Below are 113,856 nucleotides of genomic sequence, written 5' to 3' on the forward strand. Positions count from 1 at the left end.
AGTCAGAACCGTCCAGAGTAGTGATGTTGGACGGGTGGGCAGGTGCAGGCAGTGATCGGTTGAAGAGCATGCATTTAGTTTCACTTGTATTTAAGAGCAATTGGAGGCCATGGAAGGAGAGTTGTATGGCATTGAAGCTAGTCTAGAGGGTTGTTAACACAGTGTCCAAAGAAGGGCCAGAAGTATACAGAATGGTGTCGTCTGCGTAGAGGTGGATCAGAGACTCACCAGCAGTAAGAGCGACATCATTGATGTATGCAGACAGGAGAGTCGGTCCAAGAATTGAACCCTGTGGCACCCCCATAGAGACTGCCAGAGGCCCAGACAACAGGCCCTCCGATTTGACATACTGAACTCTATCAGAGAAGTAGTTGGTGAACCAGGCGAGGCAATCATTTGAGAAGCCAAGGCTATCGAGTCTGCCGATGAGGTTGTGGTGATTGACAGAGTCGAAAGCCTTGGCCAGATCAATGAATACGGCTGCACAGTATTGTTTCTTATCAATGGTGGTTAAGATATCGTTTAGGACCTTGAGCGTGGCTGAGGTGCACCCATAACCAGCTCTGAAACCAGATTGCATAGTATGGTATGGTATGGTATGGTGGGATTCAAAATGGTCGGTAATCTGTTTGTTGACTTGGCTTTCGAAGACCTTAGAAAGGCAGGGTAGGATAGATATAGGTCTGTAGCAGTTTGAGTCAAGAGTGTCCCCCCCTTTGAAGAGGGGGATGACTGCAGCTGCTTTCCAAACTTTGGGAATCTCAGATGACACGAAAGAGAGGTTGAACAGGCTAGTAATAGGGGTTGCAACAATTTCGGGCAGATCATTTTAGAAAGAAAGGGTCCAGATTGTCTAGCCCGGCTGATTTGTAGGGGTCCAGATTTTGCAGCTCTTTCAGTGGTATAGATATACCACAAACCCCAGAGGTGCCTTATTGCTATTATAAACTGGTTACCAACATAATTAGAGCAGTAAAAATACATGTTATACGGTCTGATATACCACAGCTGTCAGCCAATCAGCATTCAGGGCTCGAACCATCCAGTTTTATAATGCTATATAATGGGTCCCATGTGGCTTAGTTGGTTGAGCATGGCGCTTGCAATTCCAGGGTTATGGGTTTAATTCCCACTGGGGACCAGTACTCAATTGTAAATCGCTCTGGATTAGAGCGTCTGCTAAATGACATAAATGTACTAATCTGTGTCATTATATAGATAGTAAGAACACATTTTGACATTGTGTTAGCCTAGCACAAGATTGTGGATGGAGGTCTTGAATGTCCCCTAATCAAAGCATGCATGTTTGTTCAGGTTACAGTGAATTATATCAGTGGTTCCCAAACCGGGGTCCTACTGCAGGGTGTCCGTGGCTAGCAACAACAGATTAAACACATTTGGCCAAGGGATCTGTGGAACAAGTTAAGAGGATGCAATCCAATACAATGTAATGTAATATTACTCATCTCCAATATTGTCACGTCCTGACCTTAGTTCCTTTTTTATGTCTCTATTTTGGTTTGGTCAGGGCGTGAGTAGGGGTAGGCATTCTATGTTTTGTTCTATGTTTTGTACTTCTATGTGTTTGGCCTGGTATGGTTCCCAATCAGAGGCAGCTGTCAATCGTTGTCTCTGATTGAGAACCATACTTAGGTAGCCTGTTCCCACCTGTGTTTGTGGGTAGTTGTTTTCTGTCTCTGCACCAGACAGAACTGTTTCGTGGTGGTCTAGTGTTGTTATTTTGGCTTAGTGTTCTGAGTTAAAATAAATATAAACATGGACACTTACCACGCTGCGTTTTGGTCCGATCTTGACTACTCTTCATCAGACGAAGAGGATCGTTACAAATATAGGCTACCATAGATGCACAACAGGGCCTGGGAGGGTCACAAGGATCCACAGAACTCCATCAAGGATCCAGTTTTCAACTCAACTTGTATTTCTGTCATTTAAGATTTAAACCTGAAAATGTGTCTCTCTGCTCCATGGGAATATGTGTAGAATTGCAGTAAATTACCTTGACAACTGCAAAAATTGAGGGGGGGCCTTTAAAATGTTATTTCCCAGGGCCCAAGATTTGGTTAGTCCAGCCATGCGGTGCAGCAGTCATAGGAAAACTCCTTGTGTGCTATTTTTGTTGGACTCTAAAGTTGGAGTTGTGTTCTGATTTTAAGGAGGTCCCTGATGCATTTGCTATAACAAAAGGAATCCCCACCCAAAAATGTTCCAATCATGTCAGCATGACTTGATCAACTCCATGTGACTTGTGTCAGTCACATGTTTTAACCAATTGAGGTTTACATTTAAAAGCAGTCCAGCACTGCTGGTATCGATAGAGCTAAGTGACTCACTGGTATCTGTCACCTCCCCATGCCTCTGAAACTTTCAAAGTCGCAGTCTCCAGGAAACCGTCACCAGTATAGCGGGTTACTTTCTGGTCGATACGACCTACTAAAAGATATTTATATTCCTCCCACTGCTTTTTGGAGTCATCTCCCTGGGACAACCCGCCTATTTCTGGTGTCTTTCTTGCTCATTCTCCCTCTCGCCCTCCCCTCTCCACATCTCCCTGCCTCCCCAAACTAGTTCCTGAAGGTCACCCTGCTGTTCTAGTTTGAACTTTGAGAATAATTAGACAGAATGAAACCAGGACAGTGAGGAGGAGAGCTGGTGCCACGGCAACGTAACTCAGTGAGATCAGGGGACGGGTGCCTCAGGTCTGTTACGTATCGACGTCCCTAAGGAAGGAAGTCGTACTGTAGCTCAGTGGGCGACGGCACTTATACACACCACACATCTGCTTCATGATTGGCAAAAGCTCAGTCAGTTGCTGTCACTTCCTCACCATCCTACCCTAGTTGCTAGTGAGGTAGAAGAGGGAGGTTTTGTGTGGGGACAGAGAAGTGGGTAAATGGAGGCGTTTGCCAAATACACAAGACTAACAGCATAGAGACATACATGGACAGTATATGGGAAGAGTTTCCCTTATGACCCCTCCGCTGTATAGACTGCAGCTAGGTCACCTCCAATGAGGCATGAGCAGTGTGGGCAGGATTCAGCTGCTTGTTTTACCATCTTTAATGATGTCCTGTGGATATGTCGCAGATACTTACTATATACAGTACACAAAAATTGTAACAAACTGTATTCTGTCCTCATTCACTTCACTTCCTTTTATTCCGTAGTTGCCAACATGGCTCGATAGGCATAATCATGTGATCAGTCAGGTGTGTGCGTATAGCTGACAAGTGAACAGGACAGAACAGACCTTTACTGTCAGTTTACCTTTTGAGGCCAGCGTCACTCTCATCCCGATTTATGACAGAACTAGCTACATTAGTCTGACTCATGTACGATGAAACAATTACACCTGAGCAAGAACTAAAATCACTAAGCAAGCTTTCCAACAAACAATGCATGCTCTCATTCAAGTCCATTGCTGGTAGCCATCTCATGGTTTACCTGACTGCTCTCCTTTTTGGCTCAGCAGTGAAAAGCAGAGCCGGAGAGAGATCCAGTTTCAGTGTGAGGATGTAGCAGAGATCTCGCCTGGATATGACCTGATTTGAGACCATTGTTACACTTGTGGGTGGAGGGAGGGAATGATAAAATGAGGTCACAGGAGAATCAGCCCATCGTAGAATAGAACCTGATAAACTAAAACCATCCATTCGTCTCCACGCTCCCTCCGCAAGCTCTTGTTTCCAGGACAACTCCCACAATGAACATCTGATGCATTGTTATGGCAAGATGTGTTTTTGAGTTATAATAGAGCACAACAGGTTGTCGTTGCAGCACAGCCTTCCTATTTCCTCTTCCTCTCTGAAGTTCACCGTCCCAACAGTTCATCACTATTCACTGCACCTCTGTGTAGTTTCCTTAGAACCTTAGTATGTTCCTCTGTAATACAATGCTTAAATGTATAACATCGTCTACACCACGAAAGCCAGGAACCGGGACTTCTGTCACATAGCATTATTGGGTTTATGAATGGTCGGCTTGTTTTGTTTATGTAAGTGACTTGCTGAGGGTTTTTGGGCACTGGCCTTAGGACGTGCACTGAGCATGTCATGTTAGATAGTGGGTTAGGATACTCCACAGTGTACTGTATATAGAAGATGTGTGTGAACAGCAGTAGGTGTGCTAGTAAGTGTAGGTGTTCTCTTGTATAACAGACAGTGTATTTGTGTAGGAGTGGTGGGTGTAGGTGAGTATTAATGTACTGTAAGTGTGCCCCCGTGTAAAGAGTTTATGTGTTAATTCTGTGAGAATCACAGTACTGCCCCACATATATAACCCCCTCCATTCCTCTCTACCTCGACCCTGGGCCCTGTGGACTGGGATCTCCTACCTCCTCCTCGTTATCAGACCTCACTAATTATACCCTAATGAGGTGTCGGGCCTGTGGGGCCTTAATCACTTCAATATTTAAAGAAAGAAGTCTATATGGCTTATTTCTTTATCTGGTCTGTGAGATTAACATTGGGAAGTGAGACAGGAAGTGAGACATTATGGCGGAAAAACCCATCACCTCTGGCCTTAGTTACCACTCGGATAGGAACAGTCTTCCTCGCTCATTATGAGCCAATATAATTTTCATCCCTACAGTTTGACTGAGAGAACCAGTCAAACATGAATCCTGTTGCTATGCAACTACAGTATCACTCTCTATTTTTGATCAGATTACCAGTACAACATGGAGCTCATAGCAAATCAAATAAGAAGCTAATCCGTTCAAGTCAACATGCATGTGATGTAAGAGCTAGGAAACATAAAGCACTGCTGCGCATCGTTTTTGGGTGGCACATAGAAAAAGGTTATGCTTTTGAGTAACCAATTACTACCACAATATTATTGTAAGTATTGAGCAAGTAAAGTGGTGATGTTAGCGGATTCTAAACCCGATCCCCCAAAATAGTCTTGCCTTTCATTGACTCCCATTGACTCCGCCCAGCCAAGCACTGACCTATGATCCCCTCCATCCTCACCCTCTTCACCTTCACCTACACTGGAGTGATCTATTACAGGAGGCCACTGTAATAGCTGCTTGACACTTCTACCTTATCTGACCTCCAGGGCCAGGCGATTAGAGATAATCTCAAATTCGCAGACCTTTAGACTGAGCTGGAAGGAGATTTGAGAGTGGCTAGGCGATCCTGGAACTAGAATAGTACTGAATCAATGGTGGCTGTGGCTGTCTAGTAACAGGTACAAATAACTCTGTAACGATAACAGTCTTTTTTTTTGTTTTTTTTGCCCTGGAATGACCCACCTTTTTTATGCCTCCCACCCCCACCCCCTCACCACTACCACCTTCACATCTCTCATAAAAAGAGGTTACAGTTGCTAACAGCATACCATACCTATAAATAACATCTCTCAGTTAATTATACATGTACAGATATGTATACCTGATTAAGTATTACCTGTTAAAATACTGCATGAAGCGCTCTGCATTTTCAAGCAAGGGTTCCCCCTAGTGGATAAACAATAGAACATCTCAAAGCCGCAGCAGCTACAAACGCGACATGAAAACATACCTACAATTGGGAGATCTTATGTGATTCAGTTGAAAACACGAGTCGTAAACAAACTGAATCTATGTTGCCCTGATCAAGTGTTTCCAGAACATCTAGAACCGAGGGAAAAATACACCAGCTGTGGTGAAATAAAACAATCGACAGCAAACATTTCTCATCCCATCCCGCAACATAACTCACCACAGACAAACAAAACCTGAAATGTTGCTGTCAAAGATGTGTGGGTAGTAAATGCGTACAAAAAAAATGTGGGTGTTTCTCTGACAGGGTAGAAAGTGTGATGGAGAGTATATGACTGGCTGGGATGCAAAGCAGGTAAGGCATAGGAGGGTAAGAATTAGTTATTGTACCATGTGTGCCACTCACTGTGAGACCATCCTATGGTCCAGGACTATCCGTGTCCTTCCACTCATCCTATCTCAGGTAAATATGGCACCCCTATCGCAGAGAAATAGTCTGTTGACAGTGTTGTTTTTTTGCTGTTGTATTGCTTAGGTTCAATTACAACATAACGTCTGATGTAAGATGTTGCAAAGTGCATTTGTCACTGATGCTATTAACCAATTTGGTCAATAAAAAATTTAAAACGTTTAAAACATACGTAGAAATTGATTGGCGTGCGTAAAGTATGGTGCATAGAGTCCAGGGTACGTAAAGTAAAGCCAAACAACAGAATATGTCATGGACAGAAGTGATATCGGAGACATTTGGTTAGTGGAGAAAGAGGAATAAAACACGCAGACTAATAATTGAATGAGCGTTTTGAGTCAACATTACTGATGGAAGTCAGTAATTGATGCCGGTTTTGCATGATTTCCTCATTTGCAAGATGCACCACTCCTTGCGGACAGCTACATGACCACTGTATCTCTCAGGCAAATTAAGTCACCCAAGGGCTAAAGATGTGTCAGTTGTCCTCTGTATAGTTAATAACGAATCTCTTTCAGACTCTGTTGAACTTACTGCTTGACATCTTGTGTTTTGAATTTTCACTACTTAGCTGAGAATTGTTCACACCATGTTGTTCTGCCTGGTTTGCCAAAGTTAACAGTCAGCTGCTGCTGAAAGTATAAACATAATTCTCTTTTTTGGCATGTGAGGATGTTCTCCTGGATGCATTTGTGCTCTGATTTGATATGTTTATGAAAGCTTTGGTACTCTGTACAACTAAGACAGCATGGCAGGTTCGATTTCAAGTAGGGAAAGGGAAAGTGGGATACCTTGTCAATTGTACAACTGAATGCATTCAACTGAAATCTGCTGCAATTTGCTTCCATGCCAGTATGTATTAAGAGTGAACGTACTTTCCCATTTACTGTATGAACACACACTTGTGTACCCTCCAGGATCATACATGAGGGAATGTCCTGGTCACACTATGGCAGAGAAAACCCTCTCTCTTCTCATTATCATTACAGGCAAGTATAGCTCTTTCCATAAAAACGAACACAGTATGGATTTACTTTTCAGATACAATAGATGTTTTAGATGTTTGTCAGTATGCAAGACAATTTGTTTTTCCAATAATATAATGCCCACTAAATTCATTTGCTTTACAAATAGACATGATCAACATGAATTGCTTAGGTAACACTTTCTTTGGATAGCCCATCTGTAGATGCTCGACAGACTATCAGTAACATTTCAACTAATTTTCTACTAACCTCAGCCCTAACCTTAACATTAACCTGTATCCTAACCCTAAACTTAACCCTTACCCTAACCTTAACCCTTATTGCAAACCGAACCCCAACCTTAACCTTAGCAAGCAGTTGCTTATCAACAGATAGCATGTTGATAGTATGTCCATCTGTAGAGCATTTACAGATGGACTCTCCGGACTGTCCAAATAAAGTGTGACCTCACTGATGAGTAATACAATCAGCACACCTCTGTCTTCTTGCAGGAATTGTTCACAACACTATGTCACCATTGCCAGGCAATGCTTTCAGGTATACAAATCCTATGCTTTACAGTATCTTTGGTTTCAATGTTTTATTGCCTTGTTTACTCCATGTCAATAACTACTACGTTTACACTTATAAAAGAGGATAATTACACCATTACATTTACACTCAATGGTTTGTCTTCAGGGTGAATGGAAGAGCACATGTTGACATCAGTGGCACTACCCAACCCACTACTGGTCCAGGATATCCTGAATCTACAGTTTCCTCTGAAATATTAGCTACCACCACATCCATGGACCTGTCTGTATACACCACTGAAACAGCCTTTACAAAGTCACAACAGGGAGAGTCAAACCCCCCTTCAACAACGTTAGGAGCTCCCTCACCTGGGGATGAAATCATGACGGAAACTTCACATGTCCTGGCAAGCACTTTTACACAAGCACCTTCCACAAAAGAACCCCCTGGAAGCACGTCTCAGATCGACCCTGCGACGAAAATGCCCGCACAATTTGAAATAGCAAATGTAAAAAGCATAGAAACTACAAACAAATTGGAAGAAACTTCATATGAGACAAAAACAACAGAGAGAACAACCGGGAATGTGTTCAAAACCTCAGCAACAGGCACCTTGAAAACACTGACCACAGTTAATAAAGAAAGAGTAACTGCAACTGCAGAGTCATCGGAAAATTCAGAGGTTAAAACGCCTGAAATGTCGACAAGTGCATTTGAACCGGTCCGTGTTGACGCTCCTGTGAGATCCTCAACTTCAAAAGACACGATAACTACACCCACAACCTCTTCTTTGATAACAACACCGACAATCAAATCTGCAATCAAATCAGAAATTGCACCAGCATCTGTATATGCTTCAAACTCACCTGTCATGTTAAGAACAACTACATTACAAACCATGGCAACAACTAGGACATTAGGGGGGAATACGTTTGAGCTGTTAGCCACCTCCCCTGGAAAACCATCTGAAAGAACATTGGAGACGTCAACTATAATGCCAATGTCCACAACTACTTCTTCGGCGCCAGGCAGCGTTTCTGAGACATTGTCTGCAATTACATCACCAAGGACAACTTTTGCCACAGTTGCATTCTTACCTATTGTATCAGTTCCTACACCTGATAGCCCATTGGAAACTAAAGCTACAGCTACGACAGAACGTACAGATGACAGCAATCCTAAAACCACAGCTGCGACTCCGTATGAAACAACTGATACAAACACACCTGAAACATCATCCACAACCCCATCAACTAAACTTAAAACATCATCCACTTATACAACATTCCCATCAACTGCACCGGAGACATCTGTGAAAGTCACTAAAGAACCCTTTACAACAGATGCAACCATGGCCACGAGCTCATCAGAAAAACTGTCAACAGTCTACTTTCAAGCATATCAAACCACAACAACAACTGATACATCAACTATAACTTCTACAACAAGTGACTCTTCAACTATTCCTGTATCTGCAACATTGTTGACAGTTACAGCAGAAAGGATAACTACATTCCCCCCATCAACCGAACCTAAAACAGCATCCACAGCCACATACACAACAATCCCACACACCGAAACTGAAGCATTAACCACAACTACAACATCCATATCAACCCAACCTGAAACATCATCAACAGCCACATACACACCAACCCCATCAACTGAACCCGAAACATCATCCACAACTACAACATTCCCATCGACCGAAATGGAATCATCATCCACAACTACATCATCCCTATCAACCGTACCTCAAACATCATCCACAACTGCAACATTCCCATCAATTGAAAAATCATCCATAACTACAACATCCCTATCAACCGAACCAGAAACATCATCCACAACTACAACATTCCCATCAACTGAAACTGAAACATCATCCACAACTACAACATCCATGTCAGCCAAACCTGGAACATCCTCCACAGCCACATACACAACATCCCCATCCACCAAACCTGAAACATCATCCACAACTACAACATTCCCATCAACCGAAACAGAAACATCCTTCAAAACTACAACATTCCCGTCAACTAAAACGGAAACATCCTCCATAGCCAGAAACACATCATCTCCACCAACTGAACCAGAAACCTCATCCACAACTACAACATTCCCATCAACCAAACCAGAAACATCATACACAGCCACATACATTACTGACCCATCAACTGAAACTGAAACATCTTCCACATCCACAACATCCCTATCAACTGAAACTGAAACATCATACATATCCACAACAACCTTATCAACTGAAGCTGATAAATCATCCACAACTACAACATCCATATCAGCCAAACCTGAAACATCATCCACAGCCACATACACAACATCCCCATCAACCAAACCTGAAACATCATCCACAACTACAACATTCCCATCGCCCGAAACTACAACATTCCCATCAACTGAAACTGAAACATCATCCACAACTACAACATACATATCAACCAAACCTGAAACATCATCCACAGCCACATACACAACATCCTCATCAACCGAACCTGAAACATCATCCACAACTACAACATCCATATCAAACAAACCTGAAACATCATCCACAACTACAACATCCATATCAAACAAACCTGAAACATCATCCACAGCCACATACACAACATCCTCATCAACCGAACCTGAAACATCATCCACAACTACAACATCCATATCAACCAAACTTGAAACATCATCCACAGCCACATACACATCCCCATCAACTGAAAATGAATCCTTGTCCACAACTACAACATCCAAATCAACCCAAACTGAAACATCATCCACAGATACAATATCCACATCAACCAAACCTGAAACAACATCCACAACTACAACATTCCCAACGACCATAACTGCAACATCATCCACGACTACATCCCCATTAACCGAACCTGAAACATCATCCACAGTCAGGAACACATCATCTCCACCAACCGAACCAGAAACATCATACACAACCATACACATTACTTACCCATCAACTGAAACCTCATCCACATCCACAACCACCCCATCAACTGAAATTGAAATATCATCCACATCCACAACAACCCCATCAACTGAAACTGAAACATCTTCCACAACATCCCCATCAACCGAAACTGAAACATCATCCACAACAACCTCATCAACCAAACCTGAAACATCATCCACATCCACAACCTTCCCATCAGCTGAAACATCATCCACAATTACAACATCCAGATCAACCAAACCTGAAACATCATCCACAGCCACATACACAACATTTCCATTGACCAGAACCGAAACATCATTCACAACTACAACATCCCTATTAACTGAAACTGAAACATCATCCACAGATACAACATCCATATCAATCAAACCTGAAACATCCTCCACAGCCACATACACAACATTCCCATCAACCGAAACTGAAACATCATCCAAAACTACAACATCCCCATTAACCAAACCTGAAACATCATCCACATCCACAACAACCCCATCAACCGAGTCACCATACACAACCACATACATGATATCCCCATCAATCGAAACGGAAACATCATCCACAACAACCCTATCAACTGAAACTGAAACATCATCCATAACTACAACATCTGCAATATCAAAACGTGAAACATCAGTGAATGTCATATCTGAAACATTTACAATAGATGGAACCACAACCACTATCTCAGTAGAAAAACGGTCAACAGCCTCCCTTCAAACATTTAAAACCACAACTGAGACATCAATAACTACACTTGAAACTCCAGTTTCTACACCAAGTGACGCTTCAGCTACCACTGTACCTGCAACACTGTCTACAGTTACATCAGGAAGTATAACTACGGCCCCACCAACTGAATCACCATTAGACACATCCAAAGCTACATTTGAGACATCAATATCAACCATTCCAGTAACTACAGAGATAACCTCCACCGGAATATCAGCTACAACAGAAAGTCGAACAGCAACAACCTCACCTGGAAATGTATTGACAACTACAATCACATCCTCAATATCTGCTTCAACTACTGAGGGAAAAACAGAAAACCCATCTTCCATCACTCCGGAACCTCCAGCTACAAACACACGTGTTACATCAGCATTTACAGCCTCTTCAGAGAGGATGAGTATATCAACACCGAGTACCCTCCCAGAAATCACATCTCAGAATTTGACATCTACTTTAACATCTACCTTTTCTGCAGCAACTACTTCAAATCACAGCATAACTCGGATGACAACAACAACAAAAACTACAACAGCCACTGCAGGTTCAGTCGTAACTAAAACTGGCAGTGTGACGGACAAAGTTGACTCAATCAAACCTAAATCTTCAACGACCACACCTGTGCCAATCCCACCTCCACCCTCATCAACTAATGATATCTTTATGACCATTACTTTGGTTATCCTACTATTGATTTTGGTTGCTATAACTTTAGTTATTTTTATCTTTGATCAAAATCCTTGCAGAGAGACCTATAATTTATAATATCTTTGACACAAAATGTATTTTTGACTGAAAGGACCTCACGTAGTAGACAATTGCAACCTCAAGAGAGGGAGAAGAAATCTGTCCCGTGTTGATGTCACCTGAAAGGATTCAGTGCCTTTGAACGGGGTATGGTAGTAGGCGCCAGGCACATCGGTTTGAGTGTGTCGAGAACTGCAACGCTGCTTGGTTTTTTCACCCTCAACAGTTTCCCGTGTGAATCGAGAATGGTCCACCACCCAAAGGACATCCGGCCAACTTGAAAACTGTGAGAAAGAATTGGAGTCCACATGGGCCAGCATTCCTGTGGAATTCTTTTCGACACCTTGCCCCTGATGAATTGAAGCTACTCCGAGGGCAAAAGGGAGTGCAACTTAATATTAGGAAGGCGTTCCTAATGTTTTGTACACTGTGTATACACTCTTAGAAAGAAGGGTTCCAAAAGGATTCTTCGGTTGTCCCCATAGGAAAACCCTTTTTGGTTCCAGATATAACCCTTTTGGGTTCAATGTAGAACTTTCTGCACCAAAAAGGGTTCTTCAAAGAGTTCTCCTATGGGGACAGGCGAAGAACCCTTATAGGTTCTAGATAGCTTCCAACTTATCGTAACTTTGTTGTTAAAGTATTATAAAAACATGAGATGCCAAACCCGCTCACAGGATTGGTTAACTCTTGAGGTTCCTCGGGTCTCCACTGAAATAGGTAAATCTGCTTTTAGTTTTAATGCACCTCATTGTTGTAACCAATTGCAAAATTCACTGCAATTGGATGCTCTGATGTTTTTTAATTTTTAATTTCACCTTTATTTAACCAGGTAGGCCAGTTGAGAACAAGTTCTCATTTACAACTGCGACCTGGCCAAGATAAAGCAAAGCAGTGTGACAAAAACAACAACACAGAGTTACACATGGGATAAACAAACGTACAGTCAATAACACAATATAAAATCTGTATACAGTGTGTGCAAATGAAGTAAGGAGGTAAGGCAATAAATAGGCCATAGTGGCGAAGTAATTACAATTTAGCAATTGACACTGGAGTGATAGATGTGCAGATGATGTCGCTTGGGGAATTAAACATATTGATTGGGGAACTATTTGCTGAGGAATGTGGCTGTTTTTCTTGATTGTTTGTTGTGCTGTTTTTGTTTGTTTTTGTACTTTGAATTGTATATGCAGCGCTCCCTTGCGAAAGAAACACTGGTCTCATTGGGGAATCCCTGTTTAAATAAAGGTAAAATAAAATAGCAATTTATTTTCTAAGAGTAGATTGTGGGCATGGTGCCACTACGAATAACCAAGAGAACCTTGCTTTTATTATTGTATCATGTAATGATTGTAAATAGACTGACATATTGTTTAATTTGGTCAAACTTTATTTGGATAGTCCGGATAGTACATCTGTAAATTCTTTACAGATGGTCATACCATCAACCAACCAATCTGTTGATAAGCAACTGCTTGCTAAGGTTATGGTTAGGTTTAGAGTGTAAGGGTTAAGGTTAGGGTTAGTGTTAAGTGGGTTATGATAAAGGCTAAGGTTAGGGCTTGGGTTAGGGTTAGTAGATAGTTAGTTGAAATGTTTCTAATAGTCTCAAATCAAATCTTATTGGTGCGATTCAATCGTACGATCCAATCTTAGTCCTGTATTGACACTTTGCCTGTTTGATGGTTCGTCGGAGGGCCAAGCGGGATTTCTTATAAGCGTCCGGGTTAGAGTCCCACTCCTTGAAAGAGGCAGCTCTACCCTTCAGCTCAGTGCGGATATTGCCTATGGGGCCCCTTGTTGAGGATCAGCGTGGCGTAGGTATTGTTGCCGACCTTCACCACTTGGGGTCGGCCAGTCAGTAAGTATGTAAAGTGTCTGCAGGTGGACTATCCAAGTCTAGTGTTACCTTTAAGTTTATCTGGAGTAAAATACATTTGGATCTGAAGACAAAGTGTGCTGAATTCTACTCTATATCATTCTCTATATCAGATGGAGGGAATGGCGCCGGAGGGGAGGGCTGCCGTTATATGTGCTCCTAACCAACTGTGCTATTTGTTCGTTTTTTCTGCAACTTGGTTTAACTTATTTTGTACTTATTTTGCTGGCACTAAGACGGCACTCAACGTTGCTCCTAGTGGCCGGGGACTTTAATGAGGGAAACTTCATCTCATTTCTACCAGCATGTTAAATGTGCAACCAGAGGGAGAAAAAAAACTCTAGACCACATTTGCTCCACACACAGAGGCGTGTGCAAAGCTCTCCCTCACCCTACATTTGGCAAATCTGAACATAACTCCATCCTCCTGATTCCTGCTTACAAACAAAAAGTAAAGCAGGAAGTACCAGTGACTTGCTCAATAAGGAAGTTGTCAGAGGACGCAGATGCTAAGCTATAGGACTGTTTTGCAAGTACAGACTGGAATATGTTCTGGGATTTTTCCGATGACATTGTAGAGTACACAACATCAGTCACTGGCTTCATCAATAAGTGCATCGATGACGTCTTCAGTGACCGCACATACATACTCCAACCAGAAGCCATGGATTACAGGCAACATCCGCACTGAGCTAAAGGGTAGAGCTGACGCTTTCGAGGAGTGGGACACTAACCCGGACGCTTATAAAAAATCCTGCTATGCCCTCCGACAAACCATCAAACAGGCAAAGCATCAATACAGGACTAAGATTGAATCGTACAACACCGGCTCTGACGCTCGTCGGGTGTGGCAGGGCTGGCAAACTATTACGGATTACAAAGTGCCCAGTGATACAAGCCTACCAGACGAGCTAAATAACCCCTATGCTCGCTTAGAGGCATCAACATTGAAGCATGCATGAGAGAATAGCCGTAGCCGATGTGAGTAAGACCTTTAAACAGGTCAACATTCACAAGGCCGCAGGGCCAGACGGAATACCAGGACATGTACTCCGAGCATGTGCTGAGCAACTGGCAAGTGTCTTCACTGACATTTTCAACCTGTCCCTGACCGAGTCTGTAATACCAACATGTTTCAAGCAGATCACCATAGTCCCTGTGCCCAAGAACACCAAGGTAACCTGCCTAAATGACTACCGACCCGTAGCACTCAAATCTGTAGCCATGAAGTGCTTTGCAAGGCTGGTCATGGCTCACATCAACACCATTTTTCCAAGAAACCCTAGACCCACTCCCAATTTGCATACCACCCCAACAGATCCACAGATTGCCCTCCACACTGCCCATTACCACCTTGACAAAAGGAAAACTTACGTGAGAATGCTATTCATTGACTACAGCTCAGCAATCAGCACCATAGTGCCCTCAAAGCTCATCACTAAACTAGGGACCCTGGGACTAAACACCTTCCTCTGCAACTGGATCCTGGACTTCCTGATGGGCCGCCCCCAGGTGGTAAGGGTAGGTAACAACACATCTGCCACGCTGGTCTTCAACACAGGGGCCCCTCAGGGGTGCGTGCACAGTCCCCTCATGTACCCCCGGTTCACCCATGACTGCATGGCCAAGCACCATCATTAAGTTTGCTGACAACGATGTGACAGCCTATAAGGAGGAGGTCAGAGACCTGGCAGTGTGGTGCCAGAATAACAACCTCTACCTCAACGTAATCAAGACAGAGGAGATGATTGTGGACTACAGAAAAATTAGGACCGAGCACAACCCCATTCTCATCGACAGGGCTGTGGTGGAGCAGGTTGAGAGCTTCAAGTTCCTTTGTGTCCCATCACCAACAAACTATCCTGGTCCAAACACACCAAGACAGTCGTGAAGAGACTGAAAAGATTTGGCATGTGTCCTCAGAGCCTCAAAAAGTTATACAGCTGCACCATCGAGAGCATGGTTGCATCACCACCTGGTATGGCAACTGCTCCACCTCTGACCGCAAGGCACTACAGAGGGTAGTGCGTATGGCCCAGTACATCACCGGGGCCAAGCTTCCTGCCACCCAGGACCTCTATATCAGGCGGTCAGAGGAAGGTCCTAAAAATTGTCAAAGACCCTAGCCACCCCAGTCATAGACTGTTCTCTCTGCTACCGCACAGCAAGTGGTACCGGAGCGCCAAGTCTAGGTCAAAAAGGCTTCTTAACAGCTTCTACCCCCAAGCCATAAGTCTTTTGAACAGTTAATCAAATGGCTATCCGGACTATTTGCATTGTCCCCACCCCACCCCCCATTTTTACGCAGCTGCTACTTTCTGTTATTATCCATGCATAGTCATTTTACCTCTACCTACATGTACATATTACCTCAATTACCTCTACTAACCTGTAGCCCTACACATTGACTCTGTACCGGTTCCCCCTGTATATAGCCTAGCTACTGTTATTTTATTGTTGCTCCTTAATTATTTGTTGTATATATTTTTTTTTCTTCTTCTTAAAACTACATTGTTGGTTAACTAAGCACTTCACTGTGAGATCTACAGTACACTTGTTGTATTCAGCGCATGTGACAGATACAATTTGATTTGCTTTGATATTCTAAATGATGAAAGTTTGGTAGAAATTGCTCTAGTATGATGAGATACTACATCATAAGTTAATTGGTAAAATATATTTTTTACCCCTTTTTTTTACCCCTTCGAGAGGTCGAGAGCCATGTGTCCTCCAAAACACGGCCCTGCCAAGCCGCACTGCTTCTTGACACACTGCTCGCTTAACCCTGATGCCAGCCGCACCACTGTGTTGGAGGAAACACAGTACAACTGGTGACCAAAGTCAGCATGCAGGCGCCCGGCCCATCACAAGGAGCTGCAAGAGCGCGATGAGACAATGACATCCAGACCGGCAAAACCCTCCAGTAACCCAGACGACGCTGGGTCAATTGTACGCCGCCTCATGGATCTCCCGGTCGCGGCTGGCGGTGACACAGCCAGGGATCGAACCCATTTCTGTAGTGACGCCTCAAGCACTGCGATGCAATGCCTTACCGCTGCACCACTCGGGAGGCCCATCGTAAGTACATTAACATCCTGATGTATATGGATGATGTTGATAATGGGCATACAGAATAAATATGTGCAAACTATAGACAGGGAGAGCAGGGACCCTGAACATTAGGAACACCTGCTCTTTCCATGACATAGACTGACCAGGTGAATCCAGGGGAAAGCTATGATCCCTTATTGATGTCACTTATTAAATCCACTTCAGTCAGTGTAGATGAAGGGGAGGAGACAGTTAAATAAGTTTTTTTACTCTTTTAGACATGGATTGTGTATTTGTGCCATTCAGAGGGTGAACGGACAAGACAACAAATTTAAGTGCCTTTGAACGGGGTACGGTAGTAGGTGCCAGGCGCACCGGTTTGTGTCAAGAACTGCACCGCTGCTGGGATTTTTCACACTCAGTTTCCCGTGTGTATCAAGAATGGTCCACCACCCAAACCCCGTGTATTTGTTTGGCAGAGGCTCGTCATCTCACTGAGTACATGTAACGTGATCCATTTATGAAGCAACCTGTTCTATAGTGCATGAGCCTGTGTTGATTTTCTTCTCATGGACAGAACAGGATATTGACGGAAAAAAATGTCTAATCCCAAAGAAAGAACGAATCCGCGCCAGAAAGCATACACTCACAAACACACATTTAGTGGTTGACCTCTGCTGTTTAATTTCTTTCTCTCAAAGCCACTTTGGTTCCTTACAATGCATTGGCAAACAAACTCTGTCATTTTGTTAAGAGAAGTCAGTAAGCATGCCATTCCATTTGCTTTGGGGTTGATTTTCCATCGTACTCCGGAGGACTTCCTCTGGATACACGAGTTAGGTCTGAATATGACCTTTTACCTATAGTCTAGCTTCATTTCAACTCAATATCCACATGTCAACAATCTACAAGGCACCTAAATGGTTTCCAATGAAGTACAATTTATTTCCAAAACATCCCGTAAAACAAGTGATGACAGGAGCTTGACAGGCACCGATCCAACAGGCAACAAAGTCATCTCCACTTCACATACTTCACAAAACTGGACAGTGAAGAGTCTAATATCCCAAACTGTACAATAAGGGTCTTCTACTCATACAGGAGTTCGGACACACAGGAAGGGAGTGGGTTTGACAGGAACTTCCTCATCAAACTGCCTGCCGGAGGGCTTAAGATTCATGGATGTATGGGATCAATGCAACAAGGAAACAACTCAACAAATAAACAAGAACACAAGTTTAACAGTCAAAGGACACAAACAGTTAAAAAAATAATAATTACAAAAAATACATAAAAAATAAACGAATATGTTACCTTTTTCAATTTCTTGCCCCCAAAGCATTATCTTAATTAGGTATAAGGAAAATAATTGCTAAGAACCAAACTGGAAGCCTATGCTGCATCTAAGTTCAGTGAAGGAGGAGCCAACAACAACACATTTTCTATATTTCAAACATTTCAAAGCCCTTTGAAGGCAAAAGGCACCACAACATACTGAATATTGTACTTATAAGACAGAGGGGTTGCTTGCGTGTATCTGTGTATGTTTGACAGAGACAAAGTTGTTATAGAGCCCTGGTACGGGTATGTTGGGCCTTCGTGCCTGGTACACATATGTTGGGCCTTCGTGCAGGGACAAAGCCATTTTTGCAGTAGCACTTGAACGAGCCTATGGTGTTGACGCACCGGGCATTCTTGCATGGATTAACTCGGACCCCTGGTTCAGCGCACTCATCGATATCTGAAAAGACAGAGAGGGAGAGAGAAAGAGGAAGGTGGTTTGAAACAAAACAGGGAGCTTGCCATCTGCCTGCACATCTATTTACATATAATCAATGTTCCCTCCAAAACAATTCGGAACAGGGCAAATGTTAGGTCTGCTGCGCGCAAACTTGAACTTGTGTGCAACGTTTGGCGCGTGTTTCCTGTGAACACTGAGGCTGTACCTGCTTTAAGTTACAGTCACAACAGTGGCCAAGTAGGCTACTGGGACTACTTGATCATAATGTAGGCCATTCAGAGAGGCCTACCATCAAAAAACAACAGAGAAAATGCATCCCATAACATTTTAACTAGCCATTTTAAATAGCTGTTCTATCTTTCAGCCTATAGTAGCAGCCAATGTGTGGTGTTCAATGTAGGCCTACATTCCTATGAGACTTTTGAAAAAAAATATGCAGGGCTTGACATGAACCTGTTTTCCACTAGGCCTTCAGACAAGGAGGTGACTGAAAATGTGTTGTTTAATGCAAGAAACCACTTTACAAAATCAAGATTATTATTATTCCCATACCATTAGAGAATCAGACAAATTAGCCTACCCTCTGCCCATTGGCTACTTAGCTTATTCAAGCCAGTCTCAAAATACAACACTGCCCCTTTAAGAGAGAAAAAAGGCTCTTTACCTGACTCGTTTTTCAAAGACGGCTAGAAATGCACACGTTTTGTGCTCTTGTACGAAGCAACCACTCCCCCATTGCTGATTATCTATAACAGGGCTAAAAACGTACTAACTAGCAAAGAATATGAACAAATGTGTACACGTAGCTTCATTTGAACTCAATATCCACATGTCCATCCACAAAACTCATCTCACACATGAAGCTCTCGACTTTGATCTCAAAACAAGTGTATCTACTCGTGACCACTCATGCTGTAAACACAGTCCAGTTCAAAGTGAATGGCACAGATCCATCTATTGCAATTGTCCATTTGCATATAGGGATACTGCAGTTCTGATTGGTCTGTAGAGTACGGGCTGAGTTGTGCCTGTCAATGCAATAGAATCCTCCGGTGCGTTCTGCCTACAAGAACATCTCTTGCATAGTTCGTTTTGCATACTAAGTCTTGAATAGTTTGTTTTGTTTCGGTATGTTGCATTGAATGTGGCTAATATTGTCAATTCCCAAAGTAGAGGGAATTGTTTATAGTGCTAACTAAAGGGGAAAACTAGAAAGTTGAGTGAAGTTCAGTGTCATGCTTCTCTGCTCAGACTGATATTTCTTCTGCACTGCAGTCCTGGGAGCTGGAGCCCGCGCACAAACGCATCCAGCTTAGAGGGAACATTGCATATAAAATCAACAAACAGATGTTCTTTTCAATGCTAAATAGAATTGCAGGCATGTCTGTCAAAATAATTGTACAAAGGACAACAGCTACAAATTATACAGAGACACTTCTGTTCGGCGGAATTTATGAGCATCCAAATTGGCATCCACCTAAAGATTGAGACGACTGAATTGAAGCTAAAATCCAAGCATTCGCCTTCACTCTAATCCAACACAAAGTTAAAGGGAAGCCGACAGACAGAACAGGTGGATTGTCAACATACCTGTGCAGCGGGTGCGGGAGTGGTCCAGTCTAAAACCTGTGTTACACTCACACATAGTGCCCAGGTAGGAACGTACACAGCGACCATTGGCACAACTACACTCATCTGAGTCCTCTTCTGAGCTGTCCCCTTCTGAGCCAAAACAGAGAAAGAGAGAGCGAATGAAAGATACAGAGAAAATATTATTCAAGTGGTGTAACAGCTCTGAGGTACATTTAGAAAGAAATTCAGAGTGTAGTCAAATATATTACAGGCCTTACCAATACCTGGGCTGTAGTTGGCGAAAGCTGCCAGGAAATCTCCCTCACCATCAGACTCTGTCTCCAAGTGCATCTCACACAGCCGGTTAAAGATCCCTGAATGAAAGGAAGAATTAAGTTTTCTTAAAGGCCCAGTGCAGTCAAAATTCTGTTTTTCTGTGTTTTATATCATATTGTACAACAGCTGATGAAACTAACACTGTAAACGTATGAAAATGATGTATGTTATTTCCTGATAGATACTGGTTGAAAGTACAATCTACACAGGACCTTCTAATCAACAGGTTTGCATGGGCGGGAATTTTGGCTTTCCATGGTAACATCCTCATGCGGTAAATTGGTTAATAGACCAATAACAAAGAGAGTTCCAAACATCTCTGTCAATAACAACTAGTTTTCAATTTGCCTATCCCCACTCAGACCATTTCCAGACAACCCTTTGCTAAAAAGCTTTTTTTGTGGAAATTTGTTACAGTAATGTACTTAATTGTTACCCAGAAGTGATTTAATATTGATATTAAAACAGATGCATTGGCCCTTTAATTTATTAGTATTAGACTATTTATGCTGATATGGGCAAAGCCGAAATTGGAGTGACCAGCAGACCAAAAACCAGTGAAAGAAATGGTGCTGGTGCCCACCGGAGTTTCTCTGGGGACAGGTCCTACACTCAGGGCCCCAGCCACGGCCATAGTGACAGCAGCACTCAGAGTAGGTGACAACCAAACCGTTCCTGGGTTGGCTGCAGATCAGGTCCTCATCCACCTGCAGGAAACACACGTCCTTATGGGCCGCTGTGCGGTCTGAGGGAGGGAGAGAGAGTGAGAGAGCGAGAGCGAGAGAGAGAGAGAAAGAGAGAGAAAAAACAAAGAAAGAGCGGAATTTTAAGTACTATTTAAATAAAGAATAAAATAAAGAATAAAGAAGCCAATCTTTTCTCCTGCATTATACAAGCAGGCCAGATCCTGAAGCTTCGCATGACTTCTACGATTAAGCAGGTAATTGCTCAGTATGTTAACAGCCAGCAGGTAGATATGAATAAGTGATAAGGCCTAGCTTGAGGTGGTAGGGCTCAGAGCTATACCAGACCTCTGCTCGACACATTCATTTACGGTCACACGTCACACACGAGGACGGAGGCATAAAGATCAGCTAGATACAATGAAGTGAACGCTGTATTGTCAACTCAAACTTGTGGGAGGTTACAACAAAATTATTGAAAGAAAGTAACACAATCACATCAGTAATGTCACAACAACGTCTCCAACATGTTACAACATCACATGTATCACAATAGTAAACGGTTTGGTTAAAAAAGGAGAAACATTGCTCTGGAGAAAGGAAGGTGCAGAAAATGCCACAAGCCATCTCATTTGCCTCCCTTTTATGTCTACTCCCTCACTGCTTCTCAGACACACAAGCAAGTGCACAACAATGAAGGATGAAGTAATGAAGTGTTTTCCTGTGACTATGCAAGCTTAGTGGGACAACCACGGAAACGGAGAAATGTACCACAGAGATCACACTGCATCTACAGAACTGAGATCACATTGGCTAGCTCAAGTCTCGTGATCTCCCTCACTAAACTGAGAGTGTGTTCCTATAGAAACAAGCAAGAGGGGGAGTGGTGAGCCTGTGCATAGGGTCATTATTGGGGAGAGGGGGCTCAAAGGGGGAGGAGTTAAAAAAAAGAGTAGCAGGAGTGGCAGGTGTACAGGTAAGCCAAAACTCAGGTGAGCTAAGCACTGATTGGTCAGGCTCAGGTGAGCTGAGCGCCGATTGGTTATACCCACCGTCATAGACACACTGTTTGAGCGCTGCGCTGAAGGTGAGGGGCTGGGTACATATACAGTGAAAGGAGCCGGGCGTGTTCACACACCTCCCATTCTTACAGTACGAGGGGTCCTGGCACTCATTGATATCTGCAAGGGCACCACAGACACCACAGACACGGTTACACAACCTACGGACGGACGGACACCAGCCTGGGGCCAGCTCACAGCTTAAAGTGACGTTGAACAGGCCTGCAGGCAGATCGCTACGTTACACTGCTTCCTGAGAGCATGCAGAGTGTTTGGGTGTCTATAGGTACAACAGTGAACACTGATCTTTCCAGTGAACAAGGGCCAGGAAGTGGCTATAGGACCAGGGTTGTGTTTGAGTTTCTATGATGTATGTGACAGACATGAGGTTATGTAAATGTCAGAGCGGGTGAGGCTGAAGGGGCAGGTCTGGCTGATTAGTAGTGTTAGACTGGAACTATCATTAAAAAACATTCTCATTCAACCTTCAGACACACCACTGAGAACCAACCCACTGTGAACTAGGCTGCCCAGCCTCTCTCACACCACCCCCATCTCCCAATCATCCATCCTGAGCTTCCTGAGCCCACCTCCTGCCCTGCTAAGGACAGCGGTACCCTCTCCTCCACTCACCAGCCTGCTCCTCTGGGGTCACACAGCTGTTGCGGTCCGTGGCCAGGATCCAGGGAGGAGAGCAGATGCAGTAGTAGGACCCAGGGGTGTCCACACAGTGGCCATTCTTACAGTTCAATGAGTCCTGGCACTCATCCACACCTGCAACAACACAAACACACTGCTGACTTAACACCAGTCCTCTTCTATGGCCTGTCCTGCACCTCCTTGTGTGTGTGGATGCGGGTACAGTATGTACAGTGGAGGGCTCTAGCCAGATCTCACCTGCCACAGTGGGGATGACACACTTCTTATTGGAGGCTTCATAGATCCTGGGGGACTTACAGGTGCAGTAGTAGGAGCCTCTGGTGTTCTTACACTGACCGTTGGTACACAGAGACTCGTCGTGGCACTCATTCACATCTGAGGAGGAGACACATTACCATAGAGGATCTGTGACTAAATGGGATATCTGATGTGTATTAATATGTAATAATACAGAGGTGTGTTTTGGTGCAGGCCTGCGAGGGGTGGGTCGCTGTGGTTACCGATGCACTCCAGTAGGTTGCTGTCGTAGTAGAAGCCCTGTTGGCAGTAACATTCATAGCCAGGCTGTGTGTTCATACAGCGGCCCTCCTTACAGATCTCATTGGAGAACAGCACACACTCATCGATATCTGTACACAGAGGGACAGGAACACAGATCTCAACACAAACAAACTCCCCCGGAGAACAAATACTGTCATATAAAGGAATGCTGTAAATCAGAAAACAGCAAACCTACAGTGTTGGGTTGAGGTTGTGTAGCTACTCACCTCTATGGACAGACAGGCCGTACTCAGTCACTCCCTCCTCATGGTAGAAACCTCGGCCCACTGGACACAGGGAGTGGAACTCAGCTGGTTGAGGGAAAAGCAGGAAGTCAATTAAGCAATGTACCTATCACACTTGACCTATTCACTTAATTTGCCTGCTTTAGGTGATCAATGAAGGACATTGAACAGCTGAAATAAGTGAACTGACCCCCTAGCCCACTCGATGGTTTGTTAAACTAGTGTGAATGTTGTTGGGCCAGGGGTTAAAGCCTAAGGAAAATCAGAGGACTGAAACTTCACTCGATCTCAGATCGATTGTCTGGGGCCAAGTTAACCTCCCCTTTCATGAATTACTTTTCCAGCAGCTACAGTAGGCCTCACACCGCTGTCTGAATTGAGCGCTGCTGTGGTGCTCATTATAGACTGTCATTCTCTTCATCGGAACATCGGAGTGTCATCAACAATCATGTATGTCAGTTCAGTGCACACAGCTAACAGAGAAAATAAAACATTTCAGAATATATTTATTTGGGAATATATTTTGTAGAACAGACATGATTCTGTCTGTATTAGACTATGTCATCTCAGCTCCTTTAACCCCTGTGTTGGGCCTGAGGTACGTACATGAGTGGTAGACGGGGCAGGGGTAGATCTCACAGTGGTCCCCCCAGCCCACGCCGATGGAGCAGCAACACTCCTGCTTGGTGACGTTGGTGGCCAGGACACTGTCACAGAACACCGTGTCATCCAGGTTCAGGTAACACTCCTTCTTATCTTCCACGGCCACCTCAATCTCTGGAGGGGAAGGGGGCAGAGAGGAAATAGATTGGAGTGTTTGACTGTGTGTGTGTGTGTGTGTGTGTGTGTGTGTGTGTGTGTGTGTGTGTGTGTGTGTGTGTGTGTGTGTGTGTGTGTGTGTGTGTGTGTGTGTGTGTGTGTGTGTGTGTGTGTGTGTGTGTGTGTAGAATATAGCTATACAGAGAGAGGGGTGCGAAGATATCAGTAATCTTACCCTCACAGCTGTGCTTGTCCTCAGACAGGATGAAGCCGTCTTTGCACACACACACATAGGAGCCCTGTCTGTTCTCACACACACCATGCGGCTGACACAGACCCCTGTCTGTCGCACACTCATCTATGTCTGGGTAGGAGAGAGAGAGAGGGAGAATGTGTTACAAACATCTGCTACAATCCTCATGAGTTCCATTAAGCTTGACTTATGACAGTTTCCACTGGTTACAAAGCTCAACTGCCGGAATGGTTAACACTAATGATTTACAGTACCAGTCAAAGGTTTGGACACACCTACTCATTTAAGGGTTTTATTTTTGTTACTCTCTACATTGTAGAATAATAGTGAAGGCATCAAAACTATGAAATAACACATATGGAATCAATTAGTATATTTTAGATTTGATATATTTCAAAGTAGCCACCCTTTTCCTTGATGACAGCTTTGCACACTCTTGGTATTCTCTCAACCAGCTTCATGAGGTATTCACCTGGAACGCATTTCAATTAACAGGTGTGCCTTGTTAAAAGTGAATTTGTGGAATTTCTTTCCTTCTTAATGTGTTTGAGCCAATCAGTTGTGTTGTGACAAGGTAGGGGTGGTATAGAGAATATAGCCCTATTTGGTAAAATACAAAGTCTCTACTAAGGCAAGAACAGCTCAAATAAGCAATGAGAAATGACAGTCTATCATTAATTTAAGACATGAAGGTCAGTCAATGTGGAAAATTTCAGGAACTTTTAAAGTTTCTTCAAGTGCAAAAACCATCAAGCGCTATGATGAAACTGGCTCAAAAGACCCAGATTTACCTCTGCTGCAGAGGGTAAGTTCATTAACTGCACCTCATATTGCAGCCCAAATAAATGCTTCACAAAGTTCAATAACAGACATCTCAACATCAACTGTTCAGAGGAGACTGCGTAAATCAGATCTTCATGGTTGAATTGCTACAAATAAAACACTACTAAAGGACACCAATAATAAGAAGAGACTTGCTTGGGTCAAGAAACACGAGCTATATTGGACCGGTGGAAATCTGTCCTTTGGTCTGATGAGTCCAAATGTGAGACTTTTGGTTCCTACTGCTTTGTGAGACACAGTGTACGGGAAATGGATGTGTGGTTCCCACCGTGAAGCATGGAGGAGGAGGTGTGATGGTGTGGGGGTGCTTTGCTGGTGACACTGTCAGTGACTTATTTAGAATTCAAGGCACACTTAACCAGCATGGCTACCATAGAATTCTGCAGTGATACACCATCCCACCTGGTTTGCGCTTAGTGGGACTATCATTTGTTTTCCAACAGGACAATCACCCAACACACCTCCAGACTGTGTAAGGGCTATTTTACCAAGAAGGAGAGTGATGGAGTGTTGCATCAGATGACCTGGCCTCCACAATCACCCGACCTCAATCCAATTGATATGTTTTGGGATGAGCTAGACCGCAGAGTGAAGGAAAAGCAGCCAACAAGTGCTCAGCATATGTAGGAACTCCTTCAAGACTGTTTGGAAAAGCACCAGGTGAAACTGGTTGAGAGAATACCAAGAGTGTGCAAAGCTGTCATCAAGGCAAAAGGTGGCTACTTTGAAGAATCTAAAATCTAAAATCTATTTTGATTTGATTAACACTTTTTTGGTTACTACATGATTCCATATGTGTTATTTCACAGTTTTGACATCTTCACTATTATTCTACAATGTAGAAAATACTTTTAAAAAAGAAGAAAACCCTTGAATGAGTAGGTGTGTCCAAACTTTTGACTGCTACTTTATCTCCCTGAAACTAATGGAGAGGGTGGAGACGGACTGACCTTGGCACCTCCGACCTCCGACCAGCATGTAACCCTTCTGACATTCACAGCGGTAGGATCCCATGCTGTTGATACAGCGCCCCCTCTGGCAGTTAGAGGGACGCTCACATTCATTTATATCTGAAGGAGGAAAAGACGACAATCAAACAGCGGCCATGTGTTTGATCACCAGCTCTATACAGTGGACCATAGGCGGCATACCCAATCGGCAAAGCTCCCCTTAAAGTAAATGTAATTAAATTAGCCCAAAATATATCATTACTCCTGTCCATACAGAAATAAATAAAACCATTCAAAATACTACACCAGAGAGTATGATTTAGCCAAAGAGGATTTGTTTCTTTAAAATGTTTGAAATCACAAGGGCATAGCCTATAGTCAGGAAGCCCGCAATTTGGGAGGGTTATACGATTGAGTTATATTAATAACCTAACCTTACTTATGACTACCCAATCTATGTACTTATCACACTAGGAATATCTTGCTTTCGTCTGCAAATGTGATGATAGACGCATGCAAAGCATTATCATAAAGGTTAAAGGTTCATGGTAAACAAATAGCTTCTGCAAACTCACGCGCTGCCTGTGCAGTGAGCATATTACTTATACTTCACTGGTAGTGTAATAATGTTGATAACATTTCCATGAAGCTGTAGTGAGTAATAACAAGTAATAACAAGTAGCTCCTGCCTTCACAATGGCTGCCCTCCTGAGTACGCTGGTATCCTGGGTAGCACTGGCACTGGAAGGAGCCTTCTGTGTTGACACAGCGCCCGTTGGCACACAGTCTGTCATCCTCACACTCGTCAATGTCTGGAGGGGAGAGAGGAGGAGACACATGCAGCCTGTCAATAGAACCCGTATCCCCATTCAGATAATAAGATCACGTTACTGGTCAATTGCACACAAGGTCCAACTGAAATTTGACTTCCGCTTTTCACCCAACCCATCCGAAAGACACACATGCATTCACATACAGTACATATACAGGTTTGGGAGAGGTGCAGGGGAGCCCGAGGAGCTGTTGGAGTTAAGTGCCTTGTTCAATGGCACAACGGCAGGAAATTGCATCTAGGATTTGATACCAGCAACCCTCCGGTTGCGAGCTCACTTCCCGACAGATCTTTCCCGTCATTCCCGGATATCGAACTGGCAACCGTCTGGTTGCTGGCTCGCCTCTCCAACCGCTATGCTACCTAGTTCTCTTTTTTCAATATTGTGCAGAAATACTGGTAACCACAACAGCACTGCAGGTATAAAATAGTGCCTGTGCAGCATTAAGAGATATTATATTTAACATGAATCAGTGCACTGACCTCTGCAGCCTTTGCTGCCTGCGGCTGGGAGGAAGCCCTCGTCACAGAGGCAGCGGTAGGTTCCTGGGAGGTTCTCACAGCGCCCGTTGGGACACACCCCGCGCTTCTGGCACTCATTGACATCTAGTGGAGAGGTGGAGGGGTTGCAGGGGGGTAGGGGTGGAAACAATCAGTCATACAGAGGAATACCAGCTCTGGACTGGCCCAGTGCCTGTTGGCATCCTGCCTGCTGGCCCTGTGTGTCTGGGACAGGCTCCCTATGGCTGATTTATTGACTATGACTGATCAAATCCATTCTCTACATCACACACAGCTCTGAATAGTGAATTCCTTCAATGTCATGGTTCAGACAAAACTAACTGGGGAAGATCAACATATTGAATGTACAGATTCAATATTCGAATTGCTGATTTGACTTGCTTTCCCTGTTGCCATTAGACTATCCTCTTTAGTAAAGCCAAATATGGTGGATTGGCCACTAGAGGGCAACACATCAGCAAACATAATGGCTCAAGTTAGAAAAGGTATAACAACAGCAAGATAGACAGTTATAGGTAATGAAAAGAGTTGATTGGTGTGCGTTCTCTTTAGTATGCATACATGAAGTTATTGGGTCTCACCGTAGCAGACCCCACCCTGGGCCTGGTGACCAGGTAAGCAGGGAACACACTCATAGGAGCCTGGTGTGTTCTCACACTGGTCATTGGGACAACTGTTGGGGTCCAGACACTCATTTATATCTGAGACATTAGAAGAGATGAGACAAACACAGACACCCATAAACGTTAACAAACCAATGCGGACACACATACATATACATTGCACACACAAAGAAATATGAGGGCAGCAGATGCCGCTCTTACCTTCACAGGCTGGCTGGCGTTGTGACTTGCTCCTGAAGCCTTTGTGACACTCACACTTGTAGGACCCTGGCAGGTTAACACACTGACCCCCCTGCCCACAGATGTCCAACTTGGAGCACTCATTCACATCTAAAGATAAGATCAAAACACACTCATGAAAAATCCCAAGTGACAACGTGATGACTAAAAGATAGCATTTGAACAATTGAACCCACACCACACCACTCACCTATACACCGTAGCTTCCCATGGTACACCAGGAGCTTGTAGCCATGGAGACAGCGGCAGCGGTAGGAGCCTTCTGTGTTGATGCAGATGCCTCTGCTGTGGCCACATGGCTCAGCGTCACATTCGTCATCATCTGGCAGAGAGGGATAATTTAGAAGTTTAGGGAATTCAGAGATTACAACTCCATTAGAGAATTAACACCCAAGTTCAATTGTGACTCGTTTCTTAAAACTAGGCATATGTCACACATCACTAATTCACAAGAGAGGCATTTGAACGTAAACATTTATTTTGAATCAAAATGTGTTTATTGGCAGAAATGCCTTCTGGAACATGTGAACTTTCATGTGCCTTAATAACAAACTTGTATGCCATCTGTAAATATGAATAAAATTGTTAAATTATAAGCCTAGTTGTGTCATGTACTGTCATGTTGTGTCTTGTCTCTGTCCTTTCCCTTCACCCTGTCTCCCTCTGCTGGTCGTTGTTAGGTTACCTTTTCTCCCCCTCTTTCCCCCAGCTGTGCCTTGTCTCCTCCTAACCACCTCGTCACCCCTTTTCCCACCTGTTCCCTTTTTCCCTCTGATTAGGTCCCTATATCTCTCTCTGTTTCTGCTCCTGTCCTTGTCGGATTCTTGTTTGTTGTGTTTCATGCCTGAACCAGACTGTCGTCATGTTTGCTGTAACCTTGTCTTGTCCTGTCGGAATCTGCCGGTCCGTCTGAGCCTACCTATGTTTGGTAATTAAAGAAGCTCTGTTTAAGTTAATTCGCTTTTGGGTCCTCATTCACGCACCGTAACAGAAGAATCCGACCAAGAATGGACCCAGCGACTTCGGATCCTCTCCACTCAGCCGTCGGGATCCAGGGAGCGATGCTAGGCAGACACGAGCAGGAATTGTCTGCTGCTCGACATGCCGTTGAGACCCTGGCCACCCAAGTCTCCAACCTCACAGAACAGGTTCACCATCTCCGCCTCGATCCACCGGCCACTTCCAGGGCTTTCGAATCTCCGGAGCCCAGAATCAATAACCCGCCGTGTTACTCTGGGGAGCCCACTGAATGCCGCTCGTTCCTCACCCAGTGTGATATTGTGTTTTCTCTCCAGCCCTACACTTTCTCCAGGAGCACTGCTCGTGTCGCCTACGTCATATCTCTCCTTATTGGACGGGCTCGTGAGTGGGGCACGGCAATCTGGGAGGCAAGGGCTGAGTGTACTAACCAGTATCAGGACTTTAAGGAGGAGATGATACGGGTTTTTGATCAATCTGTTTTTGGGGAGGAGGCTTCCAGGGCCCTGTCTTCCCTATGTCAAGGTAATCGATCCATAACAGACTACTCTATTGAGTTTCGCACTCTTGCTGCCTCCAGTGGCTGGAACGAGCCGGCTTTGCTCGCTCGTTTTCTGGAGGGTCTCCGCGCAGAGGTAAAGGATGAGATTCTCTCCCGGGAGGTTCCTTCCAGCGTGGATTCCTTGATTGAACTCGCTATCCGCATTGAGCGACGGGTTGATCTTCGTCACCGAGCTCGTGGAAAGGAGCTCGCGTTCTCCGTTGCCCCCCTCTCCGCATCACTACCATCTTCCTCTGCCGGCTCGGGTGCTGAGCCCATGCAGCTGGGAGGTATCCGCATCTCGACTAAGGAGAGGGAACGGAGAATCACCAACCGCCTCTGTCTCTATTGCGGTTCCGCTGGTCATTTTGTCACTTCATGTCCAGTAAAAGGCCAGAGCTCATCAGTAAGCGGAGGGCTACTGGTGAGCGCTACTACTCCTGTCTCTCCTTCAAGATCCTGCACTACCTTGTCGGTCCATCTACGCTGGACCGGTTCGTCAGCTTCCTGCAGTGCCTTAATAGACTCTGGGGCGGAGGGCTGTTTTATGGACGAGACCTGGGCTCGGGAACATGACATTCCTCTCAGACAGTTAAAGGAGCCCACGGCCTTGTTCGCCCTGGATGGTAGTCCTCTCCCCAGGATTCAGCGTGAGACGCTACCTTTAACCCTCACTGTTTCTGGTAATCATAGTGAAACCATTTCTTTTTTAATTTTTCGTTCACCTTTTACACCTGTTGTTTTGGGCCATCCCTGGCTAGTTTGTCATAATCCTTCCATTAATTGGTCTAGTAATTCTATCCTCTCCTGGAACGTCTCTTGTCATGTGAAATGTTTAATGTCTGCTATCCCTCCTGTTTCCTCTGTCTCTTCTTCACAGGAGGAGCCTGGTGATTTGACAGGGGTGCCGGAGGAATATCACGATCTGCGCACGGTGTTCAGTCGGTCCAGGGCCACCTCTCTTCCTCCACACCGGTCGTATGATTGTAGTATTGATCTCCTTCCGGGAACCACCCCCCCCCCCGGGGTAGACTATACTCTCTGTCGGCTCCCGAACGTAAGGCTCTCGAAGATTATTTGTCTGTAGCTCTTGACGCCGGTACCATAGTCCCCTCCTCCTCTCCCGCCGGAGCGGGGTTTTTTTTTGTCAAGAAGAAGGACGGGTCTCTGCGCCCCTGCATAGATTATCGAGGGCTGAATGACATAACAGTGAAGAATCGTTATCCGCTTCCTCTTATGTCTTCAGCCTTCGAGATCCTGCAGGGAGCCAGGTTTTTCACTAAGTTGGACCTTCGTAACGCTTACCATCTCGTGCGCATCAGGGAGGGGGACGAGTGGAAGACGGCGTTTAACACTCCGTTAGGGCACTTTGAATACCGGGTTCTTCCTTTCGGCCTCGCTAACGCTCCAGCTGTCTTTCAGGCATTAGTCAATGATGTCCTGAGAGACATGCTGAACATCTTTGTTTTCGTTTACCTTGACGATATCCTGATTTTTTCACCGTCACTCCAGATTCATGTTCAGCACGTTCGACGTGTCCTCCAGCGCCTTTTAGAGAATTGTCTTTTTGTGAAGGCTGAGAAGTGCACTTTTCATGCCCCCTCCGTCACATTTCTCGGTTCTGTTATTTCCGCTGAAGGCATTAAGATGGATCCCGCTAAGGTCCAAGCTGTCATTGATTGGCCCGTCCCTAAGTCACGCGTCGAGCTGCAGCGCTTTCTCGGCTTTGCGAACTTCTATCGTCGTTTCATCCGTAATTTCGGTCAGGTGGCAGCTCCTCTCACAGCCCTTACTTCTGTCAAGACGTGCTTTAAGTGGTCCGTTTCCGCCCAGGGAGCTTTTGATCTCCTCAAGAATCGTTTTACATCCGCTCCTATCCTTGTTACACCTGACGTCTCTAGACAGTTCGTTGTCGAGGTTGACGCGTCAGAGGTGGGCGTGGGAGCCATTCTTTCTCAGCGCTCCCTCTCTGACGACAAGGTCCACCCATGCGCGTATTTTTCTCATCGCCTGTCGCCGTCGGAACGTAACTATGATGTGGGTAACCGCGAACTGCTCGCCATCCGGTTAGCCCTAGGCGAATGGCGACAGTGGTTGGAGGGGGCGACCGTTCCTTTTGTCGTTTGGACTGACCATAGGAACCTTGAGTACATCCGTTCTGCCAAACGACTTAATGCGCGTCAGGAGCGTTGGGCGCTGTTTTTCGCTCGTTTCGAGTTCGTGATTTCTTATCGTCCGGGCTCTAAGAACACCAAGCCTGATGCTTTGTCTCGTCTCTTCAGTTCTTCAGTAGCCTCCACTGACCCCGAGGGGATTCTCCCTGAGGGGCGTGTTGTCGGGTTGACTGTCTGGGGAATTGAGAGGCAGGTAAAGCAAGCGCTCACTCACACTCCGTCGCCGCGCGCTTGTCCTAGGAACCTTCTTTTCGTTCCCGTTCCTACTCGTCTGGCCGTTCTTCAGTGGGCTCACTCTGCCAAGTTAGCCGGCCACCCTGGCGTTCGGGGTACGCTTGCTTCCATTCGCCAGCGTTTTTGGTGGCCCACCCGGGAGCATGACACGCGTCGTTTCGTGGCTGCTTGTTCGGTCTGCGCGCAGACTAAGTCCGGTAACTCTCCTCCTGCCGGCCGTCTCAGGCCGCTTCCTATTCCCTCTCGACCGTGGTCTCACATCGCCTTAGATTTTGTCACCGGACTGCCTTCGTCAGCGGGGAAGACTGTTATTCTTACGGTTGTCGATAGGTTCTCTAAGGCGGCTCATTTCATTCCCCTTGCTAAGCTTCCTTCTGCTAAAGAGACGGCACAAATCATCATCGAGAATGTTTTCAGAATTCATGGCCTTCCGTCAGACGTCGTTTCGGACAGAGGTCCGCAATTCACGTCTCAATTTTGGAGGGAGTTTTGCCGTTTGATTGGGGCTTCCGTCAGTCTCTCTTCCGGCTTTCACCCCCAGTCTAACGGTCAAGCAGAACGGGCCAATCAGACTATTGGTCGCATCTTACGCAGTCTTTCTTTTCGCAACCCTGCGTCTTGGTCAGAACAGCTCCCCTGGGCAGAATACGCCCACAACTCGCTTCCTTCGTCTGCGACCGGGCTATCTCCTTTTCAGAGTAGCCTCGGGTACCAGCCTCCGCTGTTCTCATCTCAGTTCGCCGAGTCCAGCGTCCCCTCCGCTCAGGCTTTTGTCCAACGTTGCGAGCGCACCTGGAAGAGGGTCAGGTCTGCACTTTGCCGTTATAGGACGCAGACTGTGAGGGCTGCTAATAAGCGTAGAACTAAGAGTCCTAGATATTGTCGCGGTCAGAGAGTTTGGCTCTCCACTCAGAACCTTCCCCTTAAGACGGCTTCTCGCAAGTTGACCCCGCGGTTCATTGGTCCGTTCCGTATTTCTCGGGTCATTAATCCTGTCGCAGTTCGACTTCTTCTTCCGCGATACCTTCGTCGCGTCCACCCGGTCTTCCATGTCTCCTGCATCAAGCCCGTCCTTCGCGCCCCCGCTCGTCTTCCCCCCCCCCCCCCCATCCTTGTCGAGGGCGCACCCATCTACAGGGTCCGTAGAATTTTGGACATGCGTCCTCGGGGCCGTGGTCACCAGTACCTCGTAGATTGGGAGGTCCTGAGGAGAGGAGTTGGGTTCCCTCTCGGGACGTGCTGGACCGTGCGCTGATCGAGGATTTCCTCCGTTGCCGCCAGGTTTCCTCCTCGAGTGCGCCAGGAGGCGCTCGGTGAGTGGGGGGGTACTGTCATGTACTGTCATGTTGTGTCTTGTCTCTGTCCTTTCCCTTCACCCTGTCTCCCTCTGCTGGTCGTTGTTAGGTTACCTTTTCTCCCCCTCTTTCCCCCAGCTGTGCCTTGTCTCCTCCTAACCACCTCGTCACCCCTTTTCCCACCTGTTCCCTTTTTCCCTCTGATTAGGTCCCTATATCTCTCTCTGTTTCTGCTCCTGTCCTTGTCGGATTCTTGTTTGTTGTGTTTCATGCCTGAACCAGACTGTCGTCATGTTTGCTGTAACCTTGTCTTGTCCTGTCGGAATCTGCCGGTCCGTCTGAGCCTACCTATGTTTGGTAATTAAAGAAGCTCTGTTTAAGTTAATTCGCTTTTGGGTCCTCATTCACGCACCGTAACAAGTTGGTTTAGCCACAGAAAAAGGCTGGAACCTTCCCGCTAGCCATGATTTACTGAGATTATGGATGGGCTGGACATGCCGAGAGATGAGTTTGGATTGGTCTACCATGTAGTAAGCTTTTGTCTATAACAAAGGGCTGCTCAGTATGTGGAGGCAATCCTTTCTAACCCATTTTTTTTTCAAAGATATAACGAATTACGGCAAAACTTTTGCTGTCCTCTTTCTGGAGGACATAGTTTTGAAATCAGTGGAATGCCCGGTGGAAGCAGAGTATGATAGCTAAGGAGATGGAGAAAATTCTGGCGTTTGATTGCAAATATGTGGAGGGAGTCGAAAAGAGAACACACGGAAGGCTGTTGTATAAAACACTTGTCTCCAGATTACATCTTCAAACTAAGGGCAACCATGGCATCCGTAACAGAGAGGGAGAAGCATCCATCCATGTATACGAGTATCTAGCTACATTTTCAGGTATTATAAGTTTCAAATTTAGTCAGAAAGTCATTTTCATTGCAAGTTAATGAGTACTGTTAGCTAGCTAGCTAACGTTAGCTGTCTGACTCGCTAGCTAATGTTACGTATATGTAATATTATTCGTATCTCAGAGCCATTTGCATTGCTAGTTACAGCCTGATGTTAGCTAGCTAGCTAACATTGAATCTAGTTGGTTAGCTACCTGTAGATTCATGCAGGGTAGAATCGTTATGAGTTGGGATTATGGTTAATTGTTTAGCTAGCTAGCTACATGTCTAAACAAAAGACTCCACTATGCAAGGTACCATTCCACTGTACTGTTTACACATTCTGTATCTTGTGCATGTGACAAATAAACTTGAATTGTATTTGATATGGTGTGTGTTTATCAGAGATGGTAATGCGAAGAACAACATGACCTGCACCAAAGTCAAATTAGGCTATAACGTTAGGCCAACAAGACAGTGTCCAAGTTCAAAAATTCTCTGGTAGAATGCCATGCTTTTATTTTGTCACACTCACAACTGTAAACTATTTTCTGTAATTAGCTTGCCATTACCCTGTAAAATATGATCTTGTTGTGAGTGTAATTTCCCTGTAATAATGAATAAAAATTAGCTAAAGTTAAGACATAGTCAGCTATATGATGCGGTCATTATTTGAACTGGCTTGCCAGCTAACTTAACATTAGCCAGCTAGATAACAAGCTAGAAACAAACCGCATTGGTAAGAACGTTGCTTTTAGTTGCCTGGTTTGCTAGATTGACATATACTTAAACGGATGGGTTTATTGGATTTAAAATTCACCAGTTATGCTATTTTGAACCACCAGACTGCTGATGTCATGCATGTGAATCCTTAAAGAGATGGGTGGTGCTAAGGCTTAAGAGGGTGTGAACGATGCGGAATGGGTGTAGACAAAGAAAAGCTCTCCAGTACATGTACCAAAACATTAAAACGTGGGGTTACAATTTTATAAACTTTCAAGGCAGAATTACAGTACCAGTCAAAAGTTTGGACACACCTACTCATTCAAGGTGTTCTCTTTATTTTGTACTATTTTCTACATTGTAGAATAATAGTGAAGACATCAAAACTATGAAATAACACACGTGGAATCATGTAGTATCAAGGCAAAGGGTGGCTACTTTGAAGAATCTCAAATATAAAATATATTTTGATTTGTTTAACACTTTTTTGGTTACTACATTATTCCATGTGTTATTTCATTGTTCTGATGTCTTCACTATTATTCTACAATGTAGAAAATTGTAAAAAATTAAGAAAAACCCTGGTGTGTAGGTGTGTCCAAGCTTTTGACTTGTACTGTACTTTCCCATTGTTCCTCAACTGTAGTGTATGATATACCATTATCTAGCTCTGAGTCTCTACTTTATCCAATGTAAAAAAAACACAATTTTACTACATAAGACCGAATCGAGCCCGTCGGTCACAATTTAACTATTTGAATACAGAGTGCAGACATGGCTCTGGTCAAAATCTTTACCCAGTAAATCCCTCCCATCCCTTTGGACATGCGCATGTCCTGTCCCTTGACTTACCCACACAGGCGTTCCTCTGAGGGTGGAGCCGGTAGCCAGCATAGCACTCACATTTGTAGCCAGTGTGCACGTTGACACACTCCCCATGGCCACAGAGGTTCCTGTTCAGCCTGCACTCGTCTGTTTCTGCTGTGGGGAGGAGGCACACAGTAATCTACCTAAGACAGTTGATCTCTGTACTGTACATCCCATCATGGAGACAACAACATTGCAGCTATAGGCTGAGAGTTAATAGGCTGATATTAGATTTGATTGTGTAGTGGAACTCACGTGAGACCTGCGTCTGTGCCACCTCCAGGGGGTCACTGCCTGGGTTCAACCTGATGATGGGCGGAGGGGTGGGCTTGGTGATGATCACTTTGGGACCAACCAGAGAAACAGACAGACCCAATCAAGGCCCCATGTCTACCTGAATATCAACAGGTTTCCCTAACAAAAGGGGCTCTCTTGACCTTAATAGGACTTTCGGAATGAATAAAGAATAAAGGAATGAGAGGAGTACCAGGTACGCGGGGGCCGTGGGTGCTGATGGGAGACAGCTGCATAGGTGTGGTCGTCTCTGGAGGCTCCTCCTACAGGACAGGGCACAGAGACACAGTGGTGTAAAGTACTTGAGTGAAAATACTTTAAAGTACTACTTAAGTCGTTTTTGGGGGGTATCTGTACTTTACTTCACTATTTATATTTTTGACTACTTTACTTTTACTTGACTACATTCCTTAAGAAAATGTTGTACTTTTTACTCCATACATTTTCCTTGACAGCCAAAAGTACTCGTTGCATGTTGAATGCTTAGCAGGACAGGAAAACAGTCAAATTCACACAGTTGTCAGGCGAACATCCCTGGTCATCCCTACTGCCCCTGATCTGGCGGACTCACTAAACACACATTATTCATTTTTAAATGATGTCTGAGTGTTGAGTGGCCAGTGGCTTTCCGTAAATTAAAAAAACAAGAAAATGGTTCCATCTGGTTTGCTTAATATAAGGAATTTTAAATGATTTAAACTTTTACTTTTGATACTTAGGTATATTTTAAACCAAATACTTTTAGACTTTAACTCAAGTAGAATTTTACTCATTTTCTACTAAGGTATCTTTACTTTTAGTCAAGAATGACAGCTACTTTCCCCCCCCCCCACTGTAGAGACACAGGCCTGGCTAAGAGGAGCTGCAAACACACAGTCTCTCACACAATGAATGATGTCTAAAGAAAAACAGTTTCTTACCGGGTGCTTGACTTCTGAAAAAAGAGAACCCAGAGAAAAACAGGTCAAAATTATGAATAATTGTCCATTTTCATTTACAGATGATGAATTGAGTCACTTTACCCCTACATGTACATATTACCTCAATTCCCTCGACTAACCTGTACCGCAGCACATTGACTTGGCACTGGTACCCGCTGTGTACTGTATACTGCATAGCCTTGTTTTTGTTATTGTGTCACTTTTTTTTAACTTTAGTTTATTTAGTAAATCTTTTCTTAAAATTGCACTGCTGGTTAAGGGCTTGTAAGTAAGCATTTCACAGTAAGGTTGTGACAAATAACATTTGATGATATTTCTAAGCCCTCTAAAGTCCCAGTAATTTGGAGGCATCCCCAATAGCCCGACTGCACTCTCAAAAAATCTTAGCAATAGCATTGTTCTAAGTGACTAAGTGAATCCAGAATGAAGCACGTCTGCCGGCAGGCGGACAAAGGTAAATCATGTCCACCCTTCGTCTACTTTCTGGGAGAAGCCACAGTGACTCACTGTCTTTCTTCTGGTTCTTGTCAGGCTTGAGGGGAACCTGCTCCAGACTGGAGTGGATCTGAGGTGGGAACGCCACCGTCTCCCGGACACTATGGAGGAAGTAGCCCTTCCCTGCTGGACAGATCTTACTGAAGGAGGCTAACGGACCAGGGAGAGAGGAATGGAGGTGGAAAAACAAGAGGGGGTGAGATGATTCAGCATCTGACCTGTAATCATACAGCATCTGACCTGTCAGAAATACTAGAAACCGAGCTCCAGTCTCCTACTCCAGCATCCCACTGACCCGTGCCGTCTTGGGGACACCTCTCACAGTTGGAACCCCAGGCCTTGCCCACGGTGCAGCAGCACATCTCCTGGGACAGGGTCGTGGGTAGGGCGTGCTCACAGCGACCCGCCTCTGTTACTATGAGGAAACACTGGCCCTGCTCCACCGGAGACGGAGACTCTGACAGCCAGGACCAATCAGAAGAGAGCAAAACACAACAGAGGTTGGAGTTAGGACATTAGGCTTACAGAAGAGGTCACTAAGGGTAGTGCCGTTTCGTGGAGGGAAAATCATATGACATTTTGGTTATTTCAGATGTGGCATTTTAAATAACGGACATAAGGGATCTGTGAAAATACTGGACTAACTATTGGGACAGAAAAGGCTAGCTTTGGTGTCAGCTTTGTGGATGTGAAACATATTCAGCTCATCTACCTATCAGGTAGACCACCTCTTGACCTCTCCACTGCCAACAAATGAAAACCCCACAACAATTCATCTTCATATACATGTGAGGAGAGGATGTATAGTGTATAGTGCTGCTGCTACTGAAAGCGATATGGCTGTGCTGAGTGAATGCAGAGTTGTGTGGAGAGCAGGTCTGCCTGGAGGAGGTTCTGAGTCTCACCCACACATCTGGTCCTGTCCAGGGTGAAGCCAGGCTTACAGGCACACAGGAAACTACCCTGGGTGTTCAGGCATTCTCCGTTCTGACACACCCCATGCATGGTGCACTCGTTGATGTCTTAAGGGTGAGAGACAAAGAAAGAGTGGGGGACAGAGAGAACGTGAGGAGTGGCTTTTTTTCTCCTCACATCAGTGAAGCAAATGGGCAAATATTTACACTCATACCGGGCATACCAAATGCGTACCAAACAAAATGTGGTGAAACTTGTGAGAGGCAGTATGTTCATGCTACCTTGACAGTGGGTGCTGTTGAGTCTCTTATAGCCCTGAGGGCAGGTGGAACCATAGTCTTCTATGATGGTCTGCAGCTTCACCCCAGGATCTGAGGGTAAGGCAGAGAAGGGGGGTGAAAAGGGGAGAGAATGGAAGAATGAGAGAGGAAGGGGAGACTACACACAGCTCATCAACGAAAATAGAATAATGTCTCATAAAATGTCTGAGAATCTGAGAAGAAAGACAGGCCTAAACTAAACCATTAAGTAATGGATCAGGCCTACGCCAGAATGATCCTATTCTGTTTCTAATAGCAGTAGCGTCTGTGATCATTGCTTCCAGTTAGTCATACACTAGTGAAAGGGAATACCTAGTCAGTTGCACAACTGACTCTATTCAACCAAAAATGTGTGTTCCGCATTAACTCAACCCCTCTGAATCAGAGAGGTGCGGGGGGTTGCCTTTATCGACATCCAAGTCGTCGGCAACCGGTGAGCAGTTGTTGTTGGGGGTTATCTGCCTTGCTCAAGGGCAGAATATCAGATTTTTTTTCCCCACTTTACCATCTCAAGGATTCAAACCAGCGACCCTTCGGCTACTGGCCCAACACTCTTAACTGCTAGGCTACCTGCTGCCCTGGACTAAGTAGCTCATTTAGCTGTTCCTTGTTCAGTCTGAACACACTGTCAGCATAGGCAGCGAGACAGTAAATGTGTGTGATTCCATGGGACAGAGATGTGTGTATAGATGAGACACGTTTGATCAGAGCCTGGGTTTGAGAGATTACAGGTATCCAAGCATGAGTATGAACCAGGAAGTACTAAGAGAGGGGAAATAAAATAAAAGAGGGGTGAGCGACCAAGTGAAACTCCTCTTCATCTGGGGGAAAGAGAGATTCAACAGAAGGAATCAAATGATGATAGAAAAAATAGTGGTCTATGAGTGATTTTTCCTCCAGGCAGAAAAATTGTAAGAATGCTTTTGTGGGAAACTGTGGGAGCATCGCGTTCCAAAATACCTTTCAAAAATAGATGGAAGAAAAGTACAACTTTTAAAAAAGTTCATGCTTCCCAAGAAAAGCCCAGAATCATATTTTCCACTTGTTGCTTTCGTCTGTTCATTCGCAGAAGACATGTCTCATGAAAACAATAGAACGTTCCTTCAACGTTACTAGAAAAGAGGCGAGAAGCATGCCAGACAGGGATCCTGCTGTCCCAAGTTTAAAGATGAACCATAACTATCCTTTTCTTACAAAGGTTTCTTTGTCTGACTCACAACTGAGGAATGGAGTAATAGAAAAATGGAAAAAGGTAAGTTGGCCAAGATTTTCATGGAGCGCAGCTTGAAATTCCATTTTCGGCAATTCGATGACAGTATTCCACTGGCCTGGCACATGGGAAGACACTGCAGAGTTCTTTTCTCTCTCGCTCTCTCTCACTCACTTGCACACATACACACATGCACACAGACACACACACACACACACACAAACACACATGCGTACACACTTATACAAACATAGACATACACAAATGACTTGCGTTAATGCAGGCTCATTATTTCATAAGCTGGGAATGAATTATTGGCGTGGACGCTTGGTGTTTTTGGCTCCATAAACAAATGACTTAATGCGTATAACAGCAGAGATCGAGATCAGATGGACATCTGCCAAGGAGTTAGATTATAAACAATGGAAGCTCAGTTTTCACACCTGACAGATAATAATCACTATACATGACAGATAATCGCTATACATGACAGATAATCACTATACATGACAGATAATAATCACAATACACGACAGATAATAATCACTATACATGACAGATAATAATCACTATACACGACAGATAATAATCACTATACATGACAGATAATCACTATTACATGACAGATAATCACTATACACGACAGATAATAATCACTATACACGACAGATAATCACTATACATGACAGATAATCACTATACATGACGATAATCACTATACACGACAGATAATAATCACAATACACGACAGATAATAATCACTATACACGACAGATAATAATCACTATACATGACAGATAATAATCACTATACATGACAGATAATAATCACAATACACGTCAGATAATAATCACAATACACGACAGATAATATTCACTATACATGACAGATAATAATCCCTACACATGACAGATAATAATCACTATACATGACAGATAATCACTATACATGACAGATAATAATCACAATACACGTCAGATAATAATCACAATACACGACAGATAATCACTATACATGACAGATAATAATCACTATACACGACAGATAATAATCACTATACACGACAGATAATAATCACTATACACGACAGATAATAATCACTATACATGACAGATAATAATCACTATACATGACAGATAATAATCACAATACACGTCAGATAATAATCACAATACACGACAGATAATAATCACTATACATGACAGATAATAATCCCTACACATGACAGATAATAATCACTATACATGACAGATAATCACTATACATGACAGATAATAATCACAATACACGTCAGATAATAATCACAATACACGACAGATAATCACTATACATGACAGATAATAATCACTATACACGACAGATAATAATCACTATACACGACAGATAATAATCACAATACACGACAGATAATAATCACTATACATGACAGATAATAATCACTATACATGACAGATAATAATCACTATACATGACAGATAATAATCCCTATAAATGACAGATAATAATCACTATACATGACAGATAATAATCACAATACATGACAGATAATAATCACTATACATGACAGATAATAATCACAATACACGACAGATAATAATCACTTTACATGACAGACAATAATCACTATACATGACAGATAATCACTATACACGACAGATAATAATCACAATACACGACAGATAATAATCACTATACATGACAGATAATAATCACTATACATGACAGATAATAATCACTATACATGACAGATAATAATCACTATACATGACAGATAATAATCACAATACACGTCAGATAATAATTACTATACATGACAGATAATAATCACAATACACGACAGATAATAATCACTATACATGACAGATAATAATCACAATACACGTCAGATAATAATTACTATACATGACAGATATGCACTTAGAGATGTAGGATAGAAGGTCACAAATGAAAGAATGGCAGATCACCAGTAGTCTAGAAAGGACACACACTTACACTTAAGCAAGTCAATAATTCCATTCTGAGGCATTTGTTACTCACATGGTAGCTTGGGACATTTATAACATTTGTTTTGTCCCCAGGAGTTCCCGACACTTCCACAGCAGTCCTCCTGATTGGTCAGTACAGGGAGAGGGGTACTGCTACACTGAAGCACATGGCGTGAGAGAGAGAAGGAAAGAGGGAAATGCACACAATGGCGTTTGAAAAACCATAATACACTTATTGTATGTAAAGTGACAATCACTATGTTGATGGGTGGTGTAACTCACAGCTTGTTTGGGCGTGGTCTCCTGGAAGCACCGCCCCCTGGGTTTGTGAGTCTGAGGGGTCAAGCGTGTCACGGTTTTATGAGGGGGCTTTGAATCCGATTGGTCGAGAGGATGGATGACAACAGATGTGTCGTGTGCATGGTGGACACGGACATTGAACTGCACTGAAAAGAGAGAACGATCGAGTGAGAGGGAGGGCGAGAGAGAGAGAGAGAGAGAGAGAGAGAGAGAGAGAGAGAGAGAGAGAGAGAGAGAGAAAGAGTGCCGTGAGTGAGAGACAGAGAGGGAGTAGCAGAGAGGAGGGAGACGCCAAGAAAGACAGGGAGAGACAAACACATGGGAGATTACATGAATATGATTACAGTTCTTTACCATGCCACCCAAAATAAACTGCTATATGGGCACAGGTATTGATAAATACAGCAATATGACTGTGGTTTCAGTGCCCACAGTTTGCCATGATGGGTACCTTCTGATGAGTGGTGGCCTGCCCCCTGTGCCAGGGGAAGGGTGAACACAGAGTGGGTCTGTGTCAGCTGTGGTCGCCCCATGGCCGCCTGCTCGCCCTGGCTCTGGCCGTCTGGCACCACTGACAGCGTGTAGACTGGTTGCTTGTTGCCCCGCGCCGCCTGGGCCTCAGGCATCTGCCGGAGCGGGAACTGGCACAGGCGACCAGTAAAACCTGGCGGACACAGGCAGTGGGTCCGCGAGCTGCACACCCCTCCATTCATGCAGGTCAGTGGACACACAACTAAAGAGACGGGGAGAGAGAAAGAGGTGTAAAACACATCACCAAGACATGAGGAGAGGAAAAACATGTACACATGGTGAACATCATCAACATAATGTAATGTTGTGCTTTTTTTCATTTGGAACATTATTTTAAACAGAGAACAGTTGGGATTTTATAATAGCAGGACCATAGTTCCTGTAGAAAATAAACATGTCATCCCCCACAAATGATGGAGCGCCCCCTTGGGACAATTTTGTAAATCCCAGATCTCTATGGCAAGACGCATCATTCACCCGAGTTTCGTAAAAATCGGACCAGTGAGGGTGGCGCACAATTGTCCCAGCGTCGTCCGGGTTCTGGGAGGGTTTGGCCGGGGCGGGCTTTACTTGGCTCATCGCGCTCTAGCGACTCCTTGTGGTGGGCCGGGCGCCTGCAGGCTGACTTCGGTCGTCAGTTGGACAGTGTTTCCTCCCACACGTCGGTGCGGCTGGCTTCCGGGTTAAGTGGCCGGGTGTTAAGAAGTGCGGTTTGGCGTGTCATGTTTCAAAGGACGCATGACACAACCTTTGCCTATCCCGAGCCCATTGGGGAATCTCGGCGATTGCACGAGATCGTAATTGTATATCACGGAATTGGGGAGAAAAATAGGATCAAAAATAATAAATAGGACCAGTGGTGTCAGACATATTACGTATAATTAATGTATGTAAAGTTGATTACTATAGCACCTCCCTTGGGCCAATCAGTGTAATTTTCCAAATGAAGGATTTTTATGGCAAGACGCATCAAGACGCACCATTCACACATCATTTTTGTCTAAATCAGACCAGTGGTGTCTGATATATTGCATGGATTAGCTAGACTCACATCCCTGAGCATGTGTGCCAAATCTCAGGACTCTGAGTCAAACAAATCAAGAGATATAAACATGTGCCCATTATAATGTCAATGTGTGGTCGATATGAACGTTCTTGCATATGTTGAGTCTTGACAGTGCTTGCAGCATGTGTACCAAATTTAGATTTAAATGCATTTATGTGCCAGACCACACCCACGTGAATGTTTATTGGTCAATAGAGGCCATATTGTTTTAGGTACTACTCTGGAAAATATTGCATTGAGAGAGCTTTGTCCATAGAGGCCATGTAGCAGGTTCCGTGCAGATTGGTCATTCGATGCCAGAAGAGTAGCATTTTAAGTGTTTTTCACAATATTCAAAATGGCAGAAGATCCATCATGGCAGACCTTATGGGTCCCTTAGGCAGATGTGGTCCTTGTGAGGAGAGGGACCTACAGTATGTACCGAATTTCATGACTTTAGGTCAAACGGGGTGAGGGGCGTGACCTTTCAAAGTTTGCATTTTCAATCTCTTACTATAGCGCCACCATCTGACCAATCAGTGTATTTTTGTAAATGCCGGACCTCTATGGCAAGACACATCATTCACCCGAGTTTCGTCAAAATCAGGCCAGTGTTGTCTGAGATATCGCACGTGACTACCGTATGAATGTCCTAACGGACGGAGAGAGATCCAGAGCATAACACTGATACAAACGATGGCTTTTTACTGGGATTTGGAAAATATTTTAAACCACAAGAGCTCTGCTTAAAGAAAGAGCTTCGTGCCATATATATACCGCTCTGTAGGCTTCCCTTTGTGTTTACTTTTATAGTCGCCACTTGTCTCCCTAAAAAGGAGAATCAGATGGAACAGTGGGAGCCAAGATCTGGGCGCTAGGAGTGCATACCAGACTGAGACGTTCAGCATAAAGAATGGAATCATAATTCAAGATATGCCGTGCTAAAATATGCTGCAATACATGCCGTAATAACACACATAGTTCAATAGACATACAACAAAGTGCGCAATAATAATCAATGACTAATATGTTGTGTACTTTCTCTGTCCCATAATGGGGCCATGAAATGAAGCAGAAGTTGAAGCTCAGTGGTTTGGATGTCTTGCCCTGCAGTCTAGCATAGCAGTATCACGGCAGTGTTGAGTCCCACGGCAGGAAGAGAGAGAGCGAGATACAGAGAGAGAGAGAGAGAGAGAGAGAGAGAGCGAGAGAGAGACGACTCGGCACGTCGGACTGACATGGAGACCCACCCAGTGGTTGAGAAGAGGCCTCTTCGTGTTACCCGCCCCGCGGAGCAGAGCTCCGCACACTGAAGCAATTAGGCCTGGACTGCCTCGGAGTCTAGGCCGCTGTGTAATGACGGGACTAGATCACCTCAAACACAGCGGGGACATCTTTAAACCAATGAGAGTCAAGGAAAAGAGCAAACGGAGAAATCACAGCCATAATGAAATGACACGAGGCTGTGCAGCTTATGTTTAAATGTGTAGTGGGATAGGCTCAGCTGTTCTGACGCAGCCTGCACTGCCTGCACCATAATTAAACTTGACAGTGGTCTTTAACCATACACCCAAAACAGGCAGCTACACGCAGCAGCAGGTTAATGGTGAGGCTTACAGATTGCAAGGGGAAACCTGTATAGCAAATCCAGGTGGAGAAGGACTTCCCTTCCCCGTGCACAGCTCTCCAGACATCTATTGTGTCTGATGACTTTTGTCTCTGTGGAGAAAGCTGGAAAGACGGAGAGAGAAAGCGGAGAAAGCTGTTGGGAATGGAGAATTTGGGACGAGAACACAGAGAAAGAGACGGAGAAAGAAAGACAGGGGCGTAGCCTCCTTCCAAACCCGATTATACAACTTCAACCCACAGGGACCGGAGAGACAACATAGGAAAAGTCTGGTAAGGCTTGGGGAGAGGGCCCGTCTGGCAGAGAAGCAGTCTCAGAGAGAGCAGAGCAGACCCTCTGACGGGGAACTGGAGCTCACTGCATTCACACACACACACACACACACTCCGTGGCCAACAACAGGACGGGGTTCTATGGAGAAGAAAATAACACAGCCCTTAGGTAAAGTTAGTCAAAATGATACCTTTGTCTCCATGAACATGTTGCACACATGCCTTGAAGCAGACTGTACATAAGCTGTGTTTAAAATAAAATCTGGTGAATGAGTCTTTCTTTTGATGTTTCGAATTAACCCCAGCATGGGGCTTCACAACAGAGACGACAGCACATAGCTGTCTGCCATTTATAGCACACCTCTTGCTGTGTGCTTGCATTTACAACGTTCATCCCTTCCCCACAGATTAGCTAGTTGGGTGGAGTACTGGTGCTTAGCATGACAGGCTAAACACATATCTTATGAATTAGAGAGGGTGGCCCTCCAAGTCCACTAATTCGACTACACCACGCTGACTGGGCCAGGCAGCCAGTTCTCAGACTGCTCCTCTCACAGTCAATAGGAGGGATTTAAACTCGACTCTCTTCCACATCTGCTTCCCCTATCTAAACCCAGGACAGGGCAGTTTGAGAGACCTGGGTGTAAATGCACATGGACTAATGCTTTCTGCAGACTGTGCTTGAGTGAGTGAGGTGATCGTGGGACTGTTATGATCCAGTCATGATAATATGTGTTCCACTGCATCCTTGAATTATGAAACCCGACTGGGCACAAAAGTCTGCAGATGGGAAATTCTCCCACTCTGTTGAGTGGGTAGCAGGCTGTCAGAATGGCCTAGAATAGATCATCTGAAACACTAAAGCCACCCAACTATAGAATCATTCCAACAAATGCTTGGTGCTATCTAGGCTTTATTATACAGTGCGATATACTATAAAGCACTTCTATGGAAGCCGTGATCCCAATATGGATATCAATTCTTAGTCACCACCATTAATACTGACGCCCAAAATGTAATTATGCTCACATCTCACTTTCACATTATACAATTTTATTGGCATGTCTTAGGAAATAGATTTCATACTCAAAATTGGGTCAGATGTGTTCCAAACCGTAGTCAAAGTGGAAATCTTTTTCCTATCCGGCATGTGCTGGAACCGAAAGAGAGAAAAGAGCAGGGGAGAGAGGGAGGAAGAAAGGAACAAATGTTGGCTTTAAAGCTCTTCTCGGCATAGTGTTTTATGTGAGGAGTAAGAGCTCGTTCCTCATAATGCCATGATTTAGACCAGTGGAATTCAAAATCAGGGTAATTGCGGTGGGGTCTCCAAAATGGTTGTTTATATACTGTGTATTCGGAAAGTATTCAGAGATGTTTCTACAACTTGGGTCCACCTGTGGTAAATTCAATTGATTGGACATGATTTGGAAAGGCACACACCAGCTTACATAAATTGAAATTGCAGTTGAAATTGCATGTCAGAGCAAAAATCAGGAATTGTCCGTAGAGCTCAGAGACAGGATTGTGTTGAGGCACAGATCTGGGGAAGGGTACCAAAACATTTCTGCAGCATTGAAGATCCTCAAGAAGTGGCCTCCATCATTAAATGGAAGAAGTTTGGAACCACCAAGACTCTTCCTAGAGCTGGCCGTCTGGCAAAACTGAGCAATCGGAGAAGGGCCTTGGTCAGGCAGGTGACCAAGAACCCAATGGTCACTCTGACAGAGATCCAGAGTTCCTCTGCGGAGATGAGAGAACCTTCCAGAAGGACAACCATCTCTGCAGCACTCCACCAATCAGACCTTTATGTTAGAGGGGCCAGACGGAAGCCACTCCTCAGTAAAAGGCACATGATAGCCTGCTTGGCACCTAAAGGACTCTCAGACCATGAGAAACATCCAACCTGACAGCTTGGGAGGATCTGCAGAGAAGAATGGGAGAAACTCCCCAAATACAGGTGTGCCAAGCTTATAGTGTCATACCCAAGAAAACTTGTGGCTGTAATCGCTGGCAAAGGTGCTTTAACAAAGTGCTGAGTAAAAGGTCTGAATACTTATGTAAATGTGATATTTCAGTTTATTTTATTTGATACATTTTCAAACATTTCTAAAAAACAGTTTTTGCTTTGTCATTATGGGGTATTGTGTGTAGATTGATGAGGGGGGGGGGGGGACTATTTAATCAATTTAATCCATAATTTAATCCATAAGGCTGGAACGTAATAAAATTTGGAAAAAGTTAAGGGGTCTGCAATAATAATAAAATAATACAATTTGGAAAAAGTTAAGGGGTCTGCAATAATAATAAAATAATACAATTTGGAAAAAGTTAAGGGGTCTGCAATAATAATAAAATAATACAATTTGGAAAAAGTCAAGGGGTCTGCATACTTTCCGAATGCACTAAATATATATATATATAAAAAAATGGTGTCCCCAGAAATTCCAGCAGAAAAAAATGGGGTCTCCACTGAAAAAGTAGATTTTGACTGAAACTGACAGTGTGTAGGAGATAGACAGGCCAAGGGAGGCAATACAAAAACAGAGAGAGAGAAAGAAAGATGGATAGGGAGAGAAAGAGAGAGTGGGGGGGGGGGCGAGAGAGCACGAGAGAGAAGAGGAGAGGGAGGGAGGAGTGGAGAGAGGGGTAGAGTGTGTAAGAAAGAGCGAGAGAAAGAAAGAGAAGTAGAATAGAGAAAGTGCAATGGAAAAAGCATCAGAGGGATCCAAATGAATCTGTTATTTTTTTCTTCAGATGCAGAGGGACTTTCTTTTCAGAAATACATACTTGTCATTCTTCAACTGTAGCGTGGGCAAGCTGAGACAACTATACACACATGTTCTTTACACACACTGACACATTACCAGAGATTTGGCACACAAACACAGAGCTATACAAACCATGCTATACATATACAGAAAGTCTGACACACCAACACACACACTTTGAAATGTTGAATTATGTTATTATTTCAGACCAACTACTGGCTGCTAGGTTTCATTACAACCACCCACGTTTGAGAGCGACAGGGTGGAAGAGGTTAATCCAAGGATAATATTTCAACAATAGGCCTTACTAACTCAAGACTGCAATGATCTGACCCGTGTCCAATGCCAAACCTAGACTCTCGTTTCTACACTTCAGGTTGAACAAGGACCATTCTATTTCCTTTTCAGTATTCCAAAGCCCCGGGAGCAACAATAGGTTCAACTAAGTCCCTGTTCAAATCGAACCTAGCTGAAGAGACGACAACTCGGAGCTCTCGACTATCACTGCATCACAGTTCACACAACACATCGAAAAGCAGCAAGACTCATACCTCCCCCAGACCTCAACAGTAACTTTAATAGGGGGAATCTCCTGCCTGTCTGTGCACTGTGTGCAGAGGGAGGTGGGGGAGGGTGTGTGTGTGTGTTTCAGGGGCGCCCTCTGCGTGCCCCTGGGGTTTTGCTCTGACTGTGGCCACCCACCCACTTCTGTCTGTCTAGAGATGATGAGGCAGCAGCCTGGTTACCTCCGTCTACAGCCTCCCGTCCAACCACAGCCTCTCCCTCCCAACTCAAATATTCCCCGCTCAAAATGATCAAGTTATAGTTTAACGCTCCAGTTCAACAGCTGGTCTACGTACAGTGAGCTGCTGGTCTACGTACAGTGAGCTGCTGGTCTACGTACAGTGAGCTGCTGGTCTACGTACAGTGAGCTGCTGGTCTACGTACAGTGAGCTGCTCGTATGATATCTTACATTTCTTAGAAGATCATTCTGAATATGTCAGTGGGTCAGTGATGGCCTGCCAGCTTCTCATGGTTTAACAAATATTTAAAGTGATCATGAGATTATGATTATATGCCTTAAAAAGTATGGCGTTATAGAGGAGGGAGTATTTGCCAAACCATCAGAAAATGATATTAAGTACATTTTTTCCCTTCGGTATTACTATTACAGTATTAGGCTAGTATTACAGTATTATACTGTTGTTACCGTAAGCCGGTAAGCTACACAACCCAAGTCAAAATCAATCCATTTTCTTCTCTTCATTCCCACAAAAAAATACCATCAAAAGGACAATGACAAAAACAACATCACACCACAATAACAATCACCACCACTACCACTACTACCACTATTAAAAGGGCATGATTACAATAATGGGAGGCACTGCGTGTTATGACGCTCTTGCCTTCACGGTCAGTAGAAAAAGCAAGAAACCACATCCCCAAATATGCCTGCTTTAAACTGGTGCTGTGAGACCGCATACCACATACACAGAGTGGACTATGGACTGGGCCAGACTTCTGTAGCCATGCCCATAGCCCAGGGTAAATGACATAATCACTGGCTTTTTAAAAACACAGGCCTGAGAAAGTCTCCTCTGCGTCCTCCTGCCGACTAGCAGGCCGCCTGGGAGTAAGGGCCTCTGCTTACTGAACGGGCTCGAGATACTCATAATGTACCCCTGCATCCCCTCAACCCCCTGCATCCACCCCAGATCGCTTGGCAAGGAGGGATGCAGCCCTCCAAACAGTGCCTGTTCCAACGCTCAACACACATAGAACATTTGCAGTCGCTAAATGACTGCTGTCTTTAACAGTCGACTGGCACAAAATGATCGAGCAGAAATCTTGCCTGAATAAGACCACCCTCGCCGGGGTTTTCTCAACTTTCATTTTAGTCCACTTCATTAACCCCACCCCCTTTCTTTTTGTAAAGCAAAATTATCTAGAATGCTTATTTTGATGTAAAAATAAACAATATCTACGCAGATCACTTCTAACATGACATATCATTAGCATTCATCTGGTGTGAGACTACAATATTGCACTGTCTGTCTGTCTGATTATGTATAATTGCCCAAACCCATCACTCCAATCCCTGCTCAATGGACATATTATGACATGTCATGGAGGTATGTGAGGTTGTTTCTAAGGCCAGAGGTAGGCATGAACCCAGTGTAACCTGGCAACCCCCTGCACCAGAGCTATTTAACGTCTGCGGAGAGAGAGAGAGAGAGAGAGAGAGAGAGAGAGAGAGAGAGAGAGAGAGAGAGAGAGAGAGAGAGAGAGGGAGAGGGAGAGAGAGAGAGAGAGAGAGAGAGAGAGAGAGAGAGAGAGAGAGAGAGAGAGAGAGAGAGAGAGAGAGAGGGAGAGGGAGACATAATGTTGGCACCAGCTTTGGGTAAGTGATGTCATGTAATCACTGGTCTAATCTGTCCTGTAGCATACACTGTATCAGCAGGCCAGGTAGAGAGAGGAACGCTGACAGTACACCCAGCAGAGCTGATGTGAGCTATCTGCCCAGGCCCGGTGACGATGCGATGGCACACCCCTCAGGGGAGGTATGGGTCTGTAGTGGCTCAGGGCATCTCAGGGCCTTCACCAACTGTCCTGGCAGCAGCACTGTTATTCTGTATTTACCTTGGCTAATGGCTGTGCGGCTCCAGAGATCTGGTCGGGGGGTGCAGTTACACAGTCTCACAGTGCTCACATTCCACTAGCCAGCTTTAAATAACTGCTCCCTTTCTCCCCCACCCTAAGCAAATGGGAGGAAAGCGTGTTAAACATGGCAAGCCAGGCTAGCTCCTCCGATATTAGCCTCAAATGTGAGACGGCCTCCTTCCTGACACACACACTGTGTTCCCTCATCACTTTCAAAAATGACCTCTAATTGGTGTTTTGTTTATGGAGCTTCAGCTGCCAAAAACAATTTGCCTCGCACTGTTTTTTCTTCTTCTCAACCTGCACCGAAGTGTTGACTTGAATAGAGCCAGTGACAGGACAGGAATAGCCCTGAGAGGAGGAATCGGATTCCATTCAAAATCCCAGTTTAAGATCCCCAAATAAACTGGACTGTCGATCTACATTGCCTGTGACCTTAAATAACCTGAGATATTTGCCCTCCATACGAGAGCAGCCTAAACCATGCACGCAGAAACATTACAACACAGCCTTGAGGGAAGGCTGATGACATGTCACCAAACATACACACATACACACACACAAAGTGTGAATCCCCCTCTCTATGGCCTTGGGAGAGACTGACAGAGTTTGTGTGTGTGAGTAAAGCTCTGCTTAGACTCACCTCTGGGCAAAGCCAAGCCTGCGGCACACTGTGGAGTGGTGCAGGTTTCTGGGTTGCCCATGTTTACTACAGCACCCATAACTTGGCATCAGAGGAGGAAGTGAGTGAGTGTGGGGAAGGACTCTTAGAGGGAAACTAAAGTGTGTCTCTAAACAGGGACAGCAAGCCCTGGGCAGCTCCAGTTCGGCTTGTTTTTCTGACTTCTCTTTTACCTTTCATTCTCGTCTGACCTGCACCTCTGACCAATACCCAGGGAAACCCCAAATAAATCCCTGCAATAATGATGGGGTTTGAATGACCCATTAAACTCATATTTTGTGCATGATCACATTGGTCATTTCACATTCTCACATGACCTCCGTCCTGAGTCACGGATAGATAGACATGAGCCAGATGTGCTGCAGTAGGATGGAGGTAGAAGTCCATCGGGAACTGAACACAGGGGGAGTGACATAGGCCATTCTAGAGAGACAGAAGTCAGCTCAGCCTCAACAGTAAGGATGGGAATGTTGCTGAGGTTAGAGGGTCCACCACTTCCCTGCATATGAAAGTTGGAGGAAACCTGAGTCCCAGATACAGATAGAGATACAGAGTGACTGGGCTCAATGAGACAGCAGGTTCAGTTTAGGATACAGACAGATACAGAGTGACTGAGAAGCAGAAGCAGGTCCAGAAGAGGTGGAGAGCAGCTGCTGCCGGTCTGCTGAGGTTGAATGGTGGAATGCCTGCGCGGTAGCAACCTTTGAGGAGAAGAAAGGCTGTGTCCTCCGTCCCTCACCCAAACAGAGCTGTGTGCTGTCAAACTGGGGGAACAGGCTCAGAACTACCGTGGGTAAATACTGCAGGGACGGTGGGGGGTGGGAGGAATGTCTATCAACATTCCCATTCCCAGTCTCTTAAGTCATACATCCAGAGTGCTGCTTCAGTCTGACCTGCACAACCCAGCTCAACCTCTATGACTATGAGGAGACATACAAAAATAAATAAAACATTTTTTTAAATATTTTTTTTTATGTATATAACCGTTATTTAACTAGGCAAGTCCATTAACAACAAATTCTTATTTACATTGGCGGCCTACACCAGCCAAACTCGGACAACACTGGGCCTATTGTGCGCCACCCTATGGGACTCCCAATCACAGCCCGTTGTGATACAGCCTGGATTTGAACCCGGGTGTTGGTAGTGACACCTCAAGCAGTGCCTTAGACCACTGCGCTACTCGGGAGCCCAACACAGACCAATGCCTGCCTGATCCAATGACCAACTGCCGACTGACTCTTTTCATCTGTAGAACCTGCCGGAAACTAAACAGATAACAGTATCTCAACATACAGCACATGCCATCTCTGATATGAATATAGGATTTGTCTTTCATATGTCATTTGAGCATGACAAGAGATAATGCTGAGAAATGCAAGCTTAAGTTTAGGTTTATTTGGCAACTCTCCCATTCTAGTTTATTTTCACATACTACAGCATGTGAATCCAGAGGCCATCGTCCAGTGCAGACAGGAGTCTGTGTGACCTAGCTGTCTTTCAGCTGATTTGTCCCTGGAACAGTAAGTGTAGCAGTAACAGTAGCAGTAGTCCCTCTCTAGCCCTGCTGGATTCCCTACACTGTCTGTCAGAGGGCTGGGGGTGGAGGGGGGTAGCCAGCCCTGCTTTACCAGGGACAGATACATAGAATCCACAGAACGGAATTAAGACGTCGCTGTGATTCTATGTCTATGCATAAATCCTCCCCTTAAGGAGGAACGTCCAGTCTCACCTCAGATCACCTGGTGACGAGAGGAGAAGTGACCAAACCACTGGACGTCCTGAACATGACACTTCAGACAGTAGCATGGTAGAAGTATTAAGAGAATGAGCACAGAATGAGCATGGAAAAAGGTCGCTTATTTATACAATAAACCACTGTTGCGGTTGACTGGTTTGTGTCAATTCTCATTTAGCAGAGATTACAAAAAAATGTAATCCTGTTTCAAAATATCTGTTTATGTTTCCATGTCAGAATCTGTTCAAGTAGATACTAATCCAAATCTTCAACTGAACAACAAAAATCCGGGATGGAAATGTACCTACTGTAATATATAGCAATAGCTATGTAATAGCTGTGAGGCCAACCTGGAAACCCCGCTGAGACCCAGTAGATTTCCCTGAAACTCACCAAGCATTATTTATTACTTTTCTCAAAATATCCTACAACAGCTTTAACAACATTGCTCTTGTGAAGACTTTAAGAAAGGCAATCTTGAATCATTAGGCAGAAAATGACTGCATTTGGAAGTGAACTGCTTCACGGCAAGGTTCTGGCATGTCTGCTCAGTCTAAGCCTCAGCCTTGCTGTGGTGCTGACGTCACAGCCACTCATATACGGAAAAGTGTTAATATTGCTGTCGCTGACCGCGGCCATTTTAACATGCTAGAGAGAAAATTCCACATGTCCATAGAGTACACTGTCCACACACACTTCTGGTTTGCCAAAAGCTGACACTGGCTCAAGTTGCACTCTGTAGCCCCTGCCAGACAAACCCAAACAACTGCACTAAAGCCTGGTTAAATGCAGCTTACAGTACGTACAATACCAGACACAGGGCCGTTTGTACGCTAGTTTGATTCTCCAGACCAAATGTTCAGATTACACTAAATGAACAGTCCTGTGTTGCACTGTAATTACAACTGGAGTATGTAAGGAGGGCCATTTTGATGGTTTTGTGATCAAAGGGTGAGCAAGTTCATTCACAGTGCAGAGGAAGAGAGTTTCTCATGACAAAAACATATTAGGTCATTTATGAATATGCTGTAGTTCTGTAATATACTGTAGTTCTGTACTATGCTGTAGTTCTGTAATATACTGTAGTTCTGTAATATACTGTAGTTCTGTAATATACTGTAGTTCTGTAATATGCTGTAGTTCTGTAATATGCTGTAGTTCTGAAATATACTGTAGTTCTGTAATATACTGTAGTTCTGTAATATACTGTAGTTCTGTAATATGCTGTAGTTCTGTAATATACTGTAGTTCTGTAATATACTGTAGTTCTGAAATATACTGTAGTTCTGTAATATACTGTAGTTCTGAAATATGCTGTAGTTCTGTAATATGCTGTAGTTCTGTAATATGCTGTAGTTCTGTAATATACTGTAGTTCTGTAATATGCTGTAGTTCTGTAATATACTGTAGTTCTGTAATATGCTGTAGTTCTGTAATATACTGTAGTTCTGTAATATACTGTAGTTCTGTAATATGCTGTAGTTCTGTAATATGCTGTAGTTCTGTAATATACTGTAGTTCTGTAATATGCTGTAGTTCTGTAATATGCTGTAGTTCTGTAATATACTGTAGTTCTGTAATATGCTGTAGTTCTGTAATATGCTGTAGTTCTGTAATATACTGTAGTTCTGTAATATGCTGTAGTTCTGTAATATACTGTAGTTCTGTACTATGCTGTAGTTCTGTAATATGCTGTAGTTCTGTAATATACTGTAGTTCTGTAATATGTTGTAGTTCTGTAATATACTGTAGTTCTGTAATATACTGTAGTTCTGTAATATACTGTAGTTCTGTAATATGCTGTAGTTCTGTAATATGCTGTAGTTCTGTAATATGCTGTAGTTCTGTAATATACTGTAGTTCTGTAATATACTGTAGTTCTGTAATATGCTGTAGTTCTGTAATATGCTGTAGTTCTGTAATATACTGTAGTTCTGTAATATACTGTAGTTCTGTGATATACTGTAGTTCTGTAATATGCTGTAGTTCTGTAATATACTGTAGTTCTGTAATATGCTGTAGTTCTGTAATATGCTGTAGTTCTGTGATATACTGTAGTTCTGTAATATACTGTAGTTCTGTAATATGCTGTAGTTCTGTAATATGCTGTAGTTCTGTAATATACTGTAGTTCTGTAATATACTGTAGTTCTGTAATATACTGTAGTTCTGTGATATACTGTAGTTCTGTAATATGCTGTAGTTCTGTGATATGCTGTAGTTCTGTAATATGCTGTAGTTCTGTAATATACTGTAGTTCTGTGATATACTGTAGTTCTGTAATATGCTGTAGTTCTGTGATATACTGTAGTTCTGTAATATGCTGTAGTTCTGTAATATACTGTAGTTCTGTACTATGCTGTAGTTCTGTAATATGCTGTAGTTCTGTAATATACTGTAGTTCTGTAATATGCTGTAGTTCTGTAATATGCTGTAGTTCTGTAATATACTGTAGTTCTGTAATATGCTGTAGTTCTGTAATATGCTGTAGTTCTGTGATATACTGTAGTTCTGTAATATACTGTAGTTCTGTAATATGCTGTAGTTCTGTAATATACTGTAGTTATGTAATATACTGTAGTTATGTAATATACTGTAGTTCTGTGATATACTGTAGTTCTGTAATATGCTGTAGTTCTGTAATATACTGTAGTTCTGTGATATACTGTAGTTCTGTAATATGCTGTAGTTCTGTGATATACTGTAGTTCTGTAATATGGTGTAGTTCTGTAATATACTGTAGTTCTGTGATATACTGTAGTTCTGTAATATACTGTAGTTCTGTAATATACTGTAGTTCTGTAATATACTGTAGTTCTGTGATGAAGGGCTGGTGGGGGGGGGAGGGGGTGTAGGAACTTTCACAAGAAGTTCCAAAACAAAATCTGTACGACAACCTTATGACAGTAAACTGGCATTACAGTCATTAGGTGTTCAAGAAAAATCTAAACATTGGGAAAATATGTGTAAATGTATAGGACATGTGTGGGCCTAAGTGAATGTGAATGTGAATGTTGCTCAAACTCCCTTGACCACAGCCGACACTTTAAGGACGGCCTCTGCATGCATTTCCATAAATGTAGTTCCCTCGTTTACTACTGCAGTTTATTTTTGGGGTTCGCATTCTAAAGCAAATCTTAGTCTTCCTTAATATGGGGTTTGAGGGGAAAGCAAATCACACTAAAATAACCCTGGGCTCCACACAGATCAACATAGAAATGGACATCCACTCATCACAACTAAGGAAAAAACGGAGCACTACAGTGCTCTCTCAAAACAGAGGCAATATTTTTTGGAATATTTTTTTTTACCAGTATTGCGTTTTAAAAGCACACTTGCTAGTTTACATTTTAATGATCTACTGTGATGGATCACAGGATAGCAGCTGTTGTCAGCCTCCTTAAATACACTGAGTGTACAAAACAAAGAGGAACACCTCCCTAATATTGAGTTGCACCCCTGTTCCCCCCAGAACAGCCTCAATTATTCGGGGCATGGACTACAAGGTGTCGAAGCGTTCCACAGGGATGCTGGCCCATGCTGACTCCAATGCTTCCCACAGTTGTGTCAAGTTGACTGGATGTCCTTTGGGTGGTGGACCATTCTTGATACACACGGGAAATTGTCGAGCGTGAAAAACCCAGCAGCATTGCGGATCTTGTCACACTCAAACCGGTGCGCATGGCACCTACTACCATACCCCATTCAAAGGCACAATCAAACAGGGAAATTATTCCAATTGTTTTTCAATCATTCATTTTTCCCATAGGGGATTTTAGAAACACTTAAAATAAGGGCTGTGTTTCGTGTAGGCTTAGCCTGGCATGACGTTTTGACAGCCGTGTAAATCTCTCTAGGACAAGGTGACTCTTATCAATATATTCGCCTGTAATTACCCCCAACAAATGAAATGCTAATTGTCTGCTAATGTGGCTCATAAAGAACTACAAAAGCCATGATTATATGGACGTGAATGTATTAATTAATAAAATGGCTTTCTTTAAATGTACCTGTTAGCAAAGGTGCCAGGTAGAGCTGACGTGCAGGAGCTTGCAGGGATTTGTAGTCTTGCATGATGTCTACTTTGATGCTAATTAGCATTTCCGAATCTGAGAGTAAATAGAGCTGAATATATTGATAAAAGTCACCTTGTCCGAGAGATTTACGTGGTTGTCAAAACGTCATGCCAGGGTAAGCCTACACGAAACACAACCCTTATTTTAAGTGTTTTCAAAATTCCCTATGGGAAAAATGAATGATGGAAAAACGATTGGAACCATTTCCCTGTTGGACCGCTAGGTTTTGTGGGAATTATGAAACCTCCTCTGTGGGGCTATATTGTCTCAAGGCTTAAAACATATTATTTAACCTGTCTCCTCCCCTTCATCTACACTGATTGAAGTGTATTTAACAGCTGACATCAATAAGGGCTCATAGCTTTAACCTGGTCAGTCTATGTCACGGAAAGAGCAGGAGTTCCTCATTTTTTGTACACTGTGTTTATTGTGTCTGACAACTGCTGCTAGCCTGTGATCCATCACAGTAGATAATTCAAATGTAAACTGGCAAGGGTGCTTTTAAAACGCAATACTGGTAAAAAGTGTTATCATTGTGAGAGTGTGTTGACTTAATGGTTGCTGGTCGCAGCTTTATTATGGGCAGTGTGAGAGGGAACAGTAAACTCTAGCAGATAAAACTCAACTTTCATTTTATGTGATGTTGGAGCTCCAGTCCGCCCACACTAGTCGTAAATCGTGGAGTTGAGTTTAGTTGGCTAAGTAAACTCCGGTGTAGGCTCCAGAATGTAAACGGTATAGGCCCAGGAGCCGTGGTTTACCACATTTTATCTGACACTGTTCAGAAAGTCTAAACTCATGCCAGCCAGACAATGTGGACAAGAGATTAGAGAAGGGGGAAAATCTGAAATATGCCAATGAGCCATGTCTGAGCAATGAAATGGTAATTTGGATTCTGATGATTAAGGCCTATTGGTCTATGTGTATTTTCTTTCCTACAAGGACTGATATTGTTCATGGATTAGAATTTTTTAAACAGCATAATTAGGTCAGGGTAAACAACATAATCTTTATTCCTGTAAAGAAAAGAAAACCATTATTGTTTATCATCGCATCACCACTCACCCACTCTGAATCCAGGCCCTGTGAGAGTATCCGCTGACTGTCCGTTCTCGCCTATCAGTGTGGTATTGTTGCCCTGCTCACAAGTGTCCTGGCATTGGCCTTTCAAACAAATCCTTTTGCAGATGAGAGGGGCGATGACCACTTTGAAGCGCTCCCGGGTGGATGCGCGCTCTGCGCACCAGGCCAGCCTCTGGACACCCAGCCAGATGACGAGCAGATGGGAAATTATCAGAGAAGGCATCCTGGCATCCTTCACCGACGTGCGCAAAGACAAGGGGGCATTCACGGTGGCAAAAGGTAATGCTGTTAAAGGCTGTTCAGAACAAAACACTAAGGGACTCTTTATTCCTTTCACTCGAACCCTGAAAACAACCAACTAACTTCCGGAGGTATTCCAAAATGTTGATTATAAAGGTGCCTCATACAACGAAAAAAGTGCTGAGAAAACGTCAGTGGTGTACTGCTTCCTTCCCTTGAAAACAGTCTATTTCAGTCTCCCCGCATATAAAAATGATTCATTCCGAACAGTAAAATGAAAGGCATTTTTATTTAAACTAAAATACAGGACCCAAAAGTTATCGAGAGAACTTTCTCATTTCCCTACCCGCTTTCTCGCTCTCCTTTCTCCCTGCTGTTGCTTGGATGGTTACTGTGTGCGTATCTGGGTTTGGGAAAGAAGGGAGGAGAGAGGGAGCCAAGCCAATCCTCTCCAGAAAGAGCTGGCAGCAGGCCAGGCAGCGCAGGAGCTAAGCTGAAAGTGGTTTCGTTGTTGGTTATTTCTCCTAACACCCCCTAACCAAGGAACGATAATGGCACAGCTGTGCGTGTCGCTCTGGAAAACACCTCCAAATCAAGTGTGTATGCCAACTGTGCGAAACAGCTCTCCAGTCAGAGGCATGTAGAGCATCATATGGTTTACAGTTACAGTTGTGGGAGGAAAAGAGGTGCCCGTTGACAAAACTCAATTTACAAAAAAAAAAAAACATTCATCATTAGCTCTCATAATTTAAACTCAATCTCAAATCTAGACTATTAAATAAATGACTAATATTGGTATAGATGTGCCACCATACAACGACTGGGTGAGAAAGTAACAGCGCCAAGTACAGCTATCCAATCAAAGTATATCGCTTGTTACTGTATTTAGTAGTGAAATATAAAGGAGGTATGACATAACAGAGCATTACCACATTCTTCCCTTCACTTACAGACCACACACCCACACCACTAGCTGACCTTCACAATCAGTCAAAGGTGGACAGTTGGGGTCAGGAATGTCATCCGGTGAGTTCATGTGATGGGCCAGAAAGAGAAAGTGAGAGTTGGGGAGAGGGTTGAGTCACTTCCTCTACAAAAAGTATGAATATTTACTTTCAGTCGCTAAGGAAATTACTGCATGGGCCTGGAGAGTTCACAGGCTGCACTTACATTTCTCTGCCTGTGCTTCTCTCCCTCACAGTGACATCCACTGCCAAGACAGACATTTGCACAAAACACACTCACATGCAAACTCACAATCGAATAAAACAACCACTCACAGAAGCGTACAAAAATAGAAGCCAGTCGAGCTGTAGCACACCTACTCAAGCACATTCACTCACACCACAAACACACAAACTAGACAAAGACAGCTGTTGTCCACTGCCTCCCTCCCCAACTAAACTAATACCCAACTCAGAGCCCAGTCCTGCTTTTTACATTAGAATGGGAGAGAGGTACTTACAGACTAGACTGATGAGAAATGGAGAGTCGGGAATACAATAACACAATGAGGATGCTGCCACCTGCACGTAGAGTGGACAGAAGACTATCAAAGGTTTGATTTCTGACTGCCACTCATGACGAGACTGAGTCACAGCTATAGAAAGGAGGGGGGGAGGTAAGTTATTGCCTAATGTCTTTAGTCCCATGGAGGACAAAGGAATTCCAGGTATTATAGATTACCTCCTTTTTATAAACTCACTGTTTATTCATTACTTACAGACCAAGTAGTAAGGCAACTGTGACTGTCATTACAACAACCCATATTCACCGCGTGAGATAGCAGTGAATGCCAGAACACCACCAGACTGGGTCAGTGGTACCAGCGGGACAGACTGTAAGACCACAGGGCAGTGGCAAGGTGGAGGCTGTGGGCTTACAGACATCACTGAGGTCAGCACTGGCATTTCAGTTGGACTGGGTAAACAAGGAGGGACTGCTGAGCCTAAGTCTAAGGAGGGATGGAAGTGTTTGGCTGTGATTTTCTATTTATCTAACCTTTATACGCTACTGGTTTTCCATGGGCCTGATTATGTTAAATATGGTGCTTCTCCAGGCATATCCTGTGACCCAGTCTACTAGCACGTCATCAACGTTTATGACGAGGGCCCTGTGGAAAAAGCAGGGAGTGTGTGGCTGTTTTTTTGTGTCTGCATGAGACCATCAATATAATCAAGCCGTAGGGAAGAGGGGCTGTGTGTGTGTGTCATTGTAAGTAGTGTGTGGGTGAGGGTGTGTCGGCCCGGTCATATCCGTCAGGGAGGGGAGCAGGGTCACCACTTTGGTTGCATGTGTGGAAAACGAGAGTGGATCAGAAATACAGGGCCGCCGCCACCACAACACCCGTCTGACCACACCAGAGAGACCACGGGACGCTGAGTTCAACTCTGCCTCTGTTAACCAGGAACATCTTACATTTAATGTGCCCGAGCTCCACTGTTGACTCGAAGTTGTTCCACCACTAATCCTCATAAACATTGTGGAAAACAGAGTATATTGCAAGCTCAAGCCCTCACAGCAAGATCAATACATATTCTCTTATTGATTACATACAATAACTAAAAAGGTGGCAATATCAACAAAGGCCCTTTAATAGGCAACATTAAGACAAAAGTAACGTTACGCATCAGATGGGTTAAAATACATTTCAAACACAGGAGGACAAGTAATAACAAAATCATGTTCTTTAACATTTCATACCAAATTCTTAGCAGGAAGAAAAATATAACAATTTGTTCAATATTGACGTGCAAAAATAACCACTGAATGCGGTACATGACCCTGTTACCTTGGGTCCAGAGAACCCACTACGCATGCTGGATGTAACTCCAGCGTTGCATTTTAAAGAATATTTTCAATATTGTCAACGGTAATGTACATTTTCCATAATGGCAGATGGACCAAGTCTGGTTCACAAGGATCATACACTGGGAAAGAGATTGACAGCTTTAAAAGGCTGAAACTAGAAGTGTGCTCTGATCAGATAGACACCCCTTCAGATAAAGATGGTTCCCATTTTCTATCTGAATGGGCCAATCAATACCAGAAAGAATTGGGAACAATTGCAAGTGATTGCATACAGTGCAATGCGAAAGTATTCGGCCCCCTTGAACTTTGCGACCTTTTGCCACATTTCAGGCTTCAAACATAAAGATATAAAACTGTATTTTTTTGTGAAGAATCAACAACAAGTGGGACACAATCATGAAGTGGAACGACATTTATTGGATATTTCAAACTTTTTTAACAAATCAAAAACTGAAAAATTGGGCGTGCAAAATTATTCAGCCCCCTTAAGTTAATACTTTGTAGCGCCACCTTTTGCTGCGATTACAGCTGTAAGTCGCTTGGGGTATGTCTATCAGTTTTGCACATCGAGAGACTGAATTTTTTTCCCATTCCTCCTTGCAAAACAGCTCGAGCTCAGTGAGGTTGGATGGAGAGCATTTGTGAACAGCAGTTTTCAGTTCTTTCCACAGATTCTCGATTGGATTCAGGTCTGGACTTTGACTTGGCCATTCTAACACCTGGATATGCTTATTTTTGAACCATTCCATTGTAGATTTTGCTTTATGTTTTGGATCATTGTCTTGTTGGAAGACAAATCTTTGTCCCAGTCTCGGGTCTTTTGCAGACTCCATCAGGTTTTCTTCCAGAATGGTCCTGTATTTGGCTCCATCCATCTTCCCATCAATTTTAACCATCTTCCCTGTCCCTGCTGAAGAAAAGCAGGCCCAAACCATGATGCTGCCACCACCATGTTTGACAGTGGGTATGGTGTGTTCAGGGTGATGAGCGTGTTGCTTTTACGCCAAACATAACGTCTTGCATTGTTGCCAAAAAGTTCAATTTTGGTTTCATCTGACCAGAGCACCTTCTTCCACATGTTTAGTGTGTCTCCCAGGTGGCTTGTGGCAAACTTTAAACGACACTTTTTATGGTTATCTTTAAGAAATGGCTTTCTTCTTGCCACTCTTCCATAAAGGCCAGATTTGTGCAATATACGACTGATTGTTGTCCTAAGGACAGAGTCTCCCACCTCAGCTGTAGATCTCTGCAGTTCATCCAGAGTGATCATGGGCCTCTTGGCTGCATCTCTGATCAGTCTTCTCCTTGTATGAGCTGAAAGTTTAGAGGGACGGCCAGGTCTTGGTAGATTTGCAGTGGTCTGATACTCCTTCCATTTCAATATTATCGCTTGCACAGTGCTCCTTGGGATGTTTAAAGCTTGGGAAATCTTTTTGTATCCAAATCCGGCTTTAAACTTCTTCACAACAGTATCTCGGACCTGCCTGGTGTGTTCCTTGTTCTTCATGATGCTCTCTGCGCTTTTAACGGACCTCTGAGACTATCACAGTGCAGGTGCATTTATACGGAGACTTGATTACACACAGGTGGATAGTATTTATCATCATTAGTCATTTAGGTCAACATTGGATCATTCAGAGATCCTCACTGAACTTCTGGAGAGAGTTTGCTGCACTGAAAGTAAAGGGGCTGAATAATTTTGCACGCCCAATTTTTCAGTTTTTGATTTGTTAAAAAAGTTTGAAATATCCAATAAATGTCGTTCCACTTCATGATTGTGTCCCACTTGTTGTTGATTCTTCACAAAAAAATACAGTTTTATATCTTTATGTTTGAAGCCTGAAATGTGGCAAAAGGTCGCAAAGTTCAAGGGGGCCGAATACTTTTGCAATGCACTGTATTTACATTACACAGTGGCATTAATAGTTAAAGGAACATTCAGCAATATGACATGACTATAAGCAGCAACTTCTGACAAAGAGAGTAGGACACAGCCATCACGTTGCATGAAAGAGGGATTTCCCAGCTGGTACACATATGCAGTTGTTTATCAGTATGTGTGGGGTAGGTGCTAGTAAGGCTTTCCACTCTCTCTGAAGTTGCAGTTGTTTATGGTAAAGTCACAATGATGAACCTCAGTTTAACGTCACCATGACACTAATAGTAGTTAACTGGGACATGTTTTTTAACATTTTATTTAACCAGGCAAGTCAGTTAAGAACAAATGCTCATTTACAATGAAGGCCTACCGGGGAACAGCGGGCAGAACAACAGATTTTATTTTTACCTTGTCAGCTCAGGGATTTGATCCGGCAACCTTTCGGTGGCCCAACGCTCTAACCACTAGGCTCCCTGCCGGTTGCATATAACTCCATTTCGTCTCAAAATACATACGACGAGCACCTTAAAGGACTTGTATTTCCAGCAGCCACATGGCTGTTATACACTAAAGCTGTGTTCGAATACCCATACTAACATACTGTACACTACATACTATAAGTTAATTTTAGTATACTGTAAACGAACGGTATCCTTTCAGTTGAGCATACTAGCGCTTCTCCTGTCTACCGGTTGCTGTCTACCGGTTCCGGTCTACCGGTTGCTGCTTGCTAGCATAACAAATTGCTAACTTGACATCTTAAGACTTCATTAACAATCTCCATTGAGAACGCACAACGACTACCACTTAGCTATGCTAAGAATGACGCGAATAATCAAGTCAATAAACGTTGGGTAGTTAGTTAGATAACATATTGTTAATATACTGGCAAGTTCACTATATTATTAGGCAACTAACATAAGGTAGGTAGGTAGCTAACAGTGGAACATTCAAGCAACTGCTGCAATGCTATGCGGTTTGTAAGGCTAGCGTAGCTAACAAATTGTCAGCCAATATAACGGAACTTATTTGAAAAGTCATTACTTTATTACATTGGACAACATTTTCTTAACATTTGTCATAATAAGTTAAAGCAATGAATTTGTATCCGCTGTCGTTGTACTTGGCTGCATATTTTCCACCATTTTTTTCAAATCTGGGGCGGCAGGAAGCCTAGTGGTTAGAGCGTTGGTCTAGTAACAGTTGCGAAAGGTTGCAAGATCAAATCCCCGAGCTGATATGGTAAAAATCTGTCGTTCTGCCCCTGAACAAAGCAGTTAACCCACTGTTCCTAGGCCGTCATTGTAAATAAGAATTTGTTCTTAACTGAATTGCATAGTTAAATAAAGGTGAAAATGTTGTGAAGCCACACCCATTTCCTGAAAAATTGCATTATCGGCCCTATAGGCATGGAAATAGTGTCCACAGCTTGTATACTTCATATTTTGGCAAATGTAGTACGACATTTGGGAACTTTAGGCATTTAATTATATCCATACCTATAACAATAAGCATAATACATACTCAATTTATGTCACAAATAGTATGTTTAGTATGAGTATTCAAACACAGTTTAGGTAGGTTGTTGGGAGTTGTATAGGAAGGTAATTAGCAACGAGAGAAAGGGGGACATGATACATAGGTACATTTCATATTGTATAAAATACTTTCACATTTCTAAGATTATAAAGCACTAAATGATAGATGTGGCAGAGGGTCAGACAGGCAAATGAAGTGTCTCTGAAAACAATAGGCTACCCTGGTCACTGGACAACACTAAGGATGTAGATAGATAGCCTGTTTCTCAGGAAAGGAACGGAGGCTTTCTCACACAGTACAGTAATGGAATAGGAAGACTCTTTCAAGGTCGCGTTCTAATGCTGTAGGCAGTAGACAGAAGGATGAGCCCATCCTACACACAGTCCACATCATCCCCTTCAGCTCCCCACTCATCAAACCTCATCTGAGGGGAGGGGGCAGCAGGGTGGAGGCTGTTGATGTTGTCCAGGGCTTCTGGGTCCGGGTCGTCTCCCACGCCTGCCTCCATGTTGCCAGACTCCTCACGATGAGTGCGGACATGCTTGCGCAGCGCCGCAGGCTCCTTGAAGGTGCGGTTGCAGAAGGGGCAGCTGCAGGGTTTCTCTCCGGTGTGGATGCGCTGGTGGTGCTTCAGGTGCTGCAGTCGGCTCAGACGCTTGCCACAGATGGCACACACGTAGGGCTTGTCACCAGTGTGGGTGCGCTGGTGCTTGCGCAGGCCGTCTAGGTGGCGGAAGATTTTAGGGCAATCAGAGCAGGAGTAGGGCTTCTCGCCGGTGTGAATGCGAAGATGGGTTTTCAGGGCCCCTGACTCCCGGAAGCGTCGGCCACACACCCCACATGGGTAGGGCTTCTCTCCCGTGTGGATGCGGATGTGCTTCTTCAGGCTGGAGATGAGGCGGAAGGTCTTCCCACACTCCAGACAATGGTGGGGGCGATCTGCATCTGGGTCTCCTGGAGAGGTGGATGGTCCTGCTGCCCCTCCTGCCCTACCTGGGGACATGCTGTCACTTCCTACTGCTCCAGGGGACCTCAACTCCACTTTCTGTCCTGCCTGTCCCCCCTGAGCCGGACCAAAGGTAGCAGCAGGTGGCCGCATGGGTTTTGGTTGGCGGAGAGAGTAGCTGCTGGAGCGTGATGACCCCTCCTGCTCCACCACATGGATGTATCCCAGATCATCCACATTCGGGGCAGTCTGCTCACCACCACCACCAGCGCTCCTCAGCCCTGCCCCTCTACTGCAGGTCTGCCCTGGACCTGAACTCGGACCAGGCCCTTGCTCTTCTTTGATCTCAAACCTTGGTCCTACTGCTTGGGTCCCCTGCTGCTGCCGCCTCTCATCTGTTTAGTACAAAATAACAGAAAGGGATGTCAGAAGCACATAGACATTGGATGTTTCCATTCATTCCAAATGAGCTACAACAAATTGGTAATGATATTCTCCCTCTTTATATCAACATATAAACATTTGATTGCCTTATGACAAATATGAATAATTTACCTGGCCGGCTGGGGTCAGAGCAGATGTTAGGTGTGTTGGCAGCATAGGAGTCCATAGAATGGTTGGTCACAGAGCCATCTGATTGGATTGAGAGCTGACACATTTTATAGTCATCCCTGGAGTTATAACCATGCAGAGACTCACTGAGAGAGCCACCCATCTCTAGGTTGACCCCGGAAACACACCGGCCGTCCGCACCGTTCACATTACGATTGCTCTGGCGGTCCCTGTCCATAGCTGTGGTCATAGAGCCAATAGATGTGAGAGACGGGGCAAAAACCGATTGACCCATGGTCTGTGCACCGGGGAAAGGAATTTGCAACTGGTCGATTAACTTTTGGGCGCTGCTAAGGCATTCCTGTAACGTCCTCAATTCCACTTTGAGTCTTTCGTTCTCCTGCTCCTTGTTAACCAGCTCTTGTTGGGTCTCGTTGAGTACAAGTACTACCTCGCCCAAGAGGGTATCTACAGCAGCGGTTAACGTGGTTTGAATGGTCGGGGCTAGACGTGTCTTCAGTGAGGATACAGTCATGTTGCCCTGGCATGCTTGGTGCCCATACTCAGCCTTCCCTACTTTACGATCATAACAAGGAGTAGTCCCAGATCTGTTTGGGGTGTTGATTATACTTTGTTTACGATTAGGACCACCGGTTGTGCTATTGATACTCAACGGAGAATCCACGCCGCTATTACAATTTCCTCGCCTGGATGCCATAGCTAGGTAGTTACTACGGTGACCAGCTAGCGCCGCCTGTGAATAACGCAACTTCAGTAGCTAGCAAATTCTTTGAACTAGCTATTAGTTAGTCTAACGTGAAAGATAAGTAGCTAGCCGTAAGCAGTGCTACCTACCTGTTACGATCATAGTGATGACAATGCGTCAACTTAGTTATTGACAAGTTAGCTAGCTAGCTCACTGACGTTAGTTAAAGCGGAAAAAATTAACTAACGTTAGCTGGCTAGCTACGTTAGCAGGCAAGCTAACGTCAATTGACTCCGTAATGCTAGCTAGAAAGCAAAATATACTGACAGTGATGAATAAAAATGTTCTGGAAAATTCAGCAACATAAGTTTGTTATTAATATAACGTTATATTAAAAGCGTGTCTGGGGTAAACTTGCACTGTTATATAAAAGATAGTGATCCTCGTCGCAATGCCTAAAGCGACTCGACGTCCATCTTCTAGGTAGAGTAGGGGCGTTTCACCGTCGCACATGAATGACGTACCACTGTTCTGGGGTGTAGTCATTATGCCGATTATGTTGCAAAACGTTTCGTCTGTTGTAAAACGTTTTGAACAGAAACCGTTTACTCCAAACGGAAAATGCAAACGAGAGTTTCTATTAGACAAATATAAGGTAGGTCCCATAGAAATAAGAATACCATAAATACGAATATTCTTATTTCTATAGTAGGTCCCTCCCCGTTTCGTCCCGTTTATACCGTTTGGTTATTAAACGGTAAATGGTTTCCGTAATGAATACGCCCCTGCATTTCTCGCTGATATGAAAGTCAGTTCCAAAAGTTTCGAACATTGTATGCACCCAAGGCGTATTTTCGTTGAGACGGAGCACTTGAGGCAGCGGTCTGAGCGTCGGGGAGCAGGCATCAGACAGCTTCGTTATAATATGTATTTTTTTATTTCTATGAAGCCTTTATTTCAGCAGGGAGTCATGCTGAGACCACGGTCTCTTTCGCAGATGAGACATGCATGAACACATCAATAAACAACAATTACACTATTTATTATTTTTAACCTTTATTTAACTAGGCAGTTAAGTCCGTTAAGAACAAATTATTATTTTACAATGACGGCCTACCCCGGCCAAACCCTAACCCAGACATTGCTGGGCCAATTGTGCACCCTCCTATGGGACTCGCCAATCACAGCCGGTTGTGATACAGCCTGGAATCAAACCAGGGTCTGTAGTGACGCCTTTAGCACTGAGATGCAGTGCCTTAGACTGCAGCGCCACTCAGGAGCCCACACTATACATAGGCTATCTATACTGAGCAAAAATATAAACGCAACATGTAAAGTGTTGAACCCATGTTTCATGAGCTGAAATATAAGATCACAGAAATGTTCCATATGCACAAAAAGCTTATCCCTGTTAGTGAGCATTTCTCCTTTGCCAAGATAATCCATCCACCTGACAGGTGTGGCATATCAAGAAGCTAATTAAACAGCATGATCATTACACAGGTGCACCTTGTGATGGGGACAATAAAAGGCCACTCTAAAATGTGTAGTTTTGTGACACAACCCAATGCCACAGATGTCTCAAGTTTTGAGGGAGCATGCAATTGGCATGCTGACTGCAGGAATGTCCACCAGAGCATGTAATGTTAATTTCTTTACCATAAGTCACCTCTAACTATAATATGTGAGCAGAGCTGGAGTGGAGCGTGCCCAATTTGACTGGAGCACAGAGTAAGATTCCCAAAGGCTGGAGCGTTGGCTTTCTCACCCGCTCCAATTATTAGCTCCAGTAGTGCTCACTTCACTAGCTCAGGGCATGCCCGGCCCAGCATGCATTTGTAGTCATCTTGTGTGCTGCTATAGCCCCTTGCTTTTAGCTACTGTCATGGAATTCACTAAATATTTTCATAAAGAAACTGATAAAACACACGGGTGCTAAATCAAGGTGACTTACAAAGATGAAGACCAAAAGCAAGAGAGGGAGTGTGGTGATTTAGTGTCCACAACTAAATAATCATTGTGTAATCTGAAAAGACACATATCCCGAAAGCATGACGGTGTACTTATTATGTGCACATCCTAAAAGAAAGGACTGAGGTGGATAAATAACTAGGTGTGTCGTTGTAGCAAACTATTTATGAACTAAAAATTAGATCTCTTAAACGTTTTGTTCATTTTTGTTCTATTATCTACACAATATGCAATAATTGATTTTGGCCCAATAGGCCTGTCATATTCCCATGCATGTTCAAGGAGCTTTCCGTTTTAAATTTGGGTTATTTTGCCTAAAAACCTTTAGGCCTACCTATACACATATCCCAAAATATTTGTTGACAAGCATTGGAGAAAAAAATACTTTATATTTTGGGTTTTGATACTACAGTTGAACTAAGCTCATTGGGGCATTGATAAGTTATATTCTTAAAGGATCAATGGGTAGGCCTATATATAATTCATCCATAAATCCAAAAATGGATGTAGCAACTCCAGACTGCCCCTTTAAGGAGTTTTGGAGATTATTCCAAAACAACTAAAAGCAGATGTACCTAACTCAGTGGAAACACTGGTAGAATCATCGTTGTTTCCAAGTCCTTTCAATGAAATGACATTGAACCAACGTGGAATTGATGTCTGTGCCCAGTGGGTACACACTGTGTTCTGTCTTTTAAATCATTTTCAAACCAGCTACACATAGCCTGGTCCAGACCAATTTGTCAAAGCCTCTGAATAATTACTGAGTGATCCACAGTATCGAAAGCTTTAGACAGGTCAACAAAACTGTCCAGACAGTGTTTCTTCTTATCCAATCAAATAAGAACATCATTTCAAGACATGGAATATGAGGGTATACTGAGATCGATGGGCTGGACAATACTTTTCTCATCAATCATTTGGGAAAAAAATGTATACTTAAAAACTGGAAATCAACCAATCCTCCATCGTTAACACAATGGAAAGGTCAAATGCTTTATTGTCTAAATGTTGAAAGTGCGTGGGTGACTGAGAAACAAAATGGTGCAGTTTGAGGCCATGTGATGTAGTGTAATATGGGTGCTGGAGATGGGGGTGTGATGTGGGTGCTGGAGATGGGGGTGTGAGCAAGTGAGTCTGGACTGGGGTGATGTTGTGGATGTTTGTTTGTGTCTGTATGTTGTCGTTTGTATGTGTATGTTTTGTATTGTCAAAAAAAAAATCATTAATAAAATCTTAAATTAAGAAAAAAGGATTGAGAAAATCATTGAAAACCAAAGAAGTAGCAGAGATGATGTTATGACCTGGTCTGAAACCTGACTAGTGTACATTTAGAATAAATTTCCTAGTTAAAAAGGATCTAAGTTGAGTCTCACGGCTCACCACCTTTGTGAAGAGGGAGTATATAGGCTACTTTCCAGACCCTGAGGATGGAACCAGAATCAATTGTAAGGTTAAATATATGTGTGAAAGATTCTGCGATCAGAGGAGCAGAAAGCTACAGTAAGAAAGGATCAAGCAACTCAGCCCCAGTGGATTTATTTCCTCATCAATCTTGCGCAAGGCGTCTAGAACATCACAAATATAAAGTTGTTGAAATGAAAATAAAGATTCAATAGAAGTTGACAGAACTCCCATCGAGCTAACTAGAGGTTGGGAGAGGGGCAGTCAGTAGACCGGCTGACCAGGGTAAATTAAACTACCATTTCTTTCAAAAAGCCCGTTGAGATAAAATGCTGATTAAAAGCAACACTTACCTCATTTTTCTCAGTAATGATGCCAGAGTATGACACAACTTGCTTAGGCAGGAAACTTTAAAAAAAAAAACTTTTTTCAGAACTTTAGACTTATCACCAGCAGAGTCTGAAATAGAACTTAGAAAGTAGCTAGATTTAGCTTTCTTGACCCGAAGGAGTGCATCTATTTCTCAATTGCATTAAAAACTGCTAATCAGCTACAGAGTCCGTTTTTCCAGCATTGACCAAGGCCTGATTTCTCGTCATAACAGGATCTCAAAGTTCTAAAGAGACCAAAGGATTTGTTAAAAGGGAAGTGTTTGTCTGCGAGAGAAAGATAAATAGATTAGACCAAATCTAGAGCTGATTCAGGTATGCAGCCAATGGAGGAAAGGTCAGAGTAATATATATCAACGAGAAAAGCTTGTAGGGAATAAAACAAATAAATGACACAAGGATCAGTGCTAATCTGTTTGGTATCTCTAATACATTCAATGGGACAGTGATTACTTAGATCATTAGCAAAGACACCACTGGACAAGTACTTGTGGGGGCTATTTGTCAGAATTATGTCAGTCAGTGAGGAGTTTGCTGGATTTTTAACATTAATCAGTGTGGGTTTTGCAATCAGTTTTGTATTTGTATTTATTATCGATTCCCAGTACTCTTCCTGGGGTCCAGAAAAATTAAGGCAGCTTATACAATTTTAAAACATTACAATACATTCACAGATTTCACAACACACTGTGTGCCCTCAGTGCCCTCCACCACTACCACATATCTACAGTACTAAATCCGTGTGTATGTATAGTGCGTATGTGTGTGCATGTGTCTGTGCCAATGTTTGTGTTGCTTCACAGTCCCCGCTGTTCCACAAGGGTTTTTTTTACCTGGTTTTTTTAATCTAATTTTACTGCTTGTGTCAGTTACCTGATGTGGAATAGAGTTCCATGTTGTCATGGATCTATGTAATACTGTGCACCTCCCATAGTCTGTTCTGGATTTGGGGACTGTGAAGAGACCTCTTGTGGTATGTCTTGTGTGGTGTGCATGGGTGTCCGAGCTGTGTGCCAGTAGTTGAGAAAGACAGCTCGGTGCATTCAATCTGTCAATACCTCTCATAAATAAAAGTAGTGATAAAGTCAATCTCTCCTCCACTTTCAGCCAGGAGAGACTGACATGCATATTATTAATATTAGCTCTCTGTGTACATCCAAGGGCCAGCCTTGCTGCCTGGTACTGAGCCAATTGCAATTTTCCTAAGTACTTTTTTGTGGCACCTGACCACACAACTGAACAGTAGTCAAGGTGCAACAAAACTAGGGCCTGTAGGACCTGCCTTATTGATAGTGTTGTTAAGAAGGCAGCGCATCGCTTTATTATGGACAGACTTCTCCCCATCTTAGCTACTACTGCATCAATATGTTTTGACCATGACAGTTTACAATCTAGTGTTACTCCAAGCAGTTTAGTCATCTCAACTTGCTCAATTTCCACATTAATTATTTATTATTATTTAAGATTTAGTTGAGGTTTAGGGTTTAGTGAGTGTTTTGTTCCATATACAATGCTTTTAGTTTTAGAAATATTTAGGGCTAACTTATTATTTGCCACCCACTCTGAAACTAACTGCAGCTCGTTGTTGAGTGTTGCAGTCCTTTCAGTCACTGTAGTAGCTGACGTGTATAGTATTGAGTAATCTGCATACATAGAAACTCTGGCTTTACTCAAAGTCAGTGGCATGTCGTTAGTAAAAATTGAAAAAAGCAAGGGACTTAAACAGCTACCCTGGGGAATTCCTGATTCTAACTGGATTATAGTTTGAGAGGCTTCCATCAAAGAACACCCTCAAGTAACTCTTTATCCACATGATAGCAGGGGGTGTAAAGCCATAACACATACGTTTTTCCAGCAGCTATGATCAATAATGTCAAAAGCTGAAATGAAGTCTAACAAGACAGACCCCACAATCATTTTATCATAAATTTCTCTCAGCCAATCATCAGTCATTTGTGTAAATGCTGTGCTTGTTGAGTGTCCTTCCCTATAAGCATGATGAAATTCTGTTGTCAATTTGTTTACTGTAAAATAGCATTGTCTCTGGTCAAATACAATTTTTTTCCAGATGTTTACTAAGGGTTGGTAACAGGCTGATTGGTCAGCTATTTGAGCCAGTAAAGGGGGCTTTACTGTTTATTCTTGGGTAGCGGAATGACTTTAGCTTCCCTCCAGGCCTGAGGGCACACGCTCTCTAGTAGGCTTAAATTGAAGATGTGGCAAATAGGAGTGGCAACAGGCTTAGTTGAGCCTGGTTAAAGTCAAGACAAATATTATTAAAATGGTCTGATGCCGGGGTAAGCCAATCTAAATTAAAATCCCCTAAAATGACTAATTCAGATGACAGAAAAGGTTTTACATACTTACAAATAGTACAAACAGCATCCGGCAGTGCAACCAATAATTTATTTTGGCTTATGGCCACATCTATAACCAAAACCTCACATTTTGGGGGATAGTGATAGTTAAAGAACATGATGCCACAAGAGATGATTTCACATATGTAGCCACCACTCCCCCTTTCAGTCACACCTGAGATGTTGTAATCAGCAATGTCAGTGTCCTTATTCGGGATCGAGCCATTTCCCCAAGTCATGCGTCCAGATATCAAGAACCTACTGGGCACACACGGGTTGAATCAACGTTGTTTCCATGTAATTTCAATGAAAGTACACATTGAATTAACATCTGTGCCTAGTGGGAAGGTCCTATTATTTCAGATCCACACATCAAAGTGGTAGGGTGGCTAGGGCCTAAAGGCCTAAAAGCAGGTAGGAGGCAGGGGCTGGGCTAGGAAAATAAAAGAGATCTCAGAAATCTCTTTATGTTCCTAGGGGCTGAGTAGGGACGAAAATGGAACTGTGCTGACCCAGTAAATGCTTTTTTTCTCTGGCGTTTCTCAACAGAAACATAGTTAGGAATAAGGCAGGTAGGTAGGTAGGTAGGTAGGTAGGCTTAGTTGTGTGTGGCCTGATGTCAAAAATGGTCAGTTTAATACAGAGTTTGTAAGCAGAGCAAAAAGCACATTGAAAGACACTTTTTAATCAATTTTAATGTTAAAATACAATTAAAAGGTTAATTTATGAACAAAAGAGAAAGAAAGACTCATGTTGTTAACACAAAAACATACACTGGTTAAACCAATCCAGTCATTTTTTTGTATCAACAGTGTTGTGGACTCACAGTAGGCCTATGCTATGGGTGAAACCTAATGGGGACCAAAGTAAGCAAACCCATTTTAAGGTGTCTGCATGGTTTACTGAGAAAATTAGGTTAAAACGAAATAGAAAAATATTTTTTTAAACTGCATTCAAAATAGAGGAGCATTGTCTATGTTTTACAGGAAAAAATAGACTTGTCAATAGGCCTACGTGTAAGAAAATATTCACATCAGAGCAGATCCTTAGAACATCAGAACATTAAAACACTAACACGTTCCAATCACCCTTAGTAGTCCACCTGCTTCGGTTTTCCTTTACTCCTGGTCTGTTTGGTGGGAGTTTTAGGTGTGGAGTCAGATTAGGAGTGTATGTCTGACAGGGAGTCTGACAGGGAGTTCCTCTTAGACTGGCTTTTCCTTGACTTCCTGTGTAGTGGGTCTTTGGTGGTAGAGTGTGGCCAGGTGGTTAGTGACATTTCTTTTTGAGGCGGAAGTGGCTGCCACACTGAGGGCAGGCAAAGAAAGGGCTTCTCACCCGTATGAATAGTCTCGTGCGAAGACAGTACCGTGGGTGTCTTGAAGGTAGTCTGCACTGATAAGGTCTGTTTCCTGTGTGAATGTTCGTGACATTCTCGAAAGATTATTTGCCTAAAACCCTTGCCACACTCTAGACAGATGGTCTCTCTTAATACCGTGACATACGGACATGTGTACGTTGCGGAGACCTGCGGGGACATTGCTGCCGGGACTTGCTTCCATTCAGCCACAAGAGCATTAGTGAGGTCGGGCATTAGGCCTGGCTTGCAGTCGGCATTCAAAATTCATCCCAAAGGTGGTCGATGGGGTGGAGGTCAGGGCTCTGTGCAGGCCAGTCATGTTCTTCCACACCGATCTCGACAAACCATTTCTGTATGGACCTCGCTTTGTGCACAGGGGCAGTGTAATGCTGAAACAGGAAAGGTCCTTCCCAAACTGTTGCCACAAAGTTGGAAGCATGGAATCGTCTAGAATGTCATTGTATGCTGTAGCGTTAAGATTTCCCTTCACTGGAACTAAAAGGGCATAGCCCGAAACATGAAAAACAGCCCCAGACCATTATTCCTCATCCACCAAACTTTACAGTTGGCACTATGCATTCGAGCAGGTAGCGTTCTCCTGGCATCCGCCAAACCCATATTTGTCTGTTGGACTGCCAGATGGTGAAGTGTGATTCATCACTCCAGAGAACGCATTTCCACTGCTCCAGAGTCTAATGGCGGCAAGCTTTACACCACTCCAGCCGGTGCTTGGCAATCTTAGTCTTGTGTGCGGCTGCTCGGCCTTGGAAACCCATTTCATGAAGCTCCCGACGAACAGTTATTGTGCTGACGTTGCTTCCAGAGGCAGTTTGGAACTCAGTAGTGAATGCAGAGAACAAACGATTCTTACATGCTATGTGTTTCAACACTCAGCGGTCCCGTTCTGTGAGCTTGTGTGGCTTACCATTTCTCGTCTGAGCCATTGTTGCTCCTAGACGTTTCCACTTCACAGCCCTTACAGTTGACCGGGACAGCTCTAGCTGGGCAGAAATTTTACCAACTGACTTGTTGGAAAGGTGGCATCCTATGACGGTGCTACGGTGAAAGTCACTGAACAGTTCTACTGCCATTTTTTGTCTATGGAGATTGCATGGCTGTGTCCTCGATTTTTATACACCTGTCAGCAACAGGTGTGGCTGAAATAGCCGAATCCACTCATTAGAAGGGGTGTCTACATACTTTTGCATTCAAAGTGTATTCCCAGATAAGAGCTGAAAGAGGAGGATCCTGTCAGGCTAGAGGAAACACAGGAACACCCCCCATTATGGCTGCCAGTGTCTTGTTAGGTGGTAAAACGGTCTCTGGATCCACCTCCTTCTCTAACCCACCAGCTCATTGAACCTCCAGGGCTGCAAACAGTGTCCAGTCTCCAGTAGCCAACTAATTCCTATACATCCAGAGACACACCTAGACGCTCATCTAATGTTAAATGTCCCAGTGTTTGAGGCACTGGCTCAGCTCTCACTGACAGGGTTGAAGGAAAGAGAGGATGTCCAAGGTAGTCCATCTGTACTTCCTAATGGGAATCACCTCCTCCAGAGTTATCATTCTGGTCCTCACAGCATTGTGCTTACCTGCTAAGTGAGATAAATCATCACTAAAGGGTCAATCTGCAGTTCAAACAACAACAAAGCAGCCACCCCACCACAGTTTTAGTTAGCAGCTGAGGAATGGGGTTGGGCATCATGTGGCATTTAGAAGTTTTATTGTTCAAGAAAAGGAATTATGCGAGAAATGGCGGTGAAAACGATTTTATATTAGGCGCAACAGAGCCTCTTCAACCTCAAGAGGCTGAAGAAATGTGGCTTGTCACCAAAAACACTCAAACTTTGCACAATCGAGAGCATCCTGTTGGGCTGTATCACCGCCTGGTACGGCAACTGCTCCGCCCACAACTGTAAGGCTCTCCAGAGGGTAGTGAGGTCTGCACAATGCATCACCGGGGGCAAACTACCTGCCCTCCAGGACACCTACACCACCCGATGTCACAGTAAGGCCAAGATCATCAAGGACAACAACCAGCCGAGCCACTGCCTGTTCACCCCTCTACCATCCAGAAGGCGAGGTCAGTACAGGTGCATCAAAGCTGGGACCGAGAGACTGAAAAACAGCTTCTATCTCAAGGCCATCAGACTGTTAAACAGCCATCACTAACATTGAGTGGCTGCTGCCAACGTACAGACTCAATCTCTAGCCACTTTAATAATTGGATGTAAGAAACGTATCACTTAAACGATGCCACTTTATATAATGTTTACATACCCTACATTACTCATCTCATATGTATATACTGTACTCTATACCATCTACTGCATCTTGCCTTTGCCGTTCGGCCATCGCACATCCATATATGTACATATTCTTAATCATTCCTTAACACTTGTGTGTAAAAGGTAGTTGTTGTGAAATTGTTAGATTTCTTGTTAGATATTACTGCATGGTCGGAACTAGAAGCACAAGCATTTCGCTACACTCGCAATAACATCTGCTAACCATGTGTATGTGACCAATACAATTTGATTGATTCAGCCTTGCATTCTAGTTACTACTGTAACTGTTTACTTCTGGCAAGTTTCTTCTTTAAAGTTTTATGACAGACAACACCTATTGGTGTATTGCCGCCACCTACTGTACGGGGTCTTCTTTTTTCATATTATTGCGGTCGGCAAACAAATGCTATAGATGCATGCCACCACCAGGGTTGGATAAGTTACTTTCTAAATGTAACCCGTTAGTTATTAGTTACCTGTCCAAAATTGTAATCGGTAATGTAACGTTTGGATTACCCAAACTCAGTAACGTAATCTGATTACCTTGTTACTTTTAGATTACTTTCCCTTTTAAGAGGCATTACACCATGCCCGAACCGTGCGGCATCATGCGCGAATTGATTGTCCCCCCACACCAAACACGATCACGACATGCAGGTTGAAATATCAAAAACAAACTCTGAACCAATTATATTAATTTGGGGACAGGTCGAAAAGCATGAAACATTTATGGCAATTTAGCTAGCTAGCTTGCAGTTTCTAGCTAATTTGTCCTGGGATATAAACATTGAGTTGTTATTTTACCTGAAATGCACAAGGTCCTCTACTCCAACAACTAATCCACACATAAAAACGGTCAACCGAATCATGTCTAGTCATCTCTCCTCCTTCCAGGCTTCTTCTTTGGACTTTATATGGCGATTGGCAACTAACTTTCATAATAAGGTGTATTACCACAACCGACCTCAGTTCATCTTTCAATCACCCACATGGGTATAACCAATGAGGAGATGGTACGTGGATATATGCTTCTAAAAGCCAATGAGGAGATGGGAGAGGCAGGACTTTGCATCTCATTCTGCGTCACAAATAGAAGCAACTTCTATTTTAGCGCTTGGCAACGCAGATGCTCGTTGGCGTGCACGAGCAGTGTGGGTGCAATGATTGAATAACATGTATGTGTACATTTATTTTGCAATGCTCGCGCACGCGTCCGGTTTGGGCAGCGTGTCAGAAGACAAAAATATTTGTTACCAATTGAACAACATCTATTACAGGATAAAGTTTACATAGCTGGTCATATGGATGTTAAATTTTACTTTATGTGTTGGTTGTGTAGGCTTCTTCCAACCCATTGCTTTCTACTACATATAATATAATTAAATTATCTTTACATTAATATATATCATTTATAAGTCCAAAAATGGATGGAGCAACTGCAGATTGCCCCTTTAAGTCTCTCAAAAGTGTGCGAGTTTGAGCATGTCCATTAGGCCTATGGATAAAAAAAAATATCAGCATGAATTAGATTGCGCAATAAAAGCCCCACTTTTATTCCACAGGCTGGGATCCGCACTATACAGTTGTTGCAAGAGCGCATTTTTCACTGGCTGTCCACTAGTTTCAAAAACAATGATTGATAGGCAGCTTAAACTTCTTGAATATAACCATTGAGTTCAAATACACATTTCGAGTCCTAAACAGCCATCCACAACAACCCGTAAGGCGCAAATAGCTAAATGAGAGAGCAGCAGTGTGAGTCACATCAATGCTCTATGTAGATATCAATAAGTGATATCCGTATCGCCGTAGAGTACAATGCTCTCATCCTTACCTCCAGGGGTTTATTGAAATGTGATAATCTTTGGATGCCGACAGCAGACGCACAATTGGAAGACGTACCTTGGTCTGTAGCCTACAAAAGCCTCTTCCTGCTCTTTTCCCGCGATCCATCAAACACATTTGTTGTGTCATCATAGTGGTCTCTGTCTTGGGGTCAGACACTATCACGTGGAACAAACTTACATTTGCCCCTTTTTTCAATGTTGAAAAAAAACAGAAGTGTCAAATATGTTTTTTCACAAACATCCTTTCTGAATTTAAAAGTAATCCTCGAAGTAATCCAGGTTTTCAAAAGTATCTGTAATTGGTTTACAATATTTTTGTTGGTAAGGTAAAGGATTACATTTACCGGTTTTTGTAATCCCTTACATGTAATCAGTTACTCCCCAACCCTGGCCCCCAGCTACTGTTTTGGCTGTATACCAGCCCAAATAATTAAATCCAATGTACTCCTTTATTCAGATTCAACTGCCAACGCCCATCCCTACAGGCTCTGGGACCTGAGAAAGAAGAGCATCTTCAGACAGTATTCTTTGCCATGTTTCGGCAGTGAAGTCCTGGAAACGCCAAAACCTTTGAGCAGCAGATACTATTATGTCCAGTTTCTTAGACTTTTTGTTCCTTTGTGCAGTACAATTAATCACATGCGCAATAAGCACCATAACATCCACCTTCTTCACAATCAGCATATAAGTTTCCCTCAACTGTTGAGCAACACTGAATCTCCACAGTCAGCGAAGCATCCACAGCCATATCTTCAGCTCCACTCACTCCAACTATTTCACGTGCCTCTGTGTAGGAGGCCTGCTGTACAGCCCTGACCCTTGCCACTTCATACTCCTTTACCCTAACCGGACACTCTGGGGAATTGGGAACGTGGTTGCCATCACAATTACAACATCGTACACCCTCAAACTTTCCCCAGTACCTGGATATTTTAGCCAACAATCTGGTTGCCTCTGCCGAGGCTGAAACTTGGACACAAGTGGATCTTCCAGCAAGATAATAACCCCAAGCACACATCAAAATCCACAAATAATTGGATTTGAACTCACCTCCAGTTGTACAGGGCAGAAGTGGGCAGTGGAGTGGTGGTGCCAGCCAATGGCACTCCAAGGCTCCTACAGAGTCCATGCTGGATATCAGGGTAGGTTCCAGCAATAACCACACCAGTGAAGCCAAGAATTTCAGAGACGAGAACAAGGACTACCTCAACTCACCTGAGGGTGCAGTCAGCTGGCAGTGGAACCTTTTCCGATAATCATTGTCACACTTTAACACCATCTTGCTGTAGCCCTAATTGTTTCAGAAACTAGCATGTCAACTTTTTGTAGCCTATATTGATTATCTATTGAATTCCATCTCATGCTTTATTTTATTGTTACTTATCCATTATCATTCAAATAAAAAAGTATAGCGTAATGAGTCAGAACTGTAGGTTAATCGATTTAATAATGTATGCACAATGAATACATACAAACATAATTCACCATTGCAATATCTCTGCTCTCTCAATTCTCACTCGCTGTTTAAATCTTGAAAAAGATACTTTAGCAGCAGTTGCTGGATGTCCACTTTTGGCCATCAAGTGAAGTCTTGGTAGCATCCCAAAAACTACAGATGGATCAGACTCTGTGGCTGTGGGTGCTGGTTCACGTAGGTAAGCAAGAACTTTGGCATATACCTCCTTCTTTGCCTGATTAGTCCCACTGGGATGGAATCTCCTTCTGGAGGACTGGGGTGTCTCTCCATCGGGACTTGACCGACTTTGTGCCTGGTCCATTGGGGCTTGGACTGATGGTCGCACTGAGGGTGGGTGGGGAGGGGGGGGGGGGGGTGTCTTCTGGAGTCATTGTGCATTTTATCATGTTCCTGAAAAGCAAAACAAATTATGTTCGTGTCAAATACTTTTTTTTCTAAAGGCATCTTATAACAGTAGTTTAATCACATGATCTAAATCAGTGTTTGTCAATAAATTCTTATAGGACTTCAAGGGTCGGATTTAAATAAGTTGTGGTGTGAAACTGCCATTTCCATTTGCGATATTATAACAAAGATGTTACTTTAAACAACGAAACCCTGTTCCCCCCCCTCCCCTCGACATCATTGCACATTGATAGAACAGCAGAGTACATACTACAACTTTTGTTTTACCACAACGCTGGATGCTCCTCTCCTCTGTTTGATGAACATAACAATAAGAAATGCACCTGAAGCAACCAGTGATGCTGGTTTCACCTTTTTGGTACATCTCAGCTTTAATGAAATCATAACTCAAAGCCTCCATCTTAGCTTGTCAATCTTATTGTGAAGCAACATAAATGATATATAAATAAATGCACCACAAGGTGGAAGCAGAGGATGAGGAATGACTGGCTGTTCAGCTGCTTGGTTATTTGGTCCCCTTGGAATGGATTGAGACATTTGTGTAAACCTTGGGATTTTTGACAAGGAACACTTACTGGTCTTGTAGTTGGAGATGGTGTGGCCATATTGTCCTAGCTTTACCATGGTCTAAAAGTGTCCCCCTGGAAGTCCAAGATGGGTGAAGTGCACCCATCCTAGAGTGGAAGCAGCATCAGCCTCTGCGCCTGACCGTCGGCAGACTACTTGACTTGCCTGCTGTAGATTCATCATGATGCAAAATGTGTCCTTTACATCTGCAGCTGTGGTGAAGGAGAAGAAGAAATATATATAATTATAATATTTTATGTACGCACGCACACACACACACACACACACACACATACACGCACACACACACACACACACACACACACACACACACGCACGCACGCACGCACGCACGCACGCACGCACGCACGCACGCACACACACACACACACACACACACACACACGCACGCACACACACACACACACACACACACACTAGTTGGAGAGGCTGGATCAGCAACCAAATTAACATACATAGGGTGTTGGCTTGGTTAGATTCATCTGACTATTATTTAACAAGTTACAGCAAAATGTCAAGCTTATTGGTCTTTACAGCTGCCCAAATGACGTAGCTGTTGGAGGATGTCACATCTTTATGTACTACTTTTCCCCACTTTAAACTGAGTTGGAGTGTGTATCTTTATTTGTTTGTTAAACAAACTCTAGGAGGCAGGGCACAGACTGGTTGCAAAAAAACAGTGTTCATATGTTACTTTATGGCCGCATGTTAACACATCTCAACATCTAGATATGGCTAACCAGGCCATGGTATGGGGTGAACAGTTGCTAGCACAGCTAGTTACATACCTTCATAAGAAGCCTGTTTTGTGCCGTTTTGGTTCCTCTGATGAAATAAAATGCAACATAAAATGGGAGATGGGAGAGGCAGGACTTTAAGCGCGATCTGCGTCAGAAATAGAAAGGAGTTCAATTTTACATGCTGACCAGACCGGATGCGTCGTGTGAAAATACATTTAGAAATCCATGTTATTCAATTATTGCACCCACACTGCTCACGTGCACCAACAAGCGTCTGCATGCCAAGGGCTAAAATAGAAGTCCTTTCTATTTCTGGCGCAGATCGTGTTGAAAGTCCTGCCTCTCCCATCTCCTCATTAGTTTATAGAAGCAGGTACCCACGTGCCATCTCCTCATTGGCTATACCCACGTGGGGGATTGAAAGACGAACTGTTTTGCCGGGCGTCGTGGTAATACTATGAAAGTTTAGATGCAATCACCATATGACTTCAACGATGAAAAAGCCTGGAACGAGGAGAGATGAATAGAAATGATTCGGTAGGCCGTTTTATGTGTGAATTAATTTGTCGGAGTAGAGGACCTTGTGCAGTTCAAGTAAAATAACAACTCAATGTTTATATCGCAGGACAAATTAGCTAGCAACAGCAAGCTAGCTAAATAGGACAAATTAGCTAGCAAGTGCAAGCCAACTAGCTAAATTGCCATACATGTTAAATGCTTTTCAACCTGTCCCCAAATTAATGTCATTGGTTCAGAGTTTGTTTTGATATTTAACCTGTGTGTCGTGATCGCGTTTGGTGTAGGGGGACAAAATAAATGTATGCACGATGGCGCACTCGCGCAGCCGGTTTGGGTTCCGTGTTAGCCCTTGGCATCGCAGACATGGCATCGCGAGCAGTGTGTGTGCAATAATTGAATAACATGGATTTCTAAATGTATTTTCAAGCGACGCATCCGGTCTGGTCAGCATGTAAAATTGAACTCCTTTCTATTTCTGACGCAGATCGCGCTTAAAGTCCTGCCTCTCCCATCTCCCATTTTGGAGATGAACATGGATTTCTACATTTATTTTGCGACGCTGGCGCACGCGACGTGCCCGGTCTGGTCAGCTCATGACCGCTGTGGCACTCGGGAGCCCGAGTGGCGGGAATTGGATTTATCATTGTTGGAAGGGAGTAAGATTTATCATTGTTCTTCCACTTTTCCTGGCTGTCCAAGTACCCAGATGTTGTGAGCAGTTTTGAATATGAATTTAGAAACTGAATTTAGAAACTGAATTTGAAAACTATATTTGAAAACTGGATCTGAATGGATCTGAGAAATTATAAAACTTTGGTCAACTTGAAATAATAGTTTGTAAACTTGATATCCCAGAAAATGACTGTGATATCTACCATATTGAAACTGAATATATAAATATTGAATTTGAATATTGAATTAAAATATAATTTTTCATCTGAATGCAATATTCATTCAATTCAGTTTCAAATCATTCAAGTTCAATTTAGGAATTTAATGATAAAATTTCTGCATTACAAATTGAAAAATATTCAATTCAAATTCAATATCCTAATCCCCAAGGACGTCTGAGTACAAAAATCGGTTAACCACCTAACTGAGGATCTTAATTTACCTTTGCGTAATACCCTAGATGCAGTCGATCCCCTAAGAACAAAAAATATTTGTCACAAAACATTTGCTTTCCTGGTATACAGAAAATACCGAGCCCTGAAGCAAGCTTCCAGAAAATTGGAAAGGAAATGGCGCGCCACCAAACTGGATGTCTTCCGACTAGCTTGTAAGACTGTACTGTGTAATATCGAAGAGCCCTCACTGCTGCTCGATCATCCTATGTTTCCAACCTAATTGAGGAGAATAAGAACAATCCTAAATTAATTTTTGATACTTCCTGTGCTTGGCCCTCCTATGTTGAACATAATAACACATCCAACGGATGTGTACCAAACTCACTAAATGTATCAGTAATAAAGCCTTTCTTGAAAAAGCCAAACCTTGACCTGGAAAATGTAAAACGCTATCGGCCTATTCAAATCTCCCATTGCTCTCAAAATGTTTTGAACAAGCTGTTGTGCAGCAACTCAACTTCCTGAAGACAAATAATGTATATGCGAAATGCTTCAGTCTGGTTTTAGACCCCATCATAGCACCGAGACTGCACTCGTGAAGGTGGTAAATTACCTTTTAATGGCGCCAGACCAAGGCTCTGCACCTTAATGCCGCTATTGACACCATCGATCACCACATTCTTTTGGAGAGATTAGAAACCTTAAGTGATCTACACGGACATGTTCTTGCCTCTGTCTGAAAGATATCAGTTTGTCTCTGTGGATGGTTTGTCCCCTGACAAATCAATGGTAAGTTTCAGCGTTCCTCAAGGTTCCGTTTTAGGACCACTATTGTTTTCGCTATTTATCTACCTCTTGGTGAGTTCATTCGGAAACACAATGTCAACTTTCACTGCTATGCGGACGACACACAGCTGCACATTTCGATGAAACATGGTGAAACCCTAAAATTGTCTACCCTGGAAGCCTGTGTTTCAGACATGAGGAAGTGGATGGCGGCAAACGTTTTGCTTTTAAACTCGGACAAAACAGAGATGCTAGTTCTAGGTCCCAAGAAACAAAGAGATCTGCTGTTGGATCTGACAATTAATCTTGATGATTGTACAGTTGTCTCAACTGACATTTACTCTTGAGGTACTGACCTGTTGCACCCTCTACAACCACTGTGATTATTATTTGACCCTGCTGGTCATCTATGAATGTTTGAACATTCTGGCCTCAAATGGCCATGTACTCTTATAATCTCCACCAGGCACAGTCAGAAGATGACTGGCCACCCCCATAGCCTGGTTCCTCTCTAGATTTTTTCCTAGGTTTCTGCCTTTCTAGGGAGTTTTTCCCAGCCACAGTGCTTCTACATCTGCATTGCTTGCTGTTTGGGGTTTTAGGCTGGGTTTCTGTATAGCACTTTGTGACATCTGCTGATGTAAAAAGGGCTTTATAAATACTTTTGATTCATTGACTGATTGATTGAGTGCCCACATACGTTTGACCATGTAGTGTATTTCCTGAGCTTTCTTATATCTCCTAGATATAGGACAGACACTTCAAAACCTTATTCTTTATAATATATTTTTTTACTGTATTTTTTAACATTCATGAATGTGTTATTCAATGCCATTCTATGGGCTTGAGTAGTAAAGGCTGAATTCAATGTTTTATATAGATCATTTTCGAATACCTAAAGGAGTTCTAAAATTCAAGGTGATGTTGCTCTCCAAATGGATAACTTGAAATAACATGATGTAGGTAGTTAAATAATTGAAAGAAAAACATGTTTATTTATGAGCCTAAGTATTTGTGAAATAGGCCTCATGTGAAATCATTGTCAAAAGCGCGAGAGGTACTTTTGCATGTAGGTCTAGATTATTTATGGACTGATCATATAGAAATATCAAAACAGTCTTATAACAACTCCAAAGCAATTGCATGTGGCCCAGGAGGAACCACTGACTCACTGCATTGTTCTATTATCAAGACATCTGCTGGTAACTCGTAACTGGTTACGAGAGATCATGTGGTCTCCTAAATATCTGTTTAACTTGGTGTGACACTGCATAGCTTTTATTTTTAACCAGAAGAGTAGGAATAAAATGTCTCTATTCTCAGCCCTAGATAGCCACCCCTGAGTCAACCTCTACCATAGCCTCCCCTCAGTCCTCTCATAGTGTTTCCTCTGTGGCCTGGGTGATCCTGGCATCTGCTTTTCTCCGAGCCCTGTGCCTCCAGAGCAGGACAGCCAGTGAGAGGAGCAACAGGAGCCCCAGGGCCCCTCCGATCAGCCCAGCTTTGAGGGCCACACTGCTGTCCCCAGGGGGCTCGTACATCGTACAGGACCCCTCCTGACGCTCACTGACTCCTGCATAATTCACCGCCACCACACACACCTCTGCCCCCTGCCCCATCCCCCTCACAGTACCACTCCTCTCGTCTACACCAAACAGCAAGGGCTCCAGCGCACCCACCACCACCTCATAATGGGTCACGAAAGAAAAGGGTGCACACCACTGAACCACAACTCCTGAACCGTCCATAGACAGTCTCTTCAGGTAGGGGGCCTCTGGGGCCGCATGGGGCCCACTCACCCCCGGACACAGGCAGCCGCTGGAGGCTGCCAGCTGGGCACAGGGAGGCTGTAGCTCCCGGCAGGGGTCATAGTCACAGGGTTGAGGATTGGTGCCCTGTGAGGGGGCAGGTGGGGGGTGACTGGGTAGATCAGTAAACGTATCGTAGTAGTCATCTGAGTGGAGCTGCAACAGGTCGTACATGTCTCCGTTTGGCCTCAGAGGCAGCGTGGCTGTGTGGTTGGTCCATGAGACGTCTGAAGGTGCGGCAAAGGAGGAGGAGCCATTAAGAAGGGCCAGTAAGAGGATTATCAGTAGAGGTGGACAATCCTTATTGGCGGACATGGTATCTGAAGACGATAGAAAATAACACTCCATTAGAGAGGTTTTGACAAAGGATCTGCTTATGAAAGGTATTCGGATGGAGACATTTCATTTGTATGTATTTTTTATTTATTTTAATTTTTACCTTTATTTAACTAGGCAAGTCAGTTAAGAACAAATTCTTATTTTCAATGACGGCCTAGGAACAGTGGGTTAACTGCCTGTACGAGTAAAAAGTTTGGACACACCTACTCATTCAAGGGTTTTTATTTATTTTTAAAAAAATTATACATTGCAGAATAATAATGAAGACATCAAAACTATAAAATATCACATATGGAATCATGTAGTTACCAAAAAAAAATATATATATATATATATATATATATATATATATATATTTAATATTTTTCAAAGTAGCCACCCTTTGCCTTGATAACAGCTTTGCACACTCTAGCCATTCTCTCAACCAGCTTCACATGGAATGCTTTTCCAACAGTATTGAAGGAGTTCCCACATACAGTTGAAGTCGGAAGTTTACATACACCTTAGCCAAACACATTTAAACTCTGTTTTTCACAATTCCTGATATTTAATCCTAGTAAAAATTCCCTGTCTTAAGTCAGTTAGGATCATCACTTTATTTTAAGAATGTGAAATGTCAGAATAATAGATGAGAATGATTTCTTTCTGTTTTTATTTCTTTCATCACATTCCCAGTGGGTCAGAAGTTTACATACACTCAATTAGTATTTGGTAGCATTACCTTTAAAATATTTAACTTGTGTCAAACATTTCTGGTAGCCATCCACAAGCTTCCCACAATAAGTTGGGTGAATTTTGGCCCTTTCCTCCTAACAGAGCTGGTGTAACTGAGTCAGGTTTGTAGGCCTGACTCAGGGCTTTGTGATGGCCACTCCAATATCTTGACTTTGTTGTCCTTAAGCCATTTTCCACAACTTTGGATGTATGCTTGGGTTCATTGTCCATTTGGAACACCCATTTGCGACCAAGCTTTAACTTCCTGATTGATGTCTTGAGATGTTGCTTTAATATATCCACCTAATTTTCCTCCCTCATGATGCCACCTATTTTGTGAAGTGCACCAGTCCCTCCTGCTGCAAAGCACCCCCATAACATGATGCTGCCACCCCCGTGCTTCACGGTTGGAATGGCGTTCTTTGGCTTGCAAGCATCCCCATTTTTCCTCCAATCATAATGATGGTCATTATGGCCAAACAGTTCTATTTTTGTTTCATCAGACCAGAGGACATTTCACCAAAAAGTACGATCTTTGTCCCCATGTGCAATTGCAAACCTGTAGTCTGGCTTTTTATGGCGGTTTTGGAGCAGTGGCTTCTTCCTTGCTGAGCGGCCTTTCAGGTTATGTCGATGTAGGACTCGTTTTACTGTGGCTATTGATACTTTTGTACCTGTTTCCTCCAGCATCTTCACAAGGTCCTTTTCTGTTGTTCTGGGATTGATTTGCACTTTTCGCACCAAAGTACGTTCATCTTTAGGAGACAGAACACGTCTACTTCCTGAGCAGTATGACGGCTCTGTGGTCCCATGGTGTTTATACTTGCGTATTATTGTTTGTACAGATAAATGTGGTACCTTCAGGCGTTTGGAAATTGCTCAGAAGGATGAACCAGACTTGTGGAGGTCTACAATTTTTTTTCTAAGGTCTTGTCTTATTTGTTTTGATTTTCCCATGATGTCAAGCAAAGAGGCACTGCGTTTGAAGGTAGGCCTTGAAATACATCCACAGGTACACCTCCAATTGACTCAAATGATGTCAATTAGCCTATCAGAAGCTTCTAAATCCATGACATCCTTTTCGGGAATTTTACAAGCTTTTTAAAGGCACAGTCAACTTTGTGTATGTTCACTTCCGACCCAGTGGAATTGTGATACTGTGAATTATAAGTGAAATAATCTGTCTGTAAACAATTATTGGAAAAATTACTTGTGTCATGCACAAAGTAGATGTCTTAACCGACTTGCCAAAGTTATAGTTTGTTAACAAGAAATTTGTGGAGTGGTTTAAAAATGAGTTTTAATGACTCCAACCTAAGTGTATGTAAACTTCCGACTTCAACTGTATACTGAGCACTTGTTGGCTGCTTTTCCTTCACTCTGTGGTCTAAACTCATTCCAAGCCATCAATTGGGTTGAAGTTGGGTGATTGTGGAGGCCACGGTGTCTGATGCAGCACCCCATCACTCTCCTTCTTGGTCAAATAGCCGTTACACATTCTGGAGGTGTGTTAGGTCATTGTCCTGTTGAAAAACAAACGATAGTCCCACTAAGCACAAACCAGATGAGATGGCATATCGCTGCAGAATGCTGTGCTAGCCATGCTAGTTAAGTGTGCCTTGAATTCTAAATAAATCACATACAGTGTCACCAGCAAAGCACCCTCACACCGTCACACCTCCTCCTCCATGCTTTTCGGTGGGAAGCACACATGCAAAGATCATCCGTTCACCTACTCTGCGTCTCACAAAGACACGGCGGTTGGAACCAAAAATCTCAAACTTGGACTCATCAGACCACAGGACAGATTTCCACTGGTCTAATGTCTGTTGCTCATGTTTCTTGGCCCAAGCAAGTCTCTTCTTCTTACTGGTGTCCTTTAGCAGTGGTTTCTTTGCAGCAATTTGACCACGAAGGCCTGATTCACATAGTCTCCTCTAAACAGTTGATGTTGAGACGTGTCTGTTACTTGAACTCTGTGAAGCATTTATTCGTGCTGCAATTTCTGGTAACTCTAATGAATTTGTTCTCTGCTGCAGAGGTAACTCTGGGTCTTTCAGTTTCATCATAGAGCTTGATTTTTTTTGTGTGACTGCACTTTAAGAAACTTTCAAAGTTCTTAACATTTTCCGGATTGACTGACTTTCATGTTTTAAAGTAATGAGAGACAGTCGTTTCTCTTTGCTTATTTGAGCTGTTCTTGCAAAAATATGGACTTGGTCTTTCTTTCAAACAGGGCTCTCTTCTGTATACCACCCCTACCTTGACACAACACAACTGATTGGCTCAAATGCATTAAGAAGGAAAGAAATTCCACAAAATGTACTTTTAATAAGGCACACCTGTTAATTGAAATACATTCCAGGTGACTACCTCATGAAGCTGGTTGAGAGCTGTAATCAAGGCAAAGGGTGGCTACTTTGGATAATCTCAAATCTAAAATATATTTTGATTTGTTTAACACTTTTTGGGTTACTACGTGATTCCATATGTGTTATTTCATAGTTTTGATGCCTTCACTATTATTCTACAATGTAGAAAATTGTAAAAAATTAAGAAAAATCCCATGAATGAGTAGGTGTGTCCAGACCTTTGTCTGGTTCTGTATATATTCCAAATGTGTTGTTATTCTTACATTTGTGAATAATGCTTGATTTCACATGCTGTATGGGATATCGCACATGATAATTTATTTCCCTCAACCCTTTTTATAAATCAGACCAGCGTAGATTGACACAGGGCGGTTGGTAGCATAGCAGTTAAGAGAGTTGGGCAAGTAACCAAAAGGTAGCTGGTTCGAATCCCCAAGCTGGCAAGTTGCAAAATCTGTCTGTGCCCTTGAGCAAGGCACTTAAACCGAATTCTTCTAGATAAGATTGTCTGCTAAAACGTGAACGTGGTTACTGGCACCACCATCATTTGGGATTTAAAATGCTAATCTGAAACCTAAAGCTTTGTAATGTAAAAAAACAGACCCAATCCCAAAATGAATCCCCAGCCTCCATGAATGTAGAAATTGTAACATCAAGTTTTATGTTATTCATGATGCTTTAGTTTAATATTCATCATACAGTATGACCGTACTGTACAAAAGTTCTGCCCACACAGTTGCCCTTTTATGTTGAACATTTTGGGAACATTGTGAAGCACTGAGGAATACAGTGGGTTCGGCGGGTTCGAGCCAGGCTTTACACATCTAGCACACAGAACAGCCCTGTCAGCTGCTCCCACTTACAGCAGAGCTGCCAGTGCAATCTCCCCATGATTCTATACAAATATATCTACCTGACTGATTCCCTAAATAAACAAGTATGGATTAATAAACATACTAATCTAACAGCAAGCAGCACACACCAAACAACCATAGGTAAGGTTCAGTAGAACTACACTAACAGTGAGAGCGAGACAACCCGACCCAACCCAACTGTATGCCAGTAGATACAGAGTTAGATGTGTGTCAATAGACTTCAAAACATTGTAGAAATGTTTTCTTTAGTAATTCACATAGAATAAGGACTAGACAATAATTTTAGATTCATATTCATAAAAATATCAGTTCACCTGATTTTTCGATAGTCCTTTATTGCTTTCGAAATCTTGCCACCAATGTTTCTTCGCTCTCTTTCTGTTCATTCACTCTCTCCCCCTCTCTCTGGCCCTCGTTTTATACATTCTTCCTAACTCCCCAACAATCACCTCCTTCTTTTCTCCCTCCCCCATCCACCCTTCCCTGCTTTCTCTACCCCCCCCGTTTACTCTATCGCTATCCCTCTCTTCCCGCTGCACCTCTCTCTCTGTTCCATGGGGGTTTGGCAATATGTGTGTGTGTGTGTGTGTGTGTGTGTGTGTGTGTGTGTGTGTGCCTCTCGCTTGCTGCCCCTGTATGTGAGGTAACTGCCAGATTAACTCCTATTACATTCCATTGGCATGTGCAGTTTTTTTTCAGAGCAGGCCCTGTTCATTAATAGTGCTCTTTCTGCCTGTCACGGCTGGAGCCCAGTGAATGGTTGGGGGTGATTCTGTCTGTTGCCCAGGGTGATTCACACACATCTCTCACCCTCAGACACGCGTCAGTGCTACCGAACCCTTCCCCTCAATGGTTCACCTCTCCTTCTCACCCTTTACTGGCTGTATGACTGTCCCAAACACTGGCTGGTTAAGAATGTGTTCAGGGTTTGAACGAGGTCAGATCACCAAATAACTTGACTGGACTCGCCCACCTGCTGCTCTGAAATCAAAGCTCAACAGAATAGAAAACGTACTTATTTCCACTGAAGAGATAGGCTGAGCTTAACTGTCAAAAGAAAGCAACACTTTGAAACAGTTGCACAAGCTGGACCAAGAGAAGGATTAAGGTAGAATAGCCAATCAGGTTGAGTGTATTGTTTTCTTCTATATTTTGGCATTGTTCTATAAAAAACACAAAACCAAAATGTTAACTAATGCCCCTATACACTCTTACAAGTAAAGGTGTCAAGAAGAACTGGGAGTTTAAAGTTTAAAGTTTACTTACAAGTGTAAGTAAAATCGAATGCAGATAAGTTAGAAATTGTGCTACTAATGCACATGACTGCACAAACACGTCTTGTAAAAAGTAAATATGTTTCTGTTTGGTTAGCTTTTGGAAATTGTAGAAATAAAACATTTTCCTTCTTCAGAAGTTCCAGCTAGGCAGGCTAACGTTAGTTAGCTAATTCATTTGCTAGCTATCATACAGTAGGAGTATATTAATAATTATAAGTAGACGCACGTATAATTGACTGAAGCGCATATAAAGCACCCACTGTGGCTGAAACACAATCACCGCGGGATAAACGAGTGACGAATTTCTGTCCAAGGGGGAAAAACTGTATGTTTCTAACATTTATGGTTGAGATTGAATTAATATAAATATAAACGGTGCATATTATGACTTTCATTAACACGTAACGCAGGCATCTCGCAGACGTTAGTATCATGTCATGTCAGACACGTAACGCAGGAGTCACGCAGACGTTAGTATCATGCCATGTCAAGTGGTATGGTTGCCAAGGCTTATATATGACTCTTATCACCCCCCATACCTTTCTGCCTTGCCCTGCATGTTCTCGTCATGATAAGTCATCAGAAGTGTCCACTTAATTTGAGGGGATAGGGTGTGTCTTTTAAGTGTTTGAACCGCACCCATAGACTGACCCAGTGAATCCAGGTGAAGCTATGATCCCTTATTGACGTCACTTATACAAGTTTTATATGTCTGAACTCAGAATCAAATATGCTTCCTAAAATAACATGTGGGAGAACGTTTATTTTGATTGGCCATTTTCTGTATTTGTCAGAGTGCCTAATTTCAGATGTGTGCATGTAAACAGTATTATAAGGGAAATCGTTCTTGCAAAGCATGTAAATGTTTTAATCAAACTATTATATTAATCTGAGTACCCAGAGTAATCACATTATTGTGTACATGTAACCGTACTCAGTGTAGATGAAGGGGACGCGACAGGTTAAAGAAGGATTTTTAATCCTTGAGATGCCAGGCGCACTGGTCTGTGTCAAGAATTGCAACGCTTCTGGGTTTTTCATGCTCAACAGTTTCCCATGTATATCAAGAATGGTCCACCACACAAAGGACATCCAGCCAACTTGACACAACTGTGGAAAGCATTGGAGTCAACATTGGCCAGCATCCCTGTGGAACGTTTTTGAGTAGAGTCCGTGACCTGACAAATGAAGGCTGTCCCGAGGGCAAAAGGGGCGGGGAACTGAATATTAGGAAGGAGTTCCTTATGTTGGATTTATTCAGTGTAATATTAATATTGTTGATTACAAATAGTAGATAGTAACTTTTCAAACTTTGGAAGTTGCATAGGCTCTTGAGGAACTCCTACACCTCAGTAAGCCTCATTGAAGCTAAGAAAAAGGTCAGCTTTTAACCTTAACATGACAATAGAAATGAACAGGAATGACATTTACTCTAATGGGAAGCCAAAAAATATACATTTAAAAGCCACTCCCCTATTAAGCCACACCTCCAGTCCAGGGTTCCTCCAGGAACCCTTTGCTACATAGAAACATTAAATGTTCCTCCAAGAACCCCACAACTAACCAATGCAGCTGTGAACATTTTACTAGTGATGGTTCCTTGAGGATATCCAGGGTTCCTCGAGTCACCACTAATTCTAAGAATGTAGGGCTGAGATTGCAGAGCCAAATGAAAGTGGTTTTGTAAGAATTGCGATGTGAAAATACGTAACTGGTGAAAATGGAATTTCTGTGAGACTACAGTGTATGAAGGATTAAGGGCTTTACAATGGTTACAGTTGATCCCAGTTCTATCATGCCCTCTTCCTCTGTTCTTTGGTGCCTGCAATGTCTAGAGACACTGTTCTACTCAGCAACTGTAAACAAAAACATCAGTTAGAGTCAGAAAGTGTTCATACCCCTTGATAGATATATATATATATATATATATATATACAGTGCCTTGCGAAAGTATTCGGCCCCCTTGAACTTTGCGACCTTTTGCCACATTTCAGGCTTCAAACATAAAGATATAAAACTGTATTTTTTTGTGAAGAATCAACAACAAGTGGGACACAATCATGAAGTGGAACGACATTTATTGGATATTTCAAACTTTTTTAACAAATCAAAAACTGAAAAATTGGGCGTGCAAAATTATTCAGCCCCTTTACTTTCAGTGCAGCAAACTCTCTCCAGAAGTTCAGTGAGGATCTCTGAATGATCCAATGTTGACCTAAATGACTAATGATGATAAATACTATCCACCTGTGTGTAATCAAGTCTCCGTATAAATGCACCTGCACTGTGATAGTCTCAGAGGTCCGTTAAAAGCGCAGAGAGCATCATGAAGAACAAGGAACACACCAGGCAGGTCCGAGATACTGTTGTGAAGAAGTTTAAAGCCGGATTTGGATACAAAAAGATTTCCCAAGCTTTAAACATCCCAAGGAGCACTGTGCAAGCGATAATATTGAAATGGAAGGAGTATCAGACGACTGCAAATCTACCAAGACCTGGCCGTCCCTCTAAACTTTCAGCTCAGGCAAGGAGAAGACTGATCAGAGATGCAGCCAAGAGGCCCATGATCACTCTGGATGAACTGCAGAGATCTACAGCTGAGGTGGGAGACTCTGTCCATAGGACAACAATCAGTCGTATATTGCACAAATCTGGCCTTTATGGAAGAGTGGCAAGAAGAAAGCCATTTCTTAAAGATATCCATAAAAAGTGTCGTTTAAAGTTTGCCACAAGCCACGTGGGAGACACACCAAACATGTGGAAGAAGGTGCTCTGGTCAGATGAAACCAAAATGGAACTTTTTGGCAACAATGCAAAACGTTATGTTTGGCGTAAAAGCAACACAGCTCATCACCCTGAACACACTGTCAAACATGGTGGTGGCAGCATCATGGTTTGGGCCTGCTTTTCTTCAGCAGGGACAGGGAAGATGGTTAAAATTGATGGGAAGATGGATAGAGCCAAATACAGGACCATTCTGGAAGAAAACCTGATGGAGTCTGCAAAAGACCTGAGACTGGGACGGAGATTTGTCTTCCAACAAGACAATCATCCAAAACATAAAGCAAAATCTACAATGGAATGGTTCAAAAATAAACATATCCAGGTGTTAGAATGGCCAAGTCAAAGTCCAGACCTGAATCCAATCGAGAATCTGTGGAAAGAACTGAAAACTGCTGTTCACAAATGCTCTCCATCCAACCTCACTGAGCTCGAGCTGTTTTGCAAGGAGGAATGGGAAAAAATGTCAGTCTCTCGATGTGCAAAACTGATAGAGACATACCCCAAGCGACTTACAGCTGTAATCGCAGCAAAAGGTGGCGCTACAAAGTATTAACTTAAGGGGGCTGAATAATTTTGCACGCCCAATTTTTCAGTTTTTGATATGTTAAAAAAGTTTGAAATATCCAATAAATGTCGTTCCACTTCATGATTGTGTCCCACTTGTTGTTGATTCTTCACAAAAAAATACAGTTTTATATCTTTATGTTTGAAGCCTGAAATGTGGCAAAAGGTCGCAAAGTTCAAGGGGGCCGAATACTTTCGCAAGGTACTGTGTATATATATATATTACAGCCTGTATTCAAAATGGATTAAATCGATTTTTTTCTCTCACACAATACCCCATAATGACAAAGTGAAAACATGTTTTTTGAAATTTCTGCATATTTATTGAAAATCATATACAGTAATATCTCATTTACATAAATATTCACACTTTGTCAATACTTTGTCAATAGTTTGTAGAAGAGTCTTTCTGGGTAAGTCTCTAAGAACTTTCCACACCTGGATTGTGCCATTATTATTATTTTCAGAATTCTTCAAGCTCTGTCAAATTGGTTGTTGATCATTGCTAGACAACCATTTTCAGGTCTTGTCACAGATTTTCAAGTAGATTTAAGTCAAAACCGTAACTTGGTCATTCAGAAATATTCACTGTCTTCGTTGTAAACAGCTCCAGTGTAGATTTGACCATGTGTTTTAGGTTATTGTCCTGCTGAAAGGTGAATTAATCTCCCAGTGTTTGGTGGAAAGCAAACTGTACCAGGTTTTCCTCTAGGATTTTGCCTGTGCTTAGCTCTATTCCGTTTATTTTTTATCCTGAAAAACTCCCCAGTCCTTAATGATTACATGCATACTGCTAAGATAATGCAGCCACAATTATGCTTGAAAATATGGAGAGTGGATCTCGGTAATACTGTGTGTTGGATTGGATCTGCACCAAACAAAGCACATAGTATTCAGGACATAAAGTTAATTTCTTTGCCACATTTTTTGCAGTATTACTTTAGTGCCTTGATGCAAACAGGATGCATGTTTTTATAATATTTTTTATTCTGTACAGGATTCCTTCTTTTCACTCTGTCATTTAGGTTAGTATCCATCCTCAGTTTTCTCCTATCACAGCCATTAAACTGTAACTGTTTCAATGTCACCATTGGCCTCATGGTGAAATCTCTGAGCGGTTTTCTTCCTCTCCAGCAACTGAGTTAGGAAGGACGCCTGTATCTTTGTAGTGACTGGGTGTATTGATACACCATCCAAAGTGTAATTTACCAATCTACCCTTCTGTGGAAAACCTCCCTGGTCTTTGTGGTTGAATATGTGTTTGAATTTCACTACTCGACTGAGCTCAATTACAGATCAATCAATCAAATGTAATTATAAAGCCTTTTTTACATCAGCAGATGTCACAATGTTCTATACAGAAAGATAATTGTATGTGTGGGGTATAGAGATGAGGTATTCATTCAAAATCATGTTAACCACTATTATTTCACACAAAGTCGATGCAACTTAATACAGTTGAAGTCGGAAGTTTACATACACTTAGGGTGGAGTCGTTTTTCCACCACTCCACACATTTCTTGTTAACAAACTATAGTTTTGGTAAGTCGGTTAGGACATCTACTTTGTGCATGACACAAGTAATTTTTCCAACAATTGTTTACAGACAGATTATTTCACTTATAATTCACTGTATCACAATTCCAGTGGGTCAGAAGTTTACATACACTAAGTTGACAGTGCCTTTAAACAGCTTGGAAAATTCCAGAAAATGATGTCATGGCTTTAGAAGCTTATGATAGGCTAATTGACATCATTTAAGTCAATTGGAGGTGTACCTGTGGATGTATTTCAAGTCTACCTTCAAACGCAGTGCCTCTTTACTTGACGTCATGGGAAAATCTAAATAAATAAGCCAAGACCATGTAATATTTTTTTAGACCTCCAGAAGTCTGGTTCATCCTTGGAATCAATTTCCAAACGCCTGAAGGTACCACGTTGATCTGCACAAACAATAATACGCAAGTATAAACACCATGGGACAACACAGCCGTCATACCGTTCAGGTAGGAGACGCATTTTGTCTCCTAGAGATGAACGTACTTTGGCGCTAAAAGTGCAAATCAATCCCAGAACAACAGCAAAGGAAGATGGTGGAGGAAACAGGTACAAAAGTATTTATTTCCACAGTAAAACAATTCCTATATTGACATAACCTGAAAGTCTGCTCAGCAAGGAAGAATCCACTGCTCCAAAACCGCCATAAAAAAAGCCAGACTACGGTTTGCAACTGCACATGGGGACAAAGGTTGTACTTTTTGGAGAAATGTCCTCTGGTCTGATGAAACAAAAATAGAACTGTTTGGCCATAATGACCATCATTCTGTTTGGCGGAAAAAGGGGGATGCTTGCAAGCCGAAGAACACCATCCCAACCGTGAAGCATGGGGGTGGCAGCATCATGTTGTGGGGGTGCTTTGCTGCAGGAGGGACTGGTGCACTTCACAAAATAGATGGCATCATGATGAGGGAAAATTATGTCAATTATATTGAAGCAACATCTCAAGACATCAGTCAGGAAGTTAAAGCTTGGTTGCAAATGGGTCTTCCAACTGGACAATGACCCCAAGCATACTTCCAAAGTTGTGGCACAATGGCTTAAGGACAACAAAGTCAATCTATTGGAGTGGTCATCACAAGGCACTGATCTCAATCCTAAAGAAAAAGTGTGTGCGAGAAAGGAGGCCTACAAACCTGACTCAGTTACACCAGCTCTGTCATGAGGAATGGGCCAAAATTCACCCAACTTATTGTGAAGGCTGCCCGAAACATTTGACCCAAGTTAAACAATTTAAAAGCAATGCTACCAAATACTAATTGAGTGTATGTAAACTTCTGACCCACTGGGAATGTGATGAAATCAATCAATCATTCTCTCTACTATGATTCTGACATTTCACATTCTTAAAATAAAGTGGTGATCCTAACTGACCTAAGACAGGGAATTTTTACTAGGATTTAATGTCAGGAATTGTGAAAAACAGAGTTTAAATGTGTTTGGCTAAGGTGTATATAAACTTCCGACTTCAACTGTATGTGACTTGTTCAGCACATTTTTACTCCTGAACTCATTTAGGCTTGCCATAACAAAGGGGTTGAACACTCAAGATATTTCATCTTTATTTTGAAATTACTTTGTCAAAATTTTGAAAAACATAATTCTACTTTGACATTATATGGTATTGTGTGTAGGCCAGAGACAAAAAATCTAAAAAAAAATCGAAATGTAATTCAGGCTTTAACACAACAAATGTGGAAAAAGTAATGACGTGAATTCTTTCTAAAGGCTCTGTAAATGACCAAAAATGTGGATTCCAAAGGTCAACCTCAATATTAGCACGTCATTATGCTCTGAGCTCAACACACCAGTGTTCTACATGAATAGGCCTACACTTTCTGAAGGGTTGAGAGGTGCATTTTGTTTCTGAAGCTTACATTGGCACGTTAGCAGTCATGTCAAGACTGTCAGTGCCAGCTTCCACCACTCCCTGACTCAGTTTTCTAACACTATGCTCTTTGCTCTCATCCTTCCTTCCTCTCTCTGCTCATCTGCTCCCAGGGCCGGTTTCAGGCATAAGCGGTCACTTAGGGGCCTCAGGCACTAGGGGGCCCCTGATCCTCTTTTTCTTTTAGGAACTCTGTCAGTCTTAGCTTACTGAATACACAAGCTGCAAGTTCGAAATGTTGTGCATCAGCAGTTTTTTATCTTATGTTAGTCACTAACAGTCACTCTATTAGCCATGTCAGCTAACAATGTTTTGATTTGCTAGTTAGTCTAGCCAGACTTCTAAATGTGTAGTAATCATGGTTGAATACTGACCAGGCATGCAGGTCACATGCCCAGGGGCTCTGACCTCCATCCTTAACATGGCATAAGTCATGGCAAATGGGTAGAATTGCAGGACGTGAGCTGTAAAACTGATATTTTCTCTCTTTGCCCCATGGCAAAATGAGTAGAATTACAGTACCTGACATGTTTTATAAAATTTCTAAATTCTCTCTACTCACCAGGACAATGTGTAGAACTGCAGAAAACATGCTTTAAAACGGCAACATTTTCTTTATACCCCATGGCAAAATATGTAGAATTGCAGGAAACTAATTAACTAACTAACTAATTAAAATTAACTTTAAAACTTCAAATGTTCCCTCTGATGTCAGGGGGGGGGGGGCGACGACTAAAATGTTTTGCCCAAAATACTTTCTGCTCCACACACCCTTCATCTCTGCACTCCTTCCTTTCTCCATCTCTATTAGTCCCTCCCTCCTCTCTCCACATCTGTTTACGGTTACATTGTGTGGTAATACGGGCCGAGACCAGCTGTCGGGAAAACCAGCCCATATTTCCTATATTACATTTCTGAGAGGTTGCTAGGAACATAGCAGCGCCCTATTCTACACACTTTCCCTGGTCAAAATCCTCTTGTCTCAGTGTGTGTTCAGTTGGGGTATTTTCTTTAGCGAGAAATGGGTAACCACCAGGTTACTAGCGAACAGTGTTGAAGAGTAGTGAACTACATGTAGTTCAACTAGTAATGCAACTACATTTTGCAGTAACTTGGTGGTAGTTTTCAGTAGTTAATTACTTTGTTGCCATGCAGCTGTGTAGCTAACTACTGGAACTACACACTACTCTTTGAAAAAATTAAAATAAAATATGGGTGAAGTAGGCAATAATTTCCTTTCTTTTTTGGCACGAGACCCACCTTATTCTTGTTTTTGTATACTTCTTGTTTTTGTGTTTAATAGGCTCAACTACACATGCTGTTAACATCTGACCCCAAAGTGATCTGTCCTTGCAATTTGAAGTTTATGACATTTCAGATTTACATATGATATTTTTTCACAAAGTAGTTTGGATGTAGTGAACTACTTTTTCAGCTAAATGGAAGCTTAACTTCTTACAGTGTGAAAAAATCAGCAGCCTGGTAAACTGTATATTTCAGAGTAGCTTCACCAACATTGCTAGCTAATACTGCAGATTGATATGAGTAGCCTGACAGGAAGAGGACATGCTCAACCGGGTGGAATGCACAAGCTGTCATAGAAACACCCTCCTCCCCATAAACATAGGCCAGACACTGCTTCATCACATACACAGTGCTTTATATAGGGTTTAATTTGCTTTAGAATTACACCCAATCTAAATAAGAACAGCTAAGACAGTAGACACTCCCAGATGTGAGTAATGCAACCAGTCAATGTAAGGTCTGAAGGATTAGTCAAGACTGGGGTAGAGTTTTGATCAGGTATTTCTCTGCCAGAGTAATTTGCACAATGTTCATTGTTCAGTTAGTGTTAGTTTACAGAGTTAGACAGGAGAGGTGGATTGTTATTGTAGCTGCTGACCAGTTTATTGATTGCAGTGGATCAACAGGGATGAATGTTGACAGGCTCCAGCCTCCAGTCTTACCTAGTTCAGTCAAGTTGAATCACTCCAATGAGCCCCACACACACTGACTCCCTAACTCACTGCTCTGACACCCTGGAAAACATCAGGAGAACATTCAGAAGAAGTGCACTCCTTACAGTAACAGTGATTCAAATCAAATCCAATTTTATTTGTCACATACACATGGTTAGCAGATGTTAATGCAAGTGTAGCGAAATGCTTGTGCTTCTAGTTCCGACAATGCAGTAATATCCAACGAGTAATCTAACCTAACAATTTCACAACAACTACCTTATACACACAAGTGTAAAGGAATGAATAAGAATATGTACATCAAAAAAATATATGAATGAGTGATGGTATAGAACGACAGTGGGATGGTTAAAAAAAAAAACATATTTCTCAAGCTAGGAGTGTCTGGGAGTGATCTGAATTGGAAGGAAATTCACATTTTTGACTGCACTGGGTCTTAAAAACAAATTCCAGAGCTCATTCCTGGTGTGTGCCGGTGCCGGGCCACAAAAACCACAGCTACCATTTGGAATGGATTGACATCAGACTGAGACTGTGTGATCAGTCACAGAGAGAGGGACAGGGACAAGAAGTCGGCAGATTCTTACTGAGGGTGGATCGGCACGGTTGTCTATCTGCGCTTGCAGTGTGTAACATTTCTTCATGCAGTTCGGTATACAACCTCCTGGTGTCTCTTTAGTCACCAGTTAGGGGTGATGAGAGAAGCACAAGAGAAAAAAAAAACTATGGCTAATTAGATATTAGCTCAACTAATTACGAACACTACAAATGCACACATCAAAGCCGTACAGAGGGAGGAAAAAGGACTTAGGGGGAATGAAAGCTTTTGAACACCGGGGCTCTGTGATGTATCGTTTTCAGAGGCATTCCATAATGCAAATATTATGGAATGCCTTACGATTTTGAATAACCACACACATGACATCACAGCCATAAAGTGACGGCCTTTGGCTCTATGTCACATAAACCTCCCCGTGGCTCGGCGATGTCACCTGCAGCTTTCAACATGCAGAGCAATGTCATGACAGGCATTGTGGTTGCAGGAACGTGCTCCTACAAGGCAATGAGAAGTCACGGAGCAAATGTACAACGTGTGGCGTAAAAAAAAAAGAGGAGTAAGTGGAATTAAAATGAAATTGGATTAATGCTCACCGGAAAGCGTCACGCTCTGCACGCATCAGTCAGGGAGTGTTACAGTGTTGTATCTGACACCTGCTTTTCTATCCACCTGTTCAGCACAGACCGTAGCCCCAATTTGAAGGTGTTGTGGCCGCACGGCTTCTTACTCACTAGTCGCCATGGAAAAGCCAGCTAATGGGCTGAGGAAGTTCCGCGTCTTTGGCAGACGTTCAAATCAACTCATCAAAACACAAGACTGGAGACTTCAATTGGTAATATTATTTCTGTCAGATATGAAATGATCTCCGCTATTTGGTGGATGTGCGCTTCAATGCTACTTATGGAATGAATACGATAAAAGTAGTGGAACACAGCTTTCATAGAACGTTCTTTAACCTTCCCACCCCTGTCCCAGGCCCCTGGCAGTAGGAGCCTCGTAATGACATGGTCACATGGTTTCTGGGAGGGCTTTTCAGTGTAATTCTACCCTCAGAGTCCAGTGAGCAGAGCAGGTTTAGACTGGATCCCCGGGTGGGCCACTCAGGGGCACACAGCTGGCCCTCCCAGAGACATGTCATGGCCTCCACATAGGAAATCCTGGCATGGATGGAGGGGAAGGGGAAGGGAAAGGGGATATCTAGTCAGTTGCACAACTTAATGCATTCAACCAAAATTCTGCATTTAACCCAACCCCTCTAAATCAATGTTGTGGATAACCGATCCTCAGGCATTCTATCCTGCTCTGACTTCCTGTGCGGTTTAGGGCTGTTTATCTCGTTGGTCTCTCTTCTAACACGAACCACTTCCGTAGTGCTGTCTCACTAATTCCAAGAGGAAACAGTCGCTCTAACAGCGACATTTGACATGTTTAAAAGGTTGACTAAGAATAAATGATCAATTCAAATGTACTAATTTCTCATAAAGAACATAATTTACTGCATTGTAGACCCCAGGTCACAATCATAAATGATTTAGTATTTTGTTCAAACAAATCAGAGATATTGCAATAGTATGTGTTTTACTAGTTAGTATAAGAAAGATCTTCAGTATCCTTTATGAACGTTACTGACTCATGGATGTACCAGCGTTCTCATGATTATCCTACCACTAGATGTCCTCATGTTCTGCATAAAGAACAGATTTGTACATTCAACATACCGGTTAATCCTCTCTCCTTAGATCCTATTGATTGGTGTGTTCATTAAAAAGAGGAGTTAAATGGGAGAAAAGCAAACAAAAGGACTAAAAATAATTCCCTTTTTAACTGCTAATATGAGGAGCTTGGTTACCACGGCAACCAGCGGCACTGCACAGTTATGCAGAGGAGAGCTAAGGAGGCCGATTTTGAGTACTGCCAGGAAGAGAGCAGTATAAAGCACTTTTGCCCACACTCTCACACTATGTCAATTTACATATCCTCTATCTACCCCCTCTCGCTCAGCTCTCTCTCTTTCTCGCTCAGTTCTCCCTCTCAGCTCTCTCTCTCTCTCGCTCAGCTCACTCTCTCTCTCTCTCTTGCTCAGCTCTCTCTCTCGCTCAGCTCTTTCTCTCTCTCTCACTCAGCTCTCTCTCTCTCAGCTCTCGCTCACTCAGCTCTCTCCCCATGGTGACGCTATAAATGAGCCCATCCTGTCTGTTAGATGCCTTTCCTTATGGATCCATCACATGCCTGGGAGCATGCCACATGCCAATATAGAACCATGTTGTTAATGCCCTTGTCAATAGCAACCTAAACCACTCTTCTCCAGAGAGGGATAGTCAGCCTCCCCAGCTGATCATTACAGTGTCCTGGAGAGGGGTAGGGGGTGAAGTTAGGAAGGGGTTGGACTGGAGCACAGACCTGGGAGATACCACTGCGTGTTCTGGGCACCAACACACTGTCTGGTTTGAAAATAACGCCCCTCTGAGTGAAGCCAGGGTTGTTGTGATGCCCTCTGTCTGATAAGGGCGGCAGGTAGCCTAGTGGTTAAAGCATTGGGCAGGTAACTGAAAGGTGACAAGGTAAAAATCTGTCGTTCTGCCCCTGAACAAGGCAGTTAACCCAATGTTCCCCGGTAGGCCGTCATTGTAAATAAGAATTGGTTCTTAACTGTCACGAACCGGCTCAAAGTCCGTAACAAAAAGGGAGACAACGTGGAGATAAGGAACAACAAAAATATATTTATTAACTGAGGTAACCTAAATACAATTAACAATGGTGTGTGTAGTCAGTAATCAGTAGTGTAAATGAGTGGTTGCGTGTATAAATGTGATATTGAAGGGTGTTGAAAGGTGCCAACGCAAGCAAGCAAACAAACAAACAAACAAACAAACAAACAAACAAACAAACAAACAAACAAAACGGCCACAAAAATGCCACAAAGAAAATCTAACAGTGTGTCTGCATGGAGAGAGTCTCCTCAATGAATGGGGAGGAGGTGTATTTATCCCGGGACCCACCCGGGCCCAGGTGTGTCCCATGTCGCTGACGACCCTTCCAGCTCCGCCCACAGACATCCTGTTAAGGAAAACAAGAGCAAAGAGAAAAGCAGAGAAAATTGCAGGTTTTCCTACTTACATCAGAAAAGCAGAACTTAATATTTGGTACAGAAGCCTTTGTTTGCAATTACAGAGATCATACGTTTCTTGTAGTTCTTGACCAGGTTTGCACACACTGCAGCAGGGATTTTGGCCCACTCGTCCATACAGACCTTCTCCAGATCCTTCAGGTGTTCTTCTGTGTTCTTGTGGTTGTACTCATCCTTCTTCTTCCTCCAAACACTCGGGTGGAGTTTAGACCAAAAATGCTTTGTAAGTAGGAAAACCTGCAAAATCGGCAGTGTATCAAATACTTGTTCTCCCTACTGTATATGGTGGAATCTGAAGGTTGACTTGGTTGCAGGTCAATACTCAGGCTGACAGGAAGAGAATGGGCCGTACAATAAGCATTTTCAATACAAAACAAAGCATTGCGTCATAGAAAAAGAGAAAAAAATCCCTGTGCCCTCACCTGCTTTAGCAGTAATGTGGAACTGAGCAAGTGCTTATGGCTTTTACCGGGTACAATGCTCATCAACCTCATGCCCAGTTAACCATTGAATAATTAACCACCATTTTGTCACGCAAGAGGGTTGGCAGCCAAGAGCCGGGTGGCCCAGAGGAAGGCGTCACGGCAACATTTTATTCTGAGAAGTGTTGGCTAACTGCACTGCCCTAGATCCACGGCTGAACACAGCGAGACAGGCCCAGGAGGCTGTGCTGCTCTGCAGCCAGGCTGCCCCAGTTTAGTCCCAGGGCTAGGTAGCAGTGAAACCGGTATAAGTGGGCCCCGGCACGGTCCAAGTCATGTCAAAGAGTTTGCAACATTAAATATTAAACTGTGAATATTTAACATGTAGTTCTCCTGACTCTTGTTATTGTCTAAAACATAATTAAGTGATAATGCCAGAGCAATCCCTGGCAATATCCTCCAAACATTGGCTTTGAGGGCATTATCACTTTTATACAATGGGTTACCAGCATATTCAAATAATGATTGAGGTATTTTCATTTTAAAAAAATGTTAGATGAATTTATTCATACTATTTCATCCTTCCACGAGATATAGGCCCGACACAAATCTAGGGTTGCTACCCAAGCCGGTTGGTTGTTCGTTCGGTTGCCAGAGACACGACCCTGTCGTTCAGTCTTTTCGTTTGTTCTAAATGTTATATTGCCATACTGGCTGGCAATGTTCTTATACGTTGCATGCTAGCTAGCCAACTTCCTTTTTATGGACATACACAAAGAAATGTCAATAGAAAACAGGTAAAACGAAGCGAAATGCAGACAGCAAGGTTTACACAAATCTCCGCTGTTGAAAACCAAATGCTAGTCTCAGAGAAATGGGAGATAATGTCTAGAAGCTTTTTATGTTGGAGATCAAGTTCATTAATGTTCTGGCTGGGCTGATGAGACAGTGGATTGAGCAGTGAGATGGAACAGAGTAAATAGGCATTTCGACGTTATAGATTTAGCCGGGTGGTAACTTGTGGAATAGACACCGCCTTGAATGCGGTTTTAACCAATCATCGTCCAGGATTGGACTCACCCGTTGTATAACTTATAAATCATATTCCGGACACATTTTCCGATTGGAACAAAATGGAAGGAAGAGATAGAACTGTGTCAGATGGGTCTTTGAAATATGATGGAATGAGACAAAAGCTGCTTTTGACTGAACAGAGATGCCAGTTGGAGAGGTAGAACATCATGACATATGGAGAAATGTGGGTGACACTTGTCAGAATGATTGAAAATCACAAGAAACCCCATCTGATTTTGTTATAACATTAGTGAGGCAGGGAAAGTGGTCCCAATGGTTGATGAAAATGTCAAGCAGAGTAATCATCCAGAAATCATGGATTGCAGTCGATCGTCCTACATGCCCTTTTTTCCCCCCAGGTACAAGAACGATTAAGCAATACAGACATGGCAGTGAACTGTCATTGTAAGACCCCTGCTGGTTCCTGTGAATCAAAGAATTGTCCAAATGGCTACCAGCATGAGCTGTGTTGTCTGTCAGGGGTACCGCGTACTGGCTGACCCAGGGTGAGGTATCATTGTCAATAACAGCCTCTCTGTAAATATATATAGTAAACCCCTGGTTGTTTATTTAGTTATTCAGACACTGTTCTGCAATCGTCAACTAGCGATCATTGCCACGTTTGCACACATTACTGAAATCATGTAGTCACACTGTATGGGTTGGTGAGTGTACAAAGGCTCATTGCATGGTGTGATGTGAGTGTCGTGATGTGGGTACTGTACTGGGACTCAGTGATGGGGATGATAAATGACTTGGAATAGGTGTTGTACAGCAGGGAGAGACAGTGCTGACGTGTGCAGTAGCTCAGGTTGCTGCTGAAAAGGAGACACGACACAGACAGTGGTGGGTTCAGACTACAGACAGTGGTGGGTACAGACTACAGACAGTGGTGGGTACAGACTACAGACAGTGGTGGGTACAGACGACAGACAGTGGTGGGTACAGACTACAGACAGTGGTGGGTACAGACTACAGACAGTGGTGGGTACAGACTACAGACCGTGATGGGTACAGACTACAGACAGTGGTAGGTACAGACTACAGACAGTGGTGGGTACAGACTACAGACAGTGGTTGGTACAGACTACAGACAGTGGTGGGTACAGACTACCGACAGTGGTGGGTACAGACTACAGACAGTGGTAGGTACAGACTACAGACAGTGGTGGGTACAGACTACAGACAGTGGTGGGTACAGACTACAGACAGTGGTGGGTACAGACTACAGACAGTGGTGGGTACAGACTACAGACAGTGGTGGGTTCATACTACAGACCGACTACAGACAGTGGTGGGTACAGACTACAGACAGTGGTGGGTACAGACTACAGACAGTGGTGGGTACAGACTACAGACAGTGGTGGGTACAGACTACAGACAGTGCTGAGAGGGGAGGTAGTGTGAGTGCATGCGGATGGATGCGGATGGATGCGGGGGTGGGTTGTACTCTAGGTCAGACTTGGAACCGTGTCTGAGGCATCCCTGTTCCAGGCTTAATCACCACTCAGCCGTAGGGCTGCCTCCCTCCCCCAGGTGCTCTGGCCTTATGGTCCACTAGTCTAGAACACAGATGAGCCAAAATGGTATACACAAGACCACACTGGCCTTTTCCCTGAGCACGTCTGGGTCTCTTAAAGAGAGAAGAGAACTTCCATCAATTGGCAAGTCATAACGCTTTTATGCTTTATACATGAGTGAACTATTTAGTGAAACCATAATTGTGTTATGTTTTGTATTATGCACAATAAAATTGTGAAAACCTTTGTTTTTGAGCAAATTCAAGGTCATTGTGTAGACTGCAGTGAAAAATAATGAAGATGTTTGGGTTTTGATACCAACATGCAATCATTTCTTGTCAAGAGGAATAAGCTATTAGCATAGCAGCAATGCAGTGCACAACTTGCTTTGAAGTTTCAGTGCAAGTGGACATTTGATTGATTAAGTAAATCATATTGGGAATGAATTGCTACAAGTTCCTTTTGTGCGTTTATCCAAGAGCAGCACGTGTAAATGCACTCAAAGTCCATAACTACTTCTCAAGGTTAGAATCGAATGAGGAAAAAGTCCTGTGGTTTGTCTCATGGGCCTAGAATAACATCCAAACTAGCCCACACTCTTGTGTATAAAAATTATTCTAGGTAACAACTTCTATATGAATGATTTTTGTACTGTTTGTAAATTGTCATTATAACAGCCTTGTCCAGAAATTCTCTTTCTCATGAAGACCTTAGTGAAATACATCCAGCCAAGCGTACAATATTTTCAAGGAACTTTTGACTCAATCCGTGTATTTCACATCAAGTGTACGTGTGATTAATCCATGAGTCTGCAGCCTGGTCTCTGCTGTAAAATAAAGCCTAATCAGTATGTACCCCTGAGACATTTTTTTTTTATTTCACCTTTATTTAACCAGGTAGGCTAGTTGAGAACAAGTTCTCATTTGCAACTGCGACCTGGCCAAGATAAGACATAGCAGTGTGAACAGACAACACAGAGTTACACATGGAGTAAACAATTAACAAGTCAATAACACAGTAGAAAAAAGGGGAGTCTATATACATTGTGTGCAAAAGGCATGAGAAGGTAGGCGAATAATTACAATTATGCAGATTAACACTGGAGTGATAAATGATCAGATGGTTATGTACAGGTAGAGATATTGGTGTGCAAAAGAGCAGAAAAATAAATAAATAAAAACAGTATGGGGATGAGGTAGGTGAAAATGGGTGGGCTATTTACCAATAGACTATGTACAGCTGCAGCGATCGGTTAGCTGCTCAGATAGCAGATGTTTGAAGTTGGTGAGGGAGATAAAAGTCTCCAACTTCAGCGATTTTTGCAATTCGTTCCAGTCACAGGCAGCAGAGAACTGGAACGAAAGGCGGCCAAATGAGGTGTTGGCTTTAGGGATGATCAGTGAGATACACCTGCTGGAGCGCGTGCTACGGATGGGTGTTGCCATCGTAACCAGTGAACTGAGATAAGGCGGAGCTTTACCTAGCATGGACTTGTAGATGACCTGGAGCCAGTGGGTCTGGCGACGAATATGTAGCGAGGGCCAGCCGACTAGAGCATACAAGTCGCAGTGGTGGGTGGTATAAGGTGCTTTAGTGACAAAACGGATGGCACTGTGATAAACTGCATCCAGTTTGCTGAGTAGAGTGTTGGAAGCAATTTTGTAGATGACATCGCCGAAGTCGAGGATCGGTAGGATAGTCAGTTTTACTAGGGTAAGTTTGGCGGCGTGAGTGAAGGAGGCTTTGTTGCGGAATAGAAAGCCGACTCTTGATTTGATTTTCGATTGGAGATGTTTGATATGGGTCTGGAAGGAGAGTTTAGAGTCTAGCCAGACACCTAGGTACTTATAGATGTCCACATATTCAAGGTCGGAACCATCCAGGGTGGTGATGCTGGTCAGGCGTGTGGGTGCAGGCAGCGAACGGTTGAAAAGCATGCATTTGGTTTTACTAGCGTTTAAGAGCAGTTGGAGGCCACGGAAGGAGTGCTGTATGGCATTGAAGCTCGTTTGGAGGTTAGATAGCACAGTGTCCAAGGACGGGCCGGAAGTATATAGAATGGTGTCGTCTGCGTAGAGGTGGATCAGGGAATCGCCCGCAGCATGAGAAACATCATTGATATATACAGAGAAAAGAGTCGGCCCGAGAATTGAACCATGTGGCACCCCCATAGAGACTGCCAGAGGACCGGACAGCATGCCCTCCGATTTGACACACTGAACTCTGTCTGCAAAGTAATTGGTGAACCAGGCAAGGCAGTCATCCGAAAAACCGAGGCTACTGAGTCTGCCGATAAGAATACGGTGATTGACAGAGTCGAAAGCCTTGGCAAGGTCTATGAAGACGGCTGCACAGTACTGTCTTTTATCGATGGCGGTTATGATATCGTTTAGTACCTTGAGCGTGGCTGAGGTACACCCGTGACCGGCTTGGAAACCAGATTGCACAGCGGAGAAGGTACGGTGGGATTCGAGATGGTCAGTGACCTGTTTGTTGACTTGGCTTTCGAAGACCTTAGATAGGCAGGGCAGGATGGATATAGGTCTGTAACAGTTTGGGTCCAGGGTGTCGCCCCCTTTGAAGAGGGGGATGACTGCGGCAGCTTTCCAATCCTTGGGGATCTCAGACGATATGAAAGAGGTTGAACAGGCTGGTAATAGGGGTTGCGACAATGGCGGCGGATAGTTTCAGGAATAGAGGGTCCAGATTGTCAAGCCCAGCTGATTTGTACGGGTCCAGGTTTTGCAGCTCTTTCAGAACATCTGCTATCTGGATTTGGGTAAAGGAGAACCTGGAAAGGCTTGGGCGAGTAGCTGCGGGGGGGGGGGGGGGGCTGTTGGCCGAGGTTGGAGTAGCCAGGCGGAAGGCATGGCCAGCCGTTGAGAAATGCTTGTTGAAGTTTTCGATAATCATGGATTTATCGGTGGTGACCGTGTTACCTAGCCTCAGTGCAGTGGGCAGCTGGGAGGAGGTGCTTTTGTTCTCCATGGACTTCAGTGTCCCAGAACTTTTTGGAGTTGGAGCTACAGGATGCAAACTTCTGCCTGAAGAAGTTGGCTTTAGCTTTCCTGACTGACTGTGTGTATTGGTTCCTGACTTCCCTGAACAGTTGCATATCGCGGGGACTATTCGATGTTATTGCAGTCCGCCACAGGATGTTTTTGTGCTGGTCGAGGGCAGTCAGGTCTGGAGTGAACCAGGGGCTGTATCTGTTCTTAGTTCTGCATTTTTTGAACGGAGCATGCATATCTAAAATGGTGAGGAAGTTACTTTTAAAGAAAGACCAGGCATCCTCAACTGACATGAATTCACAGAGCGACTAAGTTTTCACCAAGTTCTCCCAGTGTTCTCTCTCCTTTGTGCCCAGGCAGGGTGGCTTCTTCTCATGCCAGGAGTCAGTAGATATGAGATTAATCAGAAGCTTCCTTTGAGGTGACAGAGGATTCTCGTAGGTTAAAACAAAAAGAGCAAAGCCACTGAGGGAAACAGAACAGCCCTGTGTGTGTGTTGGTTTGCTTAGCCAATAGCCACAGGGGTCCGCTCCTGTCACAGCAGCACCTCCGCCTGGCCCAGTGTTACACCTATACGCCAGTGGAGTCTGGTGGGAGGAACTATAGGAGGACATGCTTATTGTAATGGCTTGAATGGAATAATTGGAACAGCATGGAAACCACGTTTGACTTTGTTTCATTTATTCCACTTCAGCCATACAATGAGCCTGTCCTCCTACAGCTCCACCCACCGGCCTCCTCTGCTATACACCCTCTGGGGGTTCTCTGATACATTAGCATGGTGACCTCAGAGGACAGCAACATCATACTCCTCTAATACGAGATAACCAGAAATCTGACAGAGCAGAGTAGTAGGGATTGGAGTGCTGCAGAAGATTTGTGCATGGCTAAAACCCATTTCAGGATTATTCAGGCTATAAGGGCACAAGGCGAGACCCAAATGCAGACACAGGAGGCAGATGGTTGAGCTCCGATATTTATTATAACAAAAAGGGTAGGCAAAAGGCAGGTCGGGACAGGCGAGAGTTCATAAACCAGGTCAGAGTCCAAACAGTACCAGGCGATAGACAGGCTCGAGGTCAGGATAGGCAGGGGTTCAGTAAACAGGTCAGAGTCCAAACAGTACCAGGCGATAGACAGGCTCGAGGTCAGGACAGGCAGAGGGGTCCAGCAGGCAGATTCGGCGTCAGGACAGGCAAGGGTCAAAACCAGGAGGGCTCGGGGAAATAACAGAGACTGGGAAAAATAGGAGCGAGGAAAACCGCTGATTGACTTGGCAAAACAAGATGAACTGGCACAGAGAGACAGGAAACACAGGGATAAATACACCGGGGACTAATGGGGAAAACAGGTGACACCTGGAGGTGGGTGGAGACAATCACAAAGACAGGTGGAACAGATCAGGGCGTGACAGGCTAAGATATTGAGATAAATATTTCCCCACATGTATAAAACGGCATGGTAAAATGAGGAAACTGTGATAAATGAAACGTTTTCCAATAATATATAATAATTGGAGGATGTGGCGGGAATACAGACAAGACAATCCACTGAAATACTCTGTTTATATCCAAATAGATGTGGTGAGGAACTCCGTACTTGTTTTGAGTCTGTTGAGTTACATGGTTAGGGTTCATTACTTTGGCGCACTTTATCACAAATGACATACTGCATCAAGCAAAGACACAACTGAATTCAAATAAACACAGTCTTTGTTCAGACTAAATGAAATTGGTCAGATAATTGAAAATGATTCATAATGGGGTGTATTCCAAGTGTGTGTGTGTGTGTGTGTGTGTGTGTGTGTGTGTGTGTGTGTCATGGAATCTGTGTAAAAGACCGTGCCCTTTGATTTAGTGCCAGAAAAAAGCATTCAGCTCAACATTGAAATGGCCTTGGAGTCAATCACCATCAGGAGGAGTGTACTGATGTGTTAAGAGTATTAATGTGACAGTAGAGTGGTGGGCCCTTCACCATCACATTACTACAGCTATCAACACAGACCCCGCAGGATCAATGTTTTATTCACATTTCATCCACACCTCCCAGTCAGCTGGCTGAGGCTATGCTACTGCTGGCTACAGTATGTGATACACTCCCCTTTCAGTTATAGACAAAGGAAGGAGAACTGTCAGCTTTAAAGTCAAGATTCCACCAGAACACCCCCCCCCCCCCCGCCCCCCACCCTCCTTTACTCAATCCAACACAAGCAATATTTTGACTGACAATGTCACCACAGTGTTGTGCACACAAATACATCCAGCAGCCTGAAGACTCTGGGTAATTTGTTGCTTGGGACCACAAGTCTCCTGGAGACAGACATCTCCAGGAGACTTGTGGTCCCAAGCAACAAATTACCCAGATTCTTCAGGCTGCTGGATGTATTTGTGTAAAAACAATAACATTCTTAATATTGAGTTGCTTAAAAATCCGTTTAACCTGTCTGCTCCCTTTCATCTACACTGATTAAAGTGGATTTAACAAGTGACATCAATAAGGGATGATTAGCTCTCACTTTGTCAACCTACATCATGGGAAAGAGCAGGTGTCCTTAACGTTTTGCAGCTATGAACGCTGTGCTGTAAAAACGTATACACTTCCCTCCATCTCCTTTTAAAGGGAGTGAACATGCTGACAGTGGTGTTGAAATACTGCAAGAGAGGTAAAAGAAAAAGCAGAGGGATAGATGGGAGAAACAGGCAGTGTAATTTCCAACTCCGAGGCACTCCACTTCTCGTTGCGTTCTGTTCC

General features: G+C 43.3%; 4 protein-coding genes and 1 long non-coding RNA gene across 22 annotated transcripts; 1 reads left to right on the forward strand and 4 right to left on the reverse strand.

Moving 5' to 3' along the window:
- Nucleotides 1-6,926: 6,926 nt before the first annotated feature.
- LOC110534018 (uncharacterized) lies at nt 6,927-13,044 on the forward strand. Its single transcript, XM_090186794.1, has one exon. It carries the CDS (start codon nt 7,743-7,745, stop codon nt 11,946-11,948), a length of 4,206 nt encoding a protein of 1,401 aa, XP_090042920.1. The 5' UTR covers nt 6,927-7,742; the 3' UTR covers nt 11,949-13,044.
- A 4,478-nt stretch (nt 13,045-17,522) lies between these two features.
- LOC110534019 (latent-transforming growth factor beta-binding protein 3) lies at nt 17,523-60,472 on the reverse strand. Of its 16 annotated transcripts, none has more exons than XM_090186797.1 (29): nt 59,344-60,472; nt 43,327-43,608; nt 42,858-43,021; nt 42,628-42,733; nt 39,342-39,431; nt 39,051-39,167; nt 38,441-38,602; nt 38,158-38,295; nt 37,630-37,643; nt 36,903-36,972; nt 36,671-36,757; nt 36,401-36,526; nt 28,914-29,045; nt 28,685-28,813; nt 28,442-28,561; nt 27,822-27,944; nt 27,196-27,318; nt 26,507-26,626; nt 24,696-24,824; nt 24,308-24,478; nt 23,684-23,767; nt 23,417-23,545; nt 23,154-23,291; nt 22,890-23,030; nt 22,248-22,376; nt 21,096-21,257; nt 20,461-20,550; nt 20,195-20,323; nt 17,523-18,604 (listed from the first exon to the last, which is right to left on the reverse strand). In XM_090186797.1, the coding sequence occupies exons 1-29, from the start codon at nt 59,582-59,584 to the stop codon at nt 18,429-18,431; spliced, it is 3,822 nt and encodes a 1,273-aa protein (XP_090042923.1). In that variant the 5' UTR covers nt 59,585-60,472; the 3' UTR covers nt 17,523-18,428. The 16 variants fall into 16 exon arrangements, with proteins under 16 accessions (XP_090042923.1, XP_021474325.2, XP_090042922.1 ...); XM_021618650.3 differs by having other exon boundaries at nt 20,195-20,326; XM_090186796.1 differs by having other exon boundaries at nt 20,455-20,550.
- A 4,119-nt stretch (nt 60,473-64,591) lies between these two features.
- LOC110534021 (uncharacterized) lies at nt 64,592-70,891 on the reverse strand. Its single transcript, XM_021618652.3, has 2 exons — nt 67,332-70,891; nt 64,592-67,171 (listed from the first exon to the last, which is right to left on the reverse strand). Exons 1-2 carry the CDS (start codon nt 68,044-68,046, stop codon nt 66,204-66,206), a joined length of 1,683 nt encoding a protein of 560 aa, XP_021474327.3. The 5' UTR covers nt 68,047-70,891; the 3' UTR covers nt 64,592-66,203.
- Nucleotides 70,892-81,081: 10,190 nt separating this feature from the next.
- On the reverse strand, nt 81,082-102,955 carry LOC118936697 (uncharacterized). 3 transcript variants are annotated; one of them, XR_016483735.1, is made up of 4 exons: nt 102,545-102,955; nt 101,381-101,452; nt 82,111-82,314; nt 81,082-81,520 (listed from the first exon to the last, which is right to left on the reverse strand). It is a non-coding gene; the product is annotated as an uncharacterized LOC118936697 (long non-coding RNA). The 3 variants fall into 3 exon arrangements; XR_016483736.1 differs by lacking the exons at nt 101,381-101,452; nt 102,545-102,955 and adding an exon at nt 82,912-83,177 and having other exon boundaries at nt 82,111-82,300; XR_016483734.1 differs by lacking the exons at nt 101,381-101,452; nt 102,545-102,955 and adding an exon at nt 82,912-83,153.
- LOC110534022 (LRRN4 C-terminal-like protein) lies at nt 86,208-91,981 on the reverse strand. The gene is made up of 2 exons (XM_021618653.3): nt 91,658-91,981; nt 86,208-87,363 (listed from the first exon to the last, which is right to left on the reverse strand). Exon 2 carries the CDS (start codon nt 87,356-87,358, stop codon nt 86,612-86,614), a length of 747 nt encoding a protein of 248 aa, XP_021474328.2. The 5' UTR covers nt 87,359-87,363; nt 91,658-91,981; the 3' UTR covers nt 86,208-86,611.
- Nucleotides 102,956-113,856: the final 10,901 nt, after the last annotated feature.

This window comes from Oncorhynchus mykiss, chromosome 10 (genome assembly GCF_057628025.1).
Source record: "Oncorhynchus mykiss isolate SJ-2025 chromosome 10, ASM5762802v1, whole genome shotgun sequence".
Lineage (NCBI taxonomy): Eukaryota > Metazoa > Chordata > Actinopteri > Salmoniformes > Salmonidae > Oncorhynchus > Oncorhynchus mykiss.

Bases quoted from the DNA above. Each gene is read 5' to 3' on its own strand.
- LOC110534019 (XM_090186803.1), bottom strand. From the start codon at position 59,584: ATGCCTTCTCTGATAATTTCCCATCTGCTCGTCATCTGGCTGGGTGTC. The intron at 23,292-23,416 runs GTAACCACAGCG...TCTCCTCCTCAG, and splicing joins CAACCTACTGGAGTGCATCG to ATGTGAATGAGTGCCACGAC. The intron at 23,031-23,153 runs GTGAGATCTGGC...GTGTTGTTGCAG, and splicing joins TGTCATCCCCACTGTGGCAG to GTGTGGATGAGTGCCAGGAC.
- LOC110534021 (XM_021618652.3), bottom strand. From the start codon at position 68,046: ATGGCATCCAGGCGAGGAAATTGTAATAGCGGCGTGGATTCTCCGTTG. The intron at 67,172-67,331 runs GTAAATTATTCA...TGTACTAAACAG, and splicing joins CTCTGACCCCAGCCGGCCAG to ATGAGAGGCGGCAGCAGCAG.
- LOC110534018 (XM_090186794.1), top strand. From the start codon at position 7,743: ATGGACCTGTCTGTATACACCACTGAAACAGCCTTTACAAAGTCACAA.
- LOC110534022 (XM_021618653.3), bottom strand. From the start codon at position 87,358: ATGTCCGCCAATAAGGATTGTCCACCTCTACTGATAATCCTCTTACTG.